Raw genomic sequence first — 144,179 nt, 5'->3', positions numbered from 1 at the left:
AGATTATAGTAGTATTCCTCTTTCCGAGAAACCTCTGTAGAATTTTAAGCCTCTATGGAACTCAGTTTAGAAACCATCAATTCATTATGTAATCTGAATTCATAAAAGCCCTATGAAGTCAAAAGGGAAATTATAATTGTTCCCATTTGAAAGGCAAGAAAACTCTCTGAGGCCCAGGAAGTTTTCATAACTTCTCAGAAGATGAACCAGGAGAGAGGGCTGGCACCTCCTGCTTCATATATCTTCCCGTGATAAAATGCTAGAGCCCTTGGCCTTGAATATATGAAGCCCTTTGTCATGATACCAATGTAATTTCTAAAACCCAGGTACGCTCTCTCTTTCTTATCCACTCAGTTTGAGCACAACTGCACTTTGTTCTAGGTAGCCAGCTGCAGACAAAACCATGCCATATAAAATCACCACAGAAATCTTGGCTTGGCTTGACCTTTGGAGTGTGATAACAACACATTCTGAAAAGCAGTATACAGATTGTGCCAGCCAACAGTTCAGAAAATGAGACCTACGAAAGGCCTAACACATCAGAAAGGGACGATAATTCAGTATGAAGACATGGTAACATGTTGGGTCACAGAGATAAGCAACAGTAGTGTTTCTCATCTGGGATGTTCATTCCTGTTCGTCTTTTAGAACAGAAGTCAGGCTTCCTTCATTAGAGAGTTATTGAGCACGAACTATGTACCAGATAAGGTAATAAGAGCCAAGAACAGAGGTAACTAAGACACAATTCCTGCCTTTAGAGAGTTCAGAGGAGCAGGGAAAATGGACATGGAGGTGGTGCTAAGTGCCATCACTATTTAAGAGAGGTTCCACAAGAGGCAGCCTCTGGGAGTGGAAAGGAGAGAAGAGGAAGGCACTCTTGATTTAGAAACCAGATGGCCAGCATTTATGGGCGGTGAACCAGATATTTACCATCATTGCCAATATGTACAAATTATTACCTACGTGTAGGAAAGAGCCTGGACTTAGAATATGAGGATCAAGCTTGACTTGTAGTCCTGTCATTTATTTTCTATACAACTTTAGGCAAACTTCCAAGCCTTTTAGAGCCTAAGTTCCTTGTCTATAAACAGGAAATAAGTAAAACTGCCTTAGCTACTACACAAGGTGGTAGTCAGGGCCAAATGCATTGTGATTGAGAAACTGCTGTTAAATGTGAACTTGGCCTATCTTCATTGTCATTTCTGAGCACTGCCTCAGCAACACCAGGGTGACCAAGTCATCCTGATTTGCCTGAACTTTCCCAGATTTAGCAGTGAACGTCCTGCATCCCAGGAACCTCCTCAGTCCCAGACAAACCAGAACAATTAGTTTGTCTATCACATATTCTGACTGGAGGAGTTGTGAGGTTCCTGCAGACCATAACATTGTTTTTAAATTTTCTAAGGTAAATTTTCTAATTCAGTGGGTTTTAGTATATTCACGGGGTCGTGCAACCATCACAACTGTCTAATTCCAGAACATTTTCATCACTCCAAAAAGAACTCCTTAGCAGTCAGCCCCAATTCTTCCCTCCCCTCAGCTCCTGGAACACACAAATCTACTTTCTGTCTCTATGGAAATGGATTTACCTATTCTGAACATTTCATATGAGTGGCATCAGGCAATATGTGGCCTTTCATGTCTTCTTCTTTCATTTAGCATAATGAAAGTTTCATTCATGTTGTAGCATGCATCAATTTATTGATTTCTGTGAATGAATAATATTCTATTATATTCTTGTGAATGAATATATTCCATTGTATGAATATATGTTTTGTTTATCCATTCATCACTTGATTTGAATTGTTTCTGCTTTTTAGCTATTATGAATAGTGCTGCTATAAACAGTTCATGCACAAATTTCTGTGTGACCATATGTTTTCATTTCTGTTAAGTGGACATCTAGGAATGAAATTGCTCAGTCATATAGTAACCCTATATTTAACTTTTCAAGGAGCCACCAAACTTTTCTAAGCAGCTGAAACATGTTACATCCCAATGTATGAGGGTTCCAATGTCTCCATATCCTTACCAACATTCGTTATCTGTATTTTTTATTATAGTCATCCTAGAGGGTAGAAAATGGTAATTCATTGTGGTTTCGATATGCATTTCCCTGATGGCTAATGATATTGAGCATTTTTCATGTTTATATTTGGTCATAATACTTGAATTCAAAAATAAGTGGTTATCTTACCATTCTGAATCTTCTTGTTGAGAAAACAGGAACTCTGGCAAGTTACCAACTCTTGGACCAAGAAAAGCCTCTGCCTGGGTCCGGCCCAGGACAAAGGCTCAAATACCTGTCCATGGCTACAGAAGAAAGTCCAAAATCTTTCATGGAATCCAAAGCCCTTCACTATTAGGCTCTGATTTGCTTTTACATCCTCAATACCTCTTTTCTCGACGTGAACACTCCACTCCAATGGAATAGATCTATTTCTTGTCCCCTGGGATACATCACTCATTTCCTTCTTTGGATCAACCAATGGAAATCTCAGTTTATAAGATTTGAGAATGTGAGATTTGAAACTGAGAGTGTGAGAAGTGTTACATCTTCTCATTTTCTATCAGTGAACAAGTTCTATCCCTAACTACTTTCTTGTAAGACCGGTGATAAATTCTGCCTCAATCATTCAGAGAACTCTCTCCAATTCTAGAAAGATGTCAAGGTTTCAGGGACTAACACATTGTCAAAACATGGAGGTGAAGGAGATGGAATATGATAAAGATTACCACAGAAATTGCCACTATCCTGTTTCTCATGGCCCCTTCAGTTCTGATGGTCCTTCTAGGCATATCAGAGACACTATGGTCGTCATCTAGGCTGCAAGCTCTGTGCCTGGAAGCTGCCATTCCTCTCAGCAACACCCCCCACACACACACACACACACATGCACACACACATATACACAGTTCTATTGTAGGACTACACTCATGGAAACTACAAACTATCGCCTGCTCCATGGAGAACTTCTCTCCACTCATATTCCTCTCCCACATATGGATCTGGGCAGTCCTTTGAGCCACTCCTGCTGCTGGCCTCCTGGGGTTCCATGCTTTCTGGCTGTCTCTCTGGGGTAGATTGGCCTGATACACTGTGTAAGCAACTACTGTGTGACTTCTGCTCACATTTTTTTCTGGTGCTAGAGGTCCTCAGCCACTTGTTCATGTCCCAGTCACCCCCAGTCCATGACCTTCACCTGTGAAACAAGTCCACAGTTCAGGGAACCTGTGTTTACCCTAGCTGAAAGAGATTACAGTGGAATGATTTTCTGTATCCCTTTATTTGACATTCTTTTTTCTAGGACTCTGCAGGAATCTAAGAGGGGAATCAGAGAACAATCTGAGAGACATCTACCATGCTCTACTCAAAATTCTTCCAGTTACCATATGATCTAGCAGTTCTACTCCTAAATATATACCAAGAAAAATCAAAATAAGTCCACACAAAAATTTGTACATAAGTGTTTATAGCAGCTTATTCATAATAACAAAAACAAAGTAGAAAAAAAAACAAATTGAATACCCAATTAACTGATGAATGGATAAACTGTACTGTATTTATATAATAGAATCTTATTTAGGCATAAAAAAGAATGAAGTGCTGATACACACTACAACATGGATAAACCTTGAGAACATTAAGATAAATGAAAGATTAGACACAAAAGGTCACATATTTTCTGATTGCACTTATGTGAAATGTCCACAATAGGCAAATCCAGCGATAGAAAATAGATAAGTGTTTACTAGGGCTGAGGGAACTGGAGAGATTTTAGAGGGATGACCAAAGGGTATGTGTTTTATTTTGGGGGTGATGAAAAACTTTTAAATCTCATTGTAATGATGGTTGTATAACTCCGAATATACTAAAAACCACTGAATCGAACACTTCAAATGAGTGAATTGTATCATATGTAAATTATACTCCAAAAAAGCTGTTACCAAAAACATTCTTCCTCCCCTTCCTCCTTAATCCATTTTCTTTAGACCCAGTTTAGTTGCTTGTCCTCTCTCTCTTAATATAGTTCCTTTCCTTTGTGCAAATAAATGAAACCTACTGAACTTCCCAAACATACCTGTGCATTTCTAAATTTGTAACAAGTATACCATATGGGCTGAGTTCTGGGATCTCAGCTATAAGTGTTTGCTGATATTGATACTCTTAGCTACTAAATACTGTTTGAACTCTACCCTAGCTTGAAAAGAAATTAGGATCTGAGAGCCTTAAATTTTGCTTCTTCTCTAACTATGAAGTTGCTGATAAGTGAGAATGTTTTTTGAAGACACCTTAACCAAGCATCACCAACCTCAATCCATTTCTTCACCTGTGTCTCACTCTGGACTGAAGTATGACTACAGATGTGTCAAATGCACATCTTCCTCCTCGCACATCCCTTTATGTGAAGAAGACACCGAGAGTTGGTCCTACACTGTAGCCATCTAGATCCAATTCATTTATTACAATACTTCATTTCTTTGTGTTACATTGACAACACTGTACATGAATTAATTGTTAATGAGAAAAATTTAATATTATTACACAGGGAATATGGCCATGCCACCCAGTAGGGAGTCACTTTTTCAATCATGGTGGAGAAGTTGGAAGATGGAGGAAGAGGGTAAAAGATGCCCCTTTGATCACCACCATGAAGAATGTCGATCTTACAAAAGGAAATGAAGAAGATGGTAGCTGGAAGGAACCTAGATGCCAAGTACTGAGGCCAGAGAATGTGAGAGGTGCCGTGTCATAAGCCAATTTCATGAATGACTGAAGCATCCAGCCAGTATTCTTATAAGGAAATTAGAAGGAAGCAAAATGGATTGAATCGAAGCCTTTTGTAGAATCAATTGATAAGATTTGGTAATTAGCAGGTGTGCAGGCCAGGACAGGCAACAAGGCTGCTCCCCCTCCAGCCTCCTCAGTACAGGCAATGCCAGTACCATGCCTACCCCTTCTCCCTCACACACCTTCCACCACACACAAGACCTTCAGTGCCATCAGGTCAAGATTGCAGGAAACAGAGAGGGCCAAATGGGACAGAGCCACTCATAGACTTAGACTGAAGATGCTCCCACATTTTTTTAGAGGAAGAGTCATCTTCCAATCTCTGAAAGTTTTAGGGATAAGAGGGGGAGTAGAGAGGAAGGCTAGAGCACTGAAAAATAAAATTTCTAAATAGAAGGAGAATTCATCTTTACCAAGAGAAATCCAAGCCGGAGGTTTAAATAGCTATGAATAAACATCATAAGATTTCAGAAATACACCACAGGCACAGAGGAACCTGAAGCCCAGGGAAAAGGACGATAATCAATAGAGATCAGGTACTTAAGGCCAATTGTGTAGTCTGGAGCAAATCTTCCTGTAGGGCAACAGCATGTCAGAGGTCAGAAGCAGATAAGCAATCTAAAGGCAGGGCATACTGGAGAAAAAAGGGTCAGGGCTGTAAATATTTCTCCAAGCTGTGCATGGGTCTCCATGCACAGCTGCTCCATGAGCTGCTGGAGCTGCTGTTGCTCTCAATTCCCCACTGCTGCTGCTGGAGGCCACCCAGATGGCTGCAAGAAGCAAACCAGGCTGCATTCCAATGTGAGTTTTAGTCTGATTCTTAACGTATTAATAATGTATCACAACATGACGGCAGAGTCACCCTGGCCCCATAGCTTTCAGTCCAGGTTCTGAGAGTCGGGTTAAAGATGGGATATTTACTGGTTCTCTGCTCTACTTTATGTGACCTGTCCCCTGTAGCATCTTTCCAAGTAAGAATCTAGTATCAACAGGGCAAATTCATCATTTAATGCCCTTCTTGTGCCTTATTGATGAGGGAATTGTAGGAATAGGGCATGTGGGCATTTGTGGGCTTCTGAGAGGGATCCTGTCAGATTTTCAGAGTTTACAGACTTCAGATATACATTCGCAAAAGTGTTGGCAATCCAACACTGGACCAGCAAAGACAAACAATAACTAGACTCAGGAAGAAAGAACTAGGTAGTTGAATAAAAGACAGAGAATCAAGGCACAGGAGAACTAAAGGGATTTGTAAAACTAAAGGGATAGGACAGAGCCAGAGAAGCGAGGACACTGCTGTGAAATGCTAGTGTTGGAAAAGACTGGCGTTAGATCTCTGCTTTTACCTGGAGCTATTCTATTCCCTCTTCTGGCATGGGAACCAATAGCAGCTCAGCCAGCCATCCCCGCCCCCCCGCCCCGCCCCTGTGATGAGCAAAGTAACTGGAGGCAAGGCTTCTGGCAGACAATGCTAACAATAACTGACCTGAGGTTCCCAGCCCAAATTTGTTAAGATGTGAGATCACAGCAGTCCTTCGAGTGGCCATACCAACCCACACGGGCAGAGGAGACACTGACTGAACTTTGAAAGGCTGTCCAGGAACTGAGGTTTCCATGGTCTTCTCTTTTTTTCACAAATAACAATCTTTACTAAAAATTCTTCTCAGTGCCTAATGTTTACCTTCCAGTTACCTCATGAGCCCACTTTCTATTATTCTGTCACAAAAAATAGCTGAAGAGCAATGGCAAAGACTCTTTGATCAAACTTTACTTAGGTTCTTCTGAGCATTCTCGACTCAGCCTTCGCCTAGACTTTCATGTCCCTTCCTTGGCAAGCCCAGTTTGGCCAGAAATTCTGCTAAGTCATCCCCAATCCTTGATAGCTGATCGCCCTTGATATCTTCAAGTTCTTCATCTCCACCTTCATGTCTAAGTCTATGGCCTGTCTTTAGCAAGAATCCTGTTAGACCAATTTAACAGAGGGCTCCCTACCCTTGATGTCTCTTCCTAGTAATTTTCCACCCACCAGTCCCCTCAATCTGGTTATAAATCCCACCTGTCCTTGTAGTATTCAGAGATGAGCTCAATCTCGCTCCCATGTTGCAATAGAGTTGACTCATATTACAAAAGTCTTTAAAAAAAAAAAAAAGCCTTCCTTACCATTTTAACAAGTGTCCAGTAAATAATTTTTCTTTTACAGCCACTTCTATCATATTCTTTTCCAAAAGTGCTCCTTCTTCAAGAAAGACAGTTAGTGGCCCTATAGCTTCCTCATCTTCAATTTAAATAATCTAATGACCACCATGCTTCACACAGACTTTCTCCCCCACCCTCCTTGCAAAGTCTATCCTTTCTCCCTGAAGATTTGATGGTTTTGCTGATTGATGTGAATGGTGCTAAATATCCTGAATGTTTCATTTGGAAGTTAAGTGGAAAAGCCAGTTGTGCATTATGTATCTGAAATTACTTTCACTGGAATGCCTTGTAATGGAATTATCAAGCCTTTCTTTAATTAATTTTGTACAAAAGTTTATTGTGAAGAGCTTCTGGGATAATGACACTGTTCTGATAAGAGAGCCAACTGCTGCCATTTAAGTGTTTGAAAGCCTGAGTTTTACAGTCTAGGAGTCCCTCCCATCCATCAGTTACCTGGCAACTGACAAATGGGCTTGATTGCATACAGAAGTCAAAAAGACGGCCCAGTGAAGCCTCCCTTGATGCGTTCATCAATCGTAAATGAGACTATTATGCAGATAAGGTGAATAGGAATGGCAGTGGGCTTTGTTAGCCTACCAAAAAAGTCAAAAAGTAAATGAATAAATAAAATGAAAGAGACTCAAGAAAGTGAAAGTTTCGCCCTTAAGGGGGTAAAAAAAAAACATACTTAGGATCTGAAAATCCATTTTCTTTTTAAAAGTGAAACTTTTTTCACCTCCTAGCAGGAAGGAGAATAATCACTCTCACAACCCGATCCCGCTTTCCTGAACTCTACCAGCCCTTCTCAGAGCACCAGACACAGGTGTAGCGCCCAGCCACAGTGGCGGGGCAGGGTGTACACACGTACTGAAAATTCAGCCCAGGGTTCAGCTCTCTTTAAAGATATTTCATGATTTATTTTCCTCAAAATATGCTTTATGTTATAGGAAATTTTTCAAAATACCTCTGTTAGGTAGCTAGTCATACACGAGAGTCAGGGAAACAAAGAAATAGAGGCCCAGCCTAGAAACTGCCCAAAGAACACCCTATTGGTAGTTAGAGAATCTCTCCTGTATCCTGAGAGACAAAGAACAGGAGGGTCATAAACTATAGCTGGTTTAATCCAGCCACAGACATGCACAAGGCTACTACCCTAACCTGCCCAGAACCTCAGCCTCATTATACCATCATTACATAACTATGTTTATGAATCTAATTATAACAGACTGAATTATGGGTAAGCACATGCACACTAGGCAAAGTGTTACATGGGAGCCAAGTGCCAATCAAAATGACCTCACCTGCCGATCACCTAGGAATGCATTTGTAACCCATTTAAGCCTTAATATAATACAGACCTTCTCACTTTTGAATGGTTACAGCTATCTTTGCTAAAATCCCGTTCTTTCCTTGGAGCATGCTCTGTATTTCTAAAGTATACTTTTAATATATCTTTTTCTAAATTTCGCTGACATATAACTCTTTGCTGTGTCAGTGGGGAAGAACTGAGGAAAAATGCTCATTGTTCTGCATCGTTATCTACTCAATGCCACTGGGGCTACACCGAAGTTCGAATCACCCCAAAACAGTAACACCTCCAAGAATACTTCAGCATACCCTTTGCTTTTGTAGAGGATGGAAAACTTTTTCTCTATCCTCTTAAGTTCAGTGCTGAGGGGCCTGTAAATTAAACTGTCATCAGACAGATTAACAGGAGAAAAGGCATACGAATTTATAAATTTTTAATCTTACATGCATGGGGGCATCACAGAAGAAAATGAATAACCAAAGGAGCAGTAAGATTTGAGTTTCTGTATAGATGGGGTTCAGGACATGCTACCCCAAAGTGGAACCTTGGCATATTGAATATTTTAAGCTAAAGGAATTTGAGAAAAGACACACTCAGGAAGACTTTCTGACCTTCCTCTGAAGCAGGTCATAAAACTCATGGGAGCGGTGCTCTCCATACGTGGAGGGAAGGAGCATCCTCACCTTCAAGACACCTGAGAGGAATCTGAACAAACAGGCCTTGCTGTTTCCCCAGCTTACACTTAGCTCATACCATTTTTGTCCTGTCACATTTTTCCATGACTTTCCACTCCTTATCGAATCTAGAAATGCTCAGGTTTAACTACTTCTTCAGGTCTTCATTTCCTTACGAAGTGTCCAATGGCAAATAAAACTTATATTAAATAAATGTGTATTTTTTTCTTTTGTTAATCTGTCTTTTGTTACAGGCGCTCCAGCTGAGAATTTAGAAGGCAGAAGAAAGAACTTTTTGTCCCCCACCATACCATCTTAAAATGAATGAGGACAGGAAGAGAAGCACTTCTGGGAGAATAAATGACTTCATAGAAGGGGTGAGGAGAAAGGGCACTTATGAAAATACAAATGACTTTTAAAAAAAAAAAAAAAGATAAATAGGCCCTTAGGAGAATAAGAGAGAGATATGATAGCTTTGTGACAATGTCTATCTGAGTGTGGTGTCACTTTTCTCTGAGAAGAGAAGAGGAGAGTTGCTCCCCAGAAGATTTGTGACAATTATGTTCTTCTGGGAGGCTCTGCTTTTAGGCAGATAAGGGATTTCAGAGACTCAAATGCCTTCAGCTCAAAATAATTCTTTTGCCAAAGTGGTATACTCTGGTATGGCATAACCTGAACCCCTTCACTTTAAAAAGATTTATTCTTATTTTTGCAGTTAATATTTGCTATATTTTATATATTACTTCCATTTTTTTTTAAACACCAATTACCAAAAAGTCTTCAAATGAACTTTGACTTTAATTCTCTCAGTTGAATTTGCTGGAAAGGGAAGACGTCAGGACGTTAGATCTGTGAGGAGCTTCAAAATACATCTAGTCCAAAAGTTTTCTAAGGTTTTAACTGTGTTTCAAGGAGAGATGTTATGGGCAGCCATTATGCAAAGCAAATAAACTCCTCTGGGCAAAGCTGGAGTCGGAGTAAGAGCTGGACTTAGCCCTTACCCTTCCATCTCTACCAGAGGTAGGTTGGCATCACAGAATAAGTTACAAACCATTGATCTAGCCCAAGGATTAGCAAGCTTTTCTGCAAAGGGAAGATACAAAATATTTTAGGCTTTGCAGGCCAAGAAGCCAAATTGAGGATAGGTACTTATATAACTACTTAAAATATAACGATTTACAAATATAAAAATCATTCTTAACTCATGGGTCATACAAAAATAGATGAAACAAACATAAAACACTGTATGATTATATGAGGACCTGGAGAAGTCAAAATCATTGAGATAGAAAGCAGAGTGGTGGTTGCCAGGGGCTGAGGGGAAAGAGGTGTTAAAAAATGAAACAAAAGCCAAAACGGAGTCACTTTTGCTAAACCATGTCAACAAACCAAAATCTAATAACTAACCTAATTGCAATTTCAGCCTCTTCTAGGAGAATTTTAAACCAGTCAATCTGAAATTTTCTGGTCAGTGCTAGTGAGGTAATCTGCCTGAAAAGACCCTCTGCCTTCCCCTAAGAGACGGTGACCTTGCCTGAAATAATCCACTCTTTTAACTTTCTTGTCCCACCCTCTTTCTTCTATAAAACCTGTTGTCTACAACCCTGCAGACTGCCCTTTGAGCTGTGAGATAGGACGCTGCCACATTCATGAATTGTTTACTAAAGCCAATTAGGTCTTCAAATTTATTCTGTTGACTATTGTTTTAATGGTGGGAATGGAGAGTTATTGTTTAATGGGTATAAGGTTTCAGATTTGCAAGATGAAAAGAGTTCTGGAGAGGGATGGTAGTGACAGTTGTACAACAATATGAATGTACATAATACCACCGAGCTGTATGTACACTAAAAAATGGTTAGGATGGTAAATATTTTTAAATTAAGTTTATTGGGGTAACATTGGTTAATACAATTATATAATTTTCAGGTGTACATTATAATTTGACATCTGTATATTCTATTGTGTGTTTACCACCCAAAGTCCAGTTTCCTTCAGCTACCATATATTACCTTTCACCCATTTCATTCTCCCCCATTTATATTTCTCTGACCCCCCCCCTTACCCCATATCTACCACTTCCTCTCCCCCTGACCTCCCAATCTGGTAACACCCTTTCTAGTCTATAGTCCATGTCCATGAGTCTCTCTGTTTGTGTGTCCTGTTCATTTGTTGCTTTTAGGTTTATATCCCACATATAAGTGATAGTGTGATAGCCTGCTGAAATGTGAAAGGGTTAAAGGATAATTAAAACCTGAAACTGGACAAAGAAAGTCTATACCTTAGGCCTAGTTTCTGGAACGCCTAACTACATTCTGTTAATCATGAAACTTGTAACAATGAGCTCATACGCTAACTGCCAATTTTAGCCTGTGTAACCCTGCTTGCTTGCGTGGCATGAAAAATAATCAATTATATATAAGCTGAAAATTACTCTTTGGCCATCGCCCATGGGAACACTGGCTATTGCCCATGGGAACATAGGCGATCACCCATAGGAACATAACATTCTAACAACAAGCTTTCTGCTTCTGTACTCCCCGCTTGCACACCTGACCAGTGGGTTGACAGGTAGTGAATAGGAGAGAAATAGACCTTTGTGTTTAAGATAGAATGAAGAATGGGATTTAGGGCTTAAAAACCTTGTATCTTGGCATTTCGGGGCTGCTCCTTTGTACAGGACAGCCGCCGGCTAATTAACAGCTTTTGAGAGCATTCTTGGTTTGGTCTATTCTATACAGGCCACAACATTTTGGAGGCCCCAGCGAGATCCACGCCTTTGGGTAAAGAGATCTGTTGGTTGTGTGGGTGGTTCGGTTGTCGCTACTGTGATGGGGGCGGGGATCCCCGTGTGCTTGGGGAGGCCTCTGGGGATTTCACCCAGCCCAGGCCGGGATCCCCCCTCCTCTCGGCAGCGGCAAAAGGGGGAACCACCTGTATGCTCTAGGGCTGTATCGGAAGGGGGCCCAGGGGACTTAGTGAGTCGGACACGACACAGGATCACTGGTCCAGTGGGGGCTGTGACGACAGACCCCCACCTAGGTTTGGTGTTGAGGGTGCTTATTTGTTTGTCTGTTTGTCTGATTGTCTGTGTTTGCTTCTCTCTGTTTTGTGTAATAATGAGGCAAACATCTGGGAAACTGACACCACTCCAGTGTTTACTTAATCGCTTTAAAGATTTTAGGAAAAGGGCACAGGGATATGGGGCTTCGGTAACTCCTTTTGATTTACAGAGATTTTGTCAATTGGACTGGCCCACTCTTGGAGTCGGGTGGCCCAGTGAAGGTTCGTTTGACTTGCAAACGGCTTTCAGGGTCAGAGGTATAGTTTATGGGAATCCAGGCCACCCGGATCAAGCCCCTTACATTGATGTATGGATTGATATCGTGTCAGATGCCCCTAAGTATTTGAAAACATGCCAAAGTACTATATTATCAATAATATAGTACTATAATATAGCCTGCCCCAGAAGCCGCCAGTATTGCCGGCTGTGCCAGAAGATCCGCCTGAACTGGCCATACTCCCTCCGTACCCGTGCCCCAATGTTTTGGGGTTCGGAGCACATGGAGAATTAAGTAGTCGCCCACATACCCATACTGGGTTGCAATACCAGCCTCCCCCTGATTCCACGACATCACCGGTGCCCGTGTTGGCACCCTTGAGAGAGGTCATGCCACTTGGAGGCACCACCCCTATGATGTTGTATGTTCCTTTTACTACTAGTGATTTGTATAATTGGAAATTGCAGGACCCCCCACCCCATTTTCTGAAAAACCACAAGGGTTAACTTTTCTACTTGAGACCATTTTCTTTACTCATCAGCCTACCTGGGATGATTGTCAACAGTTGTTACAGGTTTTGTTCACTACAGAGGAAAAAGGCAAAATTTTAGAAGAAGGGAGAAAGCATGTATTAGAACCCACAGGTCAGCCCACAATGGATCCTGTTCAGATGCAACTTGTGTTCCCCGGTACTTGTCCCGACTGGGACCCCAACACCACTCAAGGTGAGGAGGCTCTCCAACGGTATCGCCAGTTGCTGTTGCAGGGCCTAAGAGCGGCTGCCCGTTGCCCAATAAATTTGTCTAAGGTAAGCGAGGTGTTACAGGGGAAAGATGAATCACCATCTACCTTCTTAGAAAGGTTACTGGAGTCTTATCGCTTACATACTCCTATAGATCCTGAAGATCCAGTCAATAGACGGGCAATTAATTTGGGTTTTGTTAGTCAGTCTGCCCTAGATATTAAAAAGAAATTACAAAAATTAGAAGTAAATAAGAGGGTAGAAACAATCCACCCTACAGTGCCTAATCCCTATACCCTGCTGAGCCGTTTGACACCTACTCAGCAGGTATACACAGTGTTGGATTTAAAGGATGCCTTCTTCACTTTACCATTAGCTAAGGTGAGCCAACCTATTTTTGCCTTTGAATGGGAGGATCCGGATGGAATGTTTTCGGGACAACTAACATGGACTAGGTTGCCACAGGGATTTAAAAATTCCCCCACATTGTTTGATGAGGCATTAGGAAAAGACTTGATTGAGTATAGACAACAACATCTGAAGGTCACACTCTCGCAGTATGTGAATGATTTACTGCTAGCTGCCTAGAGGAAGGAAGAATGCCGACAGGCGACAAAGGATTTGTTGCAAGAATTACAAAGGAAAGGGTATCGGGTGTCTGCCAAAAAGGCCCAGCTTTGCACTTCGCAGGCCACGTACCTGAGATATAACTTAGAAAGAGGGACCCGAAAGCTCTCACCCAGCAGGATCCAGGCAATACTTGGCATCCCTGCCCCACAGACTAAGAGGCAGGTGCAGGAGTTTCTAGGGGCGGTGGGTTATTGCCCTCTCTGGATTCCTGGATTTGCTGATCTAGCTAAACCCTTGTACACTAGCACAGGGGGAAAGGAAGACAGACTGAGCTGGGGCACGGAACAACAGGCCTTTGAAGCCTTAAAGCAGACCTTGACCTCAGCCCCCGCTTTGGCTTTGCCAGACTTAGAAAAGCTGTTCCAACTATTTGTGACTGAGGTAAAAGGGATTGTAAAAGGGGTTCTCATGCAGACTTTGGGACCTTGGAAGCAATCAGTGGCATATCTCTCAAAGAGACTAGATCCGGTGGCTGGAGGATGGCCTAGTTGCCTGAGAGCACTAGCTGCTACTTCTATATTGACCAAAGAAGCTTTAAAATTGACCTTGGGCCAAAATATTCAGATCGCGGCTCCACATGCAGTTGAAGCCATGCTGCGCAGCCCTCCTGAAAGATGGATTTCCAATGCCCGGATTACTCAGTACCAGGTACTGTTGCTTAACCCCCCACAGACCCAGTTTTTGAAAACTGCAGCCCTGAACCCCTGAACCACGCTGCTCCCGGATGATGACCCGCAGGCTCCATTGCATGACTGTGTTCAGCACCTTGAGCAGGTAACTAGACTATGGCCAGACTTGAAGGATAAACCGTGGCCTAATCCGGATGCGGTATTATTTACCAATGGAAGCAGTTTTGTATCCGACGGAGTAAGGTATGCCGGGGCATCTGTAGTAACAGTCAGGGATGTGATATGGGCACAGGCTCTAAGCCATGGGACATAGGCACAGAGGGCTAAACTTATAGCCTTAACACAAGCTTTACGGTGGGGAAAGAATAAGACTGTAAACATCTATACTGACAGTAGATATGCCTTTGCTACTGCCCACGTACATGGAGCTTTATATAAGGAAAGAGGACTTTTAACATCAGGAGGCAAAGAAATTAAAAATAGGGAAGAGATCTTAGCCCTGTTAGAAGCCATTTGGCTACCAAAAAGAGTAGCCATAATTCATTGTCCTGGACACCAAAATGCAGAGACTGAGGTGGCACAAGGAAATTCCTTTGCAGATCAGATAGCAAAGGATGCTGCCAGAAAAACAGTGGGGCCCATAGACATCTTGCCTTTAAAGCTTCCCTCGGCCTTTGAAGAAAGGCCTGAGTATACTCCGTTCGACTTGGAATTAAGTGAAAGACTGGGAGGAGAAGAGGGAAAACAAGAATGGAGAATGCTCCCTGATGGAAGACCGCTCCTTCTTCAGGCTTTGGGAAAGACCTTAGTGGACTTAACACACCAGTCCACCCATTTAGGAGGAACCAAGCTAATTGAACTATTGAAAAGGGATTATTATGTTCCAGGACTGAAAAGTTTAGCCAAGGACGTAGCTAATAGGTGTGCAGTATGTGCACAAGTAAACCAAGGAAGGACCTCCACGGAACAAGGAGTGAGACTCAGGGGAAAGAGACCTGGAGAGCACTGGGAGCTCGATTTTACAGAAGTTACGCCTGGAACTTTTGGATTTAAGTACCAATTAGTTTTTATTGACACATACTCTGGATGGACTGAGGCCTATCCCACTAAGCATGAAACTGCACAAGTAGTAGCTAAGAAATTAGTATCAGAGATAGTTCCGAGATTTGGCCTGCCCATAACATTAGGGTCCGACAATGGCCCAGCGTTTATCGCTGTAACTAGTCAAATTATGGCAAAATTACTAGGAATAGAATGGAAATTGCATTGTGCTTATAGACCACAGAGTTCAGGCCAGGTAGAAAGGATGAATAGGACTTTAAAAGAAACATTGACTAAGTATAAATTAGAAACCGGCGAAAATTGGTTAAGCCTCCTTCCCTTTGCACTTCTCCGTGCTAGATGTACCCCCTATGTAAAAAGAATAACGCCTTATGAAATTATGTTTGGGTGTCCACCCCCTTTACTGCCCAAATTAGGAAGTAGAAAAGAAATAGAAGTACATAATCTGTCCTTGCTTAAGTCTTTGCAGGCTTTACAATTAGCCCGAAGAGATGTAGATCATCTGGTGTCGGCCGCCAAAGAAGATAAGAACTTCTCCTTCCAGCCCCGCTCTTATCAACCAGGTGACTGGGTCTGGATAAAGAAAGTGCAACCTGCTGCTCTTGAGCCTCGATGGGAAGGCCCGGTTCCTGTCGTCTTGACCACACCAACAGCGGTTAAGGTCGCTGGACGACGCCATTGGATCCATCACACCCGACTCAAAGCGGCCCAGCCTCCGGATCCTGACCAGAGATAGAAAGCAACGCCCACTGGAGATCCCCTCAAATTAAGACTTTCACGGGTTTAATATTTTCACTTGCAGCTTGTGTAGCTGCCAATCCTCATCAACCCCCATTGGTTAAATAGGACTTTGTTCGCATGCAACACTGGGTTAACTCCTTGCATAAATCTACAACATTGGAATAATAGGACTGTGTTTTGTGTGCTAGTACATGTGATACCACAAGTATATTTCTATTCTGGAGAAGGGGGATGGGAACATTTACAAATAACATGGGAAGGGACAAGGAAAAAGAGGGCTCCTATCCTAGTGCCACTCCTAGTAGGGCTAGGAGTCACAGGGTCGGCAGCAGTAGGAACAGCTGCCCTAGTAACTGGAAGCTCCAATTTTAAAGCCTTAAGCCATCAGGTAAATGAGGATCTGCTTACCCTAGAAAAGTCTATTAATCACTTAGAGAAGTCTCTAGACTCATTGGCTGAAGTTGTACTACAGAATAGAAGGGGCTTAGACTTGTTATTTCTAAAACAAGGCAGCTTATGTGTCGCCTTAGGAGAAACTTGCTGTTTTTATGCCAACCACTCTGGCATCATTCGAGATAGTCTAGCTTTAGTAAGACAAAGAGTTAAGGAAAGAGAAGAAAAACTACTACAAGGTCAGTCATCGTATGAAGGTTTAATGCAGCCCCTTGGTTAACGACATTATTGTCATCTATTGCTGGACCTTTAATATTGGCTTTTCTAGGACTGCTGCTTAGACTATGTATAGTGAATTGCCTTATAAATTATATTAAACAGAGAGTCCAGGCTGTTAAATTAATAGTATTATCTACTCAAGTAACAGGGGTACTTCAGTTGCCCCCAGTTTATAAGAAATCAAAGATTTGATATATGCCTGAAAACCAGTGGGGAATGTGATAGCCTGCTGAAATGTGAAAGGGTTAAAGGATAATTAAAACCTGAAACTGGACAAAGAAAGTCTATACCTTAGGCCTAGTTTCTGGAACGCCTAACCGCATTCTGTTAATCATGAAACTTGTAACAATGAGCTCATACGCTAACTGCCAATTTTAGCCTGTGTAACCCTGCTTGCTTGCGTGGCATGAAAAATAATCAATTGTATATAAGCTGAAAATTACTGTTTGGCCATCGCCCATGGGAACACTGGCTATTGCCCATGGGAACATAGGCAATCACCCATAGGAACATAACATTCTAACAACAAGCTTTCTGCTTCTGTACTCCCCGCTTGCACACCTGACCAGTGGGTTGACAGGTAGTGAATAGGAGAGAAATAGACCTTTGTGTTTAAGATAGAATGAAGAATGGGATTTAGGACTTAAAAACCTTGTATCTTGGCATTTCGGGGCTGCTCCTTTGTACAGGACAGCCGCCGGCTAATAAACAGCCTTTGAGAGCATACTTGGTTTGGTCTATTCTATACAGGCCACAACAATAGCATGTGATTTTCAACTTTTTCTGTCTGGCTTATTTCGCTTAGTATGATTAACTTGAGGTCCATCCATGTTGTCGCAAATGGCAGTATTTCATCTTTTCTTATGGCTGAGTAATGTTCCATTGTATATATGTACCACAGCTGTGGTACATAGGATGGTAAATTTTATGTTACATGTATTTTACCACAATTTTAAAAGCGGGGAGAGACTCAAGGAAGAGAAGCCCCTGGATTTGGTTATGATAGTAGTGACTCTTGGCTGCCATGGCCATTGTATGAGATGGCCTAGCCTGAGCTGAAGCCAGAGTGCTGAGATAGCAACGAGGGAAGGCAGAGAGACCCTGGTCCTGAAGACTTCATCAAGCTGTCAACATAAGCGAGCTGGAGCCACTCTGCTTTCAGCCTTTTTATTGTTTAAGCTTGTCGAGTAAGATTTTTCGTTATTTGTAAGTGAAAGCATCCTAGCTGATACAGCATTCAATATGTGCTCATTCTTATTACTTTAATACCATAACTGCACACAGACTTAATTTCTTGAAGACAGCTTTTTCTCTAATTCAAATAAGCTTTGCTTAGTATAATGGCATTATGACTAGCTTTTTCCATCTTTATTCTTCCATCTTTGTATGCCTGCTCTCTTAATCATTAAGCCTTAGGATATAAGGTTCCGGCCAGTGTCAAATCTTTTAAAAATAAAGCCTCAGGTCTATGGATCATGAGGACAATAAACTGCAGATAACATCTTGGCTTTAGGTGTGTTTCAGCACCAGGACCATTGAGGCGGAATAGCCCAACAGGCAGGGGATCAGACAGGATGACATTGTTGCTGATTCCAGAGACTAATGCAATGATCAATTACCCCAGCTCTGTCCAATCAGTAGCACCCACGACCCCAACTCTCTCAGTTTCCATGACTAAGGACTTTCCCCCTATATGATTTATCCCCTCAAGATACCCAGGGAGCCAGGTTTTTGAGAGCGATAGCTCGCCTATGTCTCCGGGACTTGCAACTCTAAAATAAATCCTTACTTTCTTTGCTGCAAAATCTGTACATATCTCATTGACTTAGATGTGCACAGGCAGATGGACCCCTTTGCTCTGGCAGCAATACTAGGTCTTCTTCTACATTCTTCATATAGGTCTTCACTTTCCTGGCTTTCTACCTCAGCTTTGAATAGCTGCCTTCCAAATAAGCTTGCTTTCTCATCTCATCAAAAGGCCTGGTCTTTGACCTGCTGCCTGTCACATACAGAGAAGAGTGACAACTATTGTTACCTCTCCCCCTACTGGGAACATTACCCCCATTTTCTTGCTAAAGTGTCCCTGCCACATAGGGTCACTTTGACACAATTTTGAACATATCCAAGCCTATTCAATCAACACACTTCCTAGGACTTTGACTGAAACTGTCAGAAGAAATTGTCATCACCTGGGGTTTCTAGGCAGGAGCATCACCTAAACCAGGGGCTGCTAGTGACCCCTAGCCCACTCCAGCTGGATCAGTCCCAGCAGCTACACGCCAGATCTTACCAGATCCTATCACCCCAGACTGACTCACAGTAGTTGTTACCGATGGCCACTGCAAGCTCCTCCCAGCCCAGAGCCTGACCCAATAAGAGCCACGCTAGGAGCCCTCACCCACTGGAAAGCAGAAACTAAAAATAGTCCCTTACTCTGCACCTAAGTAAGTGTGCCTGGAGAGAGTGAGAACTGAGCTGTGGCCTCTCTCATCTTCATCTACTGTGTGAGGCCACTTCTCCCAGCTGGCCCTTCTCCCCAGTCCTCAGGTCAGGTGTTCCGCATTAGGCCCCTTTGGGGATGTAAGCACCAGATCTCAGTTACTTGGCAGAGAGTTCTGACACTTTTGTCTGGCTTCTGTCCATCATTTTTCCCCACAGATGAACTTTAAATCCAGTATCTATTCTCAAATAGATTCTACAGAATGACAATAAAGATAGACAAAAGCTGAGGATATTCCACTCTGCCCAGCTCATTCCATTCCTCATCCCTTAGTCACCAGTCCTGGCTGGAGTCAGTCTTGAGATTGCCACGCTCAGCACAGCTCTCAGGTCTCCTAGTCAAAGGCTTCTCACATGCCTCAAGGATATGACAACTCCATGTCTTTTAGCACAAATGAGTGGAACAAGGATTAATCTTTACTTGAAGCTCTGTGTTCAACATGGAAGTTCTCTAAGGAGTTACCAGTCTCAAGCTAATAATACTTGAGAGCTCAGGAAGCAATTTCACATTGACTGCGATTCTTTCATCAAATTAATTAAAATCGGCATAGCCATTTGCCAACCCTGTTGATTCTATACTCAGAGAAATAGAGGATGGAAAAAGAAAAAAAAAAAAAGAAAAAAGAAATCCCAAACTTGAGATCAAATGAGATCTGTCTACGTTTCACAAAGTGTCTTTCCTGAGTGTCCCTTGCATCAGACCGGTCTTTTCAGAAGAGATTTACTGGAGGAAATGCTCATGAAAGATAAAGGAGAGAGGGAGCATGTATAGCTCCCTTCAGACCATGATGCAGGTCTGACAACTGTGAACAGAGAAGGAAAGAAGGATGGGGCAGAGGGAGCATCACACTACAGTGTAGTTCTGAGAAAGTCTCAGCCAGGCTGATGGAGAGACCCAAGGCAAAGACTGCCATCAGAAGGGCCCACACAGGGAAGGAACGACCCGGCTCTGGGGCCCTGTTATGCTTCATACTGGCTGAGAGCAGGGTGGGGAAACCAAAAGTACAGCCGTTGGTGACCATCTGCCAGCTACCCTATCCACAGCAGGTTCTCTTGCAGGGAGAGGAAACTTCCATAGCCATCATGGCCCCTCAGAACACCTCCCCACCCCCGAATCCCAGCATCTGCTGCTCCACTGTCCCTCATCTTTACCAATCATAATCTGCCCTGCTTCCTAGTTACCTTACTTTATTCACCATCTCAATAAATATCCATCAGCAAGGAAACATAGGGGATCCACAAAGATAAATTCATTCAGCCTTTATCCAGCACCTACCTACCATATGGGGACAGTGATGAATTAAGTCTATGATTCAAGAAACTCAGAGTATAGGCTAGGGGTTCTCAGTGTTGGCTGCACATTAAAATTAACTGGAGAACTTTAAAACAGGGGCCAGAGAACTGTGGCCTGAAGGCCAAATCCAGCCCACAATCTGTTTTTGTATGGCCCACAAGCCAAGAATGGTTTTTACATTTTTAAATGTTTTAATTTTTTTTAAAGATTTCATAACACATGAAAATAACATGAAATTCAAATTTCAGTGTCCATAAATAAAGTTTTATTGGAATATAGCCATGCTCATTTGTTTTTGTGTCATCTATGGCTGTTTCCACACTATAATGGCAGAGTTGAGTAGTTACAACACAAACCATACGGCCCCCAAGCCATGAATATTTACTATCTTACCCTTTATAGAAGTTTGCCAACCCCTGAGCTAAGGCAGCAAAAATGACCATAGGATTTTGCTACTAGAAGCTTACTTATGCAGACACGGATAAGAGCAGGTTTTGAGACACCTCAGAGAAGCCAGACTGCATCATGGGCCCCTAGGTTCCTGATACACCTGTGTACCTGCCAAATACTGAATCTTAGTAAGATGAAGAGGAAATGATTCAGATTCATGTTGACAATCTTGTTTGTTACCAGTACTTTAAAGAAAGTCTAGTCTTTTAATTAATTTAGAGTAAAACTAAAAATAATAAAAACAAATAAAAATAAAAATACTCTAGATTGCTCAGGGCAAGGAATGTTTATACTACTTCTTTCCCCAAATAATTCATTCTTCCTTGTTCCTGGATCTGGCCCTTCAAAGCAGCCTCCAGCACCAACTTTACTCCCTCTGCCGATTCCCTCTGACACATTTCCCTTGTCCATTTTTCTATCTTTGCTCCTCAGGCTCTACCAGAAACATCTATTTTGCAAAGAATCTTTGACAATATGTAATGTTGACATAGCTTTAAAACCATAATCACAATTTATCACCAAAACAGAATAAAAGGGAGAGCTTTCTTTGGTTTAAATCAGATATGGATCCAGCCCTCAAGAACATTTTCTAGCTGGAAAGATAGAAAATGTACACAAATAATGAATGTCTGTCATAGAGGCTTAAAATTCACCATACAGAAATCAGACATCATACAAACTTGGAGTGAATGGTGCTGATGGGAGAAGGTTCTCATTTCTGCCCTATTGCTTTTTTCTGAGTACTAAAAAAGGACTTTCGGGTTGTCACCAATGCTAATAGCCCTTAACAATCTCTTTCATACCATAATTGTCTGCCTCTGGCTCCCTTGGTTTTCCTCAGAAAATGCTCCCCACTGCAATCCACATTTTCTGATAGTGACAGCGTATAGCCCTCTTGATAGAGAACTGCTTTGTGTTTTTGTTTCAATTATAACCTTTAAGAAATTTCCTTTACCAGTTATAATAAGAAAACTTCTGTTTCACAGCAATAATCAGCAAGCGCAAGATTTCCATAGAGTAAGAGCTTCATTTTTAAGATAGTGTTTCTCAAACCAGGATGTGAGAATAAATTCTTTTAAAAAAAAAAAAAAAAGTGGTAAAATATAACCAATATAAAGTTCTACGATTTGTGGCTCAGGACATTTTCTGAAGTCAAAGGAGCCCAGCCTAGGGTTCTCTTATCAGAAATAATAATGCAAAGTAGAAAATGGATAGTGATACAGAAGAAAAATAAATTAATAAAGAAAAACATTTGTTGAGGGTTTTCTCTGTGCCAGCCATCATCTTAGCACTTGTAGTATAGTTAGATTTGTTCCTCTCACAACTCCATGAGGTGGACACATTGTGGTCATTTTATGATGAGAAAAAGAAGGCACAGAGCGCTGAAGTAACTTTCTCAAAGAAGCCAATAGCTAGTTAGTGTCCAGGAAGTACTCAGCAGTGTCCAGATGTTTAACATAATTACAGCGTCTCCCACAAGTAAAATGTTGGTGGCATTCAGAAAAAGAGACTTTATTTCTTGCTAAGGGAGTCAGGGATTGTGGAAGAAGAAAGATTTATAGTCTGATTACAGATGGTTAGGAATTAAGCGGGGAAAAACATTTGTGATGAAGGAATAAACGTTAAAAAGGCAAAGCATTATCTTTCCTTTTTCTCTCCATTTTTTGAACGTAAATGGGATCCCTCTTCCCAATGTCCATAATAATTCTTTGCTCACAGTGGGCACTCAGGTGATCGGTGGCAGTGCCAATAAGGACCAAGAAGAGCTGAGAGATGCATAGAGATCTCATCTGAAAACAGCTTGGGAACTTTTCCCTGGCCTTTCCAGTTACCTGAGCTGGTATATTTTCTTTCTTTGGTTAAGGTATTTGAGCTTTGCATTTTCTTATTTGCCACTAAAAACTCAGTGAAGACCATAGCCTAAAGTAACCAGTTATGATAGAAAAATTCTATTCCAGAGCCTTTGACAAAAACCAGATCCTCTTTTCCCTCCTACTGGCCCCATCTTCCCTGGGATTTGTACCAGACAAAGAAAGTGGCTTTGAGAAAGGCAAGGAGAAATGTCAGGAGTTGCCAGGCATGACAGCAATGTCTGGGAAGAAGACAAGCAGACATCTCTTCCTTAGGTTTCTGGAAGCTATCTTGCTAGTGGAGTCTATTTGCCAGCCAAGTTCCCTTACCAGGCCATCTCAGGGCAGCCACATCCTGGCAAGCAGCTGTATAGTTGGCCAGGAAGATGCCTAATTTGATACTTGTATTATTTCTTATATTACTGAAAGGAAACGATATGCCCCCTGGGAATATTTTCAGAAACAGTTAAGAGACTGAGTACTTAATGGGTTTTCTTAAGGAAGGAAATTAAAATAGAGAATCCACAATCTCGTTCATGCTCTCTTTCTCAAAGTGTGATCCCTGAAGCAAAGCATCAGCAAGACTGGAAATTTGCTAAAGACTGGAAATGCAAATGTTCAGGCCCCAGCGATCTTTTTAACAAGCGCTACAGATGATTTGATGTCCATTTTAATGAATGTACTTGAGAACCACAAGAAAAGAGTGCTAGAATTGTGACTCACTGCATTCCTTCCAGAAAAGCATCTTTGGTTTGTGATGCTCTATGTCTGAACATAATGTAATTCTGCATCAAAAAGACAAACATTATTACATTTTGCAGAAGGAAGTGATAAGACTAGGTGGGAACAAAGATGTCTAGCAAATGTTTTCCTTTGCAACTCAATTAATTTCAATATCGCTCTTGTATTAAACAAGAGTAACTCCAGGAATTCCAACACCTAAGGAGTACAGTTCTGAACATCTGTCGTTTCTGTTCGTCTTCAAAAGCAGGACTATCAGTCATTTACATTTTAGGGGAAAGGAGGCATCCCCTCCACCTGGTGTCAGGAACATGTAAAAATCTGAGTGAGTACATGAGCAAGCAAAAGCACACCATTCTTCCAGCAGGTTGCAGAAGAAAGGGAATCTGGATGGGAGAGGAGAAGAAAGGATATGAGGACTGGGAAGGATTATTCAGTTTTGAAGTTGAGGGAATTTAGTTTTTTATCTCTTTTTCTTTCTTTTCATCATCAACCCTCAACCCCTCAGTAGAAGGGACTTTGGAAGGGTATCTAACCCAGGGGAGCTTGAAGATGTGCAAGCTAAAAACAAAGGTGAGGCCAAACTTAGAGTCTCAGCACCTCTGAGGGAAGGAAACCAAACCATGATTTCCCACAAGATGGTGGCCCTCTCTGACAGGTGATGCCGGCCTTCGGGCTTTGCCGCCTTCTCTCACGGTTTGCCCCGCATCTCTTGTCCTCGATGCTCTTTCTGAATGGGGCAATAAGAGGCTCCCCCATTTTCATTCTGTTTACTGCCTTCCTGGGAGCAGGGCCAAGGTGTTGCCATGGAGACCAAAAAGTAAATCCTCTCCCTTCTCTCTGAATGTGTGGAAAGCAAAGGCAAATGTATATTGCCAACTGGTGTTGGCAGGTTGGTACTCACCTTATGACCATATAACTTGTTACACAAATGAGAAAAAAATATAATAAGAAAAAGGAAAACAACGCATTTGAAATGTCTTTCTGAGAAATAACTGAAGTTTAAGGATAAAAGGGGACACAGCAGATCGACTCCCAATTCCCAGCCATTTTCCATCACTCCATGCCACATTTAATAGCATTGGACTGCCTGTGCACAGAGTTTGCATCAATTAGCAAAGGTCAATGATAGACACACATTCCGTCAGCTGGGCTGATCAGGCTGGTGTCTTCAGGTGAGGTAAAGGTGATACAAGCAGTCTCATTCATGGAGAGGGAGTGGGATCCCATGACATGAGCTGCACCAAAGAGGTGTCATGGGAAGGGAACAAACCCTCCTCTATCAATAAGGCAATCACTTCCTAAATCAGAGCTGAGAAGAACCCATACTCACAGATCATCATCTTCTCTTCTCGAGGTCACCAAGCTTTTTAGCTCTCAAAGCTTTTCTGAGATTTTATTGTACACATATAAGCAGAAATCGGCAATTGCCACCTCCACAATCTTGATGCTGGGATCCCTCCCCAAGTATGTGTGACCATGATATTCTCTGTGCCACCCACTCCCTTTTGCCTCCAGTTTCTTGTCAAAATGGCTCTGTCTCCCATTAGAGAACAGGCAGAGCTCCCCAAAGTGTTTCCAGATGTTTCCCGCCTTGGCAAAGGGGAGGAACACTCCCCTAATCTGTGCAGGATCTAGTGTAAAGATGTTGACTTCTAAAGAGAGGCTAGGTTAGAGCTCGAGCTCACAGATATGACCACATCCTGCACATTGTGACAGGGCAACAGCTGCCCATCCCCAAAGATACTTTGCTAAGTGGTGGGATCCTGGCCTTTTGGCTTCTCCCAGCTCCCATCACATCCCAACTCCTAGAACAGACCTCCAGAGGGGGCTCTCTCTGCCCTGGCTTCAAAGATATAAGACACTCAGATTCCAGCATGTCAGCCAGATTTTTTCAAAAGGAAGAGACAAAAAGAAAAAGAAGGAAAAATGAATGCATAGCTTTTTCATCCTACCACTGAACTGCATAAAAATAAGGTGACCAATTTTCTAGACCTTCTGGTTTACAATCACGACTTGCCTTCTGCCTGGATACTCCGCCTCCAGAATGGCAATGAAAGAAAGAGAGAGAAAGATAGCAAAACCCAGACTGTTTACCCTGCAATTGTCTCTGGAGGAATGGACATTCCAGATGGCTCTGGGCAGGCAGTGAAGTTGATGGGTATTGGAAGGTGCTGTGGAGAGACCCAGAAATTGCCCCAAGCAGATTCTTGCCTGAGCTGGCAAGGAGAGCCACTCTGCTCCCCATCACACTGTCATCAATCATGAACTTAGGAAAACTTTCAGTGCTAGAGTTTATCATCAACTCTTAATGAAAATATATGGGTTTGACAGATAGTCTGAAAAGTATGGAGTGCCTCAGTGTGAAATGGCAAAATTGTTTGATTAGGTGCTAGGGCGAAAGTGATTGTCTGATGATAGCTGGAGACAGAGTGAGCAGAAAGACCTCAGCACCATCAACACACAGGAGATAATGATGCCTTTCCATCTCTAGCATGGATGGAAGCAGCCTGCTCTAGGAGGTACCAGAAGGCTTTGCTCAAATAAAAATTATAGAGATAAGTAAGATTTATATTTAAAATACTTACCTAACTCTGTGAGGAGCACTCAGCAAACCCAATTTCATTTAATCCTCACATTTAGAACGAAAAGTTGGAGGCATTATCCTCATTTTACAGATAAGCAAATTGAGGCTCAGAGATGTTAAGTAACTTGACAGGGGTCTCGCTAGGATTCAAACCCAGGTTTGTCTTGTTCTAGAGCTTGGGATCCTAATTAGGAGTCAGCAACTTTTTCTGTGAAGCGTTGGAAAGTAAATATGTTTGGCTTTGTTACCACATGCAGGCTATGTCTTTATTATTTGTTTGTTTGTTTGTTTGTTTTTGTCCCTGCAATTCTTTAAAAATGCAAAAACTATTCTTAGTTCTTTGGCAGAATCAAACTAGGCCACTAGCTGGATTTGGCCCATGCATTATAGTTTGCTAACCCCTGCTCTTAATCATGTACCATGCTTCCATCTAACTTGTGACCGTGGGCTAGTATTTCTCCTCTCTTTCACAGATACGTCTTTGAAATGGGTTTACAAAGCAAGCACAAAATTGAGAAATGGAAGAGTGGCCTTATGTCAACTTCTTAGCACCCTAAGAATTTTAATACTTACTATAGTTACTGCTCTAGTGATTTCTTTGTGGTTTTACTTTAGACAAATCTTTCCAAAGTCAAAGGCTGTGATAATCAAATAGCACACTACTTCAAATCTTTTTTGGAACAGAGGGAGTGTAATTAAACATAAATGAACAGTACAAAATAACACCTAGCCATTCATAGAGAATTAGATGTGAAAGGGTGGCATTATTTGCTAACTTTAATCTAAAAATTCTCTCCTTTAATGACTTTAATAGGCAAGTCTAATTTTAAACACATGAAGCACAGGATAAAGAAATAAATTTATTTATTGAATGCTTATTATGTGCATTTTATCTTAATTAGCTCTCCCTCCAACTTTGAGGGTGGTATTATTATTCCACATACCTATTAGAATGTTTTGGACTGTAAGTAACAAAAGACCAATCTCAAAGTGGCTCAGAGAATAAAGATATGGCTCCCTTCACAATTGTAAGTCAAAAATAGGGGGCAGACTCCAGGGGCAAGTGACCCAGTTGCTCAAGAGGCTCATTAAGGACCCAAGATCCTTTTGAGTCTCAACTCTGTCATCTATAACATTGCTGAATTTTTAATTTTAAGGATGATTCCCTTCATTAAAGCATCTGTGTCATCAGCAGATAGATTAGAGAGAAAGAAAGAGAGAGTGGGAGGGAGGGAAGGAAGGAGAGAGAGAGAGAGAGAGAGTTCTTTTCCCTCACTGATCAAATAAACTCTGTCCCTTTCGTCTGAAGGATTCATTTTAGGAAAATTGATGACCAGAGGAATGCTGGCTGTCTTAGGCTCATATTCCTGAACAAATCACTGGCAAGAGGAATGGAAATTCTAGGCCTTTCTTTGAGAGCTGAGATTGTTTCAGAATAGGTTAGGTTTGTTCTGATAAAAAACAAATCCTGACAGCTTTATATTTTGTTCTTGTCTATTATGGTCCACTGAGGGCTCTGCTCAGCATCATCCACACTGTGGAACCCAGACTGAGGAAGCAACCACTACCTGGAGCACTGCTGATCACTATAGTAGAGAAAAAGAAAGTTCTAGAAAGTCTAGCACTTGCACTTCAATTCTCTAGTCTGAAAGTAACACACATTCTTTTCATTTACAACATATTAGCTAGGACTGAACATACTGCCTCACTCAACTACAAGGGGACCCTGTGCCCAGGAGAGGGAATCAGAAATATTTGGAAACAGCACCAATAACTACCATAAGGATCAACCTGTGCTACTACACAGATGAGGGAAGGGACAATTAGTGTTGAGGAGTCAAGCCCTACATATATTACTCATTGCTACGGAGTAAAAAAAAGCTCAGAGAGAAAACTATCACAGAAGAGAGCAAAGAGACAATGAAAAGACCAGTCTAGTAGGTCCAATATCTGAATAACTAAAGTTCCCAGAATGAGAGGACAAAGAAAATGGAGGGAAGGAAATTATCCAAGAAAGAAGTCCCGATTTCTAAGACCCAAAAGACAAGGATTTCTATATGGAAAAGCCTTACCAAAGGCCAGGCATGGAGATCGAAAATGGTACTACAACAAGGTACCAGCACTATAAGATCCTGGAGCACCAGAGACAAAGATCTTGTAAGCTTCCAGAAAGAAAATTTCAAAAACTAGTTTTATAAAAATTATTTGGGATGTCATTGGATTTCTGAACCATGTTGCTGAAAACAAGAAGGTAATGGGTCAAAGCTTTCATAGTTCTGAGAAAAAATTATTTCCAACCTAAAATTCTATTCTCATCAAATTCTCAATCACACGTCTGGGTGAAATAAAATATTAAGATTTACACATCTAAGATGATGATGAAGGGAAGTTTCAAGATGACAGCTTGTGAGAGAGCAGCCAAAGGTAAAAAGTAACCAATCTGGAATAAAGCAGATCAGAGGGACCCATGGTAGATTCTTTTAAAAGATTAAATTAATAGAATGTACTAATGTATTTGAATATATTGAAGGAGATTTACATACCTGAGGGAAAGCTTAGAGTTGTATTAATATGTACATGAAAACTAATCCAATTTTTAAAGTCAATTATTCACTCTAAGCAATAATAGATGTTAGGCAAAAAAGTAAAATAATCACCAGCTATTTTATGGATTAGGTATGATTAGTATTTACATAGTCATACCGATGAAAATCCTATATGTTTCTCAAACAAAAATTACAATAGAATTACATTAAAGAATGAAAGAATGGGTGGTCTAGTATGATAGATCAAGGCAGAAGAGTGAACATGAGCTAAATCTTTATCTTCCCTAATAGAAGTCAATGACAATGGCTAAAATTGAAAAAAAAAACAAACAAAAAAAACAAAAACAAACAAACTAAAAAACAGCAATGTAAGCATATTATTTAGAGATACAGAGGTAAATTCCAAAAGAATCAACTAAAGTGGTTGAAACAATTGCCTCAAGGAGGAGGAAATGGTGGGAGATACATAAGAAATACTTATTTTTTTGTAAATCTTGAAGAACTATTTGAGTATGTACATGTATACTTGGAAAAAATAAAAACCAACACTTAAGAAATTACTAGAGAAGAAATGATAGACTATTTAATAAATAGTATTGTAACAATAGAGGAGAAATTAAAATTATTTAGTCTCTTCTGCTACAACATGTGTTTCTGCAACACAAATTAGCTCAAACACTATTGATAAATAAAGAAATCGTGTCAGTATAATGTGGAAGACATTTTTATAGTCAACGTTTCCTGGCAAATTAAATGTTTTGCAATCAAGTAACAGCAGCTGACCACATGTGCTAAAATAACTCAATACACAACTGCAAAGAAAGTCAATTCTGTACACAAGTTCACCCCACATTTTTCTCTGGGCTTAGTTTGGTAACATGCTCATTATGAGGTTTCCCCAGTCTTTGCACACTTTCCATTGTTGCTGTATTTAGCAGCCTCAATCTGTTCTTATTTTCCTATCAGGATACACTCATTTTTTTTCCTTCTTTAGATAAGAGTTCTATATTTACTATAATATATCATTATTTATTGAGCATTTAAACTGTCTTTTAAGCTTTGCTAGTAGGCTTATCAGGATTCTTGTCTTTTTAGTGCTCTAGTTACAAAATGGCATAGGCTCTGAGTGGTTTTCCCTTGACTTAATTTTGTCCATTATTATTTCCAAAGTATTATTTTTAGTGTGAGATTTTGCATAATACGAGGTTTTTCAGGAAAACTTTGTTATAACAGAAATTCTTACCTGCATTTACTACTATATACAAACTATTTAAATTCCAAGTATTCATTATGGGAGAAATATTTACCAATGATTTACCTGATAAGGGTTAATATTCAAAATTTCTAAAAAACACATACAGTTGTTCTTTATACAACACCAAAAAAACAAACGATCCAATTAAAAAATGGGCGGAGGACCTGAGTAGACATTTCTCCAAAGAGGACATATAGATGACCAATAGATATATGAAAAGATGCTCAACATCACTAATCATCAGAGAAATGCAAATTAAAACCACAACGAGATATTACCTCACACCTCTCAGAATGGCCATCATCAATAAATTAACAAATAACAGGTGTTGGCTAGAATGTAGAGAAAAGGGAACCCTCCTGCACTGTTGGTGGGTGTGAAATTGGTACAGCTGCTATGAGAAACAGTTTGGAGGATCCTCAATTAAAAGTAGAACTACCTTATGACCTAGCAATTCCACTTCTGGATATTTATCCAAAGAAATCCAAAACACTAATTCCAAAAAATATATGTATCCCTATGTCCATTGCACCACTATTTATAATAGCCAAGATATGGAAGCAACCTAAGAACTCAACAGTAGACAATTGAATAAAAAAGTTGTGGTACAGGTCCAGAGGAAGATGGTAGACTAGATAAAAGCAGGGTTTGCCTCCTCCCAGGTCTGCATTGAAATTACAACCAAATTATAAAATAATCAACGTGGAGAATTATCTCAAGTCTAGCTGATTGTAACACGTACACCTGCACCTGATAATATAAAGGAGCCTCATGGAAGCTGGTAGGAGGGCCAAAATCGCAAATCAGGCTGGATCCGCACCTGCAGGTGGTGGAAGATCACCGGGAGGGAGAGCGAGGCTGCAGAGACTCCCCTGAAAGAGAGGGGTCCCTGGCCTCATTCGGGGGCTCTCCAGCCCAGGGTCCTAGCCCAGGTTAGAGGAGATTCCAATAACTCTGACTGTAAAAACCAGAAGGGAATTCTATCTGGGTGAGATGAAAGGAGACTGAAACCCTGGAAGCCCCTTTGAAGGGCCCACTCACAGGCTTTCTGACCTGTGGACATTCATCCAGGAAACTGGCAGTGGGTCAGAGGCTCACGCGGGATCCATACTGAGAAAGTCTGCATTACCCGGCGGCAGAATGAGGGCTGGAAGGGCAGCCACCAATGTGCCAAGTCCGGCCCCCCTACCAAGCAATCTACAGACCGTGCCAGCTTAACTGTGCCGACCCTTCCCACAGGACCATTAGGAAGTGCTAATCAGCCCACCCCACACAACTTGCAGATTGCCGGGGACTTTTGTTGCTGGATCGCTGCCAAATACAGCGCAGATTCATGGCCAAGCATTCACAGCTGGCGGCCAGCACTGTGTGCACACATTTCTGAGATAGTTTCAGGCAGATCATTTCTGCCAACAGGAACTTGGGTGGATCTCAGGGATCTGTGGGCCAGTCCCAGATAGCAGCTGGTCTTGCTGTGAGATGGGACTTCTACGGGAACACATGGTTACCAAATTTGCACAAGAGTGAGGCTATATTGATCTGACTGCCACTGTCTCCCTGAGACCCCACCCCACCCTACCCACAATTGCCCCAGGTGGCTCACTGACAGTGAACTGTCACAGCCTTCCTTCCCCACCCCCATCTCCCAATCCACACAGGCAACAAACTTTGGCCAGCACAGGGCAGTACTGCATGGAAATCAGTGGCAGGCAGACCTCTGCTGTCTGCAAGAGTTGCAATATTGTGTCTGGGGAACACAGGGGTCCATGGGACCGCCACAAACAGCAACTGGTCTCACTGTGATCTGTGACTACAGCAGAAACGCCCAGGCACAAAAGTTACAGCAAAACTGAGGCTGTGTTGGCCTGACGAATTCTTGTCTCCTTGAGATCCCACTTCACCCAAGCCACAAAGTGACTGCAGCGCATTGACAGGCAGCCTCCTCTACCCTCCTTGGCTCGGGGGTTGTGCAGTCTGCACAGGCAACAGACCTTGGCTAGAGCAGTGAGCACATTTCAGGAAAAACAGTTGTGGGCAGGCCACTGCTGCCTGTACAAGCTGCAATATCTCTTTTGAAGGGATCGTAGGGGTCTGTGGGACTGCTCCAGACAGCGGCTTGTCTCCATGTGATCCGTGACTACTGCGGGAAAGTGCAGACACAGAAATTGCAGAAAACTGGGGCTATTGGCCTGACAGCCCTTGATTCCCTGGGCTCCTGCCCCATCCAACACACAAAGTGCCCGCTGCACATTGATAGGCAGCTGCCCCTGCCCTGGGGTGGCTCATTCAGTCTCAAGGAGGGCAGCAGCTAACCTTGCTACGATTAGTAACTTGTACAGGGAGCCACAGAGACAGCGCTGCCCCATAAACTGACACTGCAGTGGCAGGGGGAAATTTACTCAATAGACCCAGAGATCATTTAGGGTCCTTGCTCCACCCAACATGCATATCACCCAGAGGCTCATCCAGTTTCAGAGACTTACAAGCAACTGATAGGCAGTGTTGAGCCTTGAGGAGCACTGGTCCCTCTGCTAAACTGCCCTAGGTCAGGGACAGGGGATAACCGACTGCTGCCTACAGTGTTGTCTCTTCCACTTGCCTACAGATCCAGCATAGAAAACAACCATGTGTGGATCACTTTGTAGTTCCCACTGGGTAGCCTTGAGCAATCAAAAGCAGCTGCTGACCTTGGCCTACTAGGGAGCCTCTCCCAAGGGGCCACAAAACTAGCACATCCAGAGGCTGGCACCAGACCACAACAGAGCAACTCCTGATTAGCCTCATTAGCGGTACACACAAAGAGTGGTTGCGACAAGTACACGAGCCTGCTAGGGCAAATTCCACTCAGTGGAGTCAGCCCCCACACAACAACTCTTACCCTGTGGGTGCAGCCAATTCCCATAATTAGTCACCCTGAGCATTAATCCTATCCACTGATGTACTAACAACAATAAAAGCTTGGCGACAACAGAAGACCACATACGACCCACACTAAGATCATGTCCAGAGCCCCTGGCATAAGGGATCAGGGATAGTGCACCACTAAGCTACACAAGACACCTTCCACATTAGACCATCTGGCCATGGTTGAGAGATAAAACAAATATTCTGGACATATAGAAATGAACACAGGCTAATAAATGAGAAAACAAAGAAACATGCCACAAACGAAACAACAAAAGAAAACTCCAGAAAATAAGCTAAATGAAATGAAGGTAAGCAACCTGCTAAAGATAGAGTTCAAAATAATGGTTATAAAGATGCTCAATGAACTTATGGGGAGAATGAATGAGCACAATGAGAGCCTCAACAGAGAGATAGCGAGCATAAAAAAAGGACATAGAAACCATAAAAAAGAAACAGACGGAAATGAAGAATACAATAACTGAAATGAAGAATATACTAGAAGGATTCAACTGGAGATTGGACAAAGCATGTGACTGAATCAGCGAACTGGAAGACAAGGTAGCAGAATACACCTAATGAGAACAACAAAAAGAAAAAAGAGTTTAAAAAAATGAGGATAGTTTAAGAGACCTCTGGGACAAATGAAGTGTACCTGAAGGAGAAGAGAGAGAGTAAGGGACTGAGAATCTAGTTGAAGAAATAATGACAGAAAACTTCCCTAACCTGGTGAAGGAATTAGACATACAAGCTCAGGAAGCACAGAGTTCCAAACAAGAGGAATTCAAACAGACCTACACCAAGACACATCATAATTAAAATGCCAAAGGTCAAAGACAAAGAGAGAATCTTAAAAGCAGCAAGAGAAAGACAGTTAGTTACTTACAAGGGTACTCTCATAAGAATGTCTGCTGATTTTTCCATGGAAACTTTGCAGACCAGAAGAGAATGGTAAGAAATATTCAAAGTTATGAAAAACAAGAATCTACAACCACAAATAGTCTACCTAGCAAGGCTTTCGATTAAAATGGAAAGTGAGATAAAGAACTTCCCAGATAGGAAAAAGCTTAAGGAATTCATCACCAACAAGCCAGTATTACAAGAAATGTTAAAGGGACTTCTATAAAAAGAGAAGGAGTAAAAAAGAAAATAGAAATAAAAATACGAATAATAAAATGGCAGTAATATGTATCTATCAGTAATCACTTTAAATGTAAACGAATTAAATGCTCCAATCAAAAGACATAGGGTAGCCAAATGGATAAGAAAACAAGACCCATGCATATGCTGTCTACAAGAGACTCACTTCAGATCAAATGACACTCACTGACTGAAAGTAAAGGGATAGAAAAAGATATTTCATGCAAATGGAAATGAAAAAAAAAAGCCGGGATAGTGATATTTATATCAGATAAAATAAACTTTGGAACAAAGGCTATAATAAGAGACAAAGAAGGGCATTATATAATAATAAAGGGATCGATAAATCAAGAGGACATAACCCTAGTAAACATATACGCATCCAACATAGGAACACCTACATACATAAAGCAATTATTGATTGACATAAAAGGAGAGATCAACAATAATACACTCATAGTAGGAGACTTTAACACGCATTGACACCAATAGACAGATCATCCAGGCAAAGAATCAACAAGGAAACAATGGGCCTAAAAGACACGCTAAACCAGAAAGATATTTTCAGAGCATTTTACCCCAAAGAAGCAAAATATACATTCTTCTCAAGTGCACATGGAACATTTTCCAGTATAGATCACATGTTAGGTCACAAAAGAAGTCTCAATAAATTTAAGAAGATTGGAATCATATTAATCGTCTTCTCCTATCACAATGGTATGAAACTAAAAATCAACTCCAAGAAAAAAAACTGGAAAATACACAAACACGTGGAGGCTAAATAACATGCTACTAAACAATGAATGGATTATCAATGAGATCAAAGAAGAAATCAAAAGATACCTAGAGACAAATGAAAATGAAAACACAACAACTCAAAATCTATGGTACACAGAGAAAGCAGTCCTAAGAGGGAAATTCATAGCAATACAGGCCTACCTCAAAAAACAAGAAAAAGCTCAAATAAACAATCTAACTTTACACTTAAAAGAACTAGAAAAAGAACAGCAAACAAAGCCCAAAGTGAACAGAAGGAAAGAAATAATAAAGATCTGAGTGGAAATAAATGAAATAGAGTCTAGAAAAACAATACAAAATATTAATGAAACTAAGAGCTACTTCTTTGAAAGGATAAACAAAATTGACAGACCCTTAGCCAGACTCATCAAGGAAAAGAGAGAGAGGACTCAAATAAATAAAATCAGAAATGAAAAAAGAGAAATAACAATGGACTCCACAGAAATACAAAGCATCATAAGAAAATACTATGAGTAATAAAATGCCAACAAATTGGACAATGTGGAAGAAATGGACACATTTCTAAAAACATACAATCTCCTAAGACTGAGTCAAGAAGAAACAGAAAATCTGAACTGACTGGTTATCACAGATGAAATAAAATCAGTAATCAAAAACCTCCCAAAAACCAAAAGCCCTGGGCCAGATGCTTCATAGGCAAATTTTACCAAACATTCAAAGGATTAACACCTATTCTTCTCAAACTATTCCAAAAATTTCAAGAGGGGAGGCTTCCTAACTCTTTTTATGAGGCCACCATTACCTTGATTCCAAAACCAGACAAAGACATTACAAAAATATATATATATATATAGGCCAATATCTCTTACGAACATTGATGCAAAAATCCTCAGCAAAATATTAGCAAACTGAATTCAGCAATACATTAAAAATATCATACACTATGATCAAGTTGGATTTATTCCTGGGATGATAGGTTGGTACGATATCCGCAAATCAATTAATGTGATACACCACATTAACGAATTGAAAGATAAAAACCATATGATCACATCAATAGATGCAGAAAAAGCATTTGACAAAATCCAGCGCCTATTTATGATAAAAACTCTCAGCAAAGTTCGAATAGAGAGAACATACTTCAACATAATAAAAGCCATATTTGACAAACCTACAGCTAACATCATACTCAATGGGGAAAGGCTAAAAGCATTTTCTTAAGATCAGGAATGAGACAAGGATGCCCACTTTCACCACTCCTCTTCAACATTGTATTGGAAGTCTTAGCCACAGCAATAAGACAAGACAGAGAAATAAAATGTACCTAAATTGGAAAGAAGTAAAACTTGTCATTTGCTGATGACATGATACTATACAGAAAGAACCCTAAAGATTCCACAAAAAAACTATTAGAACTGATCAATGAATTCAGTAAAGTAGCAAGTTACAAAATAAATATTCAGAAGTCAGTGGCATTTTTATTCATCATTAAAATGGCTATACTACCCAAAGCAATCTATAGATTCAATGCAATCCCTATCAAAACACCAATGGAATTTTTCAGAGAGCTAGAACAAACAATCCTAAAAGTTATATGGAACCATAAAAGACCCCGAATAGCTACAGCAATCTTGAGAAAGAGTAATAAAGTTGGAGGTATCACACTACCTGATATCAAACTATACTACAAGGCTACAGTAATCGATACAGCATGGTACTGACATAAAAACAGATATAATGATCAATGGAACAGAATAGAGAGCCCAGAAATAAATCCACGCCTATACGCTTACTTAATGACAAAGGAGGTAAGAATATATAATGGGATAAAGACGGTCTCTTCAATAAATGGTGTTGGGAAAATTGGACAGATACACACACACACACACACACACACACACACACACACACACAATTGGACCACCATCTTACACCATATACAAGAAAAAACTCAAAATAGATTAAAGACTTAAATGTAGGACCTGAAACCATAAAACTTTTAGAAGAAAACCTAGGCAGTAAACTCTCTAAACTCTCTGATATTGCTAACAGTAATATCTCTCCGGGCAAGGGAAACAAACAAACAAACAAAATAAACAAATGAAACTACATCAAATTAAAAAGTTTTGTACAGCAAAGGAAACCATTAACAAAACAAAAAGACAACTAACTGATTGGGAGAAGATATTTGCTAATGATACATCTGATAAGTGGTTAATATCTAAAATATATTAAGAACTCATACAACTCAATAACAAAAAAAACCAAACAAACAATTCAATTAAATTGGGCAGAAGACCTGAACAGAAAAACAATACAAAAAGGAAATACAGATGGCCAATAGACATATGAAAAGATGCTCAAGGTCACTAATCATCAGAGAAATGCAAATTAAAACCACAATGAGCTATCACCTGACACTTGTCAGAATGGCTATCATCAATAAATCAAAGAACAACAAGTGTTGGAGAGGATGCAGAGAAAAGGGAACCTTCATATATTATTGTTGGGATTGCAAATTGGTACAGCCACTATGGACAACAGGCTGGAGGTTTCTCAAAAAATTAAAAATGGATATACCTTTTGACCCAGCAATTGTACTTCTGGGTATTTATCCAAAGAAAACCAAAACAGTAATTCATAAAGATCTATGTACCCCAATATTCAAAACAGCACAACTTACAACAGTCAAGATATGGAAGTAACCTAAATGCCCATCAACAGACGATTGGATAAAAAAGTTATGGTTCATATATACAATGGAATATTAGATGGTTGGATAAAAAAGCTGTGGTACATATACATAATGGAATATTACTCAGCCATAAGAAGAAATGAAATACTGCCATTTGGACCTTGAGATAATCATGCTAACCAAAATAAATCAGACAGAAAAAGTTGTAAATCACATTATATTACTTATATGTGGCATATAAACCTAAAAGCAATAAACGAACAGGACAAACAAATAGAGACTCATGGACAAGGACTATAGACTAGTGGTTATGAGAGGGTAGCGGGTGGGGAAGGAGGGAGGAGGTAGACGGGGTAAAAGGGGTCAAATATAGGAGAGTAGGGGGTGGGTTAAGGAGATCAAATATATAGTAGCTGAAGGAAACTGGATTTTGGGTGGTAAACACACAATAGAATATACAAATGTCAAATTATAATATACACTTGAAAATTATATAATGGTATTAACCAGTGTTACCTCAATAAACTTAATTAAAAAAAAAATAAAACAAGGATAAAGGGTAAGGGGAGGGGGAGGTAGACTAGGTAAAGGGGATCAAATATGTGGTGACAGAAAGAAATCTAACCATGGGAGGTGAACATACAATGTAAATATATATATATGCCTTACTGTTAAAGTGTACAGCTGAAACTTATTGGATTTCATTAACCAATGTCATCATAAAAAATTAATTAATTAATTAAAAGAAAATGAAATCCTACCATTTGCAACATGGATGGACCTAGAGGTTATTATGCTAAGTGAAATAACTCAGACAGAGAAAGATAAATACCATATCATTTCACTTATATGAGGACTCTGAGGAATGAAAAGAACAAACCAATCAAAAACTCATAAATAGAGAGGACAATATGGTGATGGATAGAGGGGAAGGAGGCTTGGGGGGCTAGGAGAATGGGGTGAAAGGTTAAAAAAGTACAAATTAGTAGTTGATAGATGGTCATGGGGATGGGGAGCATGGCATAGGGAATGAAGTTAGCATTAAAATATTGGCTAGGTGGAAAATCAGAGGAAAGAGCAATTAGTGGAATTGTTTTATAAACTATATAAATGTCTAACCAATGTACTGTATACTTGAAATTAATTAAAATAAATAAATACATTTAAAAAAAGAAATAATCAGGAGAAAGAAGTTGTGATACATATATACAATGGAATATTACTTGTCCATGAAAACTGAAATCTTATCATTTGTGACAACACAGATGTACCTAGAGAATATTATGCTAAGTGAAATAAGTCAGACATAGAAAGACAAATACCATATCATTTCACTTATATGTGGAATCTAAAGAATAAAAAAACAAAACAGAAATAGAGAAACAGAGTTATAGATACAGAGAACAAACTGGTGGTTGCCAGATGAGACGGGTCTTGGAAGAATGGAAGAAAAAGGCCAAGGGATTAAAAAATACAAATTGGCAATTATAAAATTGGTCACAGAAATGTAAAGTATTGCGTAAGGAATATAGTCAGTATATTGTAATAACTATGTATGGTGTCAGGTTGGTACTAGACTTAGTGGGGTGATCACTTCATAATGTACATAAATGTCTAAGCACTTTGTTGTACACCTGAAATTAATATAATATTGTATGTCAACTACAATTGAAAAATAAAAAAAATATAAATAAATTCTAAGCATTCATTTAAAAGCTATTAAAATACTGCGTGGTTCACAGAATTTGAAGATGACTCCAAAGATTCCCACCTCATAGTATACAAACCGTATAGAATCTCCTCCCCTTGAATGTGGGTGGGACCTTCAAATATGAGGAATGTCACTTCTATGATGAGGTTATGTTAAGTGGCAAAGGCAAAGGGATTTTTGCAAATATAGTTAAGGATGTTAATCAGTGACTTTGAGTTGATCAAAAGGGAAATTACCCTGGGAGGGTCTGGCCTAATCAGGTGACCCTCTAGAAGAGAAGCTAGAGATCAGAGACTTGAAGCTTCAGAGATTCTCCAGCTAGCCTTGAAAAAGCAAGCCACCATACACAGTTGCAAAGAAATGCATTCTGCTATGGGAGCCGGGAAGAGAACACTGAGCCTCAGATGAGACCCCAGCCCTGACACCTGGAATGCAGCCCCGTGAGACCCTGAGATGAGGACCCTGCTAAGCCATGCCTGGACTACTGATCCAGGGAAACTGAGTAATGAATCTATGTTCTTTAAATCTGCTATGTTAGTGGTTACACAGCAACAGAAAATTGATACATACAGAAACAAATTATTTTTATTTCCTTCTATCCTTTTAATTGCCTTAGTTTGGGGTAGTCTTTCTAAAAGACGACACAACCCGGAATCTGTAAAGGATAAGTTTGAATTGTTAGATTTCATAATATTTAAAAACTATATTATAAAAGTCCTTATAAATAGTGTTAAATACCTAAAATATGTTAGAGGGAAATATTTCCAGTGCACATACTTAATCACAAAGGGAGTGAATTTAGCCACTGAATAGAGAGACTCTTCATGACATGATAAGCCAGTAAATGTACAGTCCTGTAGTAGGCAAGATAAAGGCTAGAGCTGGATCAGAGATGGACTTCCAGTATCTCAGATTCAGAGATAAAACTCCAAATGTATTTTTCCATAAAACTAATGCTGTAGTAGCTTTTTACTCCATAGCATAGCAGACATAACATCTTCTAGTTGGCAAGAAGGAATTCCTCCCCAACCTCTGCAAGAGTTGGTGAGAAGTGAGACTCCTTGCTAAAGTGAAAGCAATAAAATTCCCGCAGTAGAGGCATTGGAGCTACACAGCCACTTGACTGGACCATCTAAAATTCAGTAACAGTCAAGATATGGAAGTAACCTAAATTCACTATAATGCACATGATAGGGACGCTCAGTTAACCAGAGATTTCTCTTTGTTTCTATTGAGAGGATAATGAGATAGATCTAATAGAAAACAAATCTAATATCTAGCTTGATTGTTTAAAATATGCTCTTCCAAGAAAAGTCCTGGGGACAGTATACAGTCATTCCAGTTTTGATTCCTATTCACAATGTCAGCCTGAATTGTGAGATTTACTGATCAAGACAATGCCTCTGGAGGTCTGATCAAATTTAATCAGCAAAAATTAACTTTTGCTACAGAGATTGTATTCATACAGGCAGGACACCAGACACAATCATTTTGGAAAGACTTTTTAACACTAACAATTGGAACAATAAGCGTGATTAAATTCTCTTTGGGAAATATACCTAATCCTTGAGGATGACATTTAGGAAAGAATGGTCATGTTCCCACATAGTGCGCCACATAATACCAGGGGAAGAAGCAGAACCCTGGATGCATGAGAGCCTTTTGGGTGGTATTTCTAAAGTTTGGACATCACACGTGTTGAATAAAAAGGAAAAAGTAATTGCCCAAATAATTGAGGTTCTTTTCCAAACCTCTCGCCTAAAATAACTGGATAATTACAGAAGGCTTACTTTGTATTCTGGGGGCATTTTGAATCTTTCATATGAATTCTTCCATTGTCCACTTCGGTTTTCTTGTGTGGACTTATTTCAAGGCTAAGAAGATACCGCCACAGAATTCTAAGAAAGTGTATTGGCAATGGAGCCTTGGGTGATAATCAAGGCCTCAGAGTTAGGAGGAAACATCAGCCAACTGGACAGCCAGCAACTTCATTTAAAGACCTGAGATTAAATACAACTCTTTCTGGCCCTGTCGGAGGCGCCAATTTTTAGAGCCCAATCAAAAAATTAATGGGATTCTGTAGGATGCCTTAAGTCCAGCACTTTGCAACATGCAGGGCAATAATTATGCTCAATTACAGCCTAGCATGTGGTTTTTGGCACCATGAAAATATCTCGAATAAAAAAAAAACTTCAAGGAAAAGAAGAACCTATTTTGGCATTTTTCTGCACTGCTAAATATCAGTCTCCAGAAGGCTTCCACCATTTCAGATCTGTCACCAGTTGCCTTGAAGTCCCAGGACAAATATGTTAAGTGATGACATCTATGTTTCCAAGAAACATCACAGCCCATCCTGATGCAGGGATGAACAAAGGATTCTAACTTATGGAAATGAATCTCCATTGAGGTAATATGAGAAAATAAAACAGAAGCAAAGTTCAGAGGTAACCACACAGAAAACAGCCTGCATTTGGGGTGGTTTCATTTTAATTTTAAAGTTTTAGCCTAGCCTACTTGTTTGTTCCTTTTTACAAGCGCACACCCATGAGCTGTTTTAAAAAAAGAATAGAGAAAGCCAAGCCAAGTCAAAAAAAAAAAAAAAAAAAAGAAGCCTAGCAAAATAGGTAGATGCAGACGCATTTGCTTCCTGCCCAAAGGTAGCACTCCAGAGCCACAGCCTTCTCCCTTCCTGCAACTCTTAGCAAAAAAAAAGCTAAGGGCTAAGATGCATTTTAAGAATCTGTTCATGCTCTATCATATTAAGGATATCTCAAAAACATTAGTTTCTTGGTTTTCATTATTTAAAATATATTCATACTCACATATTTCAAGGGATTCAGATTTGGACTAATTATCTAGGAAGTCCCTGATTTCACCCTAACACCAGAAAACAGAGTTCAGCCAGATGCAGAAGAGTCTGACATGGAGGAAAGGGAAAGGGAGGGTAGCACTCTGGCCAAGAAATTGATGTCAAGTAAATTACAAATATGACCAGCAATATACAATGAAGTAATTATAAATGTCTACAATATTAAAAGAGCAAAATTATGCTCCTCTTCTTATAAAACTGTCATAAATGAACCTAATATATTGATTATCCAAAGGGTCCCAATGTTCTATAAAATGTTATACAGAGCATAGTAACCTTATTATAATTTGTTATAAAATTAATATGCCAGCTTTAAGCATTAAACATTTGATCTGCCTTTGTAGAATGAAGAATCAATTGGAGGATCGATTTAGACGTTCTGAGATGAGAAAAGAAATGTCAACTTGGAATGTCTGAAACATATCTTATTTTCCTTTCATGAACCGTGCAGTAGCAAACAGTGACTTTCAAATTTGAGCCAATGGTGGGTAAAAAGGTGAACCAATGATTTAGCAGCACTTTGAAAAAAATATACTCTGCAGTTCCACCGTTCACCACTAGGTGAAATGCACCTTCATGGAACACCCTCGCTACCCGCCCCCACCCCGGGACTCAGAAAACTCAAAGTCTAAATTTATAAGCATAATTTGAGTCTGAAAATAATTCTAGGCTGAAAGACTAACACTTCTCATATTGTTTATAAAGTGAGTCATGTCTCTGGTACATCGTCTGCTACAGTTGGCTAGCAGGCGATGTGAAGGACTTACAGAAGACCTTTTGTTTAAAGCTAAGAATCATGCAGTTTGGAAGGACTTCCAGAAGATCTTTTGTTTAAAGCTAAGAATCATGCAGTTTGGAAGACTGGCTGGTGCAGGCAGGAAACAAAGCTTTTTAATCTGAAAGGGCACAGCTGTTGAGGGGAAGGGAGCAGGAGGTGTGTGTACTTTGGACTTGAAAATATGTATTTCTGAATAAAAAGTGCGACCCCTGAATAGATCAGTCATGCCCTAATAAAGTAACAAGGAGAGATTTAGTAATGTGGTACTAAGCACTGTGGACAATTTCAGTCTCAAGTTAAATTGAAAACTAGTGAAATTGATCTGAGTTCTTCTCTCTCTTCAGTGTCCTCTAAAGTCATTCCTACTCCTTTTTGGAAACCCACACTCTCTCGTGCTGCTACCGGCTTCCCTGCCTTGTCTGCGTTCCCAGCTTCACGCCAGGCAAAGATCATTTTCTCACCATCTCCCATCAAAATTTAGCTGCCTTATGTCCCCTTCTCCTAGGGCTAATTCCCACCTAGGAAAGGAGGGGCAGCTAAGGTGTTAATTGTTGGTAAAGAGCTCATTGGAACGTCCTTAGTGAAGCTTATTTGCATTTTAATAGAGGTCTTTTAGACCTTGGTAAAGAAGTTAATAATGGGGGTTTCCTGAGAGACCAGTGAGAAAAATAAATTAGAGCACCCCTGACATTTACTACAGGGTCCTGTTCCTTGCAGTCCCATTAATGTTCTGCTCCCAAACACTTCTAGGAAAAGTCAATTGTTGCCTGTGGCTCTGAGCACTTCCTCCAGCATTTTGTGTGTCCAAGGTCATAACTGTGACAAAAGCTCTCTACTTGATCGAAGTTTAGTTAGGCTCCTCTAAGCCCTCTTTCAGCTAGGCCTTGTCCTTGGGCTCTGTGCTTGGCCTGCTTAAGCCTGTCTTAGCAAAGATCCTGCTAAATCATCCCACTTCCTTAATATCTGATCACTCTTGATACCTGACCAAGTCCCTCTTCACCTGCTTTTGATATCTAAGTCCTTGGCCTGTCTTTACCAAAAATATTGTTTGATCAGTTTAGCAAGAATCCCCCTATCTTTGAGATCTCCTCTTAGTAGTTTTCCATCTACTGACACTTTCCACTCTGATAGTTGGCTATGACTCTCAACTTGTCCTTGTTTTACTGAGCTGAGCTCTGCCTCTCTTTCCTATTGCAATAGAGTTGACTCCATTGCAATAATCTTGAATGTTACTATTTTAACAAGTGTCCAAATGTTACCAGAGAGTGGAGAACCTCTCCCAGTGCGTTGTCCAGGTTCTTGATGTCTCAAACGAAGAATTGAGCAAGACACCAAAATACAGTAGAAAAGAAAAGCTTTATTAGAAAGGAAAGTACACTTCCAGACGTGGAAGCAGGCCTGAGCGAGAGAAGCGTGGCTCAAAAGGCCTGGTAACAAAGGCTTTGGGGTTTTTATTCCTATTTGCTGGGGGTAGTTACTTTTCTTAGAGGGGTGGGCTTTCTTGATTGACAACTAAGATTGACAGGTCTCAGTGATTCACCATTTTGCTTTCTGTGCATGTTTGTTCCCAGAATTCAGTCTGTTATAATGATTTTAATGAACTTCCAGGCATATGCATCATATTATAATGAGGGTATAATGAGGCTCAGGTGAGTTGAAGGTTGTTAGGGTCTTCATTGAGCAGGTGCGAATGACTGGCTTAAACTGGTATCTAATTCTCTGCCTATTGTTTCTTTGTGTGAGTTAAAAAAATGCCTTTTGGCTTGCTTAATTGTGGATGGATTAAGGTGGACCTCTTCAAGGATAGGATGACCTCAGTGTCTTTGCAGGCAGACCTAAAACCTCGTAACAAACTTTCCAGCCTAACTCTTTTTTAAGAGTCACAAACCCCCTTAGTATTAGTATGGATGTTGAGGGATGGGAGGTCTCTTCTTCCCTATCTGCTTCCTGCTGAGACTGGCCATAGTCCCTACCTACAGGGATTTCATGGAGCTCTTTCCCTTTCTGCCTCAGTCAGTATGAGATTTTGGGTTTCCTGCTTAAGATTCAGAATTTTACAAGTGATATTCCATCTCACAAATAATTTCTCTTTGATAGTTGAGACACCTATCCAGGCTGTGCTAGTCAAGGCAGAAAGGATGCCTGCTTTGCTCCCCAGGCTGTAATGACCAGACAGGCTACCCAGGGGTGGAGTTCTGGGATTCAGAGCGTGGAGAGGACACTACTGGAAAATAGGGCCAGAGAAGAAGCTGTTCCCTCTGGTCATCCTCTACCTCCATCCAACCCTGAGGTCACATAGGCTCTTACTGTGATATCCCAAAAGTCAGAAAGAGCTGTGTTGCGGTCCCAGAATGGTGAGCAAAGAAAAAGAAATGGATGGCAGAGGCTCTGGAGTGAACAAAGGCTGCCCAGTCCAAATTGGGTGTGCAAAGCCTAGGATCACTTAGTAGGAAGAAATATATGACCCTGGGGACAGAATTCTGAAGCATAGCAGAATACAGAAGACTCACTCAAAAGACCACATCCTGTTAACCTCCAAGAATAAAAGTTCAAGTTAGGTTGAAGACTTTTGCAAGTGCTGTGAAGAACTTTGAGAAAGAGAAATTAAAATTTTCTGTGTATTCTTGGAGGCTACATTCTTCAGAACTCTTGGTTGCAAATGACAGCAACCCAGACCACTGTAAGAGAAAAAAGTAACCTATTATCTCATAGAACTGAAAAGTACAAGATATTATTTTTAAAAAAGTACAAGATGTTTTCTGGAAAATGTAACTGTGGCCTGTTTTCCTCTCTGTCAGCTTCATTTTCTCTGTCAGTTCTCTCTCCTCTTGTGGTAGTAAAAATGGACATCACCTGCTTTGGGTTTACAGTTTAACAATCCTGGGGGAAAGAGCAAGACTCTTTTTTTAATATTTCCAGCAAAAGTCCAGGCACTGATTCCCTTTCTTGAAGCTTGTCATGTGCAGGAGTCTGGGCCAATCTCTGTGCCCAGAAGGATGCGTACTCTGACAGGCCAAGACTGAGTCAGGACCTCACCTCAGCCTCTGAAGCCCATAGTGGGAGGGACCAAAACTATTTTAAATGCATGGACTGAGAATGGGAAAGATTAGTTCGCCAAAGAAAAATAGGAAAGCTGTTATCCAAACACGGCATGCTGAGTAGAGAAAATAAGAATCAACTCAGTGGCCTGTGAGACCTACCTTCAACAAAATTGCATCACTATTAAATGCCGAAGCTGTAAAGATAGCCAGAGGTGGGTTTGAGTCCTTATGATTTCTTATAAGTGTGAATTTGGCAATGGTCTCTCTCCTGTAGGCCTCAGTTTTCTCATTGTACAACAGGGCTACAACCTACATTCTGAGTATATTAAAAGAGTGAAATGAGACAATTCTAAATGTTCACTAAATGTCAGATATGAATAGTCACTCTTTCCAATCTCCCCTACCACCCTCAGCTTGGATTAAACTGAATGAGGATAAAGATCTTGTCTGTTTTCTTCATGGCTACTTCCTCATTCCACGTATACTGTAGATACGAGCCAATATTTGTGGAATGAGTGAATGGTGACAGAATTAATAAATTTAGGTGAATTTCTACTCTTCAAATGTCAGCTCCCAAGCCTTAGCAAACAGTATTAGTCATTTTTCTCTCTTTACCTGCTGGCATTTTCCATTAACAGTTCTTATAACCTTTATCAGCCAGAATGAGAACCAGGGCTGTGTGTGACTCAACTCTGTATCCTGTGCATCTAGTGCTTGGCACTTGACACAATGTACACTGCTAAATATAAAAGATTGCCTAATCCAAACCCTTCACCTTACAGATGTGACAGAGACTCAGAGAGATTAAATGATTTGCCGAAAGCCACACAGCTTACTAGTTGAGCCATGACTTCTAGTCCAATACTCTTCCTTCTCCTTCATTCTACCTGGACTCTGGTTCTGTTGTGCTGCCACTAGCAATACACATTGCCAGGGATAAAGTGAAGTTACTGGTCCCCTAGAAGGAAAGAGATGTCTTTCACATGGAGATTCACCAGTACAGAGCAGAATCAAATCCTAAATGACAGTTCAAGCATCATTCACTTGCTTCATCCCACAGATAAAAGCATTTTTAACCTCACACTTTTTCCTTTTGCAATCTCTGCTTCTTCCCAATAGCTCAGGCAAGACTCCTACCCACATTCCTACCCAGCTCCTTCAACACATGTCTACCCAATACCAAACCATTAATGGAGGAGGCCACCAGGCCTAACGTGGGCTGAAGACTGAATGCTAAAGCCCACAGCAATGGCTTGTTTACCTCTTCTTCACACCGCCCTATCCACAAATCCTCCTCAGCATGTGCCAAGCCAGTCTCTTCCCTTCCCTAACTACTCCCAAATCCAACTTCCCAAAGCCCAGGTGCCCACCCAGTTCATTTCTATTACAAACAAGATCCACCACTAACATACTCAACATAGTTTATGCTATTCTCATTGGAGACTATGAGAATATATTTCTTTTATTCATTTATTTGTTCAACAAACATTTCAGTAGCTACTATATGTCAGGCAGTAGGCATACTAAAACGAATAAATGAATCATGAAGAATGGATCTGCTGGGTAAGGCATCTAAGTAAACCATTAATAGCATTTGTTTCAAAATCCCTAAAATAGAGTAGCTTTCTCATTCACCACCATTCCACTCTGACCAACATATAACTCAAAGAAATGCTTTGAAAAGTATGACATTAATAACTTTTCAATTAAAAAAAAAAGATTCTTTCAAGACAAACTTGATCTTTTGACCAGCAAAAAAAGTTATTTTTCTTAAAAAAAAAACAAAAAAACAAAAACAAAAACAGCAGGCAGGTTTAGACTGCTCTCTAATATTGTTAGAAAGAAGGTTGAAGTAATGTGTTCACTGCTTCCTTAACACCAGGAGGAAAGATTGCTTTTAAATTTAAAGTATACTGAATATTTTGAGGTGAGAAGAAAGCAAAACATAAGGCTCCATCAAAAATCTCTTTTGAAGGAGCTCGGAAGAGCCCAGTGCAATTTACTCCAGGACTCAGGTGCACAACAAATACTTTTTAGTGAATTAACTTGGTTGTACATAAAGCATTTTTCTTCCATTTTTGATTGTAACGAATTCATTTATTTTGCAATGTTATAACCTAACTTGTTAGTGTTAGCTGGGCATCTGCAATATTCTCCATTTCAAAGCCCCTTCTTTATAAGGCATAAGAAAGTATCCTTTTCAGTTTATAAAAAGAAAAAGGGGGGGTATTCTGGTTTCTCATTTATCAAAATATCTAATTTTTGAGTGAGGAAACTGAGGCCCAGAGCATTTTGTTCAAGAGCACACAGCTAATTAGCACTAGATATAAGACTAAATTAAATCTAACTCTGAATTGAGAGTTGAACTTAAAGGAGTCCATTAAATAACTGCATTTTCTTGAAATTTACATAAAAGTTTACCAATTATTAAGTGTCAATTATGTACTAAGTCCTTTACATATATACTTTAATCCTCACATAAAATGTCCCAGATAGGGATCATTAATGGATGCCACTTAGGTGTTTGAATAATAGCATTATGTACCGCTTTTGGTATACTGAGTACTTCTTGTATGTTGCCTCCAATTTTAACAAAAATCTTTCTTGCGAGGTATGATCATCCCTGTTTTATGAATGAAACACTTGGTTCTCCAAGAAATAAAGCAACTTTCTAAGTTCACAAGCTAGGAAATGATGACTGGATCCAAATCCCAAAATCTGTATGTTACCCACTGCAATGCTGCCCATGTAGGCAGCCATAGATGTTCTTTCAACCTAAATAAACAGCATCAGAGACACTTCCCCTAAGCAAGCTTATTGTATCCCCCACATAACACCCCACAACATTAGGTAGTTGACTCCAAGGACAGTGCAGCTAGTAAGAGTCAACAGGTGCTCCCAGGTAGGGCTGAGCTCTCAGAACCATGGTGCCATGTGAAATGAACTTGCATTAGTATCTGTCTGGGTCTTAGCTTATCAGCGTATACCAAGATAGTAGAAAATCTAAAACTAAATATTGGGCTGAGGTTCGATACAGGAAAAGATATAGACAGATGTAAAAGCCAAGTACACAGAGTCATAAATAGGCCAAAATCAGACATGACACAGCACCAAATCCAGTCTAAACATTAGTAATTTCTGAATTTTCTGCAGATTAGTTTCATCTATCACATACAGATTCTAATACCTTATTTTGACATATTGAGGTGATTCAGCTTATTTTGAGGATCTACATACTATTTTCTCCACAGCTGTACAAACATACACATACACATACACATACTCAAACAACATTAGTCTTATTCAAAAATTATATACAAACCAACAGAGACTAGATATGGGTTGAGTCAGCCAAAAGTTTGGAAAATTGTCTATTCATTTGGAGAAAAAATAAAGTAAGATCCCTATCACGAACTATAAACAAAATTAAAATTCCAGAAGGATTAAAGATTTAAACATAAAATGAAATAAAAACTATAAACATGCTAGACATGAAACTTCTAGTTGTGGTAGCCTGAAAATGTTGGAAGTTCCTTTCCTCAAAATATCAAATAACTGAAAATTGTTTATTCATGAAAACCCACTTGAACTTTTTTTTTTTAAATTAAGTTTATTGGGGTAACATTGGTTAATACATAATTTTCAGGTGTACATTATAATTTGACATCTGTATGTTCTATTGTGTGTTTTCCACCCAAAGTCCAGTTTCCTTCAGCTACCATGTATTTGATTCCCTTTACCCACTTCGCCCTCCTCCAACCCTCCTATATTTGACCCCCTTTATCCAACCCTCCTATATTTGACCCCCTTTACCCTTTCAATCTCTCCTTCAAACTTTCTATAAGAACAGCAGGAGTGTGAGGCATTTTGCCTGGGGAACTTTGATTCCCCACCAGAGTTCAGTTGGCAATAACAAGCAGGTTTTATTACCAAGGCAGGAGTGGCTGAGAAAATCAGCAGCCTTGTGACCAGGGGGCAGACCTGATTTGGGGCAGACAGCAAAATTTTAGCTGGTAGTTCTGTTAGTTAAATTTGCAAAGCTAGCACAAAAGGAATGGGGAAAACCTGCAGCTCAGCTAGCATGACATTGTGGTCCCATTTGGGGAAAGTGGCAGATCAGCCAGGACTTTATAGGGAGATCCTAGAAATGAGAACACTATAGAAGGGCTAGACAAACTCTCCATACATCTTTGGCTGATTGGGAAACTACACACATGTGCAGGGGAGACTTGAGAGAGCCTAATGGAAAGCAAAAGTCAACGCAGACATAAGAATGGTTCCACTTTGAATGCACTCCCAATCCATAAACAGACCCATCAGCAGAGGGTGGAACTCTTACAAACTCAAACTGTTTGGGCACAACTTCTGCCTAAATCATTGGTTGATCACTAAGCTATGCAAACATATAAGGGACCCCTAGGAAGTTAGGCTAAAATAATAAAAATCGAAGTGAAAAAAATCGAGCAGAGATATCAATGGCCACATACCACAAAGAAGACAGATTCTGCAGTTTAAGTACAGGAAAGTTACAAGAAGGAAGGGAAAAAAAAGAGAACCTCAGGGGTAAAAATCAGAATCTAGAGTTTCAATAATATATTATCTAAAATGTCGATTTTTAACAAAAAATTATGAAACATACAAAGTATTTGAAAAGTATGTAGAAATAAAAGCAGTCAGTAGAAATTAATTTTGACTGTGCCCAGATATTTGAAGTCAGGAAAGCAACTGTAGATGAAAAGAGGGTTCGGTAATAAAACTGACAAGTCCCATAACAGAAAGTAACTTCACAGAGTGATCAGATCATAAATTCCTAACCGGACAGTTCAGGGTGGATAGTCACACCCTAGGCATATAACTTTTTTAGTAAACTGTTTACTTTTGCCTTAAGCAGGCCCAGTTTATTGTTCTTGTGTGTCTAGGATAACACACCTTTGAAATGCCAGAATAATCCTCTTTTACAACCCTAAAGCATAACCACCCTCAAGAGGCCACATAATCTTGTTAACTATCCTGTAATTCAATCTCCATCTTGCTTTCTTCCACCTTCATTTAATCTTCATTAGTTCCCTCTTTAATGAAATACATAAAAGAAACTGCAAACTGTCATTCTAGAAAATGATCTTCTCGGTGTTGGGATCTTGCTTCCAGGCATAGCCTATGTTTGGCTCTGATAAATTCTAATAAGCTCTTATAAAAATTTTCTACAGGTTTGGACAGTCTTACATTGACATATCTATTATAAGTATGCACAAAGAATTAAAGAAAAATTCTATAACAATTAAAAATAGGAAATCAATAGAGAAATATAATCTATAAAAAGAATCAGATAAAAGAGTTGAAAAACATAATAAACAAATGAAAAATGGGCTTGAGAACAGCTGTTAGATGACAGAAGGAAAAACATCCATAAATTTGAAGACAGATTAATAGAACAGATCCTTTTTGAAGAATACAGAGAAATCAACTGAACAAAAATGAGCAGACCTACAGAGACCCTTGGGATAACATAAGGAATATCAAGATACATATAATGAGTCCTGAAGGAGAGAAGAGAAAGGAGGTAGAAAAAATAATAATAATTCCTGAATACTTTCCAAAAGTACTGAGAAAGATCGATCAGCAGGTTCAAGGAGCCCAACAAATCTAAGTAGGATAAACACAGATTCATACATCACAGTCAAATTGCTAAAAACCAAAGACAATGAGAAAATCTTAAATACAATAAGAGTAAAAAGACGGTTATGCACAGAATAACAACCTGTATTGTATATCAGGTGGCAGCAGAATGACATATTCGAAGAGCTAAAAAGAGTGTTAACCAATACATCCAGCATAACTATCTTTCAAAAAATGAAGGCAAAATAAAGTCATTCAAAGATAAACTAAAATTGAAAAACAAGTTGTAACATTAAGAACTGCCCCATAAGAAATACTAAAGGAAGGCTTTCAGGCTGAAAAAAAACCGATACCAGATAGTAACTTGAATTCACAAGAAGAAATGAAGAGCACTGGAAACGATAAATATATGAGTAAGCATAAAAGATTGCATAAATAGGTGTTGCTCTCTTTCCTCTCTGAATTCCTTTTAAAAATGATTGCATAAAGCAATAATTATGATGCTGTATGGTTGGATTTATGACATATATAGATATAATGTATATTGCAATAATAGCACAGAAGAGGGAGAAAGAAATAGAACTATATTAGAATAAAGTTGCTATATTTTATCAGAATTGTCATTATTAAACTGAAGTAGGCTATTATAAGTTTAGCCAACTTCATTATAACATAGAGCACCACTAAGAAAACTAATTTTTAAAAATAATTACTACGACAACCTGGAAATTAAAATGGCATACTAAAAATGTGTGTTCAACACAAAAGGCAACAAAAGAGGAATAAAACAAAAAAAGACATGAGACATTTAAAAAACAAACAGCAAAAAGCCATATGTAAATCCCATCACGTCAATAATCAAATTACATATGAATGTATTAAACACTTCAATCAAAAACAGTCACTGTCAGTCTAGATAAAAAAGCAAGTAGCAACTATTTACTGTCATGAATAAAAAACACTATAGATTCAAAGATGCAAAAATAAGGGGAGAAATATATATCATGCAAACAATTATAAATAGCTAGAGTCCCTATGTTAATATCAGAAAAATAGAAATTAAGACAAGAAATACTAGAGATAAAGAGATAAATATATTTATCATATATTGATAAAAGGATCAAAACATCAGGAACCTATAACAATTATAAATATAGAGGCACCTAATAACAGAGGACTGAATATATGAAGCAAACATTGACATGGAATAGACAATATAGTAATTATAGTTGGAGATTTCCAGTCTCTTCTTTCAGCAATAAAACTAGAAATAAAATTAATAAGGATACAGAAGACTTGAACAACTATCAACCAGTTGTACCTAATTAACATATCTACTGGAATACTTCTTTCAGCAATAGCAGATTACACAATGGTTTCAAGAGCACATGAAATATTTTCCAGGAGAGAGAATATTAAATAATAAAACAAATATCAATGAACATAAAAGGATTCAAGTCATACAAAATATGTTCTCCAACCATGATAGAACTAAATTGGAAATCACAACAGAAAGAATTTGGAAACCCTCACAATTTTTAAAAACATACTTCTAAATAACCCATAAGTCAGAGAAGAAATCACAAAGCTAATTAGAAAATACTTCAAACTGAGTGAAAACAAAGCCAAATATACTAAAATGTGTGAGTGCAGCTAATGCAATGCTTACAAGAAAATGTATAGCATTAAATACTTAAATTAGAAGAATGATTTATAATCAATAATCTAAGCTTCTACCTCAGAAAAGTAGAAAAAGAAGAGAACATCAAACCCGAAGCAAGTACATGAAAGAAAACAATAAATATCAGAGTGAAAATCAATAAAATATAAACAATTGAGATTTAAAAAATTAACAAAATCAAAAGTTGATTCTTTGAAAAAGCGACTAAAATTGATAAAATTTTCACTAGACTGACAAAAAAAAGGATAAAACATAAATTACTAAAATTAGGAATGAAAAATGAAGAGGAGATATAATATTGATCCTACAAATCGAGAGGATTATAAAGCAATATTATGAGCAACTTAACTCCAGGAATTTACACAACTTAGATGAAATGGATAGATTTCTAGGAAGACAAAATTACCAAAGCTGAGTCAATAAGAAATTAAAAATCTGAAAAGATCAATAATAAACAAGAAATGAAATTAGTAATTATAAAGCTTCCCACAAAAAATACAGGCTCAGATGACTTTACTGATAAATTGTATCTAATATTTAAGGGAGAAATAGTAACCAATCCTACACAAACTCCTTCAGAAAATATGTATATTAGTTTGCTAGGGCTGCTATTGTCTCATGGTTCTGGAGGCTAGAAGTCTAAGATCAAGGTATCAGCAGAATTGGTTCCTTCTGAGGGCGGTGGAGGAAGGATTTGTCCCAGGCCTCTCTCCTTGGCTTGTAGATTGCCATTTCCTCTCTGTGCCTTCTTTGCACTGATTTCCTCTGTGTCTGTGTCTAAATTCTCTCTTCTTATAAGGACACCAGTCATAGTATATTAGGGTTCACCCTAATGATCTCATTTTAAATTGATTACCTCTATAAAAACCCTCTCTCCAAATAAGTCGTATTCTGAGTTACTGGTGGTTAGCAATTCAACATATAAATTTGGGGGAGAGGCACAACTCAATCCATAAAAATTGGTGAGGAGCAAACACTTCCCAACTCATTCTATGCAGCCAGTATTATCACTCAGATACCTAAGCAAGACAAAGGCATTGGAAGTAGAGAGAATTATAGACCAACGTCCCTCATGAAAATTGATACAAAAATTCTTTAAAAATAATATTAGCAAGCTGAATATATAATTTTTTTAAATTATACACCATGACCAAGTGGGAATTAAGGATGGTTTTACATCTAAAACCAAATTAATATTATATACCATTTTAATAGAATAAAGGATAAAAACTACATGATCATCTCAACAGATATGGGAAAAACATTTGACAAAATACAACACCCATTTATAATTAAAAAAAAACAAAACAAAAACTCCTTACAAAGTATAGACAAAACCCAGAGCTTCCTCAACCTGATAAAGAGCTTCTAAAAAACCCCCAACGGCTGTGATAAAAGACTGAACGCTTTCTCCCTAAGATCAAGAACAAGACAAAGGTGTCCATTCTTAGCACTTATATTCAAAATGTTTCTGAAATCTCCACCTAAAAATAGGCTAGAACAAGAAATAAAAGGTATTTGGACTGAAAAGAAAGAAGTAAAACTGTACTTATTCACAGAAGATATCTGTAGGAAATGTGATGGTACCTACAAAAAAATCTACTGGAAGTAATGAGTAAGTTTATTAGGTTGCAGGATACGAGATCAATATACAAAAAAAAATCAATTGAATTTCTATATGCTAGCAACAAACAATCTAAAAATAAAATTAAGGGGAAAAAGGTCCACTTGTGGTAGTGATAAAAAGAATAAAACACTCAGGGAAATATTAAAATAAGTGTGAGAACCATACACTGAGAACTTCAAAACAATGTTTTTAAAAGATCTGAATAAACGAAGAAACATAGCATGTTCAAAAGTCAGAAAACTCAGTATTCTTAAGATGTCATTTCTACCCAAATTGTTCTGTAGATTCAAATGCAATCTCTATCAAAGTTCAAGCAAGATTGTTTTTATAGAAATTAGCAAGTTAATATGTACGATGTTAGATGGGTACTAGACTTATTGGGGTGATCATATATATAAGTTATATAAATGCCTAATCATTATGTTGTACACCTGAAACTGTTATAACAATGTATGTCAAATGTAATTGAAGACACAACAATTTGTTTAAGATATTAGCAAGTTAATCCTAAAATGTATATGAAAATTCAAGACCTACAATAGCCAACATAAGTTTAAAAAAGAAAAAACAAAACTGAAGGATTCACATTATCTTATTTCAAAATTTACTATAAAATATAGTAGTGAAGAAAGTATGGTATTGGTATAAGGATAGACATATTGATCAATGGAACAGAATAACGACTACAGAAATATACCCTTACATTAAGTTATTTTTGACAAAGATGCCAAGACAATCCACTGTAGAAAAGATAGTTTTTTTCAGCAATAGTGCTAATATAATTGAATACACATACGGAAATAAATGATTTTAGGACCTTACCTCACACTATACACAAAAATCAACTTAAAATGGAACATAAGCTTCAGCATAGGGTTAAATACAAAACTTCTAAAAGAAAACATAGGAGAGAATCTTTGTTTTCTTGGATTTGGCAAAAACTTCTTAGATTTGACATCAAAATCATGACCCATAAAAGAAAATATTGATAAATTGCACTTCAACAAATTTAAAACTTTTTCTCTTCAAAAGATACCATCAAGAAAATAAAAAGGCAAACCATACACTTAGAGAAAATATTTACAAATCACCTATTTGATAAAGGATTTGTAACCAGATCAGGCAAAGAATTCTTACAGATCAATAATTAGAGGCAACTTAAACATATGCAAAAGGTTTTAGTAGACATATCACCCAAGCAAATATATGAATGGTTCCATATCATTAGTCATTGGGAAAATTAAAATCACTGTAAGATACCATTCACTATCCACCCACTACAATGCCTATTATTAAGAGACTGGCAACATCAAGTGTTGGTGAGATTCTTAAAGGTATAGCCACTTAGAAAAATAGTTTGGAAATTTGTTAAAAAGTTAAACATATACTTAACAAGTAATCCAGTAATTCTATTTCTGAGTATCTATAGAAAATAAACTGAGGCATATATCTACGCAAAGACTTATATATGAATGTTTGAAGTAGCGTTATTCATAATAAGCAAAAATTGGAAATAATACAACTGTCTATCAACAGGTGAACAGATTAAATGTCTACATAATAGATAAACTAAAGTATCTACACAATGGAATACTATTCAGCACGAAAAAGAAACAATCTACTGATACTACAACATGGATAAATCTCAAGATCATTATGCTAAATGACAAAAAGCCACACAAGAAAGACTATATATTGCACGGTTCTATTTACATGAAATTTCTAGGAAAGGCAAATAGATAGATGATTGATAGATAGACGATAGATTAGATAGATAGATAGATAGATAGATAGATAGATAGATAAAAAGCAGATCAGTGGTTGCCTGAGGATAACAATGAGATGGATACAAAGAACTTTTTGAGTTGATGGAAATGTCTTAAAACTGGATGGTTGCATAACTCTCTATATTTGCAAAAATATTGACAGTACACTTGGGTGAATATTTTTATATGTAAATTATATCTCAATAAAGACTTTAATTAAAAATAAAAAAGTACTAGACTAGAAATAGAAATATTAATACATGTTTATTAAATATTACAGAAGCAGAAGTAAGTGATGGGGGAATGGACATAGAAATATAAAAGTAACATTTTAAAGGACAATTTGCTAAAGCTTGGGAGGGGAAAGTAAAGGAGAGGAAGGAATCGCATCTGATACTGGTAGGCTGAGTTGTTCTGAGGGTATGAAATATCACAAATAAGTTTGATTGAATTTAATAGGCAATTGGAAACAGAATCCTGGGCTCGGGCAGATGTTAATTTGAAGGATGTGGATTTGGAAATCATGTACAAAGTTGAAATCTCGTGAATGAATGAGATCGTGCGAGAGAGTATTAAAAGCAAGCAGGACAGGGCAGAAATGTGTAGAACACACATGTCCATAAGGCCTGAGGAGGCAGGGATAGAGATAGCTATGGGATTTAAAGGAGAAAAAAAAAATGTCCTATGCCTTCATGAGTCTCACCTTCCAGAGCAGACGCAGTGATGGCAAACTCACATAGAAACACAGGCGGGCCTGAGGCAACAAATCAGCCCAAACTGAAGTATAGCTGACCCTTGAACAATGCAGGACCACTTGTATGCAGATGTTTTTCAATACATACAATCAGCCTTTCCAACCTGTGGGTTCTGCATCAGCAGATTGAACCAACCAGGGGGCGGGTACAAGACAATATTTTCGCATTCCCAAACGTGGATTCCCATCCCCATATAGAAAATACTGTTTTCATTTGGCAGTTGGTTGAATACACAGATGCGAAGGGCTGATTGTAGAGGACTGAAGTTGGAGACCACAGTGTAGAGTCAAAAGTTATGCATGGATTTTCCCCTGTGTGGGGACTGGCACTCCTAACCTCGCATTGTTCAAGAGTCAACTGTATTTTCAAACAATAAAGACTGAAAACATGATAGCTTTTGCCCTTTTGCCTGATCCCTTAAAACAGATTTATTTAGAGGTAGGATGAACCAAGAAACATTAGGTTTTTGGTTTGGTCCTGTTGTTATTATGTTTTATCTTGTTAAGCAAGGAATACATTAATGTGATTTTTCAAATGAAGACAATATTAAAAAACCATATAGAGCAAGTCTGGTTTCTCACCTTTCCACCTCCTCAAAGATAATTTTTAATAGTTCTCTGGTTTTCTTAAGGAAGAAGTTTCTAAGAAAACAAAGAACTAAGTAAAATCATGTAAAAGTCTAAGAAAATGAAAAGAGGAGAGTGAAGAAGAAAGGAGAAGGGTCGGAAAGGGGAGATCAAGGTAGAAGTACATGGAGAAGATAAAAAGGTGGTGATGGGGAATTTTCTGTGTGGCTTAGCTGACATTCTCTGGGTGCTGTTCCTGTCCCAAGAGGATTCGCTAACCCACACCCCTATATCCGCTTTATGGCTTTAGTAGAACTAACAAAACAAAATGGGAAAGGGAGGGAGGAGGCAGGTATCACCTGCTTTCCAGTCCTGGTTTTTGTGGAACTCTGGTTAGAGTAACTGGTTGTGTAAGTCTGGAAGTAACCCTGTTTGCCCCGCAAAAATGTAAACAAAGACATTACAATTGCACAGTGTAATAATGTGCTTTCCTCATCCCAGGGAACAGCAGGACTCCAGTAATCAGACCAAATAAACCTCGTCAATGGCGCTGGGAAAGATCCCTCCCACAATGAAAGGCAATTTAAGTAATTAGCCAGTCTTTACTGCAGGATCATCTCCCAGGCTCAGCAGGGTGTGAGGCAGCACATGGCTGCTGAGCAATAAAAGCTATTCTTCATTCTTATACTCTCTTCTTCTAACACGAACTTTCAAACATGCCCAGAGAGGACACTTTTCCTCAGTGTCCCAGCTGGAGAGAGACTGATGGCTGAGCCAAACCAGCACATGTTGATGAGCTTTTGTTTCATTTTGGGTTTTGATCGTTATTTCCACATGCAAACAGCTTCATCGTTTTTCCAGATCTTAAAAGTATTCCATGCTTGTTATTAAAACAAATTTAGACAAAAACAAATAAGAGTAGTTATAAAGAAGAAAGTTAAAACTATCCATAATCTCAACCAGAGAGAGCTTTGGTTCATATTTTAGTGTATCATCTTTCAAATTTATATATTTACAAATAAAAATGTGATTATACTAAACTAGCTGCATGATAATCTTTATTTTCCTCTTACCAGATCATGGACATCTCTCTATATAAATGTATATCACATATATTTTATATATTTATTTCTATATTTACATATAAATATAAATTCGTGACCTCATACCACAAAGAAGTCTTTGCCGAGACAACCCAATAGAAAAATGGGCAAAAGACTTTAGCAGTCTTTTGAGGGCAATACCTAATAAGCATTAAAAGAATGCTCAGCTTCATTAGTCTTCAGGAAAACTCAAATTAAAACCATGATCATCCACCAGAATAGTTAATATGAAAGAGGCAGATAAAAGCACATGACGGTAAGGATGTGAAGCATTTAGAACTCTTAATACGACTGCTGGTCGACTGTAAATTGGTACAACCATTTTGGAAAACTGGCAAAATCTATTAAAACTAAATATATGTATATGTAGAGTTCAGGAATTCTATTCTTAGGTGTATCGCCAACAGAGGTGCATATACATGTTGACCGAAACATAGGCACAAAAACATCCATAACTTCACTATTTATAATAGCCCCAAACTGGAAACAACCAACTGTTGTTAGATAAATAAATTGTGGTGTGTCTATAATGGAATACTATACAATGATGAGAATGAGCGGATCACAATTGCACAGTTCATCATGGACAACTCTCACAAACATAATGTTGAGAAAAAGAAGCCAACCACAGAAGATTACACACCAGGCAATTCATTTGTAAAAACATTAAGAACAAGCTGATGATTCACGGTGGGGTCAGGATAGAGGTTTCCTTTCTCAAGGGAAAGGACTGAAAGGGAGCATGTGGAGACTTCTAGGGCATGGTGAGGTTCTCTTTTTTGATCTGAGTGCTGGGTACATGTGTATCTTCACCAAGCGAAAATTTTTCAAGCTATGCCCTTAAGATCTGTGTATTTTCCTATATGTAGTATGGCAATAATATACTATACACAGCAATACTATTTACAAAATTAAACTAATCAACTCTCCAAAGCCTACGATCAATCGGACTATACTCAGACTCTATTTGTTTCCCTCACAATCAACTTTTAGGAATTTCTTAATTTTTAAGATAAAAACTATTTCCAAATTGCACACAGTACTAACGGCATTTTCATTTGTAACCCTCTCCAGTTATTTTGACCCATATCAACCTGTCCTCTCTTGATATGCATTGCTGTATTAATTAATAAAGAATATTTCAATCCTTAGCCCCTAGATCCACCCTCAAAGGGCCAGAACAGTGGTTCTTACTGGGAGTACATCAGAATCGCCCAAACTCTCATGCATCTAAGCAAGCACAAGTTAGATTGTTATTACTTGCACGTTATAGAGATGCTATGGCTTGCCACCTAGATTCTGCTTCAGAATTGATACACTCATTTTCTCAGCTGCTGAAAATGTTGCCTGTTGAGGATTCAAGAGAGTCCCTCCCCAGAAATTGTTCTCAGCAGAGTGAAGCTGTCTGCTCAGTTATATCTCTTCCTAGGGCAGCCCACGTCCAATGACCGGTCCATACAGGAATACAAAGGCTGGCTCCTGCCTCAATGGGGGACAGCTCTGAAGGCCGACCACAGCTCCAGGGTTCCCCATGTTTTGACTGAAACCTCTACTGAAACAGCATCACAGCTCAAATTTTCCCTTTATCCAATCTTGCTTCTCTTATTTCCTCCCAGGTGTTCAAGAAATCTACATTTCAAAATTCCTTTTCCAGGGTATCTGACATGAGACAGTCACTTATGAGAAAGAATTTAAAATACATGTCACATCATCGTAAGCCAACATTATCCATAAACAATATTTATGGTGAAGGTGAAGGTGAAGGTGAAGCCACATAGAAGTATGATATTGGAAAAGCCAACTTAAAGCTTGCCAGACAGGAAACCACCAGGAAGCCTAAGGTTAGAAGCATAGATGGGCAAGGTGAGTAAGGGAACTGTTGCTAAGGTTGGCCTAACCAGAGCAGAATGACTTTGTTGGTAAATAGAGACATAAAGTTTCACAGACCAATTAGAGCTGGCTAAGACAAAAAAAGCCTTGGCTTGAAATTGGTTTTAATAAAACAGGGAACTTGTGGTGATTTTTCAACAAGTAATTGACAAAGTTAAAGCTGCTTTTGGATAAATCTAGCAGCAAGGTACAAGACTGATAGCAAGTGAGATCAGCAGCTTGAAGACCAGCATGGCAGATCCTGGGAAAATGCACGGCGTGGATAAGATGGACAAAGACAAGTGCCATCTTTCCTATCTGAATGGTTATCATGAGAAAGAGGAATTGGCCTTGCTCAGTGGGGTAACATCAAGCTATTAAAGAAGCAAATATCAGCAAAATACAAGGGAACACGTTAAACCAGAGAGCTTTCCAACAATGAATTGGACGTCCCTTTGGCAGAGGTAAGCTCACATCTTTGGAGATTTTTTTTATTTTATTTATGCATTCATTTATTTATTTATTTTTAGACGAAGCAACCCTTGGTTGACCTCACAGATTGCAAGGACCTTGTCAGCTTACAGTCCCTTATTTTTTTATTTTATTTTTTATGCCTACGGCACCTGGTCTTCCTAGGTGGTCTCCTATCCAAATACTAACCAGGCCCGACCCTGCTTAGTTTCTGACCTTTGGAGATTTTAAAAGAGACGCTGGTGGTTTCTTACTAAAGATAACAGGAAGCCAGCAATGAGTAGAAGATTAAACAAGTTTCTTTCATCTCCCTTTTAAACCTTCTGCCAAAATGAAAAGGAAAGCTTAATACTGCCAAGAAAGAAGTAGCTACAATTTAGTAGCTTTTGGAGACATGGGGTGAAGAAATGTTTTCACTTGCCTCCAAGTTTTCAAATGTAGAGGGTGGAATGCAGTTGATAAAACTGATCTCATTGTGAAAGTTTAATGCTTGGCCCTATTTTAAACAATAAAGTAGAAGGTCCGACTCTACTTCCAGTTGAAGTGGAAAGGATGCATGCAGTGTCTTGTGCCAAATACAAGACGAAGCAATGCAGTAGGATTGTACGCCTCACTTCCATCCAAAGCTCATTCCCATGTTTCAAAATGGAGTTTCAAACTGCCAGCTGGCTCACAGTGGCTCTATTTTCCTTCATAGCTCCTCCAGTATTAGAGGAGAAAGGGATTCCTGGCAGCAGCTAACCAAGACTTCGAAGTCTCCTACCAGTCTCTTTACCCTCAGTGACCCATAGAGGGGAATGGAGGGTACCCAGTGCTTCTGCCATGAGGTCAGCATCTTTGGGCTTCACTAGACAGCTTTCCTTTCAGCTTCTAATTATATCTGGACTCACTTATCTAGATCTTTTAAAGAATCCATTAATTTGTTGAGAGCCTTTCAAGTGATTCAGTTTCATTCTGGAGTTTGTCTTTTTGAAATTATATCTTTAACTAGAGTCCAAAAAGGACTAAGAGGCATTTTGTTACATTTATTTTCATTTTTATTATATTTCTTAGATCAGTTTCTTTCTTTTTGTTGGAGTTTGCTTGCCTTCTCAAGTTTGATTTTATTATACTGATATTTTCTTTTCCCCATCCCATTTCCCTTCCCCAACCACTTCTCTGAGGACTGCTTCTTCATGGTTTCCTACTTACAGTCTACATTTTTGGTTCGTACTTAAATGATGATGAAAATTGAAAGAATGTGGTTCACCTCCTTCTTCACATTGTGAGCCTCCATCTTTTGAATGTATGGCATTTGTTCCCAAAATGCCAATCCCATTTGTAGTATCCCTCAGAATCGCATGTAAGCACAGATCTTTTGGTCTAATTGAAAGGGCTAAAAGGCACATGAGAACCATTGTGTGTTTCAGGTTTCCTGCCTCAAGTTCATGTGTTTGAGACCAGTTTTGCTCCTGTTGCAGTGCTAACCACAGGAGTCAGAAAGGGACAATAGACTTTCAAGGGAGGAGAGCACTCTTTCAGGAAAAACAGGTTATAACCACAACTGTTTTTCAAAGGGATGAAAAAAAATTGTCAAGAGACAACTTTAGAAATGTTTAAAGACAAGAACAAGCTCTCCAAAATTGCCTGCCATTAGAGTCAACCTGGTTAAAATACAAGTGGTGAGGTTTTCATCTCTGATTTCACCAGGCTAAAGGACAGTTGTGAATGTGCTAGGGAAAGTTACTCTTTGCAAGGACAACTACTACCTGTTGCCTAGGGATAGGAATGTACATAATTTAGTGTCAAGGTCCATACCTGTAAAACGATGAAACTACATATTTATACAAGTTTATGTTCTTCCAGTGAGAGAGGTTCTAGAACAGCCTTTCCCTTTAGAATCCTTAATGTGTAAACATGCCCATGTGATGTTAGCTCATTACTGTGTGAATGAGGTCAGAGCCATTAGTTCAGCATCTTGGGGACCAGTTTGCTGCTCTGTTCCGTGGCCACAAACCACAACTCTAACCTCAGTCAGCGATGGTGTGACTATATTTAGTATATTAGTAGTCATGAGAAAACCAGTAAGAAAATACCTGTGTTTCAACTGAGAAAAAAAATACGTGCAATACCAATGGATAAATAAAATGGGGCACATCTAAATGATGGAGCATTATTCGGTCATAAGCAAAAATGAAGTATAGCTATACACTGTAATGTGGATGAACCTTGAAAACTTTATGTTAAATGAAAGAAGCCAGTCACAAACTATTACATTTTATATAATTCCTTTTATATGAAATGTCCCAAATGGGCAAACATATAGAGACAGAAAGTAGATTAGTGGTTGCTTAGGGCTAGGGAGAATGGGGGGAATGATGGGAAATAGTGAAGGGGTGGATGGAATTGGAAGTGACGAAAAAGTTCTAAAATTGACTGCAGTGATGATTGTACAACTCTGTGAATGCACTGGAAACCTCTGAATTGTATACCCTAAATGGGTGAATTGTGTGGTATACGAGTTATATCTTGAGCTGTTACAAAACAAACACAATCTAATTGTGAAAGAATTAATGCCTGCTAGTAGCGGGGATAGCAATGGTCGGGCTTTCATGATTACCCTCGCTCGAGAGCCGATTGACTCTTGGCAGTTACCATAGTCCAGCACATTTAGAACCTACTCTAAAAATGCTCCACTTGAAGCATGGGGAATCCAAGAGCACTGCCTGCCATTTGGCAGTTCTTCACCAGTAAAAACCAGCACATTCACCTGATTTGTCACCATTTAACTCATGCCTTTTCTCCATATTGAAATGAACTATAAAATGAAAGGAATTTGGCACTCTGGAGGCAAACTATTCTATACAGCAGACTGCCCTCCCAAAGGTGATTTAAAATAGTAGTTTTAGCCACCTGCCAATAAGTTATGTGATTAGTGGATCAAGTGTGCAAGTAGGGGAGGGGAATGCTTTAAACACCATTCATCATTCATCTATGGAAAAGCACAACTAATTTATTTTACTGTTTACTAAATCTTTTGATTGACCTCATAAAAAAGAGCTCCTACCAATCAATAAGTAAAAGACCAGTAACCCACTGGGGAAAGAACATAAAAATACAGTTGACAGAAAAAGAAAAATGTAAAAAGAAGATTTAAATGCGAAAAAGTGTTCATCGTCTCACAAGAGAAAAATGCAAGTTAAAACTACTCTCAAATCCCGTATTTTCCCCATCAGAGTGGCAAATATTAAAAAGCTTATGAATACAGTGGGTTTTCAGAGGTATTAAGAAACAAGACCCTCATGCATTTAAGCTACAAATGTAAATTGGCACAGTCTCTTTGGAAGGCAATCAGACAGCATCTAACAAAATGTACAATGCCCATATCCTGTGACCCAGAGATTCCCCTTCTAGGAATCATGCTACAGATGCACTGTCCTCTCTCCTCTGTATTTTCTCTCTCTTCCAGTCTCTACACCTCAACTGAAGTCAATAAATGGGTAATAATTTCCTTAAACTCTACAAATTAATTTCTTTTTGACTACAGGAATTGACGTTTCAAAAAAAACCTAGATGCCTTAAAATAAAAACCTTAAAAGTCCTTTCTATGAAGGTTCGCAGCTATAAAAGTAATAAATGAAGCTCCCAAAATACTGTACTGTAGGTGGGGTTAATAATCCTATTCACCAAGAGCTGGCATTACTGAGACAAGGAAGCTGAGCTCTAATAATGTATGTGCTACCATAGCGCCCCCTGCTGGTTCAATGCAAAAACTAATTTATGTGGTAGGTTTTAGTCAACACTTTTCAATAGCTGTCCTACATTCATTGCATTACCTGCTACTTCTTGTTACCTTTGCTCTCCTCAAGCTCGCAACGGTTTACTGCATCAAATAGGCTTGCCTCATACTTTTCACTGAAAAGGTGAAGATCAAGATCCCTTGATATTCTTAATTTCACCTCAAAAGGAGATTTGCTCCTTTCACTACCTTTTCTGGCATTTTCTACCATATCCTTCCTCCCTTCTTCAGTAATTCTAGTTCTACCTGTTTTCCTCTTTCAGTGCATCTGCCTCTGCATTGATCAGTTACTCCGTGCCCACGTTGTCCCTTGACCTCGCACCCACAGACAACTTGCCATTCCCTCTCTCACTGCCCCAATCTCACCTGTATTTGCTCACTCTCCATTCTTTCCTTAATCCAGGGTTTCTTAAAATGAAGTCCGTGGACCATTTACAAACTATTCAACCAGACGCTTGCCAAAATGCAGATTCCTAGGCCCCCTGAATCAGACCTTCTGGAATTCTGAAGCCTGCATTTATAAACAGATATCCTTGATAAATCTTATGCTCTCTCTCCACCCGCTTCTCTCTCTCTCTCTCAAAACCACCCTGATTTTATTTTAAACCAAACCATATCCTCTTGTCCAGAAACTTGCCATAGCTCCCAACCATCTAAAGAATTAAGTACAAAAGATTCATGCTGACTTTCAAAGCTTTTGGTAAATTGTTCAAAATATCTATTGTCCCCTCCTTTAAGAGGACTGTATATCCCTACGCCATTGATGGCAGGCTTGGCCACATGACTTGCTTTGGCAAATGAAACGTGATTAAAAGTAATACATGCCACTTTCAAACAGACAACACTGTGAAAGCTATTGCACAGTCCTGTCATGTTCTCTTTCTCTCAGCCAAAATAGCTTGTATCCCAGAGAGGGACTGCTTCTTCCATCTGAGCCCAGAACAAAGATTTTGTCAATATAAGAAACGTCCAAACCTATAGAGAATTTTTATGAGTTTATTTGAGCCCAACTGAGGACATATGCCAGGGAGCAAGATCTCAAATACTCCCAGAGAATAAGTTTTGCAGCTTCTTTGATGCGTTTGAAATTAAGGAGGGAACTTAAGGAAGATTACATGGAGATGGGAGAAATAAGGCCGGGATTGGATTACTGGATAGTTAACGAAAGATTGTCTGTTCTCTTGAGGGTAGTTATTTCAAAGGTGTGTTAATCTAGATGCACAGAAACAATAGACAGGGCTTGCTTAAGGCAAAGATAAACATTTTACTAAAAGTTATATGCCTGGGGTGTGACTACTCACCATGACCTGCCCAGTTAGGAATTTATGATCAGATAACCCTGTGAGGTTACTTTTCATAGAAACTTCCCCCTACATTTTTTATTTTTATTTTTTCAATTTTTATTTTTTTTGGTCCACAATGCTATGGAGCAGAGCTACAGGCAACCCACAATGGAAATGTAATGAAATTAAAAATAGCTTGTTGTATTATTGTGATTTAGAGAGTCCTTTGTTACTGCAGTCTATCATGGCCTAAACTGACTGATACAAAGTACTTCCAGATTTGCTTTTCTAACTCTATTTCTCATTACTGCCTAACACTTTTTCTGACTTCTGCCAAACTGGATGACTTGTTTTTCCTCAAACACAATTTTTTCCAACTGTACACAAGTTGTTTGCTTTCCATCTCCTGCCTACCAACCACCCCTCTCAAAACTTGACCTCAGCCTTCAAAGTCCATCTCAGATGCCACTTTCTGAGACACCATCATGGGCTAAGACACCCTTTCCTTTCAACCCTATATAATGGCAACTTCTGTAGCCTGTTTATTTTTATTTTTTAAAATACTTTTCTGATCATCTCTGCTCAAAAGATCATAAAATTCCTTGAGATTAAAGACAATCTTATTCACCAGTGTATTCACTGAAATACAAATAGTAGGCATCCATACAATTATTTGTTGAATTAAATTAGCACTCTCAATTAATGAACTGCTGTTTAATATATTTATGATGTTTTTAAAGATAGATTTTAAAGAATGCTTAACATACTTGTTGAAGAAGCAAAATTAAGATGTAAGTAGAATTATTTCTAATAGCTAAGGTTCCTGCTGAGTAAAATGAAAGTGTAATTAACTTGTGTGTCTTGTAATCATCTGCGGAGAAAAAAAAACAAACAAACAAAAAAAATAACCAAGGTCCTGACCTTCATCCCTTTCTCTCCATTGCTATGCCCAACAGGTCTTAAAGCAAAACTTCACCAAAAACCAAAGCAAATCAATGTATCATAAAGTTATTATTTCTCTTGTTACATTCCATATGTTAACGGCAATAATTTTGGGCCAAAAATTATGGTCCAAATTCGCTATGTATATATTCTTCCATTCAGGAAAATGTACTTCTCAGATTATAAATAATTAAAATTCAGCAAAATATAATTCCACTCTCAAAACAAAAAACACTTACCAAACCCTAATAACAAAGTGCTGCCCCTACAAACCCTCACAGCAAATAAGAGTCCTTATTCTTGGTGATGAGTATCTGTCACCTGTCCCACGTTTCTCTGGCTCCCATTAACTCAAAGCCCTCTGAAACATTTTGGCAGTAATTGCAAAGCTTCTTCAAGTTTTTCTGAATCAATTTTAAGATAGGAGATATTATTTTGAACTGCTTATCAATCTCATGATGTGTGTGATGTTTTTACTACAAGCTGAATGTAAAAATACTTTGTACTTATTAGCAACACAAAGTTGCTTGCCAGAGCACCTCAAATCGGTCATCTGTGCTGGGTAAACATGTCCATTTAGCTTCTTCATTTTCTCAGGAGAGGATACATTTCTACCCCAAACTCAGAATGACACAAAAATACGTAAAGATTCCTGACCTTTTGTCAGCCATTTGCTATCTTCAATATCAGTATTTTCTAATCCATATTTTGTGGAACAAAAGCATCTCCACATATATGCAGAGATGTTTAGCAAAAAAACAAGGGCTTGTAGGGGAATCAAATAATTAGTAATCAAATAAATTTGACGAAACTGAAAATTGGACCTCATCTCCCTTAGGGAGTCACTGTTTATATAGGATATTAAATATTTCACATGGTCCTTAAGTGCCCAGGAACATGTGAGCATGTTTCCCATTTACCACAGAATCAACTTTTTTTGTTTCTCTGTTTTATTTTGTTTTGTTTTACAATACTCATTAAGTTAATCTCATAGGATACTAGTACTCAGCAGGACTCGAACTGAGAAATAGTTTCGTGCAGGTATGCTTAAATAATCCATCTAAAGCAAGTGTCAAGAAAAAAATTATTGGAGTTGAAAATTCAGATTCACACAAGTACATCCAAGACTGAGTGGTTTCTCAATACTATCCAAGAAAGTAGGACTAAAACTATAATTATGAATTAAATGCGCCCTAAAGAAAAGGTCTCAAAGTTATGCCCTAATTTTAATTGTTGAAGTGCTTCAATGTACTTAAACTTCTGGGATTTTTTTTTTCAGATTGTGTTTAGTGCAGCTCAGACAAATGCTGTTTGTCGAAGTCATTCTTCCTTTCCTCTCCATCATATTTATAGAACTTTCATTATTTATGTTTTTTAAAGCACCTGATAACATTCTCCACACTGCTCACTGAGTACATTCCTTGTAGTCAGTCCTTCCTTACCTATACTTACGTAATTTATCATTCCCTACATAAGCCTGACTATTTGCATTTTAGCGGGTATATACCAGAAATGTCTTCTGGCCCAGGAAGTGATAACTTTCCCCTCATTACGGCAATTTTAAGATGCACCTACTAGAGTCATATTACTTTTTTAGTACTCATCATCTAGATTTGGTTTCTGGTCATCCTGGAATTTAAGACACTTAGAGATGGTGCGGTAATCAGTCATTTAACAAAAGCACGGTTACCTGCTGTTTTCTGTTTGCGGATACAGTGACATACTTGTTAAGATTTTTTTCCTTAATTTTTATAAAAGCAGTATCCATTGTAGATTTGAGGTTTCCTTATCAGGCGATTTGGGTCTATGTGGCTAGATTTGATTTTAAGTGTTTCTCCTTAGTGCTAATTTGAAAACAAATATTTGTGGTGTTCAGCAAGATTCAAAGACAAGTGCTCAGATAAGAGGAAGGCCTGCCTGGCCTAAAGGAGAAGATATTTGCCGCTTATGAATGTCATACAGAGGACATCACCAAGATGGTTAGATAGGAGGCTCCTCACTTTCCCCCCTACCTTGAACGCACCAAATATATAGCTACACGTGAATCAATTCCATCTAAGGGAAATCCAGAACTAGTTGAGTGACTCCTACACTAAACATGCCTAAACATTGTATGATTGAGAAAATACGTCAAAATGGGTAGGAAAGGCTGAAATGCACTTTTACCATAAACCCCACTCTCAGCATAGCACCTTACAATCAGGAGGGAAGCTCAAACTCTCAGCTTCTCCCTGAAGAGCAAAGGAATTGAACCACACATCTAATGCCCCAACTTCTATGGCTGCTACACAAAAGACAGGCCTACAAACCACCTACTTCTGATAGCCAACAAGGCTCAGCATTCAGGAGTCCCACAAGAACATATTAAACAAAGCAACAATATACAGCAATATACAGAGAAAAAAATTAAGTAATCCCATTTACAATAGCATCAAAAAAGAATAAAATATACTTAGGAATAAATTTAACCAAGGAGATGAATGACCTGTGTGCTGAAAACTATAGACACTGAAATAAAAATTGAAGGAGACACAAATAAAGGGAAAGATAGTCTGTATTCATAGATTTAAAGAATTAATTGTCTATGCTACCCAAAATGACCTACAGAGTCAATGAAATCTCTATCAAAATTCCAATGTCGTTTTTCACAAAATTAGAAAAACAATCCGAAATTTGTATGGAACCACAAAAAACTCCAAATAGCTAAAGCAATCCTGAGCAAGAAGAACAAAGCTAGAGGCATCACATTTCCTGATTTCAAATGATATTACAAAGCTACAGTAAGCAAAACAGTATAATATTGGCATAAAAACAGGTGTAATAAAACAGAATAGAAAGCTCAGAAATAAACCTATACACATATGGTCAATTAATTTTTGATAAAGGTGCCAAGAATACACAATAGAGAAAGGACAGTCTTCAGTAAAAGCTGTTGGAAAAACTGGATATCCACATGCAAAAAATAAAATTGGATCCCTATCTTACAACACTCAAAAAAAATCAACTCGAAATTGATTAAGGACTTGAACGTAAGGCCTAAAACTGTAAAATTCTTAGATGAAAACATAGGAATAACTTCCTTAGCATTGGTCGTGAAAACGAATGTTTAGTTTTGATATCAAAAGCAAAGGCAACAAAGAAAAACAAGTGGGACTACATCAAATGAGAAAGCTTCTGAACAGCAAAGGAAACAGTAACAAAATGCAAAGGCAGCCCATGGAATGGGAGAAAATATTTGCAAACCATATATCCCATAAGGATATATAAGGAACTCATATGACTCAATAGCAAAACAAAAACAATAAAAAAATAAATAAATAAACAAACAAAACCAAATAACCCAATTTAAAAATAGGCAAAGGACCTGAATAAACATTTTCCCACAGAAGATATACAAATGGCCAATAGGTATATTAAAGATACTCAACATCGCTAGTCATCAGGGAAATGCAAAAATCAAAACCACAATGAAATATCGCCTCACACCTGTTAGGATGGCTATTATCAAAAACACAAAAAATAAAAGCCTGGTGAGCGTATGGAGAAGACACTGTTGGTGGGCATGTAAATTGGTGCTGCTATTATGTAAAACAATAAGTTTCCTCAAAAAATTAAAAATATAATTACCATGTGATTCAGCACCTCCACTTCTGAGTATATATCTAAAGAAACAAAATCACCATTTCAAAGAGATATTTATACTCCTATGTTCATTGCAGCATTATTTGCAATAGCCAAGGTATGAAAATAATCTAATTGTCTTTAGATCTTTTGATGGAAAAATGGATAAATGGATTATTATTCAGTCTTAAAAAAGAAAAAAATCCTGCCATTTGTGACATGGATGAATCTAAAGGGCATTATGCTAAGTGAAATTAAACAGACAGGAGAAAGACGAATACTGTATGGTATCACTTACATGTGAAATCTAAAAAGAAAAAAGTTAAACTCAGAGAAAAAGAGTAGAATAGTGGCTGTTAAGGGCTGGGGAGAGGAGGAAATGATAGAAGTTGATAAAAGGTACAAACTGTCAGTTGTAAGTTGAATAAGTTCTAAGGATCTAACATATAGCATTGTGACTATAGTTGACAATACTTTATTGTATAATTGAAATTTGATGGGTATGTTAATTAACTTGATGCTGGGACCCCTTTCACAATGTATATCAAACCATCATATTGTACAATTTAAATATATTACAATTTAGTCAATTATATCTCAATAAAGCTATAAAAATAAAAATATATACTCGCTTTTTAACTTTTATTTCTTGCCAATAATAACTGTTTTATGGCCTAGTTGTATATTAGAATGGTGATATGGCCATATTTTTTTTTGTCCAAACTGTGACAGTTTTGAGTAAAAAAGGGGCACTATTAACGATTATACCAAGACAACGGATATAAACTGGGATTGTCCTTAGCAAATTGAAACACATAGTTACCCTAATTCTGTTACCAGAGAGTCTCTAGAGATCCTTCCAGTTGTAAAACAATGATTATGATTACCGAACTTATTTTTTTCTCTCTAAAGGTCAAGTTTGACAAATAATTGACTTTTTAAAATTATTAGGCAGATTAAGGAGTTTTAAATAGAGCAAGGTTTTGAGAACACTAATTCCTTAAGATTTTATTTTCTGTCTTTCATGAGTCTTTTATGAAATTATTGTTCTTACTTCCTCTTTCCCAACACTTCCATGAATGTACTACCCTGAATGCTCTTTTCCCGTCAGGCACTCAAATTTTTCATGTTCTATTTTTGTTTGGTTTTAAAAAAGCAATACTGTTGTTCACCTTTCCCTTTAGCCCAGCTTTCTGAGGGGAGGAGGAAAAGTGGAAGGAGGCAGCTGAGAAGTAGTAGGGAAGAGGGATGGGAATGAGAAACAGAAGTCTAGGGCAGGCATCTCTCCCAAACCCTCTTTTCTGGAGTGGTCTTGAGATGAACAAAACCAGTCCTTGGTTCCAACGTATTTCTTGTACTGTGACATCTTCACTCGCTATGACTATATTGTTTAAACATTATTAAACTTGTTATTAAACTTGATAATTTTATTCCTCCATCTATTTAATAAAATGAACATTTTCACATCTTAGAATATTTAAACTTTAAAGATAATTATAAAATTATTGCATTGTCTGTAATGCATTGTCTGTAAAATCTGGCCTCCCAACGCAAGCCAGCTACTTGGTGTTTGTGCCAATTCTGGGATTGCTGGACTTCTCAGAGGAGTTGACACTCAAAGGATACACCTACAGAGCTCTTGTGGCCAGTCTTCCAGTCAGGTCCTGACAATGGGAGTCAATGGCAGAAAAAAAAGCTACAGTACTTCTTTGCCTTCTTTGCCACCATTTGCATCACCTTTAAGACTCCTGCTCTTCTCTGCTATGGTTCAGCTTCCTCTGGGTGATCCTGGCTTTGTGCTTTGCTCCACTTTGTTTCTTTGTTGGCTTCTTGCTGTTGCTAATTTCTGTCACCTCAGTCTTTTGCTTGCCCTCTCAGCTCTTTTAATATCTGAGCAATCATTTGTTTTAAATTCCCTCTGTTTAAAATATTCGAGTTTATAGGAAACACTGCTATAACACTCAATAGTGAGCTGTTTCAACTTGGAGGAAAAAACTCCTTATTATGAGATGCAATGTAGATCTCCTACATGGAACTTTCCCAAGAATAATTAGATTATTCAAAAGTTTCACTTTTATGTTGGCCTTACACCTGAAGAAGCATAAGATGCAGTCACTGTGAATGTTTGGTCTCTCAAAGCTGAACCATGTTGTTTCACAGGAAGATCTAATAATATCAAGTACCTGAGATACATCTTAGAGATTTAGGAATAAAAGAATGAATGAGTAGAAATGTTTTAATAAAACTTTAGAAATCAAATGCTTGCACAAGGACAGATCTTTGTATTTTTACTGAAATAGAAAATACATACTATAAGTAGAATACACAAATTTTATAAAAATAATGCATTAAAATAAATCATACATATATTGTTATTCTTAGTCTATAAAATCATCTTTCTCAAATTATATAGTATAAAAATAAGCAATGCTTCAAATCGCCTGGAAAACTGGGATAGTTTTAGCCTCTTATAATAACAGAATTAGTAACAGTAGTGAAAATTAATTTTATAATTATCTTTAAAGTTTAAATATTCTAAGATGTGAAAATGTTCATTTTATTAAATAGATGGAGGAATAAAATTATCAAGTTTAATAACAAATTTGAGGTAAAAATCTGCATTAAATTATCCACATCAAGAAAAATGTATCTAAAAGACTGTTTTTTAAATTTATCATAAACATTTCATCTTTCTAGACTACTCTTTCATTATCTGTGGCCTCTGGGTCTGATAATTGAACTTTTATATAAAATGACTTCTAGACTACCTACTACTTACCTGGGAGTATTTGCTAATTACTTACTAATTACTCAATATAGACTTATCAGATAAAATTTCAGTGTTGCAACTTAATCAGAATGATGCACTGTTTTATGTAAAAATATAAATCACAGTATGCTGACATTTGATAACTGTAGCTTAATTTACTAGCCAAAGGGGATCAACAGTATACTATAATTTGAGTTTAGAAAATATCTCAGATGCAAAAGAAACCTTCACAAGAATTTACCAGGATGATTACAAGGCAATGAAAGCTAAATATACACACCTGGTCCCACACAAATATTGCTGCCTAACCTCTAACACTAATCTGAATATTAAAACTCACTTTAGATTATATTAGTTGAATGTTACCTTACATTGTATCCTGGTATTTGATTGTATCCTCACTTTAGATTATATTAGTTGAATGTTACCTCTTACATTGTATCCTGGTATTTGTATCCTCACTTTAGATTATATTAGTTGAATATTACCTTACATTGTATCCTGGTATTTGAATGTTACCTTACATTGTATCCTGGTAAGGGACATTATCAGATATTTCATTATTATACCAATAAAATGACATTTTTGATGCCCTGTCTGCATTCTTTCTAGCCTCTTTCTGTTCAGGTTTTTGAAATACAGTTGCAGTATACCATGTATGGGCAAAGCCCTCCCACCCATACCACTAGTGCTCATTCTGTAGGCACTCAGCAGTCAGTAGCTTCAGGAGATGATTTTAGATGGGCTCAAATATTTTATTCAAGCTCCACATGTCTCCAAACCATGACCAATTAGTTATATACTTTTTATGTTATGTGTTCTTCTCCATATTTACGGTATAGCAGATTTAGATGGTGGGGGAAAGGCAAAAAGGGCCCTAGTTCTCAACAAGATGTAATTAAAAGATCAGAAGCTCTAATAGTATTTCAGCATCCCCAAATTTTAAGATCACAAACTCATAACAATGAATATACTAGTGACTTTTTAAATAAAATACTATTTACATGCTATAAAAATCACGTTTACAATTTTAGTTTGGATGTGCTTTGCAACTTATTTAGTACTGTCTGAAAATCAAGAAGGTAAAGAAAACTACATATTGAACATGCATTCTAAGAGGCAATATAGTAGAGGCTCTAGTAAGTCCAGTCATTTAGTAAAGTTAGCCTATTTATCTGAGACTCAGCCTCCACAAAATGGTCAGATTCTAACTGTGATGAACAGAACTTCTATATAATCAACTGAAAACTTTTAAAGACTCTAGATGCTAAGCCCTAACAAAAGCAAAAATGAAACTATGGTTTATGTGATATCACTGTTATTACTACTCTCTCCATAAAACACCTAGCACACATATGGTATGTGGCATTGTTTCCTGAACCAGAGAACTTTCGGAATCACAGAATTTGACAGCTTGAGAGAAATGAAGAAGACAATGAGTTTAGCACCTCACTTTCTAACTGAGAATAGTGCAGGGAGGACTGACCAAGGGAATCAGCTATTATCAAGCATGCTGGCATGTGCGGCTGGACACTTCCAACGTTGCCATCGCATTTCTCAGAGCCCCAGATAGGTAGCATTAACTGCCACTTTACAGCTAAGAAAATGTAAGCCTACCTGGATTAAATGGCTCTCTCCAAATAAATCAATTAATGGGAAACGGAAAATCCAACCCTAAAGTTAGTGCTCTTTCCTCAGCAGCAGAAGCGTTATCTGGAAACTTGTTAGAAATGCAAATTCCCAGGCCTTCTGCCAGACCTACTGAAACAGAACCTCTGGGGTGGGGCCCAGAGGGCGCCGATGCACACTCAAGTTTGAGAGCCACTGTCAATCTTATTGTCTTTCTGGAACTTTACTTGGACTATGTATATTAAAATACATAAATTTCACACTTAAGGTACTACAAAGGTCAAAAGAACTTAGTGTATTATACTTTATACCACAATAACTAAGACAAGGATAGCCTTCAACAAAATTCTGCTTTGAATGTTACATGGTCTAATTGATTGACACTGAATTTTTTCATAAGAAAATGTGAAAGCTATTCCAAATAAGCAAATACTAGCAACAAGATTCTAAAGAACTGTTTTCATCTTGAGTCAAAAATAAGACACTTGAAATAGAAATCTTCTGCAAGCTTTGCGAGAATCTACTGAAGTTAATGGATACTCCTGCCCGACTGATTTTATTATTACTTGCCGTAATTAAAACTAGGTATAGAAAAACCAAGTAGAGAAATACAGAACCCTTAGCATACAAGGATATAAGTTAAAGTTAATAAAAGTAGCTCTCAAGAAAGAAATCACATGTAAAATTAAATTAAAAACTAAAAATTTCATGAAGTGCCTTGTTAAAAGTCAATTTTGAAGCTTTACTTTAAAAGTTCCAATTTAAAAGTTTTTCTTTTGGGGGGGATGGGGGAGGTAGATAGGGGTAAAAGGGGTCAAATATGTGGTGACAGAAAGAAATCTACCTTTAGGTGGTGAATACACAATGCAATATATATATATGACTTGCTGTTGAATTGTACACTTAAAACTTATGGATTTTGTTAACCAACTGTCACCATAATAAATTTTTAAAAAATTTCTTTACTAAAAAAATAAATAAATAAAAGATCTTCTCTTCGAACCTTAAAATGTCATGAAGGAAATGTCTTCATCTGGAGTGTTTCTCCACTCCAAATCCCTAACTCAAAAATAAAATCCTTCATGTTACCAAAAATTCTAAATGTTCTCATTGGATATTTTGCCATTTCACATTAGCATTTTGGCAAATATGCCTAACCAAAGTACTAATTACTTTCCATATGTAATTTTTCCTTAAATATATGCCAATGATTTCATTATTTGACATTCTAATAGTTCATATATATTGCATACAGGAAATTTTATACAAAAGCATTGTTTTTTTAAATGCGATGGCATTAAAATAATGCTTAGTTTTTAAGAGATATAAACTACAAATTTTTTAGATAACCAAAATGAAAATAAGATAACCTAATAAGAGTTAAAGTTAAGAGTGTATAAACTATGAAATACCGTATTATTTTTGTACAGATACACAAGGGTGATACTATTTTAAAAAAGGAAATGTGTAATTTAAATATTACAAATTTATGTAAAAAATGTACTAATTTACCTAAATGAAACTTTTGGTATATTACAGACATACTAAAATAGAACCACCTTCAAATTCTGTAAACTGCTCAGCTTATACATGCCATGTTAACATTAAAAAAAAAAAATCAGCACATGATATGATTGCCATGTTAAGTTAAATCTGCTGATGTCACAGATAAAATTCATCCTATTTCTGTGAATTCTTCCTAACATATTATTTAGTAATAAAGAATATTTCAAAAGGAAAGCAGAGAGAAATGAAGTAGGATTCTAACAACTAAAAATGCTTAAAATAACATTTCATTTATTTGCTAATGCGATTATGAAAAAAATATTTTCTAATTAATTCTTACTTTATCTTTCTTTAAAGATATTTTGTTTCTTCAACCAGCACATTGAGAATCAGTACCATAGACCTTACCATAGTGCATTATGATAAAATCTTGGCTTCCAGAGCAGTCATACCTTGAAATCCCAAATTGGCTCGTCATGATTAATTATAAAAGGAGCATTAGCATGCTTCCTAAAACAAGGTTTTATACCTTAGAGAACATTCACATTTAACCTGTGAGTTCACATCTATGGAAAAGGTAAACTTTATTATTGCCAGAGGGAAAATCACTTTAACTTAGAATTAAGTCAGGCTGATAGAAGCCAGTATTTCAATTTTTTAAAAAAAATCAAATTTTTTTTAAAAGAATAAGTATAGGTGTATACATTCATTTAAATGGCCTAAGCCTCCAAAAGCATTCATCAAAATAATTTTAAGGCTGCCTTATCTTTCAGTTTTGTTTTAGCAGAGATTCTGATATTCATCTAACAGAAAATCTGACAAAACAGCAGGCTTCCTTCAGTCAAGGTCATAATCTGAAACATTATACAATAATGGGATTTAAATTATGTATGGGAAGAAAAGTAGAAGACTGCAATGAGATATTAGAAATTTCTATTTGTGTCTTTAGATTCAGAAAAATATAATCAATAGCCAACACTGTTCTAATAGAGATGAAGGACAATGGCATTTACTTGAATGTAATCTCTCCCCAACATTTCAAAGGCCTAAAATGTGATTGCTGCGATCCTAGGGCCTTGATACCTTGATTTCTGGCTAATCACAGTTAGTGCAAGTAACTCACGACTTTATTTCTTAAGATGAATCCTTAACTAAAAAGTTGCAGAAAGAAGTCATCAATTGCTCACTCCATGGCTATAGTATCTAAGTACAAAAATCATTAAGATAAATAAAATCTGAGAGAAGAGAGCAGTAAGTCATACTTCAGTTAACCAATTAAATAGTTCTTCCCTCTAAAGAGGTTGTTTTTTAATTAAAAAACAAAACAAAACAAACAAACAAAAACAGCTGCCTAGAGGAAGAAGCCCTCCTCAAGATCAATCCAGCATGTTAACTAAAGCTTGCTAAAACCAGAATCCTGAATGACTACTCATATCTGTTTAACATGTGAACATAAAGGGCACATAAACAACGAAAATTTTAAGTTGTCTTTTTTCCTATATTTACAAAATAACCTAAAATTGGAATTTCACCTCCACTGTTTCAATTGTTTTACCCCATAAATTGCAAAAGGTATTGAGCTGTCGAACAGCAAAAATAAAAAGTAGAAGTGGCTAGATAATAAACTTCAATCAAAATTATCTTGGAGTAATTGAAATGTTACTTCATTAGGTTCTTTTTAGAAGAAGATTCTTTAGAGGCTCACATCCTTTACATGCCTTTACCCTGTCAAGCTAACAAAATCAGTATTATTTTTAGCTTAATAAGAATTATTGGTGGTACCAAATAAAAGAACAGTTCATTTTTTAAATTTAATATCATAAATGAACAATCTTTTAAGTTAATATAAAAGTTCTCAAGATAAGTAGAAAGATGGCTAAAATTCATTTTAGACTCATGGTAACACTAAAGCAATTTTATGAATGTGAGTAAGGCAAACTGAAGGTAAACACTGCAAAGGGCATTTTTAAAAATTTGATTTGTTAAGAAATTCTGAAGAGAAATGAACTATTTTCACAAAACATGAAAAGGAAATTGGTTCTGACTGATCAAAAGCCTGGATGAATCCTGAGATGTATGTTCATCCACTGGTGTCTATAGTACATATTGCTCAGGAGCAGTTGCAGAATAAGAATATTATATAAAGACCTAAGTTTAAGAGTTAAAATTAGGTGTATTTTATATTTAATTTAAGTGTGGTAGAGAAAAAACTCAAATATAATTTTTAAAGTAGAATTTCTTTTTGCCTTCTTTGGTATTTTAATTATTAAAAATGTATTTTAAATAATGAACTATTTAAAGAAGAGGCATCCAGTTCTATAGTAATTTGGCACATTTACATGTGAAAAAAATCAGAAACAAATTCAAAGATCTATAATACACAAATATATATAAACATTTTATTTTAGTAATACTCTTAAATCGCTTCAATTTAAATCATTCCATTATGAAAATGTCTTAATTGAAGAGAAAATATTTCTTCAAAACTCTAAATTAAGCAGAGCTTTATCAATTAAATTTACAGCAATATAACCTTTAGAAATACATAATTCTTCATTTAACAATACTTCCCCTTTAAAAATTTGTCATGATTTATCACAGATTTAAAATACAAGGCACCTAACGCTATGAAAAGATAATACAGTATATGTAGTGTACATGAACCAGATCTTTTCTCAGATATTCTTTCTAAAGTTCCACCAAATTTGCATGAACATACTTGTTACATAAATTAAATATTTCTTGGGTTAATTTGCAATTTTATACAAAACTCAAAAATATAATCCGTACCTATTATAGGCAGTTTATTTTAGCATTTTACCTGTAAGAAACACTGATCTACATATTTAAATGATTTCTCGAAAACATTTTCATATATAGTCCAGCATATAACAAATAATATGTGTAAATAAACTCTCCAGGACATTAGGATTTTATTCCTTGATTAGTTAAAATTATTTCATCAGCTGAATTCCTTGAGATGTGTAAGGCAGGTTGGTCCTTTAGATGGACTGTGGACTGAAACTTCCTATAACTGTAGTGATATATATACAGCTACATAGCAAAGTACTTCATTATGAAAATGAAGAAAACCGATATGAGGAAAATATATTTTAGAGTTCCAAAGAACTGAAACTGTTGTTTTTCAGACTAGGCTAGGCACTGAAATATTTTTCTACAAAAACTTGCCAGAGATTGTCTCTTCGCTGTATAATGTTCCATTGTCAAATACATAAGCTGAAAATAAAAACATAAAATCATCGTTAGATCACAACTGTCATAGCTTTAATTTTCTACAGTTTATATTTTAAAAGGCAAATTATCTTAACATTGAAATATAAATCGAACATAGTACATACACACACACAAATAAAAAAACAGATTCTTGAACTTGAGGTGAGTACTAAGAATTCACGAAAGTGAGCTCTATAGCAACACCAAAAGCTGACATCCAATACTACTTAAAGATCATGTAAAAATGGTTTAATCAGAGTATATGCCATCATTATCCCTGTCAAGACAAAGACCGTTGTCTAAGCTGTCCTATTTTACTCTACTGTAGTCCATTTTCTTTCGTCTTCACTATCTTCCCTTTATCCAGCTCTCACTTCCAAAAATATTAAAACTTTGCCTGTGTGGGTGTGGATATGAGTGAGTACAGGAATGATGTATAGCATACAAGGGGAAGAAAGTACATAAGTTATATCAACAAAAAGCTTTAAAGAATAACCGTGTGTATTTTTTAAAATTTAAAGATGGAAACATGCTAAGCGAAATAAGCCAGACAGAAAAAGTTGAAAATCACATGATATCACTTATATTTGAGATTGAAACCTAAAAGCAACAAATGAACAGGACAAACAAACAGAGACTCATGGACATGGACTATTTATTGACTATTAGTTACCAGAGGGTAGAGGTGAGGGAAGGGGGGAGGTAGATGGGATAACGGGGGTCAAATATGTGGTGACAGAAAGAAATCTAACTATGGGAGGTGAATGTATGGTGTAAATATATATATGTCTTATCGTTAAAGTGTACGGCTGAAACATTAGATTTACCAATGTCACCATAAAAAAATAATAATAATAATAAAAATAAAATAAAATTTAAAGATGGCAAATAAACACATATTTAGTTCCATTCTATTCCTAAAACCTCAGTAAAAAGACAATAAAAGGTTTTTTAAAAAGGAATAAACCACATGGACAAAGAGCAGAGCAGAGACAAGAAAACAGCAATTAATTCTTAGCTAGCAATGGAGAAATATAACCAGTTATCTCTGCAAGGTGAACAACTGAAAACTGGTAGATTGGTACAATTTTTTTTTATATTGGTACAAATTTTATAGGAAAAACAGTTAGACACTCAGATGCCCTCCCCTTACTTTTCACAGTTGATCAAGTGCCTCTTCTTTATCCTAGAGAAGTCTCTGGATTGGGGGAATGTCAGCCATAATCCCATATGGTTCAGGTAAAAGTAACATTTATATAGTCATAACAATGTAAATGTTGATTATAGAGCTGAAATTATGGGATGATGAGGAAGGAATGATACAGGACTGGGTAGCAGGCAAATGAGGTTGGAGCAGAGGAGGGAGAAACTTGAAAGTAATCTATCCTCATTTGCCATAGTTGGACAATCAACTGAAGATGCCTAAAACTGAGAAATCAAGAAATAGAAGTATAAGCATGGAGGAAAGTATCAAAAGAATCAACTAAGAGTTCAAAGTGATTCCTCAGAATGGGAAAAAAAAATGAAAGTAGGATAGATTGTGCAGAGCAGAGGACAGCAACTTTGTATAGTGAGTCTCGCAGAACTAACTCTTTGAACTACGTGCATGTATAACCATCATAATAACTATTATAAAATTAAAAAATGACCAATCACAGAAAATCACAAAACCAACACAATTAGCCTTAAGTTAGATGTGAATTTACCATGAAGGATTTACTTAAGTTTCAAGGCCAATGGGAGTGCACATAGCTGACAGGAGTTGTTCAATGTTCTAGGTAAGAAGGAGAAGCCCAGCTGCAATCAGGAAACATTTCAATCTAAATTGCCTAAAGTTTTCTCAGAAGAAAGGAACCTGAATCTCCAGAATTTCAGTAATTTATTATCTCTCATTCTAAATAAATACCTAATCACTTTTATACCTGACAAAGATATATGTTGAATGTATTCTAAGCATTCATTCAGTAAAACAAAATATCATGTACCCTTTCTGTCATGTAAGAAATATAAAACATAGTATTTCTTAAAATTTAAAATACAGGGAAGTTCCAATCAAGATGGCAGAGTAGGCAAATGTTGTGCTTGCTTCCTCTCATGACCACATCAAAATTATAACAACTACAGAACCATCATTGAGAATCACCTGAAATCTAGCTGAACAGAAGTCCTATAACTAAGGACATACAGAAGAAGACATACTGAGACTGGTAGGAGGGGCAGAGATGCAAAATGCCCACATGTGGTAGTTAAAAATAGGGAGGGATAGTAGAGGTCCCCCCTGAAGAACAAGGAGTCCTAGCGCAAAGTTCCACTGCCTGGAAGAAGAGTCCTCATAATTTCTGGCTGTGAAAACCAGCAGAGACTGTGGCTGAGGGAGACAGAGTCTGCAGGAGTCCCAGGCGTTCCTCTTAAAGAGTCTGTGCATGGATTTACTTGCTGACCACTAGCTCTGAGCTCCAGTGCTGGGGCAGCAGCTCAAAAGGCACCAGGGACATAGAAGAAGGAACTGAATTGTCTGGCTTCAGAGCGAGGGCTGGTGTGATAGCTTTCTTTCAGACAAAAGTGCTGGCAGATGCCACTATTCCTTTGTTGAGCCCTCTCCCAGCCCAGCCTACATTCATAGGCCGCCATCATAGTCACATCTGAGTCACTATTAACCTGGTTAACACTGTTTGCCCCGCCTTGGTGTTTCCCTGAGACCAGGCCCCTCTCAACTTGCGGTCCCACCCAAGCCACCTGTCCATACAAACGGCCTGTCTTGGCTAACGCTGTGGACTTTCCTAAAATATCCCAAACTTTCAAAAACTTTAAACGAGCAGCATCTGGCCTCAGCATGACCCATATATCTTGCTAAGCAGCCCAAGCCCGGCACTAGCAGCAGCCAGCCTCAGTTAGCAGCTTAGCCTCTCCCAAGAACCTCCAAGCCCAACACAAGAGGCAACCACCTGAGATCACTTTGTAGTTCATACCAAATGGCTCAAGGCAGGGTAAAGGCAGTGGCTGGTCCTGGCCTGCACCAGAGCCCCAGAACCAATACAGCCGGTGGCCAGCTTCAGATGACACCAGATCCCTACCCAACCACCTCCACAAACAACATACCCAAAGGGCATACTCAGCAGGCAACAAAGCCCCATTAAATCGAATCCTGCTCCATAGGATTAGCACCTGCACAACAGCTCCTCCACTCTAGTCTTAGCCAGTCCTCAGACCAGTCAGCCTGAGGGTCAATCCCTCCCACCAATGTACCAACAGCAATAAAGAAAGGCTCAACTACAACAGGAGGGCATACCTGAAACATTTGGCTCAGGTGACCAGGGAGACTCCACCACTGGATACTAATAGAACATCTACTACATAAGGCCACTCTACAAAACTAGGGAGACACAGCGGCTCTACCTAATACATAGAAATAATCATAGGGAGGCAGCCAAAATGAGGAAAAAATCATCCTAAATGAAAAAAACAGAACAAAGTTCCAGAAAAAGAACCAAACAAAATGGAGACAAGCAATCTACCAGATGCAAAGTTTAAAAACACTGATTATAGGGATGCTCAATGATCTCATTGAGAATTTCAACAAAGAGACAGGAAACATAAAAACAGATAGAAAATATAAAAAAGAACCAGTCAGAAATTAAGATTATAATAACCAAAATGAAGACTACACTAGAGTGAATCAACAGGAGATTAGAAGAAACAGAGAATCAAATCAGCAATTGGGAAGAAAAGGTAGTGGAAAACACCCACTCAGACCAGCAACGAGAAAGAAGAATCTAAAAAAAATGAGGATAATTTAAGGAGCCTCTGGGACAACATCAAATGTCCCAACATTTGCATCATTGAGTACCAGAAGAAGAGAGAGAGCAAGGAATTGAAAGCCTATTTGAAAAACAACAGTACATCATTAAGTAAAATGATGACCCTCAGCATGAATAAAATACTTAAAACTTGGGATCACTTAGTTTGAGTCAGATACTAATACGGTATGTCTTTCAAATTTACCAAGTATTTAATACTTCTAATAACCTTCTGAGGGAAGTTCTATTGTAATCCCATTTCACAAATAAGAAAACTGAGGCACAGAGAGGTTAAGAACCTTGAATAAGGCCACCAATAACACATGGCGAAACTGGAACTGAAACCCAAGCAGTTTGACTCCCTTAGCCTCTAGGCTATATTGCCTCTCAAAGAACTAATTACGGAAATTCGATTCCGTATTTGAGCAATATAAGAATTAGAACTTTATTCAACACTAATGCTGGCCAACATACTAACCTGGACTAAAGACAACAGCTAACTAGTTCCATCCTCTTGAGAAACACTGTGCATAGGAATGAGACTCTCACACTGTTCGCTGTCTTCTGGAACCCTTTAAAAAAAGTCAATAGTTAAGGAAAGCTTTAGAGATGAAAGGAACACTTAAAAATGATCTATTCCACTGGCTGAAACTGTGAGGTCAGAACTAAGACTAGGGCAAAATCTTTAACAACTTTTCCTAAGCTCTTTTTATAGTAGAATGTAAAACTCTTTCTCTCTAAAAGAAAATTGAACAAAAACTTGAAGCAACATTATCAGATTTTACTATGAATTTTATTCATACCAATAAGTTTTCTACATTCAAATTTGTTATAGCAAAACAGTAAGCACTTTGGTTTTCCCTGTGAATCAAAACACTTTTTTAAAAAAGTAGTTGTCAAGAAACTATCTTAATAAAGGATCTGAACAAATTATTTTATCTGACATAGTACATATATAAATTATGATCTTTCAGTAATTCGTCACAAAATCACTAAAAGCTAGGCCAGCATAATATGATTCCCAGTTTATTTGGCAAACATTGCTTTTTAAAAATTTATACTATAACTAAACCTACCTCTGAATTCGATGTTTTCTACATATAAAGGCAAAAATTCTTCTGATTCCCACCATCACAGGATCCCAATTATTATAATGGCACAGGAGAGTTACAATAAAAAATGAAAAAAATACAGGGATAGCGCCTGCAAAAAATAACCAAGAAAACTGCACCTAAAAATAAGAGATAGAAAAAGAAAAAAACCATTAAAATAAACACATCCTTATTAAACAAGAAATCTGAAGAAAAAAAGAAAAAAAGAAATCATGAAGACAATTTTCCCCCTTTAATGTGAGTTCTCCATTTAAACAAGGTTGCAGGAATAAATTAAAACACCGAAAAAATAATACTGACTATTGACAATACATTACTAAGTACATTATCATTAAATATAAGGATTCAGGACTTTGAGGTACTAACCACTTACTTAAGTTATCAATAAAAATACTTCTCGCTTGGAAAATAGCCTAAAGAAAAGCCAGGAAAGCATGCTTTTCATTTATTAGGCTTAAGTATGTCCAAGAACAGAATTATGAAACGTTAAGCTTTTGTCTTACTCATCACATTAACCATTTCTTTTATACTGATTACTGCCTATTCTCAAGTTGATTCCTCTGCCTTCAGCTTCTGAAGTCATCATCGACTCACATTTTTAAAAATATGTTATGCTCTAGTTGTAATATGTTGTTATGTTACAGTACTTTTTTTAAGACTACTAAAAACAGATAACTCTTAACTGCAACTTTTGTAAATCTTTTACTAACAATTTGCAACAAAGCCTAACCTTGATACTTAAAACTAGCTTGATTATCTAGTAACAAATGAAAAAAATTCAAGAAAAAATCACGACTAAATAAAATAAAGACTACAAATAGGAACACTTTTACTAAGAAATGTGAGCTGGAGAAGAAAAGCAGCAAGCAGAGCCTCAGTGGTGCAAAGCCCTCAGACATCACCAGGTCTGACTGGCCAATCCATCATTTTATAAGGGTTGTCAAGAAAATCAAAAATAATGAGATGCCATAAAGTTATCAAAAAAAAAAAAAAATCAGTCTTTCCTTTCACTAGTTTACCTTTGCCACACAGCTTCTAGTAAGATCCTAACAATTGTCAAAGAAGCCTGCACTGACTGACTAGAGACTTAGCTGCAACACACTGGGAGTTTGCTTTCAAAATAATGATGAAAATAGTAACTCCTGTCTTTCAAATAGGGAGGAAAAACTGTACTTGCCCCTTTAAGCATTAAAAAAAAAAACAAGGTTTAGAATCATAGACAAGACTCCCTCTGGTGGGAAACATATACTATTTCATTTTATTGCACCCTTAGAATAAAGACATTTTGTGAAAATAATGTTTCTGAGTCACTCACAATGCATAACACAAGAATAATCACTGACAACTTTTAACATGCACTTCCTGCTTGTATGGTATACATACACACAGGCTGAGTCAGCCTAAGAACACCCAAGAAAGAGCAGAAATAAAAATCTGTTGTTATCAAATTATTGGTATGACATATTCTTGGAATATTTGCCAGGACACTTAATAATCTAGAAAAATCATGATGCACGTAAGTGACCCAAGACCAGAAAAAGTATGAAAAACATGACTAATGAGAATTTAAAATGTAGATCTAGTTTACAGAACAGTTTCATGAATATTCAACTAAAAACTCTATTTTATAACTGAATGAAGGCAAACTTTATAAGGTAGGTAAAAACGTAGATGACTTTTAACAGCAAATTTCTCTTTTAACAATGCACTTATTTATGTTTTACTGCATAATAAACTTCTAATTTGATTTCCAAGAAGCTAGAAAAACAATTTTCTAAATAATATTTATTTAAAAAAATGGTCTATGTAAATAAAAAAAAAAGTCTAATTCTGGAATATATCTGAATATAAATCTGAATGCGATAAAGGATGCTTCCTATTATAGAAAATATCAATTATAAATATGTTAAAGTAGTCAGTTTGTTTTAAGCACAATAAATAATATTAATAAATGCTTAAATTTCAAAAACGACATATAAACATGGTTGGCTATGAGAATCAAAAAACCCCATGAAAGTAGAGGTCTCCTATCATGCTTCTAATAGAGCTCTGGGGCATCCCCTGCTACTTTTTCCAGAAGGTATCTTCCTACCCTTAACCCATCAAAGGCCCAGCTCACTCATTAAATGGTTGCCTAGTAATAGATGTAAAAACACTCAAGAAAAGACCATTTAGTTATTTTTTTCTAATTACTTACATGTACATATATTTTCCCTTTCTTGTGTTTTGCCTTCATCATAAAATATTTGATTAAACAAATAACACAATCATCTAGTAAATCTAGAGCCTCTGTGACAACTTTTTTTAAATTTCTTAAAATTAATCTTCAATTTTTTTTTCAAATCCACAAAAGCTGATGTTTTCAAAATATCAGTATGGTAAAGTTCATTTTACCATACTGATGGTCTACCACAATCCTCTAATAAGCAGCACTTCCCAATTTCAATAAAATAATTTTGGTTGTTATTCAAGATTATGACTGTGAGATGCAGAAGGACCTGGATATTATTTAAATCTACAAAAGAATCTAATATGTGTAACTTTAGTGTTATGTATATTTTATAATATTCACATTCTTTGAAAATGCAGGGTACATAGTTCTCAATTATGGAGCTTTCCATTTTTAACCATGACAAAGAATTTATTGAACCATAAAACAAAATCAGCACAAATTTTTTTAAGAAGATACATATCACTGAAAGTATTTTGCCTTTATCTTAAAAATTGCACAAAAATCTAAAGAAAAACAGCTTTAAACGATATGATTATACTTCTACATATTATAAGCCTTTGAGCTTTCAAGTATTTCCCTTTTCAATTACATTAACTCCCAACTCCTCCCCTCTTTCCCCATCCCCCACAAACGCACACACCATTTTGTTACTTAATACTTGGAGTTTAAAGCTTACAAATATTGAAGGTTACACTACATATTTTAAACATTAGCCAAAGGCACATTTCTTTTCTCCTATTTACCCCATGAGGCACTAAAGAAACTCCTCCCTTCAGGCTGCTGGGAGGGACACATTCTCTTTTCTGCACTGTTTGCAATATTGCCAATATTTATCACAAGAATCCCCACATCCAGACCAGGGATTCCTAGAAGAGAGAAGATGCCACTGCCCTGGTGAGTTTAGGTGGAAATGAGCCTTCGCTGAGACACAACACTGTTCGTATGCCTCTCTATCTATAGTACTAGTAGCATAGTGTTAAGGAATCTTTGGAGTTTATCTTAGAAATCAAAACACTACTACTTATATGAGAAAATGTATCCCCTACTCCAATCCACTGACTTATCAAAAAACATTTGGAACATAATCAGCTCCCAAACTGGAGAACTATATATAAAGATACTGCCCTTAACGTAGAAATTAAAAAAAAAAAAAAAATTGAAAAGCTAAAAATGCAAAGATTATCCACTTCTTTAGTACCTTTTCTATCTCTATGTAGTAAAGCACCTTAGGAGAGAAGACATCAAGTATTATTTATGGTGGTAACCCTTAAAATTTAGCCACATCCCTTAATTTCATTAGCTCTGTTTTAGTAATACATATATAATAAATAGTTTGTCTTACCTTTTGCATACACATGTCAGCTATTATGGACAGAGGTATTGTAAGGCTTAGTGCAAGTGTGCCTATCAATGATGAGGTAAGAAAGCAGCCCCTAAAAAGGAAAAATGAAAACATATATTTCAATATTAAAAAAGTAAAAGAAAAACATTAATCAAAAACTACCTATCCTACAATATAAGTGGTAAGAGATCAGGAGCAAAAGTAAAAGCTCAGTACTGACTGAGACATAATAAATAATAAAGTTACCAAGATGAAAAGTTTATCTTCAAATTTTAAAAATCCAAATATATCAGTATAAAAATTTCAAGATATTTTATATTATATTCAAGATCTGCTTACAGATATTATACAACTTTGGATGCACAGCTTACATTTCATTAACATTTTTTATAAAACTGTTGAAAGAGTTCTTACAGTTTTGTGACAATGATAGACTTAGCTAACAAAGGAGATATCTTTACTAAAATTGCAGGACAATACCTCGCAACATAGACTAAGAAAGTGATAAGCCAACATGTTTGTCATCAAAGCAAAAATATCTCCCTCCCATGAGAAATAAATTGCCTTTAGATGTGTGCTGCTCTTTTGGTTTGGCTTAGCATCAAAGAGAAAAAACTGAGTATTTTTAAAGGATATTTCCTTGTTTCCCATTTTTCTGGCAATTGTCCTAACCAAAGCCTAAGCTCTTCATTTTATTTTCTCCTTGAACTATCAATATTGGTATCAAAGTTTCAAATATCTGTCTGCATATAATTGTTTAGTTGAACGAAAAAATTGAAGGAAAGCATTATACCAAATAGATAAGCCGTTTATAAAGACTAATAATTTGAATTTATAAGAAGTGAATTATGGGCCAAGATAAAACCATACTATATATAATGAGGACTACATTATAGTAGGCATGTAAATTCTAACTCAGTATATGTGAAAATTAATAATACTGTCCAGCAATAAAGGAGGCTATCACTTGATAAACTGTCACTTGAAATATTGTACAGAAGCTGGACAATTAGCTCTTATTGATGCGGTAAAGAATACTAGTGGTTCCCACTATCCATGAGCTGCTCTGTGAAGTGAGGGTTCTGGGGTTAAATGTGTGTGTGTGTGTGTAATTTTTTTAATGTTCTTAGAGATTCATAATACTAAATACAATACTAAAAAGTCTGACATGCTTCTTATAGTGGTTTTGAGTTATCAACAACACCTAGAGTTTAAGGGATATGTTTGTTTCATTACTTATTAACTTACTGCTACTGTGTTGTTACTACCATAAGTACTCTTAAACACTTGAGTATAGAAGTATATATGAAAAATAAACCTTCTTGAGGTCCTGAAAAATCTAATCATAGGTAAGGATAAACATAGCTTTGATCGTAATATATAACTTTCGGTGTCCAATTTAACTATTCAATAATTAACACTCATACACACAGTTGGGAATATAAATTGTGTTCCTTCTGCAGTGAATGATTTTGCAATTACCAAAATCTAAAGTTTACATATTTGACTCAGTCTTTTCCACTTACAGGCATTCATCCTACAGAATGTTTAGATAATATGCAAAGATATATATGAAGATATTCAATGCTATATTATTTACAAAGCAAAAGACTGGAAACTTAAAATGTCTCTTAGTAAGGAACTGATAAAACACATAATATTTTATCCATTATGTTACATAACGGATTGAAACATAATGGACTAAAACATAATGAATTCGAATACTATACTGGCTTTAAAAAAATGAATCTTATTTAAATAACAAAAATGAATCTTAGTGCTAATATAGAAAGATGCAAAAGAAATAATTTGTGGGAAAAAAAGGAAAGTACAGATCAACATCTATAGTATCCGCCCATTTGTGTGTTAAAAATAAAACAAATTGAGGGGAAAATTAAGAGACTTATACAAACTTCTATACGTATAGAAAATATTTATTGTAGGTTTAAAAGTAAATAGCAGTTGCCTCTGGGAAAAAGGAATGGAAATTTGGGGTAGAAGGGAGATTTCCTTTTCCTTGCAGACCCTTTTTGTACACTTTTATATGTATTACACTCTGAATTTTAAGAAAATTAAAGAGAATAAAATATTCTAAAACATGTTATTAATTACTTCTTTAAATGTAAAATTTTCCAATGGAACTACAAAATCTCACAAAATACAGAGATTACATGTTACAACTCATATTTGAGAGTCCCCAAAGCCTACATTAAATTCTGCTGAACATAATGAAACACTATCCCATATATTCACTAAAAATAAAGCTCTCAATAAAGAATAGCATTTTAATATCTGTAGGTGGCACAGTCCATGTTTACTATGAGTCTCAATGTAATAACAATGTAATAAGGACCATATTAAACCCTTCCTTAGTCTAACATCCAAAGAAAATTTAATTTCTTTCAAATACGTAAAAATGCCTTGCTTTGAAATTTTCTAATTTAAACTAAACTTAGAAAACTAGAGGATATGAACCTGCATTAAAATACAATGAGTGCATAATTATTTAAAGCATGTAGTTCATTGGGTTGAACCATATGAAACTACAGTCAAAAATGGTCGAAGATCAACAATTCTTTGTGGTTCAATGAAGTTCAATCAAAACACAACCAGTAAGTAGTTTTATCTGCTCAAAATAAAGAGTGGAGAGAAGCAAGGGAAATGAAAGAACTAAAGAACTGATAGGACCAGAAAACAAGAGGGACGTGATACTTATTAATATGCAAAATAAAATATGTAATATTTTGGTTAAAAAAAAGCACTTAAACTGCATGTAATGAAAGATGGAAAAATGAATGAGCAAACAAATTGATATCAAAGAATTTTAGATTAGCAAAAAAATTAAGTAAATAAATTACTACAATACAAAGTAAATCTACATAAAAGTACTACATAAAAGGCAGTGTGTGTGGAGGATATAAAGCAAATAGTTATTTCTTTAATGAGGAGGCAACAGAAGTATAAGCAGAGCATCAAGGAAGACTTCATACAAAAGCTATTTCTGTTGCAGTTTTTTGCAAGAGAAAACTAGTCTGTAGTCTTAACTAGCATATAATAAAATTCATTTAGGAGTTGAAGTACAATTAGTGTTTCTTTTTAAGTTCCTGTTATGTGGAAACAGGACTAAGTAGCAAGCTCTATATTTGAAAGGTTTCTTAAATTCCATACATGATATTGTCTTCAAACTATTTTAGGATTATTATTATATTTCAACATTTCAAAGTATATTAACATGTCTAATAAGAGTTTAGGGTTTACATATTTGACTCAGCCACTTGAAAACATCTGAGAATAAACAAAACAAAAAGTCTATGAACAACCAAACAGACATAAGCAAATAAGCAAAAGCTCTTAAACAAGCAGTCCCCCACATACTTATAGCTCACGTTATTCATACTTGGGATATGCATCTTGTGAGTTTGAATGTCTGTTAAATGACACCTTTCATTTGTATAATACTCTACTTCCAAAAACACTTTTACAAATTTAGACCATTTATATTCATTCATAAAATATTTGTCGAGCTCCTTTTATGTGCAAAATACTACTCTATACAATTGGTAATTAAAAATTAAAAATAAAAAAAACAAAGCTCTCGCTCTAATAAAGTTACTGTATTAGATTATTAAGTGTATGGGGTAAGAAGGGGCACAGGAGTAGCCATCAGAAGACAAAAGAAATATAAATGCTTAAACTATCCAAAGTCCATAAACTGATAACTAATAAATCGTAGGGAAATAAATAGTACATACCACAACCACAGGAACTCTGAGAGAACTGTTCCAATAAGGCCATTAATGATAATGCACATTAATACTACTTTATTAGGAAATTCAAAGTCCTCAAATCCAGTATAATGAAGTAAAAAGAAACCTGGCCATAAGAGCAGCAGATTAAACAGACCTACAAAACCTAAATATGTATAAAAGAGACAAAAGTTAGTATCTGTGATTTAAATTTTCCAAACTTATTAATTCCAAAATTAATTAGAAAACATTAGATTTTGCACAAAGGGCTGCAACAGGTCTCTTTAACTGGTACTTCTGTTTCTTTGTTTTTAAATCAGCTCTGTGGATAACTCGACATCAGAAAAAAACTGTATGAAGTAACTGGTGCTCACTGAGTCTTCAAAGTTCAACTTTCCCCACTACATGGAGCAACTACTGAAGAATAAACTACATAAAACACTTTTAAAAAAGGTTGTTAACTTTAACTACTAATAATATAGTATCTTAGAACTTAAATAACTGGTGTATGTGTGTGTATGTGTTTGTATATTCAGCCAAAATTAATTATGAGGAATTATATGGTTTGCTCTCTGATTCAACTGATATTCATGTTAAAGCAGCCATGCATTATACTATGAATAATGGAAGAAGTTTCCAAAAAAGATAAAATTCTTGGTTCCTGTCTCCCCAGAAATCATTAGCTACTTGGTGAGATAACACATACAAAAACAGCTATTCAGCGTATGAACTAAGCACAGACCACCTACTTATAAAGGAAGGCTATAACATTAAGTGGTTAAAAGTGTGTGCTCTGCAGTCCAATTGCCCTTGGTTCTGATCCCAGCTCTACTATTCACTAGTAGGGTAAATATTAGGCAAGATGCAGAATCTCTTTTAAGCCTGTTTTCTGATCTATAAGTATAAAACAATATTTAATTAGGTTACTAGAAAGATTAAACATGTAACATATAGCACAGTCTCTGGGCAAAGAGTAAACAGTAAAATCTAGCTATTATTATAGAAATGTAAGTTTACATATGACTATATACATGTGAACGTAAAGACTATAAAAAATTATAATTTAATACTAATTTTTGTTTTACTTCCTATACAGTTTAACATTACAGATCCACTGAGACTCATGAGGTAACTATAAACTTTTCTTAAAAGAAAGTTAAATTACAGTAGATATATATATACTTACATTTGCTGCAGGATAATAAACAAGCATTTAAGATGCCTAGTTAAATCTAAACAAGACTGGAGCACCCACTCTCTAACTGCTGCTAGCAAGTCTCAGAAAAATCTGCCTGCTCTGAAGACAGTAAATAAGTCTGCCTTTCCCAGGAAGTTCCTACCCCTGCCCATCCCACACTCTCTGCAGTCAATGACTGCCCAATAGGGATTCAGGAGGCCAGCCCTTATGGCTGAAATCCTAATGGCTCAAGGAAAGGCCAGCCCTTATGGCTGAAATCCTAATGGCTCAAGGACATTTCTGAGGAATGCCTAGACCTATTACCTGCTTTGGCTTCCACTCGACCCCTTGTCCCTCGCCTGCCATGAATTGGGCCAAACCTCAACTATACCTGAGACCACGTGGTTCTTTCCCTTCTCTATCCTGCTTTTCTCATTCCCTGGCCAGTTTTTCCTGTAGAGCATTCCCTCAATAAATCACCCACACTAAATCCATGTCTCATATTCTGCCTGCCTTTAGGAAACCCAATTTAAGACATTCAGCAATAAAATAAAATCAAACAAAATGGCACACATACAGAAGACACCCGTGACCTAAAAGGTCTGCAAAACATTAAAAAGTTGTAATTAAAATGCCACAATTTGACATCATTAAGAGCCAAATCTATTTCCTGATCCCTGAACTATTAAGTCTATGAAATCCCATATAAATTAACAACTTTTGGACCCAGAGACATAGGTATTGCTTTATCAGTTCTACATACCCTCTAGAATCTAGTCTGCATACCTTTCTGTTCTCCCACAAAGCGAATGCTCCATAAAGTGATCTACTCACTGTTCCCTGCTCTGCTCTGCTCACTTCTCCATGCCTAACCAACCCTCCATGTTCTAATCATAACATCTTATTTTCTAATCTTGTCTACTCTAAAGCCCAGGTCAAAGCAATATTGCTTTCCATATCACATCACATGTGAAGACCAACCAAGTTATATGTTTATGTGTCTTCTTTCTATTAAGAGTAAATAAAGCAATTCTTCTTGTAAGTTGATGATCTTAACAAAGAACATCCAAAAAATATTAGCTTATCATTCTATCCAGGTGGAATTTTCTAAGACTCTGAAATAAGGTATTACTAAAATGATTTTCATATTTAAGGTATATTTTTTGATTTATATGCTTAACAGGAACTTCAGCGATAAGTCCATTTGGTGGCTTTTCAAATATTTTATTTTTGTTAATCTTTAGGTGAAGACAATCAAACTGTTTTTAGAATAAAAATCTTTTCCACAAAGTAAATTATAATGCAAAAAGCCCAACAAAGCAGAGCTATTCCAGTTGAAGCAGCAAAGGAGTCCAAGAACCAGACCCATACATACAACTCCACATCTTCCCAACCTTCCTGGGAATCTCTGTAAATCAGCTTGGAAGCTACTTATTTAATTTTTTTTTTATTTTTCAGATGAGTATGAGATAAGTGAAGTTATAATAGCTATATTCTAGGTTTCCAGATTCCTTGTAAGTCATACTTTGAACCCTCATCACCGGACTTCTTTATCTATTGGTATTCAGATATCTTTTGGAAGATATCCACAGATATCCTATAGATAGCACAAGTTTTTTACTAAGCTAACTTTAGGCAAAGGAGAGTTTATAAGTCATATTAGGTATTTTATTTGCCAAAATTAAGAATGGATGCCAGAAACTATAATTGGGTAATTTGAAAAATCCATGTCATAAAGGAGTTTGAGTCTTAAAGACAAAGTGCAAATGCAAAGCCTTTAAATGGCCCACAATTTTTAATGAAAATAAGTACATAGACTAGAACAGTATTTCACATATCATTTTGGGGCAGTTTCCCCAATCTTATGCTTCCAACAATTCGAAAATGGTAAAACGTATAATGCAACAGGTACATTCTCATGTGCTTATAGGAGCATAATTCTATCACATCAGTAAGGGAAACATCTGATTCACAGATGAAGTAATGTGGAAAAGGCATTAGGTGGAATTTCTCTACCTCCCTCTGAGAGAATGGGCATTTCCACATATGGGCACAGTTATGCATGACAAGGTAAGAGAAAAACATTGAGTCTGAACTTCATAATCTTTAAAATCTGATGGTTTTAGAGAACCGCATGGAGAGAAGAGAAAAGCCTTCCCTATTCCTTCCAAAAATCAAAATCAAAACTCTTAGTTAAGCACTCAGAGTAGTCTCACAAGCTAAACATATTCTTACCAAAGAACATTGGGATATCCAACTTATCTTCTCTGTCTACTTTTCTCTTAATCATAACAATATAGACAGCATAGAGCATGGCTCCAACAAGAGACCAAATGGAACCTGTAAAAATCAACATAAAAATTTAAAGCACAATTTTCATTAACTTATTCAACACACACTTATTTAAAATCTAATGTGTCACATCCTATTCTAAGAAATGAGTATACAGATATGAAAAGATTAAGTAAGTATAACCCACCCCATTCTTGTCTTCCAGGAATACAGGAAGGAGTGAAAAGTGTAAACAAATAAATCCAAAAACATTCTCCTCAATAATCTAATCAAATAGTTATACATGTTATAATACTAAAATTCATATAAGTAGCACTTTTTAAAAATTTTGAAATGCATAATTCCTATTTTCCCCTACAGAAACAAATCTGTCACCTGACACAGCCCAATTTAACAATGCTTCTTTCCCTAAGCTGCTGCTTATATTGTTCTCCCCACTGCCATGTATCATTTTTAATATATGTTCCACCACCATCTTCAAGGCCCTGTTAAAGTCCCATCTCTGCCACAAAGCATCCTCCTTCTACTCTGCTGAATTTCCATCCTATCTGTCTTGCAATTTATTACTTAACCACCATTAAATTGATACCATTTTATTCTCTAGTGGCTTCATTTTGTAAAGCTCGTATACTCATAAAAATCAAGAAACTCTTGAAAACTGCAAACACATAATTTATGCTTTATAATGTTCCAAAATATCTGAGAAAACACAGGGCTCACAGTAGATGCATAATATATACTGATTCTTTTTAATGTATTAACTCATTCTCAAAACTATTTAAGCCTTTAAAAAACAGCAAAATATTGTGCTGTCTACCAAGTGACCATAGTCAATATTTTAATCAATTATCCAAAAGTCCAATGTTTTATTAAATCTGTTTTTTATTATCAAACTTTTTTTAAAAGCAAAGTTAAAGCCTGTCAACAACCCCTATACATACACACACACACACACACACACACACACACACACAAACACACACACACAAATACAAGAAATATGTATATTGTTTTACACATAAAAAGCTGCTGTAGGTGAGATAGAGGTGAGGAAATTTAAGACATAGCTCATTGGGCGATAACTAGGAACAGTTTAGAAAGTATTGTTCTATCCAATAAAACTCAAATATCTAAAGTATCCAGAGGGAAACCATTAAGCTGGGTTCTGATTACCTTTGTTCCTGTTAAATCTAAACAACAGATCAAAAACTAAGTGTTCACCATAGCAGTAACTGTTTAAGACAATAATCAAGAGTGAATGACAATATTAGTTGGTACAAGTATGATAGAAACAGGATATTTGTATAGTCTCAGTATCTCCCTACAAGTTGTTTATTACTTACAAAGGGGAAAATTAATAACTTTAAATGAAGCAAACTGGCAGATACCACCTTAAAATTAACATCATTAATAATGTCACTAGTAACATTGACATCTTCTGATACAATATCCTGATCAAGACACAAAATCACTTCCATGGTATTCTTAACAAAAATGCACAACATAAATTTAACCATAAGGAAATATCAGACAAATCCAAATTGAGGGACAGTCCACAGAACTGAACAATATCCTTCAAAAGTGTTAAGGTTATTAAGGACAAAAAAGACTGAGGGATAGTTCCAGATTAAAGAAAACTGAGAAGACATGACAACTAAATCCAACAAGTGATCCTGGACCAGAAAATGAACATACTGAAAAAAATGGTGAAGTCTGAAAGGGATTACAGACTAGATATTATTATTGTAATAGATGTCAATTCCTGATTTTTATAAGTGTACTGTAGTTATGTATATAGCTAACAGAGAATCTGGGTGAAGGCTATATAATAATTCTGTGAATTGTATTTAAATTTATTTCCAAAGGAAAAATTTTTTAAGAGGCTATTAGTGCCCACCCTCTGTTTGTGTGTATGTAAGTGTGTATGTGATAATATGCACAAAATTTTCTTGTATACTCTAACAGAAAGAATGCAGCAATAGAAACTTACCTATTGTATTTCTTCCAGCAGATTTTTCAGACCCTGACAGGTTTACCAGCACAATACCCCCAATGCTATGAAAAAACAGTCATTACTGATGAGCAAAATAACAAATTCCTTAAAAGGGCTAATCATAAACATAAAAATGATTTACAAGTGATCAGGACTAATCTCAACTCTGGGTAAAACTGTCAAAGAATCAGTGATTTAATTAATAATACCTAACAGTATTATCAGTATAGCATGAGTACTATAGTTGTATTACCTCATTTAATCCACATGAAATGCACAATATTACCTTATAAGGAAGGTATTCAAATTATAATGACAATAACATTATTGTTATTACACATGAGAAAACTAATACACAAAGAGAAGTAACTTGACAAAATCACACAGCTGGGTCTGCAACACAGTCTGCTTCCAGCGTTCAATGCTATGCTATCCACTATCTTCAATGAGGAATGAATTAGTCAACTTATCATCTCTCTTCCAATCTTCCTTTTGAAGATATACATATATTAAACCCATATAAACCTAGCAATGGTGTTCACACTTGCTTATTGGTAACGCCTAAATTAACAGTAAAACTATCCTCAAATGTTTAAATAACTAAATTAATCTCATTATTTTAATAGATAAAAATAAGACTTAATTAAAGATGTAGAGAAATCAGAGGTCATCTTTTCATTCAATTGTCACTTATTGAGCTAAGCTCTGGGTTATAACAAAGGATAAGAGAGATGTGATTCTTGTACTCATAGAGCTTATAGTGTCTATTTCTATGCATCTCTACCTTTATTAAGATAGTACATTAACCAATCATGCAAAAGAATAAGTTCCTAGTGGCCATATAGTCTAAATAGTAAATTAGTTGGGTCAGACTACCCATAGAAACTATCAGGGTCAATTTATCCAAATATCCTATAATAATAAGAGCTTTCTCTTATGATTGCCACATAACCAGTCTCTAGACAATCTTCTTAGAGAGTAGTATCCAGGGACAAAGAGTAAAGTTCTTATTTGAACCCAACTCTGATAGCTAATACTAATCTCTTCATTAAATCACTTGGCTACCTTCTCTGATTTCTGATTTTCTCTCACAAGAAAAAAAAACTTTAGCAAACCAACATATCATTTTTGAGTACTATTGGTGAGCAAAGCCTTATTCTAGGCCTTTGGTGATATAATGAAGTATAAAACAAGGCTTTGGCCTTTAAGTGTATACAATCTTGTAGGGAAGACAAGACATACACAAAACTAAATAAAAATTTAAATATAGTTATTGATAATACTGATCTTACACAGTAATACAAAACTGCCAAATTATACAGAAAATAACTGAAAAATTGAGGCTAAGACAAGCAGAGAAGACTCCATGTTAGATTTCTATGGTGTGAGAAGTAAACCAAATGAAGTTATAACAGCTGTATTCCATGTCTCCAGATTCCCTGTACCAAAACCAGAACAAAAATGGGGACTTGTTTTAGGAAAAGGAAATAGAAACTTGGGAGGTTATGAGGATTCGGTTACCATATTAACTTAAATGTCAATGTCAGTACAGTATTTAGTAAGTTTTCAGTCATGTGGAAGGGAACCAAAGCTACCTTGGGGTCCTTCTCTCCAGTTACCCTCCCCAGGAAGGTTTAGGAAACTAGTCAAGGATGCAACACAGGGCTACATAGCATAATAACCATTTAAAACCTTCTACCTTCATCTTTCTTTGCCTAGACAGTACATGCCTAGACAGTATACTTTAATGTAAATTATCCTCTGTCACTACCAGAAAAATTTTAAACATCGTTACTTCTAAGCAGAGTAAAGCAGCTATTACACTCTATTCTTACCTTAAAATTACAGCTAATAGTTTAGAAAGAGTAAATCTATCTCCACTGTTACTTGGAAATACTGCAGCAAGGATTAAGGTAAAAAGTCCTATGGAGAGAAAAGGATGAAAAAAAGATACATTAAACTAATTTCTGTCATTTTTAAATAACTTAGAATAAGACTGTAGTTACTTAGGCTGAAATGTTCAAAGATCATATAAAAAAATAGCCTCTAAATGAAATCATGTTTATAGTTCAACTCCACAGATGGAGTACAGTCCTTTTAAACTAATAAGAGATCTAAACTGAGCATTCAGAGAAACATTATGACCTCATCATAATCAAGCATGAGTGCTAAAGTTATTTTTATAGCTTCAAAAATACTTTTTTTATCTTCCAGATTTGGAAAGTGATTCAACTTTAAAAATAAAACACCTTTCATAGGGCAAATTATAGTTCTGGAATAGGGAATTATATTTAGTCAAAGGATCTAGAAAAAGATCTTTAGAAAGAATATGTGAAAGAGAGAACTATAACACAAAGATTCAGCCTATAAAACTTTAATATAGTGGTATAAAAAATACTGCAAAGTACTGGGAAAAAATATAAATACCACAAAGCTATGACATAAAATAATAAAGTAGTAGTTTCAATACACTAATGAAATGAGAATGAATGAAAAAATTTATACGATAAAAATGTGTGTATATGTACAAATATATATATCAGAAATAGGTCTCAATTTATAATGCACATTTTGAAGATACATTTCTTACCAGAAGTTGAGGACAAAATATTAACTATAGCAACTTGTGTGTCTGAAAGTGCTTCTTGATATGACAAATTTGCCAAAAACCACTAAAGAAATAGAAAAGAGAAATCTAATGAATGATATGTTTATTTCTGTCATTACAATTTATAGTTCCCTCCTTTTTTTCTACCCCTGAATACTGTTATTATGAAAGGTTTTCAAATCAGCTTTATAAAGAAAAATCACAGGCACCAAAAGAGGGCAATTATAATCAGAGCTAAGATCTTTGCTATCCAATTTCCCTGAAGAAATTAATAGTTGGTTAAAAATTAGCATTCAAGTCTATTTTAAAATAAGGATACAATTTAATATCAACTTTAAAATTTGCTTTATTCAAGTACTGCCAGCACTCTATTAAGTTTATCTAAATCAAATTTAATTTGGGAGAAATTCTCAAACATTAAAATATGTACAGATGAATGAATATAGCACGATGAGAAATCTATTGAAAAATATGATGGAGAGAACTAGCTAGCTAGCTAGCTAGATAAAAGGCTATATTCACTTTGTAAATTTTAAAATGCCCAAGAAAACTGTGAATTTACTGGCTAATTCTGATTGTTTCTCTGATTCTCAGTTTGGAAACAATACAGAGTTCTCATAACTTTGGATATAATAAAGTAAGTTTTCAAGCCATGAGAATTTTTTTCTCTTCACTTTTCCTCATCTAGGCTAGGATATTCTTATATTCCCAACCCTGTGCCCACTCTGATTTAGAAAACAAAAAATAAGACCTCTTTTGATGAAGCCTGGGTGTGTGTGTGTGTGTGTGTGTGTGTGTGTACCCAAAATTCATTTTTCACTGATATCAGATCTTCTAATGCATATTACCACAACTCACCCATTTTTATGTTGATGGGATACTCTTTGACTATTTCATACAATGCTACTATGAATGTGCTAGAGTATGCCTCCTGGAGCATATGTGCATGAGTGTCACTAACATATATACTAAGAAACAGATTGCTGAGTCAATACAAGTAAATTAACTACTCCTGTTTTTGGTGTCTGTTACTTAAACACATTGACTGGATAGTCACATTCCACTGAAAAATGACTTAACTCTATTAAGAAAGGGACATCTCTTAATCTCAGTACCTGTAGTTAAGGGAGTAGTATAATTATTAGTATTACATTTCAAAGCAGCAGCATAGACATATGATCTTAGAATGCTGCTAGAAGGTAGCAAGTAGCTGAGAATCTAGTAGTTTCCATTCAATTTACACTGTACTCAAGGCTAAAGGCCAGAGTGAAACTATGGCCAATTTGCCTAGAGATGAATTGTGTGCTCACCTGAAATAGCTTTCTTCCTTTAAATCGAAGTTCCTGATAGAATCATCCCATTCCACAACCAGCTTCCCCGCTACCACACATTACCCATTTAATCTGGTTCTTATCTTTTCCCTTTTAACTTTTACCACATAGATCCTTTACCACATAGATTCCCTTTTAACTTTTACCACATAGATCCTTTTATTAAGCTTCACCTCAAGTCTCCTTTGAAAATTAGGTAACATATAATTAATAAATCTTAGTCCTTAGTTATTTAAAACAAGCAAACAGAAATCACAACTAATAGCATAATCCAAACATATGAGCCTGCAATTTTATTACAAATGGAATTATCACATTACAACTCCCAAAGCTTTCTGATTTGTACTGCTGAATATATTGATCAAGGTATCACTAAAATAGAGGTTATTCAGGTAGAAGATGGAGAAAAATTGGCTACGCAGTGAGTATGAGAGGCAAAATTATGAAATAAAAAAACTTTATAATCAAGCTAATAATATTGACATTAGCATTGCATTATCTAGTGTTGAAAAATGTTCAGTATAAATTTCAATCCTAAAGGCTCATAATAAACAACCATGGATTAGGCTACTTTCAATGATATATATATAAAAAAGCACTGAAATTCATTTTTTATATTCTAGACTTCAGAATTTTCGCTAACTCAGACAAAACCAGCTTAATCTCAAATATTTTATTTGCTATATGATTGTTCTTTGTGATATCTTAAGTACATTTCTCAGTTTCTATATAGAGAAGCTATCAACAATATTACAAAAAATTCCATAAAAATGTTTACAAGTACTTGCTAAAATACTGACTACATTTACATGAATTTAATATAAAACTGCAAAAACACTTACTTGAAGAAACAAATGTATACAGACAGTATATATCCAGATAAGAATTTAGCCCTGTATACATCATAGTATAAAATAACTCTATTCATTATTATGACCATAAGGCAATGCCAAATCCTGAATATATATGAGTAGTTGTGCTATAGCATTTATTAAATTCTTTAAGGCATGACAAGCATTTATTAAGTTTGACACTCTAATTCTCTAATGATGCCATATAGCAGAGTTTAAAGTTATGATTAAGCAACTGAATAGTCTTACGCTTCAGTAATATATTGTTAGTATGTATCCTGTCTTAAAATTCAAATTCCAAATATATAATAAAAAGACCTACCACAAAGCAAAAAAAAAAGCTAATTTTTGCTACTTGAGTTGCAGTAAGTTTCCCCACAGTTTTGAGTAAGAATTCTTGTTCTTTCACAGTAGGATATGACATGCGAGACAACTTAGCTTCCAATGCATGGCTTGATGGAAGCTGTCGAATTTCCATGATATTACTGAATCTTACACGAGACTTTTTGGGAGCTTCAAAAAAAAAAAGTATAGTACAAATCATTAAACGTTTCCTCTTGCATACAAGAAAAGTCATGAGTTTTAATTTACTGATACATGCATATTATTTAATCCATCTATGATCAGACTCAAACAATCACAGAAAACCAGTTATATTATTACCTGGGGCAGCTTTGCTCATTCAAAATAGTTACAGGAAATTTTAATGAAAATTTGATGAAAACAGTTTAAAGGCTTTGAAATAAGACCAATATTCAAACAAGATTTCTGCAACTGTATCCATACACAACTTCTCAGTTCAGGATTATAGTATATTATTATAGCATTTACAGTAAAACTTTATTTGGATTTTTCCTCATAGGTAATTAATTTATGAAAATTGCTTTCTTGGTCAAGCATGTAAAATCTTCCTCTATAGGTCCATTCCTTGGAAAGGAATATTATGGATAAATATTGTGCCTTATGTTGAAGGTAGCATTCTTTACTCAATTCACAGAACCAGCAAAACTATATTTTGCTATCAAGGTTTTTGACATCATGGTTGAAGAAGATATTGTTCATTCTAAAATATATATATATTGAAACCACAGAGATTTCTGGTATTAGGAAATTATTTCCAGTTTAATTAATTAAAATTTCCAGTCAAACTTCTGGAAGACTATACAACATCAATACCGCATGGAGCAGAACTGCCAGCTGACCCCAATATCACTCAAAGTTTTGAGAAAGCTTGAATGAAGCTAAAATTTCCACTTATTTCTAATATATGAAATTCTAAGTTTTGCTTACTTTTTTCGGTATCAATGTTTGTGTTCTCAGGTTTTTCAATTGGAAGATCATGAAATTTCACAGGAACATACAGAGGTTCACTCTGAAATATAACAGAACAAATATAAATAGCAAGTATAATAGCTGATATATTGGCTAAAATTTATGTGAATAGTATGCAGACACAGATACTACCCCAAACACGGCTATTCACCACGTTTCTACAGCATAATTTTTCCAAAATGCATTTTCAAGACTTAAAAAGAAAACTCAAATGATACACACAGGTACAATGACAGAAAAGAATCAGTTTAAAGTTTAGAAATATAACAGTATAGCACTGATACATTATGATACTTTCAGTTAATAAATTATCTCCCATTCCTTTTCATTCATTCTTTTGAAATACTCATATTGAGCTCCTACTATGTTAGGTGCTGTTCTAGGTCCTCGAGACATGAGTGAATAAAGACAAAATCTGTCCTCAATGATCATGTAGTCCAAAGGGGAAAGCAGACAATGAACAGATAATCATGAATATAATATGTATACATATTTGCCAAATTGTTTCCTCTTATTACTTAAGATTCAGCTAAAACTAAAAATTCCTGAGAACTCCTATAGGATTAATAAAAAAGAAAAAAATAGTTACCACTTATCAGTTTTTACTATATACCAGATACCAAGTCCAGAGTAGCTAAACATAAATTTCACATTAGTCCTTGCAACAACCTTATAAAATGGTATTTTAAGGGAACTTTTCTAGATGCTGAGATATAAAATAAACCAGTGGTAGACAAAAGAATTAAAGCCAGGTTTGACTAACCATGCTCTAAAAGTGTGTATTTTAAAGTGGTTCTAAATTCTTCAATTGTGCAAATAATCTATATTTAAGGGCGTAATTTTCCAACTAGGCTATTTCTTAAATTAACATAAAATTTTTTTATATCTTTGATTCTCTTTTTAACTTCTGGTATAGAACTCTGCCAATGAAAAATATTCAGTAAATGAAGAAACAATAGGATCTGGAAATAGACATAGGTTTTTTGTTACATTGAACTTTTCATTATAGCGTTTGGCCTAGAAAAATTTGACATATCCATCTTACAGATGATAATAAAAATCAGCAGAAGAATAGTTACAAAAGTAGGCTTTTACCTCAGCTCTGCCTTCTACATTGACAGAGACACCTGATAATAATCTTATTGATACTTAAGATCCCAGGGAAAAGAAATGACATTTTCTCTAAGCTTCATAAACACTTCACAGCACCTGGTAACTTGGATGCAAATGGAGCTCTACAAGCCAGACAAACAAACAAAAAACTGTACTGTCAATAAGGCCACCAAGCTATTGCTTCATAAATTGGTATTAAATTTTAGAGTAACTTAAAATTTTTTCTCAGACAGAATGCCACACTAGGAACAATACATTAAAAAGAGATGTCTTAGTGATGGTGTAAAAAATTAGATTTTTACATACTATCTCTCTGACTAGATTATCAATACCTAAAATAAATGAATATATTAATTACTTTATTTTTGCTTATTATTGGTCTTCTCCTTCCTAAACATACACTCTCACACACTAGAACATGAGCTGTATTTCCAGAGTCTAAAACAAGTGCTTAACACATATTAAGCACTCTTAAAAATTTATGGAATGAACAATCTGTTTACATATTGTGTCAAGCAAATATATTTGTTTCTAAGTGATAATTAATAATAAACATGAAATGACAAATTTGGTAAGAAACAAAGGACAAAGGACTGTCCTTAAAAATTTTTACTCCTTAACTATTTTCCTCTTCCACCCTTTCCCTCTGTGGTGGCTTATTTTTAGGCCCCAAGAATCCCTAAGAAAAGAGAGTACCAAACTGAAAGTCTCATGGAGAGCACCCCAACATTGAGATATATATATGTGTATATATTCTCTAATACATGTATATTCTAATATGGCTAGAATATATATATTCTAATAGAGCTATGGAGTTATCAAAGCTATTTCAATCTTTACCGCCATGGCTCAACTCCACCTGCTTCATTCCTGACAAGAAAAGCAGCACTTACCAAAGAACTATTCATAGTTGTATCTGTTGTGCAAGCAGCAAAGTAACCTTCAGCATCTGCAAACTACGGATAACAGGACATAAATCAAACTCATGTTATAAAGTAGGACTACTATCACAGTGCAAAAAAATAGAATCAAAAATCCAGATTAGACCTATAAAAATATAACTATTATTAATAATAATAGCCAAGTATTCAACCATGCAAGGTAGGTACTATCATCTTCATTTTATTGATAAAGAAATTGAGGTTGAGAGATTTCATCTAAGTAATAGACAGGATTAAAATCTAACCCCCAAGCTTAGGCCTTTTTCCCAATATCATAACATTTCAGATTAGTTGGGAAAATAAAGGATAGGTACATTAGTGAAAAAGACAAATAACATCTTAGTATTATTATGATAATAGGATTAATCTCAAGAACTCCCTAAATGGTTTCAGGGACTGGACCACACTGTGAGAACCACTATGCCAGTGCTGTATAAATAGGCTTCTATTCATACGCACAGCTACCCTATCATTACTCCTGCATAAAGTCCGAAGAGGTTAAATAATTTGCCCAAGGTCACACAATCAGCAAGTGACAGAATGAATTTCAAACACCAGAGCCCATGCTCTTAAGAATACTTATAAATCAACAAAGAAAAGATCAGTGTAGAAAAATGAACAAGATGTAGGCAATAGACAAAAGAATTCTATTGTGCAACAAATACATAAAAAGTAAGCAAAAACATGCATATTAAACAAGATACTACTGTTCGCCTATCAAATTAGCAAACGTTGGGCTTTTGATAAGGGTTCAATCTCATATACTTCTAACAGATATGAATGAGGTATTACTGTAAAACAAACTTATTTGAACTTAAGGAGATATAACTATAAGACTAAACTTATTTCTGCTACAAATAACTTTTTAATATATACACATAAATATGTAGCCATAGAGAGTATCAAATATTTACAGTGGTCTTAAAATGGTGAGATTATGGATAGATTACTCTTACTATAATTTGTCTTTAATAATGAACATTTATCACTACAATTAAAAAATACTTAACATTAAAAAATGTTCTAGTAATACTAAATTACATAGAAAGTTGTTCATGATATACTAGAAAATATGGAAAGCAAGTTATAAAACAGGACGTAACAGTAGAATTTCATTTTTGTAAAAAAATGAAACAAAAATGCACACTTGCAAAAGAATGGCAGGTTATATGCCAAAATACTGTCAATGGTTATTCCCTTAATGGTAGAATTTATTATTTTATTCTTTTGTTCATCTGTATTTTCTAAATTTTCAACAACGTACATTAATACATATGTAACATTTCTACATGTAATACAATAATGTATATGCATTCCAATAATGTATATGTATTAATTTTAAGAAGTAAAAAATATATACATATTTTTCATAAGTTGAATTTTTGTGCACATGTGAGTATATGCTTCCAGGCTTTACCTCAAAAACAATTACTGAAAAGCCCTGACAAAAATCCAATGAGTATATTGCTCAAGAATGTACTCATTAGATAAAACAAGAAATAATATTTTAATGCCCCAAAATAATACACATAAAAGGAGTAATAGAGAGAGAAAATAAAACAGTATTAATCAGGGGCTGAGGGGAAGGAGGAATGAGAGTTATTGTTTTATGGGTACAGTGTTTCTGCTTGGGATGATGAAAAAGTTCTGGAGATGGGATACTGGCGATGGCTGCAGAGTAAAGTGAATGTACTTAATGTTACAGAACTATACATTTAAAAATGGTTAAAATGGTCAATTTAATGTATGTATATTTTACCACAATTTTAAAAAGAGAAAAAGGGAAAGAGAATTTTAAAAAGGAAAAGAATTGATATGAGTTTTATATTCTTCATTCTCAGAAATTCAGTTTCTACTTTTATGGGTCAGCATGTTATGTTACATCATTAAAAGAATATAATTTGACTGATTAGCCAAACATCTGAAACATGCCCTGAAATATGCTTTCATTTTATTATATAAACCCTGATTTATTTTGCTTCTACAATAAACTTTACAAGCAATTAGATGATACTCATCCAATCTGCAAACGACCAAAGACTCCAGATAGTCTGCTTATTCCTTAGTTTCATCATCTTCTCCACATTAATTGATTTTTGCTAGCTCGAAAAATTTTAACAACTCAGAGGATGTCATGAGGTAAGGGAAAAAAACTGATTATGTACCTTTGATTTCTAACAAGATATTCTGATACCAAATTGATTAGAAGAATAAATTTAAAATTTTAGACAAAAAGTTTTTTTATCATGCTACCTTTATTCGACTGAACTTAAAATTGAACTGTCCTTCAAAAAATCAATACATCTTTAAACTTTGAAAAAATATATGCTCCCCCCAACAAACACTTAAAATTTAAAACTTACAAAAGCAGTATGCTTTCCTCGAAATCCTCTTGTACACTGTTGTCTCCATGGCTTCCAAATAATAAAGCCCAAAAGGTACAGAACAAACATAGATGTTTTTGCAAAGGTGCTGAAGAATGGTTTATTGTACTGAGTGAAAACATACTGCAAAGGAAAAAGTTACATAAACTATGAGATGACTTTAAACTTTATTACTTATCTCCAATAAAATAAGGCCTGACATGACTTTTAATTCTAGAAGTTCATTTGGAAGGGAAAGATCAAAAGAGATTACAGAAATATTTTAGATTCATTTCTGAATATCGTATCTGCCTTGCATAAAAAGGATGGTATACCCAAATGAAGCAGGAACAACTTGTAAAAAAAAGTTTTGTTCACATACACTGAAAACCTACTGTGAAAAAGTATTTATGCTAGGGGCTAAGGAAAAATAAGACAGGCTTTCCTGGGAGGAGATACAAATAAAGAATGCATAGCATAATGTGCTAAGAAACCATGATAGGGGTATAGACGGTACCACGAGAGTACCAAAGGGAGACAGATCATTTTAAAGGTCATGGAAGTTTCCTCAGAAGCTATTCTTGAGCTGTTTGAAGAGCTGACTGAATAGCTCAGAGTAAAAGGCAATGAATGAAACAGAATGATTTATGAAGAAAACTGAATGAAATTTAGTGATATTAGGAAGTTATACAAAAACATGTAACCTTAGTTTAAATTAGAAAGAATGAACTCATGATTTTTTTTTTCCTAAAAAAAATTTCCTAGTTACGTGCACTGAAAAGGCCTAGAAAAAATGATACTACTGGAGGAATGAGCACCTCTAGAATCCAGATGGTGATATGAACTATTTTGCACCAAAAGAAACCACGGGTTATTAAAGAAATGGCTACATCTAAGTATGGGGTAGAAAATGTACCAGATGAGCCTGAGTATCTCATGCCAAAGCAAATAGGATACTAAAAATTAATGGGGTCATATTAAAAGGACACTAGAGCAAATTGGAAGGGGTTCCCTTCCAATTGTCAAAGATAGGACTGTTTGAGCATCAAAAGAAAAATCTACAGTTGTTTGAAATATCAACTATACAAAAATCCATGAATGTATAATGATATGCAAAAAACCCTCAATGGTTACTACTGCAAGTTTTTAGGCAACATTAGTTTAAAATTAATAATGGAAAAGAATCAAGATTTATTCAATCTTTCCTAAATAAACCTGTTTCAGGATAACCAAACAGTATTGTGGAAAAGTTGTTAAAGAATTCCAGCTAATAAATGCAGAAGAAATGACCATTAGAAAAATCACCACTTTACAACCTCTAATGAAATATTAAATAGGCAATAATCGTAAAGATATTCAACTATTACCTAATGGTTGATGAGGAATTATTTTATAGTACTCCAATTGGCATCAACAAAGTATAAATTGCAGCCTTTATGCCTCATGCTCTAATGTGAAAGGAAATACCCAGTACCACCAAGGTTATTTTTCTCTAAAAACTGAAACTATATCAAGACAATTTTATACCTAACTACAATTTTACAGGAAATAAAAGAGGAAGAGGATCAAGTTAAATGACACCTTAAGGAAGCAATCAGTCAAATCCAGAATGTGTGTGTTATACATTAAATGTTTGGGTCCCCCCAAAATCCATGTTAAAATCCTAACTCCCAATGTGGTAGTATTAGGAGATGAGGTCTGTGAGAGGTGAATAGGTCATGAGGGTAGAGCCATATAAAAGAGACCCCAGAGAGCTCTCCGACCTCTTCTGCCTTGTGAGGACGCAGTAAGAAGAGCGCCATGTAAGAACTAGGAAGCAGCTCCACACCAGACACCGAAACTGCTGGCACCTTGATTTTAGACTTTCTAGCCACCACGACTGTGAGAAATAAATGCTTGTTGCTTGGCTCACCCAGTTTTTGATAGTCTTGTTATTGTACCCCGAATGGACTAAGTGTGAATTAGCCTACAGGAAAAATGACCAAGTTTCTCTGACAAATCAATGGCATGACAACAGAAAAAAGGAGAGAATACAGTTAAAGAATAAAAGTGACTTAACAGTTATAATAAATACAATCTGTGATCTTTGTTTAGATCTTAAACTAAAAAGATTTTCAGAGAAAGTTAAATATAGATTAGGTATCCAATGATTTTAAGAAATTATAATTAATTTTGATAGATATGTTAATGGCATAGTAATTTTGTTTTAAAAAATTAAGTCTTTTTCAGTTTGAGATGAGTTTGAAAAAAAATTTAGGTGAAAAGATAAGTAGATAGAATTCACTTTGAAATATTCCAGGAAAAATATTTGGCTATGATAAAACTAATATAATGTTATATGTCAAGTATAACTGAAAAATAAAAATGTATTTAAAAAATGTTGCAGAGGGGTTGATAAGATTGACAAAATCTGATAACTGTTAAAGGTAAGTAATGGACACATAAAAATTCATTATACCATTCTACTTTGTTTATGTTAAAATTTTTCCATAACAAAAACTGATTTTCATTTTGAAATACACAATTTATCTCGAAAGTTTGATAAACATATTTGACTGAAAAATTAGACCCATTACATAGACACTTGAATAATGAAATTATAAAATATCCTCTTACTAATAGATTTTACTTTTTCAAAAATAAGTATACTTCTTTTGTTGTATTTTTTTTTATTTTGCTTAGATATGGATCGCTAAGTTATAATTTAATCAGGAGCTCTTTTGTCCTACATTTTATTATCTGATTAATAAAAACCTAACTATTTAAAACTAAAATAAAAATTTTAAGATAGGCTTGTTCTCTGTCAACATTGAAGAGATTTCTTTGTAAACTACATAATGTTAATGTAAAAAAAAAGGTTATAAAAGAGTGAAAGGTTATAGAAGAGTTCAAAATAAATGGTCTGCTGTATTCCAGAGACTAATTCCAAAAAGCTAAAAATTTATTTATTCATTGTATATGTCAAATGATTAGTTAGATATGTTATGAGATGACCAGCAGTATCAAACTGCTTTTTTTGACATTTAAGGTCATTTTATAAATGCTAGTTTTCTTTTGTATATTGGCCTTAAGATTGCAACACATAAACTGAAATGTAGTAATTTCTGAAAATAAATTTGCCTGTCTTTTTATTGGGATCATTAATCAAATAGAATTAAATAACCATATAAGAAGAAAAACTAACTTGTGAACTCAAAAAAAAGAGAAAACAAAATTTAACTAGGGGCAATCACTGTACTTAACAATAATGTTTGAATCGGCAAACAGATAAATGTGCATGCAGCCATGCATGTGCACAAGTGACCTGTACATGAAAATTCTGATAACTTTTGCTCATTTATCCAAAAGCATTCTTACATTCTACTAAATGGCGACAAATGGTTTTGAATCCTAGATAATTGTTCTAGAAAACAATAAATAGAAAACAATATTTATAGAGAAAGAATTGAAATTTAGAAAAGTAAGAAAACCAGAAACATCTTCAAACATTATGAAAATATGCATATCTTTCTAAATAACTTTCTAAATACACTTTCTAAATAACCAGCCCTAAAAGATCCAAGAGAACTATAAAACAAGTCTCCTTTCATTTTCAACTTGAGTTGACATTAATTCAACATCAAAGAAAACAAACCATTCGATATTTAAAATACTGCTTTCAGTAAGCATGCACAACAGTAATGACTAGAGATACTACAGATTACCAGGAATATTATAATGCAACATCATTCCAAGACAAGGATTACATACCGAAGTAAGTTCTGAGGATGCGACCCATATTACATCGACAAGTAGAAGAATAACAATCCCAAGAGCCATTCGCCTGCGCTGAGTGAAACCACTGCTCTGAGAATTCATTCGGTTCATGATAAATACACACACCATTTGCAGTCTGTTTTTTAGAAAATACGGAGAGAATTTTTGTTTTTAATAACCATATAAAAATGAGAAAATTAGTATAACAGAAATATCTGTTTCAAAGTCACACAGCAAATAAAAGGTGCAAAATTTACCTTACTTTCAAGGCCTTTCTGAGATCTTCAAGAGCAATGCCCGAAAACTTGGCAGATCTGAGTCTAAACGGAGGTGAAGAACTCAGCGCACCTAAACGGAGGTGAAGAACTTTTTAATCATCTTTAAAATAAACGCAAATGAAAGAAATACACCAAAGAGTGTTAAATATAATTGACATTATTCTCTAGACTTCAAATTATACTCAGAGAAGTACACGGTACAGAAAAAAAAAAGCAATATTCAACAAACTGCATATTTAAGAGGAGCTAAATACTAGAAATAGCTTCTCCGAGTTTTATACAGAACTCCATTCGCCTCTCTCTCCAGAGGAATCCACCCCAGGGGACGTCTAGACACGCGTCTAAGTGTCTATTCTGCCCTTGATCGTCTCCAGTGGAGTTCGATTGAGAGAAAGTGATTTGCTCTGAGTCTTGGGGGGCACGTTTCCAATCACTCACGTGGTAAAGGGAAAGGATACTACACTCTTTTCCACCCACCTCTGTCACTATATCTAGATATTTTAGATGGAAATAGAAATTCACGAAAGCAGTGAGGAAACAGCTGTTAAAGGGAATCCTCCCTTTTTGGAGAGAGGGGGAAAAAAAAGTTAAGCCAGTGACGCCTCCCGGGGGAGTGAGTTAAAGCCCTTAAGGGGCGGTGCAGCAATAGCTCTCTTAATTGCCAGAGTCTGGATCCAGCTCGCTCTCCCCTGTCAGTCTCCCCCTCACTCCGCCCTACAGACCGTTACCATATTGGTCAAGGCACTTAGGCTGCCACCAAGGGCTGGAGGTGAGACTGTTCACGGGCACTCGGTCCCAGTTTGGGCTCCGGGTGCTTTCGGGGCCCTCCTGCCTACCTGGCCTTCCTGCCCCGCGATGGCGTCGTGGCGGCACCATTAGCGGACTCGGCCCGGCCCTGCCGCCTCCCAGCGCCACGGCCGCGGCCTTGGACTCACAGAGCCGTCGCGGCGCCTGACATCGCGCTGCTCTGGAGGTCCAGCCTCTGAAGCCGCGGTGCCCCTCCGGGCTAGGCTGCCGACGCCACCCAGCCCCACTCGGGCCGAGAGGGCGGGGAGCTGGCAAGGAAAAGAAACCTCACAGGCAGCGATGGCCGCGGAGGCCCGGAGCTGGACCCTAGCCCCGGCCCCGGCCCTGGCTCCGCCCCCGGCCGGTCAGCCAGCCCCGCGGTCCCGCCCCCCCGGCCCGAAGACGGTGGCGTAAGAGTTACGTCACGGCGGCGCGACGCTGGGCTGCTCGCGGGTATGTCTCCAGGCGGCTTCGGTGGCGCAGAGTGTGGAGACACAGCGGTGATGCTGGGGAGGAGCGGACCGTGTAAGAAGTGGAGCAGGGCACGGTAGAGAGAGGAAGGGGGAAGCGGACGTCCGTGGCTGGGCGGAGCGAAAGAAGAGGGAAGTGGCCGAGCCTCCGGATGACCCTGCACTAGAACAAGAGCCATCAATTCTATTTCTTACAAAGTTCGTCCACGAAACTTTTCGATATCCCTTTGTCGAGGAGAGGGCCTAAAAGCAAAGTGTCTTAGGAGAACTTTTGCTTTCTGGAAACTTTTGTATGTAAATCAGACCCCAGCTGTTGGAGTTACAAGCCGTGTCTCTAAGGCAAGCTACTTCACCTCCCAGGCCGTTTCCTTACCTGAGAAGTGGGTGTAATGAATAATACTTGCCTCATCTATTTTTTTTGTGAGTGTGCCAGGATTACATGAGTGTACAAATGTGAAGGTCTTAGATAATTCATAGCACATATAGTACAGCTCCTCAAGTGTTAGTAATTATAAAACTAGATTTTTCTTAACCATCTTTTGAATATCCCAAGAAAAAAATGCTTGGCCAGCGTCCTGATTTGTATTTAGAAAACAAAAACGAGGCAAAAAGGTTTTGTAACTTAACTAGGGTTGTCTACCACCAGTGCGATTATAACATCTTTATCAGATGCGAAGAAATTAAATTTTCTTACATCTGTAGTCATGATATGGTGTATTACTTACCTTTTAAATCTCCCGTTTACTGAAATTGAGTATGCATTCAAATGACAAAACAATACCAATGGGCTTTGTGTTTATCCATTCAGTTTCCAATAAACTATCAGCTTGAAGCACTTAATAAATCATTCAGAAACCTGTCACAGAGTAGAAAAACCTTAACCATATACTTGAAATTACTTTCCAGGGAGGATTTTGTTGCAGACATTAATCAAATTATTCCACCACCTGCTTTATTCTTTCTTTCATTAACTTTCTTTAAGGCATCAGGCTCATAAGATGTTTAAACATTTTTGCTAGATTTATGATATATAGACTGAAAAAATAATAGCATTATGAATAACCTCCTGTATCTAACAGGAACACTGGGTTCTAATTCTTAATCTGACCACAATTTGTTATGTAATCTTGAGGATTATTATTCTCTACTGTACCACAATTCCCCATCTATAAATATGCTGATACTGTTATCGGTTTCTTAAATAATACAAATAATAATTTGTAAATGTATGTAAATGTAAATTAACATTATTACCACCTATTTTCTGAGCATCTACTAAATGACAATGCTGCAACATTCCTGTGATGCAACAGGTAATTCTTGGCAGACTGTCTTCAAGTAGTCCCTAATCTTAGGTTCATTTTCTATTAACGTTTTTTCCCAGCACTCTCTGAAAGAAATTCCACTGGACTACTCTATAACAATAGACCTTGGTGTAGTTTCTGCTGTGACACCATATTGACCCTCAGCATTCCTTTCTTTTGTCCCCATATATTTTGTTTGTTTGCTTTTTGATTTTTCAATTTAGTTGACATTCGATATTATTTTATATTAGTTTCAGGTGTACAACATAGTGGTAAGACATTTACATAATTTACAGAGTGATCTCCCAATTAGTCTAGTATCCACCTGGGACTATACATAGTTATTACAAGATTATTGACTATATTCATTATGCTGTACTTTACATTTCTGTGACTATTTTGTAACTACCAATTTGCACTTCTCAATCTCTTCACCTTTTTCACTCAGCCTCCCAACCCTTATGACATATGAAGAATGAATAGAAGGGTGAGTAAAGAGGAAAGAGAAATTGGAAGGTTATTATGGGAGTTCTAAGAGAGATGACAGTGTTGTGGATAAGGAGTCATGAAAATATAGAGAAATGGACAGATTTGAAAGATAGATTTTGAAAATAGAACTTGCCGATAAATTGGTATTGACAGGAAGATTATTAAATATTGTCCCTACAAGAGGCAATCTGCATATTTTTCATTCCTAAGAGTACCTGAAACATACACATCTTTGTTGAATCAATAAAACTGGTTGAGCATGTAGAAATGTAGGGACCGAACAGAAATTACAAAACAGTATTTCGTACTGTATTATTACAGAATTATGTGTGTTATCTGTAACAGCCACTAAAGAATATCAAAGGTAAAAGTAGTCGTCAACTATTCCAGGTTGGGGGCAGGAGAAACATGAAATAGGATTAATAGGTGGCAAAGTGGATTAGAGTGCTACTTGATGCTGGTAAATGAGGTGAATTGAGAATCAACTAATGATAGGGTATAGCAACAAGAACCTGCCTCATAGGAGGTAGGGAAATATAAGTCCTGTTGAAAATATTCTTAATTTGCCTCCATAAATTTTATATATATATATATATATATATATATATATATATATATATATACACACACACACACACATACACACACATATATATATATATTAAGCATTGATCTATTGCATATATGGATAATATTAGGATAGATTTCAAAAGCAGAGTCTTGCAAAATCAAAAATACCTAGAGTGCTGCTTCACCTTCCAGAGTGCTCTTTATTGTGTTTTTAATGGATTTTAACTGCAGTTCAATTAAGATATAAATTAGGGACTTTTCAAAATCAGGAAGTTGAAGACCAGGCAGCCAAACCTCTCAGAAAAATTCTAATTTTAGAATGACCTTAACTTCAGCTTCTTCCCCCGCCAGAAGTTTTTCTCATTAATGGCTCCTTGGAGCAGCTGTTATCACTGAAACACTATGATTTTTGAGGTCATTAAGTATGAGAAGGACATGTGAAATAGGAAATTTTGAAAAATGTGGTTAGAATCCACTAAACTAAGCAAATGTTGAGATAATATTTTTTCCATAGACTATTTTTTTTTTAGAATGATTTTAGGTTCACAGAAAAATTGAGCAGAAAGTATAGAGTTCCCACATATCTCCTGGCCCCCTACCCATATCCTCCCCCTCTACCAACATGCTAAACCAGATTAAGATAGTATTTTAAATATGGTAATTTTACATACACACAATTTTTCCACGCCTCTCTTGTCTGATAAAAATAAACCAATTAAAAGATTGTTTTTCACAATGTGCATTTGTTTTTCAGTTTAGCATGATTGACCCTTCAGTTTCCCTCACAGGACAAGTCGATCACTCCACCAGGAGCTTTAAAACCAGCCTTCTGCATATTCCACACACGCTTTTCCTATTTTCAGTGTAATGTTTCAGCTGCCTTCCACCTACCACCTTTCCCACCAGACTTAAACTGTCAATCATCTTCTTCCTTAAATGAAAATAATAAATTTTCTGAAATTAATTGCATATCGTTCTGGATTTATTTGTCTGCATTTTATAATTGGTCAAATAAGGCCTGAACTTTGAAATGTAGTTTCATCATAAAGATTATATATAGAGTTAACCCAGCCCTTCCTCCTTCACTCCTTGGGGAAATCCGTGAGATAATTCAATATGAACATAGTAGGAATACAGAGCAAATTAGCAAAAATCTAGTGCTTTGATTAATTAGCTTGCTTTTTATCACATACCTACTCTGTGCCAGATATACTACTTGCTGCACAATAATAGATAAATCAGAAATAGCCCCTATCCTTGGGGAGTTTAGTCTAATGTCCTCAATGGGCTGATTTTACTCTCTTAAAGGACATTTGGCAACTTCTGGAGACATTTTTTGGTCCTCACAAGGGGATATCTAGTGAGTACTGCTAGATACCTATAATGCACAGGACAGCCCCCTTATAAAAAATGTCAATAGTGCCCCAAATAGCCCCAGCCCAAAATGTCAGTAGTGCTGAGGTTATGACATCTCTGCTCAATGAATGGAAATATGTTACTCCCAGATTTACTGAACAGTAAACTATATCCTCCATGGAGGTTTCCACCTCTGGGAATCCTCACTTAGAATGAAGTGTTTGTGGCCAATTTAGATGTCTTGAAGCTACAAACAGTAATAGGTCCAGACAACATTAGAAGGATGAACAAGGATGAGCAGCTGGTTTTGTTCACTGTAATGTTTTTAGATTCCAGTACGATATTCAACCTAGGGACCAATGTAGAATCACATGGGGAGTTTAAAAAACTTTTGATGACTAGACTGCACTCCTACTTTGGTATCCAATAGAGAGATGCAGGGCCCGACACAGATAGTTGATGGCTAACCATGGCCCTACAAGTGTGCTCTCTAGCATCCTCTCCCACTTTCTCTTCCTTTTCTCCTTCTCTCTTTCTTTCTTTTTCTTTCTTTGTTCCTTTCCTTCCATTTCTCCCTCCCTCCCTTTCTTATAGTCTTGTCATTTCATGAATGAGAATGTTGCCTTCTCAAGAAATGACCTACTAGGAAATTTCATCTCTACTTCTTTTTGTCCTCCCCTGACCTAATAAAATCCTAACCATTTAACAGGTACTAAATAATTGGTGTTTAAGAGAAAGACAGATCCATATCTTAATATAAAAGCCCTGACTGTAGAGATAGGAAGAGAGAGAGGCATCAAATATGTCATAAGATGGCAACTAAACACAATTTAATGGGTCAGAAGAGAAAAATGCTACATCAACTATTATTGAAACAATTGGTGCAATTTGAATATAGACTGTACATTAGATGGCAATATTATCAAAAGTTAAATATACTGTATTTGGTCATTATTCTGTGGTTATGTAAGACAATGTTCTTGTTCATAGGAGATACACCAGGAAAGAGTAAAGAGTTATGGTATCTGCAACTTACTCTTAAATGGTTCAACAATATGAATAGTAGTAATAATAATGTATGTGTATGTGCATTTATATGTATGCATAGCTGTAAACATTTATATGTATGTATAGCTATAAAGAGATAGTGATAAAGTAAACATGATAGAATGCTAACGATTAGAGAATCCAGAGGACAAGTGTATGAGAGATCATTGTGCTATTATTGGCAATTGTTCTATACACTTTTTCAAAGTAAAGAATTTAAAAATTATATATATAAAATATTGTACAAAAAATTAACTTTGGCTTGACGGTTGCTTGAATGCACACAGAAAACAAAAGTGAATGATAGTTTCCTGGAATGGAAATTACACCTCTGCCAGATGGCTATAAACATGATTTACTTATGTAGCTACATCAAAGTTCATGTGTGAGATGGAATTAAGCCAATTAAGGAAGTGTTGTGCTTTTCTTACTAGGCAACATATGCCAAAGCGACATTTGGATGAAAGCCTATGAAACTGGAATGGAGAGATTCTCTAACTTCCTGCTCCAGCTGAAGGGACAGTGTATAATTGCTTATTCCTGCGCTGTCAAGAGAAAATTTACTTTTCCATTCTTCCTCAAACCTCTAACATGGTAGATCATAGAAGAACGTGGTTAAGGTAAATGTCAGAGGCCTTAGGGTGAAATGCCTAATTCTTTTTTCCATCCCTCACCTCAAGTCCTTAAAATGTTCTGACTTCTAGTCCAGTGCTAATTCTTTTAGATTGCTAGTTTAATTTTTTTCTGCATGGCACTCCTCAATATTCTGTATTTCTTCAAAGGTTTCTATACTTCCAACACCTGAGATTCTAAAAGTTCTAACGTGATCTAGAATGATCCTGACTATTATATGTTCTTATCATCTCGTAATAGTTAAGAAGTCAACTACTCATCATCCCCATCACCCCAAGTTTGGAGCATCACTGATTGTTTGATTCATTGGGTCATTTAACAAATATTTAATGAGTGCCAAACCTCCTTCTCTCCCAACCTTTCACCATCTCAGTAAATGGACCTACCATTCACCCCACCCCTGCACACACACACACACACACACACACACACACGCGCGCACACACACACTCTCTCTCTCTCTCTCTCTCTCATCACTCTTTATGCTCCTACTTTGCTTTATACCTTTTTCATAGCACTTACCACTAATCGAAAATACAGTATATATTTATTTATTTGTTTGCTTTCAATCAGAATATCAGCTCTGTGAGTACAGAAACTTTTTCTGTCCCGTTCACTGCTGCATCCCTAGCAACTAGGTCAGTATCTAAAGGATAGAAGAAACTCAGTTAGTAAATACTAATACATCAGTAAATACTGATGGAATGGATGCATGACAAATTCTCCCTGACAAATTTTAATGAAGCCCCCTGCTCCAGAGTAGCTGGCCTGCAGTTAATGTTGTTGGAGCCATCGTCCTCAACTTTTCAGAACTCTTGTAGTTATTGTTCCCTGGGAGCTCTTAAAGTCCAGGAATAAAAGAGAATAGAGAAAGAGATTAACAGTTTGAAGGAGATCCATTTACTTTTCATGTTTTGCATTACACATTTGTGGTAGAGTAGGCACCCAAATGCATGAGATCATCGGAGATGTTCGAAAAGGCAATCATGACAAAAAATATATTCTTCACTGGACTTACATAGCCTGAGATTCTACTCTTAATGGATTGAATTATTAAGTCATCTACATGAAGGTATTAATTCTTCTTCAATTATTCAGGCCATTAATAAGTGTTTAATGAATAATGTTCTCTATCTTCAGTGCCTGGCACATGACTTTCACATATATGTATTCAATACATATTTGTTAAATAAATGGACTTCCCTCTTTGAGTTTACTACCTCATTATCTTGCCATTCACTTAAGTCTCTATTCTGTATGTTTTCTTTTCCACTTAAAACTCTGATAGTTCTTAATTAAATCGTATGCCTGGATTTTTTTTCCAGAAATAAATATGCTAGCTACTCGTTAACAGCAAAGACCTTGACACCTGAGTTGAAGGGCACAGATGATTTTCTAAATCCAATCTCTTCAGCCTAACATTCAAATTTGCCAAGCGACTGATTCTGGTTCATGTGTTCCAAATGTATCTGCCCAACTTCCCAGCCTGAGCCCTCCATTGCAAGGTGGCTAGCCTCCCCACTTATCTCTATGCCATTTTTATTTTCACCTTTGTAACTGCTCACATGTTTCTCCACACACTTCATTCTCAACCTTAGGAAATGACACTCATTCTTGAAGGTTTGGATCTAGAAACAACCCCTCCATAGATCCATCTTAGATCATACTAAGCTAATTAATCTCTCCTCCGAAATGCAATAGCAAGAAGTATTAGTACCACTTGTTTGAACACATAATTACATATTATCCTGGGTCATAATCTAATTCTTCCTGTGTTTATCTTTTCTCTCCAGCTTGACTATATAAGCAGGGAACATGTTTTATTTTTCTCATGTATTTCTTCTGTATTTCACACAGAGCCCAGCTGGTTGCTTTTATACAATATTAGAGCTCAATTAGTACTTGTTGAAGGTTTGGTTAAAGCCAAAGATGAATTCCAGTTCTTGGCATTGATAGTAAGATGTCACATTGCTCTTGTTTCTAGACTGAAGAGGAGACGAAGCTGACATGAGACATGATGGTGATCTTCTTTTCTTATTCTCTCTGAAGTCAGCCCTCACCAAATATGGCTTGGTTTCCTTCAGAAATACAGTGAAAACAATCACAGCATCATATTAAATAATTTGAATTTTTAAAGCATATTTTATATATAAGTTGTCTTGGTAACAAAATTACTTAATCTTTCAACAACTAAAAATAAAACCTTCAGATATATTAAAAATTAAGTTGATACTCCACCACTGGATCTGTCTATATATTATCAAAGTAAGTGTTGAATGCCTAATTTCAGGTCTGGAGCATCTTCTCATACCTGAAGCAAGGGAGCTATCAAAGATTACTTGGTCATGTTGAAAAGATTCAGGAGCAACTTCACAAAGTTCCTACTAACAAAAGATGGGACAATTTGAGCAAAATCAGAATAGTAATTGCAATAAATTTTGATATACTAAGTCGGACCTGGGGAGGACAGCTTCTTCCCATGAGGCCTGCTAGATAAAGCCTTGTAATTGCCTGTGGTCAGGCTTGAAAGGTCATACACAGGATATTGGCCTGCAGCCTGGCTCTTTACCTCCTATTGGAGGCAGTACTACATTGCCAACTGTTGACTTTGGATATGGCCATATGACTTGCTTTGGCTAACAAGATGAGATATGAGTGATGATAAATAAGCTAAATAAATATTTATTATTATATGCCACTGAGATTCTTTAATCTTTTTTTATATGCTAATAGTTAACTGATACAACCTCCATTTTGCAACCCCTAATTTTTTTTTCTAGGCGAGGCAACCCTTGGTTGACCTCACAGATTGCAAGGAACTTGTCAGCTTACAATCCTTTACTTTTTTTTATTTTTCATGCCTACAGCACCTGGTCTTCGTAGGTGGTCTCCCATCCAAGTACTTACTAGGCCCCACCCTGCTTAGCTTCCAAGATCAGATAGGATCAAGTTTATTCAGGGTAGCATGGTCATAGACTGCAATCCCAAATTAATTAATGGATCTAGGGAATAATTGTCAATGGCTGCGGACATCACAAAACAAAAAACAACCTGATATGACATGCGTCCTGATAAAGTATACACCACCATGTACGAAATAGCTTTGCCATGCATCAAACCTGAAATTAATCAATCCTCTTGATCTAACCATCAGTTTGCAGAAAACACAGGTGATAGGAAAATATATTCAACAACACTAAAATCTAGACTGTAGGAAACTCAGGACAATTAATACAGTTTCTTAAATAATTTGAAAGGGAGAAAAAAAGGAAGAGGAAACTATAGTGAAGGATTTTTAGAGAAACAAAAATCAATTGCCATATATGGACCTTACTTAGATCCAGGTTGAAGCAAAATGTTTTTAAAAATTATGAGACAATAAAGATTAATTGTGGCGTTTGGAAAAACATGGTGAAGTGAAAGACGTCCCCAGATCTCTTCCCTTGAAACGACAATAAGCTGAACATCTAAAACTCAGCAACAACAAAAAATCCAAACTGCACACCAACACATCTGAGCATGGGATCTGCACATAAGAGCTACCACAGGTCAGAACCCCCGGCGGTGGACTGAGGGAAAGAAATAAACTGCCTATCACAGGCAAGGAGCTCCCTGTAGGAGGAGGGGTAAGGGAGAAAATGCAATGAGTTCCCTGAACAGCATTGCCTGGGAGAGTTGTGAGTTCCACGCAGCCAGCGGCAAGGCCCACTCATCAGGGCAGAAAGCAGAGAGGAGAGAGAGGTCAGCAGAGAAACAACAGTTGATTTTTACCAGCTGTCGTTGCAAAACCGAGGCTGAGCCGCAGGCCCCAACCTCAAACCCAGAGAGCCTCATCCCCATACCCTCCGAGACCAATCACCACGGAGCCTCAGGGGAATCTGAGCAAATGCTACTGAAACTGTCGCTAACACTGACAGGAACTGAAATGCAGGGTAGCGAGTGTGATTAAATAACTACAAGAAAATATAAAGGCATTATTAAGGCTTTATATAAAGCAGGGATCCAAGAGGCTTAGACGCCACCTACTAGAAACCAAAAGAAAAGCACCTTCTTCGCAACAGGCTTAAGAGAGACCTTTATATAATAAATCTTCTTTTGGAATAAAAAGCAGAATACATTTCCATTAATGCTGAAGCAAAGTGTTATACCATTTAACACTATGAACAACCAAGGGGACAAGGCATCTCAGAAAGAAAGAGAAAAACCTCCAGAAAATAAGTTTACAGACATAGAAATATGCAATTTAAATGACAGTGAATTCAGGATGGTACTGCTGAAAAAACTCAGTGAGTTCTGAAATGAGTCATATCAAGAATTTCAGGAATTGAAAAAAACAACTACATGAGCAGAATGAGTTCTTTAGTAAGGAGGTCGAAACTCTCAAAAAGAACCGAATAGATCTTCTGGAAATAAAAAACACACTACGAGAGTTGAAAAATTAAATAGCAAGCTTGGGAAATAGAGTCGACCAAATGGAGGAAAGGATCAGTGATATCGAAGACAGAAATCTAGAAATAAAGCAGAAAGAAAAAGAGAGAAACCAAAGAATAAAAAATAATGAAAGAGAAATACAAGAACTAGCTGACAGGAGAGGAAACATAAGAATAATAGGCATATTGAAGGCAAGGAAAAGGAGCAGGAACTAGAAAGCATTTTCAGATAAATAGTTGACGAGAATTTCCCAAATCTAAGGAATGAGCTGGAGCTTAGAATTCAAGAAGTCAACAGAACACCCAATTATCTCAACCCAAAAAGGCCTTCACAGGGACACATTGTATTAAAATTATCAAAAATCAATGATAAAGACAGAATTCTCAGGGCAGCCAGGGAGAAAAAAATGGTAACTTATAAAGAATAACCTATGAGATTGTTATCGGACTTCTCAGCACAAATCTTAGAAGCCAGAAAGGAATGGAATCACATATTCAAAATATTAAGTGAAAGGAACTACCAGCCTAGAATAATGTATCCAGCTAAAATTCTCCTTTAGATATGAAGGAGAAATAAAGACCTTTCCAGACATACAAAAATTGGGAGAATTCTCCACTACGAGGCCTGCACTACAGGAAATACTGAAAGAGGTCAGCTTGCCTAAAACAAAAACCACACACACACAAAACACACACACACACACACACACACACACACACACACACAATTAGGAGTAAAGTGACTATCAGGCAAATAGAAGCAGAGGAGTGCAACCCTTACTAAGAACAGGGCATTATAAGCTTAAACAATAAGAAGACAATTGCTATAGTAGTACAGTAATGAACATTCAGCATACATAGGGACAATTTGAGAAAACAATGACTGAAAAGAGGGGGATTCGAAGATCCAAATTCGCAAAGGGGAATGGAGATAAGGCAAGCACAGAAGAAAATGGACGACTGTATATCTATAATTATCCTTTACATATTCGTAATGGTCACCACACACCAAAGATTCAGAACTAAAATATATAACATAAAACAAGAAGAACCAGAGGAGAAACCCACAAAAGCCACCAAAATAAAGAAAACAGAAACACAAGGACAAGGAAGCAATGGAAACACCGAGCTACCAGAAAGCAAAAGATAAAATGGCTATAAGAAGACCTCATATTTCAATAATCCCCCTAAATGAAAATGGACTGAACTCACCAATAAAAAGGCACAGAGTTGCAGAAAGGATCAAGAATCAAAACCCAATCATATACTGCCTCCAGGAGACATATCTCAGCTCCAAAGACAAATATAGACTCGAAGTGGAAGGATGGAAAATGATATTTCAAGCGAACGGCATTCAGAGAAAAGTGAGAGTGGCTGTACTAATATCAGATGATATAGACTTTAAAATAAAAAAGGTAAAGAAAGATACTGAGAGACACTTCACAATGATAAAAGGAATCATATACCAAGAAGACATGACACTTATTGATATCTATGCTCCCAATCAGAGAGCCCCAAAATATGTAAAGCAGTTACTAACAGAACTAAAGGGAGAAACAGACCAAAACACTATTTAGTAGGGGACCTAAATACCCCATTGTCAAATATGGACAGATCATCCAAACATAAAATCAGTAAAGAAATAACATCCTTAAATGATACATTAGAACGACTGGACATAATTGACATTTACAGAGCCTTCTATCCCAAAACAGCTGCTTATACCTTCTTCTCTAGTGCACATGGAACATTCTCAAGAATCGACCGCATTCTGGGACACAGATATAGCCTCAACAAATATAAGAGGGTTGAAATCATACCAACCATATTCTTTGATCTTAATGCTTTGAAACTACAGATCAATTGCAAAAAGAAAGTGGGAAGAACTACAAATACAAGGGAATTAAACAACATGCTACTGAAGAATAATTGGGCCAGAGAAGAAATAAAAGAGAGATCAAGAGATACATAGAAATGAATGATAGTGATACTAAAACATAGCAAAACTTTTGGGACACAGTAAAAGCAATCATAAGAGGAAAGTTCATATCATTACAGGCCTATCTCCAAAAACAAGAATGAGCCCAAATAAACAACCTAACGCTTCATCTTTAAAAACTAGAAAAGGAAGAACAAATGAAGCCTAAAGTCAGCAGAAGGAAAGAAATCATCTAAATTAGAGCAGAAATAAATGAAATTGAAAACAAAAAAATAATAGAGAAAATAAATGCAACGAAGAGGTGGTTCTTTGAGAAGGATAACAAAATTGACAACTCCCTGGCTAGACTCACTAAAGAAAAAAGAGAAAGGACACAAATAAACAAAATTAGGGATGAAAGAGGGGAAATTATGACAGACACTGCAGAAATACAAAGGATCATATAAGAATACTATGAAAAAGTATATAACACCAAATTTAATAACTTAGAAGAAATGGACCAGTATTTACAGAAATACAACCTTCCTAGACTGAATCAAGAAGAACGGGAAAATAAATAGACCAATCAGCAGTATGGAAATGAAATAATTATCAAAAACTTACCAAAAAGTAAAAGTTCAAGACCAGATGGCTTCACCAGTGAATTATACCAAATATTCAAAGACTTAATACCCACTCTCCTCAAATTCTTTCGAAAAATCAAAGAGGAGGCAATACTTCTCAACACATTTTATGAGGCCGATATTACCCTGATACCAAAACCTAGCAAAGATAACACACAAAAAGAAAACTACACACCAATATCTCTCATGAACACAGATGCAAAAATCCTAAATAAGATACTAGCAAACCAAATACAGCAACATATTAAAAAGATTATACATCACGATCAAGTGGGCTTCATCCCAGGGGCACCGGGATGGTTCAACATATGCAAATCGAATAACGTGATACACCACATAAACAAATTAAAAAATAAGAATCATATGATCATATCAATAGATGCAGATAAAAGCCTTTGACCAGATACAGCATCTATTTGTGATCAAAATACTTAACACAATTGGTATAGAAGGAAAGTACTTTAACATAATAAAGGCCATATATAACAAACCCTCAACCAACATTATACTTAATGGTGAAAAACTTAAAACCTTCCCTCTAAGATTAGGAACAAGGCAGGGCTGTCCACTATCGCCACTGTTATTCAGTATAACATTGGAGTTCCTAGTGAGTGCAATCAGGCAAGAGACAGATATAAAAGTCATCCAAATAGGAAACAAAAAGTCAAACTGTCACTATTTGCGGATGACATGATTCTCTACATAGAAAACCCTAAGGACTCCACAAGAACACTACTAGAAACAATAACCAAATACAGTAAAGTTTCTGGATACAAAAATCAACATTCAAAAATCCATAGCATTCCTATACTCTAATAACTAAGTGTCAGAAAAAGAAGTGAAAAAAATAATTCCTTTTGCAATTGCAACAAAAATAAAATACCTAGAAATAAGTTTAACGAAACATGAAAGACCTGTCAAATGAAAACTGCAGGACCCTATTAAAAGAAATCGAAGAAGATACAAAGAAATGGAAAGATATTCTGTGTTCTTGGATTGGAAGAATCAACGTAGTTAAAATGACCATATTATCTAAAGCATTATGCAGATTTAATGCAATCCCTTCAAAATGCATTTTTTAAAGAAATAGATCAAGAGATCATGAGATTTGTATGGAAACACAAAAGATCCTGAATTGCCAAAGCCATCCTTAGAAAAAAGAATGAGGCTGCAGGCATCACTCTGCTCAACTTCAAATTATGCTACAAAGTGACAGTCATCAAAACGGCATGATATTGGCACACGGACCAGTGGAACAGAATCGAGAGGCCAGAAACCTATATTCATGTAGGCAAATAATCTTCAACAAAAAAGCCAACAACATACAATAGAGAAAGTAAAGCCTCCTCAGTCAATGGTGCTGGGAAAACTGGAAAGCCACCTGCAAAAGAATGAAACTAGGCTGCTGTTTATCACCAAATACCAAAATGAACTCAAAATGGATTAAGGACCTGAATATAAGACTTGAAATAATAAAATGCGTAGAAGAAAACATAGGAACTAAACTCAAGGACCTTGGACTTAAAGAGGATTTTATGAATTTGACCTCAAAAGCAAGAGAAGTAATAGCTAAAATAAACTAAGGGGACTACATCACACTAAAAAGCTTCTGCTCAGCAAAAGAAATTGTCAACAATGTAAAGAAACAACCACCTGAATGGGAAAATATATTTGCCAGCAACACCTCCGATGAAGGCCTAAAATCCAAAATATAGAAAGAACTCATATGACTCAATAACAACAGAAAAACAAATGATCCAATTAAAAACTGGGCAGAGGACCTGAACAGACACTTCTCCTTAGAGGGTATACAAATGGCCAACAAATATTTGAAATGATGCTCCATATCACTAGCTATTAGGGAAATGTATATCAAATTCACAATGAGATACCATCTCACACCTGTTAAAAATAGCTATATTCAACAGGACAAGTAATAACAAATGTTGGAGAGGATGCGGAGAAAAAGGAACCCTTATACACTGCTGATGGGACTGCAAATTGGTACAGCCATTATGGAAAACAGTATGGAGGTTCTTCAAAAAAAACCTAAGAATTGATCTACCATATGATCCAGCAATCCCTCTACTGGATATTTACTCCAAAGACTTGAAAATCCCTATCCAAAAAGATATTTGCACACTGATGTTCACAGCAGCATTATTCACAGTGGCCAGGACATGGAAGCAACTGAAGTGTTCTATGATAGATGATTGGCTAAAGAAGCAGTGGTACCTATATACGATGGAATATTACTCAGCCATTAGAAGAGATGAAATACTGCCATTTGCGACAACATAGATGGACCTCAAAATAATCATGCTAAGCAAAATAAGCCAGACAGAAAAAGTTGAAAATCACATGATATCACTTATATGTGAGATATAACCCTAAAAGCAACAAATGGACAGGACAAACAAATAGAGACTCATGGACATGGACTATAGTGGTTACCAGAAGATGGCTGGAGGCCCGGGGCTGAGGTGGAGACTGGTAGGTGGGGTAGGGGTCAAATATGTGGTGACAGAAAGAATTCTAACTATGGGAGGTGAATACACCGTGTAAATATATATATGCTTATTGTTAAATTGTACAGTTGAAACTTATTTAGTATTTCGTTAACCAATGTCACTATAAAAAAATAAATAATTAAAAAATTTTTAAAAAGATTGTGATTTGAACACTGGATATTTGATATTTTATGGAATTATTGCTAATTATTTTAGGAGTGATAATGGTTTTGTGGTTGTTCCACTTTATTCTATTGTAGCATAATAAATAATCCCAAGGTTAGTGGCTTAAAATAACAGTTTAGTAAATCTTAACTGTGGGTCAGGAATTTGAGCAAGGGTTGTTGTATAATTCTTCTGTTCCATGAGGCGCTGAAACCAAAGGGCAACCAGTGCGGGGCTCATGCTGCCTGCGCTGCTGAGTCAATAGTCCAACACAAGAGTTGCGATATTTAGAATAAGCTTTTTTTGTCAGGGCACCGGTGATCTGAGAAGGCAGCAGGTTAACACCTTCAAAACTGCCTTGACTTCTCAGTCTGGCTTAGGTTATTTAAGGGAAAATCTGAGCATTAGTCCAGGGGCTATGTTAAGATTCCAGCGGAGTCTGTCGTGCTTTAGGAAGCCATTCCTCTGGCAACGTGGTCCTCCCGTGGCATTAGCAACCCAGGAACAAAGATGGGAGTCATCTAGAAAAATTGCTGGACCAGAAGGATTGTGATTGGTAAGCACGAGGGCATTAATCATATGTTTTGTGGCAATTTTCTATGTTAGGGGATGTTCAAACTCTGGGTTAAGATGCTGGGGACAAGCCATTGTTAAGCTATAGGGCAAGGAAAAGTGAAGCCGGGGATGCTGTGAGCCCTCAACAACAGAGGTCTCAACTAGGCCCTTCTTCAGTACCATCTGAAATCATTCAATGGTATTCAATTGGCAGATGGACAATTCTAGAGGGTCCAAGATGATTTTATTTTTTGTGCCTCGGAGAGGAAGAATGAAAGGGTTGGCTCAGTTCAGACTTTTGACCAGAGTACCTACGTATGGTGTCTTCGACCTATCAGTTTCAAGGTTGTCAGACTTTATATGACAGCTCAGGGCTCTCAGAGAATGTGTCTCAAGAAATCCAGATGAAAGCTTCAAGGCTTCTTAAGATCTAATGCTGGAAATGCTTTAATGATGCTTCTGTCACATTCTACTAGTCAAGCAAGTCTACGGCTGAGATTCAAGGTGAAGGGAATTAGGATCCACCTCTCAATGAAAGGAGTGGTAAAAAATATGGGGCCATTTATAATCCATCACTGTAGTTTTGTTTTTAAAAGAAGATGCCTTATTTTTTAGAGATATACACAAAAGTATTTACAGATGAACGGTATGATGTCTGGTATTGACTTCAAAATAATTGGATTAAGGAGGGAATAAGGGTATAGATGAAACAAGATAAGCCCTAAATTTATCATTGTGGGATCTGGATGGTAGGTACCTGAGAGTTCATTGTATTTTTCTCTTTTTATAAAGGTTTAAAATTATCTATAAAAATAAACCTACTATAAAAAAGTAAAGGTTAAGCTTTTTATTTACCCCTAGTAAGTGTTAACCTACTGCCTTCTCAGATCAACTCTGTAATATGACAGAAAAGACCACCAGAAACATCTCTGGTATTATGTAGTTGATGTATCTTTATTAATATTAAACCCTGAGAGAGCCTAAACAAATTGCTATTGTGGATAGGAACTCAGACATTTGGAATATGAAGGAGAAAATTTAATTTCCTAAAATTACTGATGTGCAATTTTACATAGGATATGAATTTAAAGATGTCTTATGGTTAAAATACTGCTAATAATTTCAGTGGTCTAAAAGTGCTTTTAATATCTAGTGCAACACAAACTTCTATTGGGTGTTCAATTATAAGATCATAAACATTTACTTTTAAGTAATTATTATGGTATAATCATTCCAGGAAAACAGTCAATTATTTTTCAGTTAAAAATTAGCATACTTCAATAATCACATTTTTTCTTAAGGCACAATACTATGACTAATTTTTTTTTCTTTTTTTAGACCTGTCACTTACAAAGTCTCTAATCCAAGCACAACTCAAATGAATAACTAAATGAAAGCAAGAATTGCATGACATCAGAATACTAAAATGTACATAATATTTTCAGTTTACCTAAACTAAACTATATAACTATTTATTTTTATATTCACTGTTTATTATTAATTAAACAATTTGTAGCTCTAAATAATCTGATTCTTATTGATGTCTCTTTATGCATAAAAATATAGAAGCTAGGCCACTCTCATTTACATTACTGACTATATAGCCAAATGTCCATAACTGCCAAGGTATTGTGCCTTATGAAGGATTCCAAATCCACACTACCTGTACAACAAGATTTGATGCCAAGAAATTATTGCTACACTACAGTGAATGTGAGTCCCAAATAGCAGGTGGAGGATTCCAGCCTTATCTGACATATATGCAGTGATTCAGAGAAAGAACAGCTTGAGGAAAAGGCAAATGACTCTGACATTGGTGCCATGTTTGCATGCATCAACTTCCAAGATTACCAAGGCCCTTCATGAAAGATTTTACTTCCCTAAATGCTCCCACATGATGCTGAAGTAAGACAACTAGAGAATGAATTAAAACTCATAGCCATGTGACCTTAGGGAAGACACTTATTCTTTCTGTGCCTTAGTTCATCCTCTATATAATAAAGGTTACAAACTCTGTCCAACCTACATAAGATTCTCGGGGCCATCAATTTATGTAATGTTCTCTAACACTACTATGAAAACCTTATAGCTCTCTATAAAAATATTACTAGAGGTAGTATTCTACATACATAAAGAAAAAGCTTTTTCTTAAAGGGAACCTAGAGCTGTTTTGTTCTGTGAATGAGGAACAAATTTTCTTCTACCCTCAAGTTTCTTCTGGCTGGTCTAATAATCAAATAGACATGAGACAGATTAGGAAGAGAATATAACCAAATTTAATACATACATATGTATGGGAACCCCACATATGTGAGAGGTACATAGACCCCACATGCAAGAGAGGGGTTCAAAGATAGAAAGGGGGACTGAGGTACATAAGACATCTTCAGCTAGGAATGAGGTAATACACCTTGGAGGCTTCAAATGTTCACTGTAGGATGCTAAGAGCAGCTGCTCAGTAAATAGAAGTTTGTCCTGCCCTATAGATAGGTCAAAAGAGGTTATCTCTGATAATTGCTTATTATTATGGGCAAGGCCTTTAATTTAAGTTCTTCTAGGTAGTTAAGGGAGAGACAGAAGTTTCTCTTGAGCCTGAGGCTAAAGTTGCCTTTAGCCCAAAACAATCTACATTCCACTGAGGCACATTTTGGGGTGACTCGTTCTGAAATCCTACAGTTCATGAGGCATCTTCTTCATTACCAATCTCATTGGTATTTTCCATGATCTTTCTTTAGAAAATCAGATGCCATCACATTTTTTTAAATAGGAAAAGTTATTTTAAATTACACGAACATGGAATTGACTAGTCACCCACTCGATATCCAGTCTCTCCTTCCATTCCAATAGAACCAAATTTTATTCACAGCAGCAATGTGCCCAGTTAATAAGCTGTATTTCCTGTTCCACATTATAGGTAGTTATGATCTTGTGACTATGTCCAAGATTGTAACAGACTATTTAGAGCTTTGTAGGTAAACACCAAGACAAACAGATAAAAGAGTAGAAATCACATTTTCCTCTCATCCATCTCTTCACCCTGTGTTTGTCTGCCAGGCTTATTCTTCTGTGTAGATACCAAACTTTTTCCAAACTGCTCTCAGCTAACTGTCAAATGTGGAAAATTTTGAAGAGTTTATTCATGTTAAAGTGCTAATAACTAATATTAAGTTAATATTCAAAACTCTTTAAGGGTGGTTGAATTTAATATAATTCCTCAATTAAAAGAAGGGCTAAGAGAACTCAATCCCCATATACCATAATAAAAATCAGGATATGTCTAAAATTGATAAATGAAGAAATAGAAGTTTCTTCAAAACAAAAGAAACAGCTAAGAAATTACGAGCACAGAATGAAGAACGATGAGGTAGGGGTAGAGTCTTACTGATTTTCTTAAAGGACAGATCATTTCTATGCTATTCTAAACCTTTAAGCCTTTTGCTACTTCTCATACCATTCAACAAAAGTCATGTGTACATATTAAATTGATTTTTAAAAGATTTTTGGACAGTTATTTTTCCACAGTATATTATCAGATATTTCCAGTGCTTCTATTTTACCTTACTTATGTCTGGGCCCTACTATTTATTAATAATCTTCACAACTATCATCAGATATGTATTTATTAATTTAACGCCTGAATTTTTTATAAGAATGTGCTTGTCATTTTGCTATCCTGAACCTGCCCTCGAGGAGAGAAATCAGAAGCCCATGTATAAGAGTCTAAATACCTGCCAAGCTCCTGGTTCCTTCCGAGTATAGTCACACTAGGTGGGTCTTTGAATATATTTTGACTTGCTTCGTCATTTGGCCACAGCTGAAATAAAATAAAAATTGATTTGTTGACCAAAGGCAACTAGTTTACAGATTGAGGCAGTTCTGCCCCTAAATCAATCCAACTGAGACCATCTATTTTGGAGGGCAAGTAATGGACCCAAGTATATTCTCTCCTATGAAGATAGGACTGCAAAAGAAAGACCAGTTGGAAGAAGTGGAAAGAGAGAACAGTTGAAATGGAGGCCTAGTAGAGGGAGACACATACAGAGAGAAAACCTAAATTGCAATTATGTTGGAGTCATGAGTACAGGCAATATGTTTGCTTCTGAGGTGGTCACAAGTTTATAGGACAACACAATTATTGTTGAATCCTGAATGATGTTAAGTTTTACATGTGGTCATCAACTGCCTAGAGGTCTCCTTTGTCTTGTTGACATAAGAAACGTTCGAACTTGTAGAGAATTTTTATCATAGTTTGAGCCAAACTGATGACAATTGCCAGAAAGCAAGATCTCAGACGCTTTGGAGAATAATAGTTTTCAGCTTCTTTAATTCATTTGAAATTAAGGGGGAAACTTAAGAAAGATTACATGGAGGTGGTTGAAAGTAATGCAGGGATTGTATTACAGGATAGTTGAAAAGATTATATGCTCTCTGGAGGGTGGTTTATTTCAAAGATGTGATAACCTAGATGCACAGAAACAATGGGCAGGTCTTGCTTAAGGCAAAGATAAATCTTTTACTAAAAACATTATATACCTGGGGTGCGACTATTCACCATGACCTGCCCAATTAGGAATTTATGATTAGATCACTCTGAGAGGTTACTTTCTATAGAATCCAACCCCCCACCCCCTTTTTTTTGGTCAACATGTGAAACAATTGAATTTTGCAGATATAATGATGTGTGATTTCTGAGCTAGGTCATATAAGACATGTGGGTTCTATCTTGCCCCATCTTGGGCTGTTTGCTCTGGGAGAAGCCAGCCAGCCACTATGTTATGAGAACACTCAAGCAGCTCATGGAGAGATAATGAGGCCTCCTGCCAACAGCCAGCATCATATGAGTCAACCATTTTAGAACTGGATCCTCCAGCTCTTGTCAAGCCTCAGAGCCCTGTCTCATATCATGACTGCAACCTCTTAAGGAACCCTGAGCCAAAAATCACCCAGTTATGTCACTTGCAAATTCTTGGCCCACAGAAACTGTGAGATAATTAATATTTATTATGATTTCAAGCCACTAGGTTTCGGGATAACTTGTTTTGCAGCAATAGATAGCTAATACAGGCTTTGACATGCCTTCCCCTGGAATACTTTATCTTGAAATTCCTATGTCTCCTACAATCCTTGAATACTGCTCTAATGTCTCCTTGTAATAAGGTCTTTTCCGACCACCTATGTAAAAATAGCACCCTCTCCCCACTATGATATCATGTTTGAACCCCCTTTCCCTGCTTTATTTTTCTTCAATGGCATATTTGTTTGTTTACTATCTGTGTCCCAATGCTCAAAAGTAAGCTCCCTGAGAACATTTGTTTTGTTCACTGCTGTAGCTCTAAAGCCAACAATAGTGTCTTTCCCATAGTAAGCATTAAATAAATACTTGTTGAATGAAGGAAAGAAGGAAATTAAAAGTCAGAGAAAGATCATCACAGAATCAAGGGGTCAGGCTGAGGCTCTGAGACTCAATTTGTACCTTGAAGATAATAATAAGAGATAGTTATTGAAATGCTATATTACAGCTCTGGTCTAGGCAACTAAACCAAAGAGAGGAATGCACAATTACAGCTTTTAAGAGAATAAGGAGGGACTGAACAGATAGGGAAGGCTGAATTTATGAGAGAAAAGCACAAATGCCAAGCCAAGGAGACTTAAGGACTTTTTTCAAAATCACAAGGCATAAAATATTCTAAACGAATCATAAAACTAATTTCATAAATCAAAGAGTTAGGTATTAAGCCAACAGATTTCATAATGTTAGTGTTCTTGTTGCACATTTATCCTCAGTATGTAAAAAAAAAAAAATCATTGAAAATCTTTAAGCATTTAAAATATAAAAGGTTATCCCATCCCATGTAACATTTGAGATAAATCCAGATAGAAATTTGTGCTTTCAGGAATTCTGCTAAGTAGTTAAGGCACAACTTTTATAAAAGAATTTAGCCTGATACCTATCAAAGAGTAACTCTGAATTAACAACAGCAACAAAAAACAAAGATTTGAGTAGAGGTGGGTATTTTCTGGAATATATGTGGTACGGGCTACTTATGTGTATCAAGGGCCTTTTTGTTTAAAATGCCAGAAATAACATATATTTTTTAATAAATTTATTTATTTAAATTAGTTTCAAGGATATAGTACATTGGTTAGGTATCTATAATGTTCATAAAACGGTCTCCCCAATTTCTCCCTCTCTCTCCTGGCCCTCCACTTAGCCATCATATTAATGCTAAATGCATTCCTTCTGCCATATTTTTTAAGGGAAAGAATCAGAGGTTGGCAACCAGGGCAAGACAATGAAAAGAATTTTTGTTTTTGGTTTTGCTTTTAACAACTTGGCACATACTTTGGAGTGGAGATTTTTTTTTTTTAATTTCATTTATCCCTTAAGATACATTAAACTATATTAGTCAGTGTATCTCACCTTATTTTCATTTATTTTTATTTTCCTTATTCTGACCGTTATCTATTTATATCTACTAAGTTTTTTAGTCCATAGTTGCTCAGCATATTTGTTGAAAATCTGAAAGCAGTGATTTGACTCTGGCTTCCATTATTATAGCATCAGCTCCATGTTTTCCAATTGGGCTAAACTCTTGTCTTTATCTTTTGTCTAACATTTTGGCAATAACCCCATTGAATATTTTCTTATCAGAACCTCCTTTGCTTTCAATGAAGCAAATATCAATGCCTAGTTGATTGTCCATTTTACATCTTCTATTGTTGCTCAAAAAAATGGTGAATTATAATAAAGCATTTCATGAACAGCATGGCCTTTAATGCATATAAATTACTACTTGCCACAAAATAACTCAAAATCATGCCTTGAACTTACGTAGCTCCTTCCTTTTGACACACTTAAAGGTTTGAAGGAAGGTTAATCTTTCTTTTCCCTGTATACCACAGTTCAATTCAGGGATAAAAAATGGCAGTAATCAGCAAGGCAAGAGATTTGTTATGGAAAAGATCAATGTTTTATGTCTTGAAATCGTACTCCATTTTTCCTAAATCTTCCTAGATAACCAGAATATGCTGAAGCTAATATCTAGGGAGAGAAGGTATGGCATTGCAACTTCTATGAAAATCTCACTGGATCTTCTAAAAGGACATTCCTGAGATTATTTAATGATCATCTTGTCAGACTGCTTAACTTTCACTTAATATGAAAGGAAAAACAAGCGTAAAGCTATTCATACTTCTACAAGTTGACATTAAATATATTACTGTGAAGTAATGGGTTGTCTTCTAGCAGACGACGAAAGGAAACATGTCTACGAAATCTAAGGACAGCCTTTATTATCGTTCGATGAACCTATAAATTTACCTGAGTCATATTCTAAACACTACAGCAGATAAGTGAATTGAATAATGTCAGATGAAAAGTTATGCTCTGTGCATGACTGAATATTTTAACTAGGCTTTTAACATCTTTTCATTATCACATAAAAATATATTGAAAAACTAACGGCGTGATATTGAATGGGAAGGCATTCTTAAGTATAATATTGGTATTTTAAAAAGTTCTATCATACATTTGAAATATACAGGTGGAAAGCCTTTAGAGAACTTAAATTGTCCTAATTAAAATTAAAAATGTCAACTTCAATGTGTGCATGAGAATTGCTAATGACTGCAATTGCCCTTCTCTGTCAATATATAGCCATTGCAATTTTATGTTGTATTTATTATAGCAGCTAGAATTACCACAATATAGTTACCTAAGTTAAGAAGTATTCCACCCTACTAGAAGAAATGCACACACATGTGCACATGCATTATGCACAAACACAAAGAAAAATACAACACATATTTTGCTTTTCCTTTTTATATTGTTAACGAGAGAGTAAAATCTACAACCCTTCTGGAGTACAATTCAATGGTATATGTCAAACCCCCTAAATATGTACTTATCTCTTTGTGCTTAATTATATGCTTACCTTTGACCTATTTCTAGGAATTTATCCTGAATAAACAGTCACCATCAAAGTATGCAAAAATTTGGCTTCAATGACATTCAGCGTGGCATTTTTTATATTAGCAAAAAATTATAGGCAACAAAAATATCCAATACTAGTGAATGATTTAAAGAAATTCTGGTACTTTAGACAATCAAATATCCAAGATAATTAAAATAATATTTTAGAAAATTACTTTATGAAATAGGAAAGTAATAGTGATACATTGTTAAGTGGAAACAAGTGACAATATAACATATATAGTTTGGCCCCAATAATTTTTTGAATGTGTATCTGTGTATCCAAAAATAAAAAATCTCCAAAAAGACTAGATGGAAATACACTAAAATATTACCAATATTTATATCTAAAACTAAAGGTGATTTTTAAATTTTGCTTCTATTTCTGTATTTTCTAAATTTTCATCAATGAATATCAACATTTTTTGTTATATATATTGAGAGAAAGGGGGCAGTATTCCTTTTACAGAATAAGCTTCCTCCCAGATTCTGGCTGCCAGGTCTCTGTTGGTGGTAGAAAAACATAACAAAGAAATAGCTTATTAAGGAAATGAAGCGGAGGGTACACCACATAGAAACCATTCCATAGTAAATTGATTCTGAAGAGAACTGGAGAGGGCACTAAATGAATACTTAAAAATTAACTAATCCCCATAGTACTCATGCAGTAATGCTGGCCTAATATTAACATGAGTTATCCCCATCCTAACCCCTATTTTATAACACTGCAAAATCCATGCCTATGTCCAAGAAACCATGACAAATGTATATTTTGTGTTATTAATGTCCCCCTATTTCCTACTTCTTTGTCCTTTTATTCTCTATGTTTTCTCTTATTTTATATTAGCCACCAACAATCCAAAGTTGTCTTGACTCATTTAAAATGTGAACTCTTCTGACCCTAGCTTCTTTCAGATTGAATATGTGGTCTTGAGAAGTCCTTGCACTTCTTGGGATTTTTTTCTCTCATTCCTGATGAAAGAACTGGGGTCTTCTTCTACTTCAACATTTGCAGATTCTGTGGTAATGAATGACCACACAAGACTGATCTTGAAATTCACCCAAAGTCCTTCTTCCTGAGCCTCTGTTTCCTGAGCAAAAAAATACATAGTGTCTAGACAAGGACCACAAGAGAACATATCTGTTCCTAGGACTTTTTTTCTTTTTCTTCATTTTTCTTTTTCTTTTTCTCATTTTACAGAATAAAAATGAGAGGTTAAAAATTCATCAAAGGACATGGGATCGATGCTTCAGTTTCATAAAATGTGAGAATTATAATAGCACCTATTTCATGAGTTGCGAGGACTACATGAGATAAGCTTTATAAGGAGGTTTGCACATGGCAAACACTTGAGAACCTTAGCTGCTATTTTATTGCTAGTAAGTGGATAACTAAAGCTAGTGTTCTTTTTTTCTTCTTCCTGAGATTTGAACAAAGTAATATAGTATATAAGAAACAGTGCTGAAAAGGCTGGAGCGACATCAGAAAAAATAGCAATATAATTCAAGAATAACCTCTGAGTCCATATAATGCTATATTGGAGACAATGTCCTGACCAACAGACATTCATTCACCTGGTCTTGATGGCAGTGATGTTAATGAGAACAGTCACCATGACTCTAACAGTGTAGGCAGGTGTTACCTACACTCGCTTGTTACCTGCCTTTTTTGAAGATCTCTGAACGTAATTTTGAATTATAAAAAATGGTACAGAAACTCAAGATTTCTGCATGAGAATGAGAGTTCTTCCCATTCAAAATTGTATTTGCTCCTTCCTTAATATAACTCTTATCAGAAGGCACATAGATATAGCTTTCAATGTGAAACACATTCTTGCAAAATAATTTTGAACAGTAGCAATGATTTGTACATGAAACCAGACTAGGCAAGCTTAAAAACTGTCTTACATTTTACACATCTTATAACTTATGTGTTTAACTGATATTTATAAAGATCCCCCAAAAAAGTCAGGAGCACAAAACTCCTTTTGGAGTGAGAAAAGAATCATGTTAATTCAGGTGAAAGCGTAGAACAAAAACAATCATCATTAACCAATTCTCAAAGATACATCTGAAGCACCTAATTGTTTATATAACCTAAAGCAAATTGTATTATAAATATTTTTAATTTTCTATATGTTTTCTATATTTGTTTTGATAGCATGGAAAGAAATTCTGGCTAGGGAGATACTTTTTCTCTTGGGCAAACCAATTTTTAGAGATCACAAAGAGCCCAACTGAGACCTTATCGCATATACACAAACTAATCAATTCAGAGTTGTAGCTCCTCTATCTGGATTGTGCACCCTATAAGGCAATATTCCTATGCCTTAATCATCCCAGGGCCAGGTGCTAGACAACTGGGGACCACTCTTACAGTTTAGAGTCCACCAAAATTGTTCAGACTAGCCAGTTATAAACTGTTTACCCCACCCTGACTTGCCTTTCTCTTGGAAACTCCAATACAGGTTGTGGCCTAAGCCTTTCTTTCGCTCCTGTCTTCTGCTTCCTGATTGCCCTGGTGGACTTCCCATGTGGCCCTGCATGACATGAGGTCTTTGCTATTTCTAGGACTTATAAATATAATGAACTATGGGGGTTTCGTTTGTTTCTTTTGTTTGTTTGTTTTCCTGAGCCTCTCTTCTGTCTCCTTTTTTGGCCACATCTGACTATTTCATAAAAGAATACAAACATCACTCCCCTCAAAAAAATAATGGGAGTCTTTGGCTCTTTCTATAGATGTCAAAATCTCTAAAATGACAGACAAGCCCTTCAACTTTTGACTTTTTTTTACCGTATAACCACATTTCTTATAACATACAAACAGCTACACTCCCAGCAACTGCAAACAAATTAGAGTGTCCTAAAAAAAAATGCTAATTCTTTTATGTCTTCTGTTCTCCAGCCCTACACACCAGTTTGACTGGGGAAATCCCAATCCTTCCTTCTCTATTAAGTTCTCAGACACTATCCACTCTTCCTTTCCTCCACTTGCTTTTGCTTTTGTAAAGACCTACATTACAGTCTTAGTAATATTGTATTGCAATTCTTTCTTTATCATATGGGGGCTAGGAATTGCATCTTTGTGTATCAGAATCTAGCATACAAGTCTTCAGTAAATGTTTGTGGAACTAAAGGATAGTCAGCACTTGAGCTATAAAAGATCTTCAGTGTATATCCCAGACAGAGATATTAGGAGCACATCTATTTGTTTACTGAGTGCCTATTATGAAGTGGTCAAAGTTCTAGGTCTTGAAACTACAGCTGTGGAAAATAAACAAAGATAATTGAAAATCTTTACTTTTATGGTACTTATGTGGGAGTGAGGGAAGATAGAAAATAAATAAATACATACATACAAAGATATATAGTTAGGAGATGAAAAAAATGGCATAGATGATAGAGGCCCAGTTCATTCCTTTGGTGACCAAATCAAAGTTATGATGGAAACAAGGAGCAGCATCAAGGAAAAATCATCTGAGATCTAGAGGAATAAGCCATACAACAAGGAAGAAATCTAAGAAAGCACCCTGCAATGGTAGAAGGTAGGAAGGGGTGGGGACAAGGGGCTGCCAGGTCTCCAGCGTCTGAGTGGGATGGAGGCTGAGGCAGCAACAGATGTCTCTTAAAAGGGCTGCATCCGTGAGTGGATTTCCATGGTAACAGACCTACTGGTTCTGAGCACGAGTGCTGATTTAGCTGTGCACAGAGGGCACCAAGGACTTACAGGGAGACTTTGTCTGAGCGAGGGCCGACCCCGAGACTCGCTCAATACAGAGGTGCCTGAGGTATCCATTGATCCCTGTTGAGCCCTCCCTGCTCCCAGTGTGCGAACAGTGCCTCCACAGCCGGGATGTCATCAAACTGGATAATAGAGGTTGCACTGTCCAGAGGATTCCCTGAAACCCCACCTCCCCCAATTCAGTTTCTAGTGCGGACTTTTGAGGCACAGCATCTGTGGATTGCTTGCTGAATCTTAACAGGTGGCTCCAGAGGGACAGAGACTTGGGCTAAATTTGGCCTGCAGCTGAACCCCTCTCAGGAATGTGTCACTGGACACCTACTTCATAAATCCACACTAATAAGACCAGGAGACTTAGGAGTTTTGCTTAGTACACAGAAACGAACACAGAAAGGCAGCCAAAATAAGAAGACAAAGAAGCAGAAACCATATGACAGAACAGAACAGAGATCCAGATATAATGGAGTCAACTAGACTAACAGATACAGAGTTCAAAACACTGGTTTTAAAGATGCTCAATGAACTTTTGGGAAATGTGGATAAATTCAGAGAGAATTTCAAAAAAGAGATAAAAAAACATAAAAATGGAAATGGAAATTATGAAACGGAAGCAGTCTGAAATGAAGAACACATTATCTGAGATGAGAAGTATAGTAAATGGAATAAACAAAGAAATAAATAAAGTGAATAAAGAAAAAGATCAAATGCCCTAACTAGAGGATGGCAAAGCCAAGTATACTCAATCAAGAGATGGCAAGAGATGAGATGCCAAAACCGAAAAATAATTTAAGGAGTACATAGGACACTATTAAGAGTTCAACTATCTGTCTGATTGGCGTACCTGAAGAAAATCAAGATGTTGAACAGCTGTTTGAAGAAATAATGATGGAAAACTTCCCTAATCTGGTGAAGGAAATAGACACAAAATTCCAGGAAGCTCAGAGAATTCCACAAATCAGGGATCCAAAGAGGCCCACATCAAGGCACATCATAATTAAAATGCCAAAGGTTAAATACAAAGAAAGATTCTTAAAAGCAGCAAGAGAAAAATCAATAATTACATATAAGAGAATACCCATAAGACTGGCAGCTGATTCCTCAAAAGAAACTATGCAGGACAGAAGGGCTTGGCACAAAATATTCAAAGTGATGAAGACCCAGGATCTACAACCAAGGATACTTTATCTAGCAAAGCTATCATTTAGAGTTGAAGGACAGATAAAGAGCTTCCCAGACAAAAATAAGCTAAAGGAATTTATCACCACCAAGCCAGTATTACAGGAAATCTTGGAGGGACTTCTTTAAGAAGAAAAAATCATGTATCAAAAACAGGAATAAAGAATGGTAACAACTACATTCCTATCAATAAGTACCTCAAATGGAAAAGAATTAAGTGCTCCAACTAAAAGATAGAGTGGATGAATGGAAAGGAAAAGAAGACCTGTACATGTTGCCTATAAGAGGCTCACTTCAGATTAAAAGACACACACAGACTAAAAGGAAAGGTATGGAAAAATATATTGCTTTGGTGGGCCCAGAAGATATTTAAGTCAGACAGAGAAAGATAAACATTATATGATTTCACTTACATGTGGAATCTAAGGAAAAAAAAGAACAAACTAATCAAAAACAGACTCACAAATATAGTGGATAATTTGGTGACGGACAAAGAGGAAGGGGTTTCAGGAGGCTAGGAAAATGGGGTGAAGGGCTAAAGAAGTACAAATTAGTAGCTGATGGGGAGCATGGCATAGGGAATGTAGTTAGCATTAATACTTTGGTTAGATGAAGGGTCAGGGGAGGGAGGGAGCAATTGGGGGGATTATTTTGTGAACTATATAGATGTCTAACTGATGTATTGTATACGTGAAACTAATTAAAATAAATACATTTAAAAAATAAGATATATAGTTAAATGATTGTATGTGCTATAGAAAAGTATAATGCAGGAAAGATAAAAATAGGGTTTTAGAGAGAGTTGCAATTTTAAATAAAATGGTTAAGTTATATTAACACAATATCAGTTAATAATACCAAAAATTAGAAAGTGAAGCAATTATTATAATAATCCTAGGTTCTTTATTATATTACAAAGAAACTTTGCAGAAAATCTATTTAGAAAAATAATTTTTGAAAAAACTTTTCATAAGAAATTAAGATATGTTCCCACGGAACAAGCTTAACAACATTAAAAAAATATTTTTGGTCACCATCATGAATCACACAGTAACTATCTGAGCCAGGAAGTTCATGACCAATAGACTACTTCGACAGAAACAAATGGTCATTGACATCCTTTATCTTGGAAAGGCAACAGTATCTAAGACAGAAAATTAGAAAAACTAGCCAAAATATACAAGACCACACTAAATGTTACCTTTGTATTTGGATTCCAAACCCATTTCGGTGGTGGCAAGACAACTGGCTTTGGCATGATTTATGATTCCTTGGATTATGCAAATAAAAATGAATCCAAACACAGACTTGCAAGACATCTCTTGTATGAGAAGAAAAAAACCTCAAGAAAACAGCGAAAGGAACAAAAGAAAAGAAAGAATGAAAAGGGGGTTGCAAAGGCCAATGTCAGTGCTGGCAAAACAGTGAGGTAGAGATTAGACAACAGAAGGAGTAAAGATTCATCAGTGACTTTATCTGTGGTGATTGAGCAGATTTTTTATGAAAAAAATAATAAACTAAGAACTTTAAAAAATTTGTTTTTAGCACTACCACAAACACTAAAGAATGTTCAGGATATATTACACAATTAATAAAGAAACAATATTGGGTGATAGTAATTAAAATGGTGGGCTATTGATTTCTGAAAATTCTCTTCTAAAAAGCAAACAAAATAGACTTTAAGATAAAAATTGTTATAAAGAACATTTTATAATAATAAAATAGTCAATAAGAAGATATAACAACTATGACCATATATACACCTGGAAACACAGCCCCAATACATATGAAGCAAAAGGGACAGAATTGAAAGGACAAATAGATAATTCAAAAATAATAGTTGGAGATTTCAATAACCCGCTATCCATAATGGATAAAACAATGAGACAGAAAATCAGCAAGGAAATAGAAGACCTGAACAACACTGTGAACAAACTAAACTTCACAGACATCTATAGAACAATCCACACAATAGCAGAATACACATTCTTCTTAAGTGCACAAGGAACATTCTCAAGGGTAGACCATATGTAAGCCATTAAATAAGTCCCTATGAATTTAAAAAGACTGAAACTATATAAAGTGT

At 36.5% G+C, this 144,179-nt stretch overlaps 1 protein-coding gene, 1 long non-coding RNA gene and 2 pseudogenes across 5 annotated transcripts; 1 reads left to right on the top strand and 3 right to left on the bottom strand.

Moving 5' to 3' along the window:
• Positions 1–9,491: 9,491 nt before the first annotated feature.
• Positions 9,492–15,699, bottom strand: LOC120611985 (uncharacterized). Its single transcript, XR_005655336.1, has 3 exons — positions 15,097–15,699; positions 11,744–11,745; positions 9,492–9,507 (listed from the first exon to the last, which is right to left on the bottom strand). It is a non-coding gene; the product is annotated as an uncharacterized LOC120611985 (long non-coding RNA).
• Positions 15,700–79,316: 63,617 nt separating this feature from the next.
• SLC35F5 (solute carrier family 35 member F5) lies at positions 79,317–113,426 on the bottom strand. 4 transcript variants are annotated; one of them, XM_039874514.1, is made up of 16 exons: positions 113,163–113,426; positions 112,306–112,396; positions 112,043–112,184; positions 108,293–108,436; positions 105,882–105,944; positions 103,834–103,915; positions 102,866–103,056; positions 100,344–100,425; positions 99,589–99,676; positions 97,751–97,815; positions 95,704–95,808; positions 92,298–92,457; positions 88,546–88,636; positions 84,935–85,089; positions 84,337–84,430; positions 79,317–80,064 (listed from the first exon to the last, which is right to left on the bottom strand). In XM_039874514.1, exons 1-15 carry the CDS (start codon positions 113,200–113,202, stop codon positions 84,355–84,357), a joined length of 1,575 nt encoding a protein of 524 aa, XP_039730448.1. In that variant the 5' UTR covers positions 113,203–113,426; the 3' UTR covers positions 79,317–80,064; positions 84,337–84,354. The 4 variants fall into 4 exon arrangements, with proteins under 4 accessions (XP_039730448.1, XP_039730450.1, XP_039730451.1 ...); XM_039874516.1 differs by having other exon boundaries at positions 112,311–112,396; positions 113,163–113,219; XM_039874517.1 differs by lacking the exon at positions 113,163–113,426 and adding an exon at positions 112,804–112,933 and having other exon boundaries at positions 112,311–112,396.
• Positions 113,427–121,839: 8,413 nt separating this feature from the next.
• LOC120612030 (uncharacterized) lies at positions 121,840–121,958 on the bottom strand (annotated as a pseudogene).
• A 21,161-nt stretch (positions 121,959–143,119) lies between these two features.
• On the top strand, positions 143,120–143,526 carry LOC120611919 (40S ribosomal protein S24-like; annotated as a pseudogene).
• Positions 143,527–144,179: the final 653 nt, after the last annotated feature.

This window comes from Pteropus medius, unplaced genomic scaffold (assembly GCF_902729225.1).
Source record: "Pteropus medius unplaced genomic scaffold, Ma_sr-lr_union100, whole genome shotgun sequence".
NCBI classification, from domain to species: domain Eukaryota; kingdom Metazoa; phylum Chordata; class Mammalia; order Chiroptera; family Pteropodidae; genus Pteropus; species Pteropus medius.
Note: the sequence above shows the minus strand (reverse complement) of the source record. Positions and strands in the feature narration are given on the sequence as shown.

What these genes read in the sequence shown, in the direction of transcription:
- SLC35F5 (XM_039874514.1), bottom strand. Translation starts at nt 113,202, where the DNA reads ATGGTGCCGCCACGACGCCATCGCGGGGCAGGAAGGCCAG. An exon ending in AGAAAGGCCTTGAAAGTAAG is followed by an intron (nt 112,185 to 112,305) that starts GTAAATTTTGCA and finishes TCTAAAAAACAG; the next exon opens with ACTGCAAATGGTGTGTGTAT. An exon ending in AAACATTGATACCGAAAAAA is followed by an intron (nt 103,057 to 103,833) that starts GTAAGCAAAACT and finishes TTTTTTTTGAAG; the next exon opens with CTCCCAAAAAGTCTCGTGTA.